The sequence below is a fragment of the Apteryx mantelli genome, chromosome 4 (assembly GCF_036417845.1).
Source record: "Apteryx mantelli isolate bAptMan1 chromosome 4, bAptMan1.hap1, whole genome shotgun sequence".
Taxonomy (NCBI): domain Eukaryota; kingdom Metazoa; phylum Chordata; class Aves; order Apterygiformes; family Apterygidae; genus Apteryx; species Apteryx mantelli.
This window is the reverse complement of record NC_089981.1, coordinates 51313965-51447899: the sequence shown is the minus strand read 5'-3', so window position 1 is coordinate 51447899 and position 133935 is coordinate 51313965. Positions and strand designations below refer to the sequence as shown.

The window sequence follows — 133935 nt, the reverse complement described above, 5'->3', positions numbered from 1 at the left end:
GAGGGGTCCAAAGCTAGCAAAACACATTGCCGTGCACAGCAAACTAGTAAGTACAAGCATCTGTAAGATGAGGAATATTTTCTCTGTCTCTGTTTACTTACCTAATTAAAACAGGTGAGAGAGGCTGTTTTTAAGAAACTTCTTCCACTGAAGAGATGTAGAAGAACGTACCTAATGTACTTATAAGCCCCCCAGATGAGCTGCCCTTCGCGTCTTTGGCAGCTGAGTCCCTCTCAGGGAGCAGGGACCGGCGCTGGGTGCTCCCTGCAGCGTGCGGGAGCGCTGCTGCCCCGGGGCGGGCAGCCAGCTGGGGAGAGCAGCTGGCCCCAGCAGCTCTTGGGCCACTTCAGGACCTCTTTATGAGCACCAGGAAGGAGCAAAAGTTTTAATTCCAGTTAGAAAGCAGTAAGGTTGTGGGGCGGGGGGTCTTTTGCAGCTAATCATGTTCAGCACCAGTATATGTATTCAGTGACATTTACACCAGCTTTCCAGACCGGTTCCTCCAAGGCTGCAGCAGTGTGTATGAAGGAGGAGTTACTGTGGATTTATTCTCTGAGGGAACACACCGAATATTTGCAGAGACAAATTGCTGAGGAGCTAAGATGGGAAGATACTGTGTGTTTGTTTTTATGGCTGCATGTGAATCACAGCAGCCCATGTCTCTTACATATACTGCCACAGGGAGTCTTTCCTGCAAGCAGATGAGGATCATGAAAAATGTTATTTTCTTGGGAATGTCAGGTACTGCAGATGCTTTTTGAATAGCAACTTGAGAGCCTGTGTTTATTTTCTTACCCACTCAAGCACACACTCATCTCTGCACAGGAAGGAGAGGGCACTTTTCTAGCTGGAGGGGGTGGATGATGGAAGAATTGCCAATGCTGTCTTAATAAACACGGGGTGGGTTCCCTCTCCTGCTCGGTGAATGGTAATACTGATGAGTCAGGGACTGACTGCTCCAGCAGGATTGAGGTACAAGAGCCCACCCTCTCCCTCCCCAAGCCCTGCACGCTCCAGCTCCAATACACCTTGTTGTTCGTAAGCTCCCCTTCCTCCTCGTCCATCATCTTCACTCCCTCCCACACAGCCCCATTTAGAGCTGTTATTTCCCTTCACTTCAAGGCTGGAGGTGTCTCTCCCCACCGCTGTGCCTGTGAACATGCAGGTTTCTAGCTCAACACTGTTTCAGCTGTGTTTGCTCCCTGCCTCTGCTGGCACGAGGCAGCTGGAAGCAGCCAGGCTGCCCTGCTGCGGGAATGGGGAAGCCAGTCCTTGCCACTCCCCTCCATCCACCCCAGTTCCCCAGTGTCACTCGCTCCTCCAGTCTGGTGACTGGTGCAGCTGGGGCTGATGGTGTGGCTGGTTTGCAAAGGTTTCAGACCCTTCTGTTTGTTTTGGCCACATTACCAATGTGTTTGGCTTTTTAACATTCTCCCTGCTCCTGGGGAAAGGGCAGAGTGTGATCCCCAGATCTGAGATGGAGAATGAATAATGGGAGTGGGCACATTGTCCATGGCAGGATATAGGATTGTCCAGCCCTTAGTGTCTGGAACCTTTCCCAACCAATATTACCAAAAAAAAAAAAAAGCTGTTTGGATTTTTTTTTCCTTTTCCTGGCTATTTTTGGAGCCATTTGAATTAATCCCTGCTCCTCTTCAGCCAACGCTGTTTTGCAGACAGTCCAGCACAGCATCGTGACTGTGCAACACATGGGACTCCCAGGGGAGTCCATTCGCATGGAGGCCGCAATCGTGATTTGCTTCTTTCAGTGCGTCATTCTCCTCCCTGCATAATGCCGTTGGCATTTCCGCCGTGCCTTGCTCTCTCCGCCTGTCTCTTCAGGCTCTGAGGTACATTGCACCGATTTCTGCCTGCGATTAACTTAATTACTATTCCCAGGCTGCGAGCAAAATCCTAACAGCCGCAATCACTTTGTGAGCAGTCACTGGAGTGCTGGGACTCGCAGGTATGAAGGTCTTTCCCATCAAAGGGAGCACCTGTGGCAGGTTCAACATCCCACAAAACCTGTCCATGGGGCAGAGGGTTTATCCCTGCCTGGGCCAGAGAGATGGCTGGAGAGTGAAGCTGTGCCTTGGGGGGGATTCAGGGCAAATTCTCCCTGGTTGCCCTCCTGCTGGGACAATGTTTTTTTGCCCGCTGTGTTGTTAGATCAGCCTAAGTCAGCTGGCTGCGCAGCCTTGGGCGGGTCCCTGTGCCCCACACCAGCCCGGATGGCCTGCGCTCCCAGAAAAGTCGGCTCAGCCTCTCCCTTCGCCCTTCCCCAGCCCTCCCCAGTGCAGAGAGAGGTTGAAAAGCACAAGTCAGCTTTTCTCTGCCTTTCCCCCCAGCCCTCTCCCTCAACTTTATATTTGTTCTTCCTTTGCTACTTGTGACTATCTCCCTGAGGTTGAAATTAATGTCACCTTGGCATGTTTTGCTGCATATAGGAAATTGTAACAGACATGAGAGCACAGAGCTGCTTCTAGACAGGACGGGGAAGCCCATCCATCTGCAGAGCTTAAGAGCTGCTCAGCTTGTGAGGTGCAAAGGAGATAAGGCATGGCCTATAGAAAATCGTATATAGCCACTCATGCATTTTTCATAACACTGGATTTCTGTCTAGAAAATATTATTCACTCAACTTACAAAGTCTTTCTGTTTTGAGTGTTTCATGCAGAAAATGCACAGAAATGCCCAGTGAACATCCTGGGGTGTTAACCAGGCACCTTTTTTAACTGTTTCATAGCTTATCTCACGCATCACCTTGGTCAAGTCTTGCCCATGTTAAGGCACTGGGAGCTGCTGTGCTCCCACACTGCCTAGCACAGGCCCTTTTTGGGGATCCATGTGGCAGGTTCGGTCTGAGCATATTTCATAGGTTGCCAGTCGAAAGAACTAGTAACTCTATGAAATCAGTCCAAGTCTTCACTCGGAGACTCAAAATGAACTGTGCTTTAGTGAGTCAGTAGGCTTCATGGTTCCTTTTCAAACTGCTAACTAGCACTGAATCTGACTCATGTCTCCCTCCCCCTGCACCATATATACATATAGAAAGAGAGAGAGAGATGTATATGTAAAGGGATGGTGTGTATTAAATGCATTTGATATATATAGCAAATGTATATCATCTATCAAGGGAAATAGTTCATTATGAGTTTATATATATTTTATTGTTTTGTTTTGCTTTTATTTTTCCACCCCCGAAATGGCTAAACAATTTCTGTTTTTTTCCCAGACGTCCTCCTCTCAGGCAGAGACCAGACTAGAGAGTATCAGCTTCAGATGAAACATGGTGTGTTTTATCACGGAAGGTCATCCTTGAGGCTGTAACTGTATTGCAGTTCTTGCTCCTGTTGTGACAGATAAAAGGTCAGGCCCAGTGAGAGCTGCGCTCAGGCGAACAGCCCTGGCAATGGCAACGGCCAATTAATTCTGCTTATAGGATCCTTTCTGTTCCTCTTCCTTGCAGCAATTTCTGGCTGGCCAGGTCAGCTGTGCCCTCAGTTTTTTTCTAGTCTTCCAGTGACCTGCTTAAAATGAGCAGCCGAGTATCTTCCCCATCGTGGAGGGATGGTGGTGGCAGCGCCCCAGAGGAGCATTGCTGGCAAAGCCAGGGCTAACTGCTGAGTTGCTGTAGCAGCAATGCAGAGAGGAAGAGGCTGTGTTATAAAGAAAGATTTCCTGATTTAAGACACTGAGTAGATTTGAACTGTTTTGAAATATAAGTGGCTTGTGCCTATCACTGCCGTAATGAGATAGCGAGTGAAGCAGAAGCTGTGGCTGCTTCTGCAGCAGGAGACGTCAACTATGGAGGAAGAAGGACATGCCGTGTAAGGTCAGGAGGCGACAGGACTGATAGGACCATACGCTGCTTTTTTTTCTGCCCGTCCAGGTGATGTTTGCCTCAGTAGACTGAGAGTTCCCAAGGTAACATAAAATGAATTCTGCCTCCTTTCTAAGAAGTGGGTCAGTATTTGGCAAACCTACAGTAATAGTAAAACAGCCTGCCACGTTATAGATGCTAATTATAGTGGTAGGTCATGGCATTAGCACTTTCTCTTGTCTGATTCACCTGAAATGTGAGTTATGCAGAAGCGGGGTGTGGGTGAAAAGGCCATTCATCTTTTTAGAGACAGCAGATCTAAAGACAAATCAGATATTATTTTATGGAATTGCCTCTCTTATTAATCTTCAGAGATTTAGGAAGAAGCTTAAGGTTAGGAAAGACCACTGTGGCCTCCAATATGATCTCCTGTCTGCCCCACACTAGCATGGTTCACTCACTCACCCCTCCGTGAATTTTAGTGTTGTTCTGATTTATGACAAGTAAGCCTGGGAAGTGGATCTGGGACATGTCGTCTCTGGCACTCATTGGGGATCCCCCCACTGACATTAATGACAACCAGACCAACACACAGCTAGACAAGCCCCAACATGGACCCCCCGGGAGGTGTGCAGGAACAGCAGCTGGCTGGGGAACGCGTGGGCTGGGCAGCCATGGAGAATTAGCTGTGTACGGACAGGCTGCGAGGCATAGTCCCTGACGGGAAACCTTGCAAACTGAGTCATCAGCACCAGAGTAATGGGAAGGTTAAGAAACCGTGGTGCTGGATGAGGGAACCCATTTGATATAGCAGGAAAGATCTTTGGGCCACACCAGTTTTTGTGGAGTTGGCAACAGTAATGGAGGAAAGAAGGAAAGTGTTGACTGGTCCAGGTTCTTCACACTCACTGCTGGAAGAATTGCATTTAATTACATGCATTTGCCAAGGGCTCTTTATATATGAACATATACAGACCACTTTTTTAGGGAAGATGTATTGTTACCCAGGTTAGTCACTGTAACTTTTTGAGGCTGGGCGGATGCTGAAGCTACTGAAAGAGACAATCCTAAAGGAACTGTTCGTGGTGGCTGTGCTGTCATTTGGAGCAGGGCAGAGGCATTGAGAAGTCATGAGTAAAATCTACTCACAGAAAAGAGGTGGCAGTCAATGAAATGGGAGAACTAGTCGAAGTGGAGGAGCCAGGCTGGAGCTTTGTGAGGGAAGAAGGTAGCTCACACCATCGCCCACCTGGCCTGGTGACTTGTATAGCCCTTATGCCTCCCGGGAAAGGGGCCTTTTCTCATTCAGCTAGAGTTAGTTCCAGCAGCCTGGCAGCAGCATCCCTGTGCAAGAAGTACACGAAGGAAAGGTAAAGCAGTGCTTGGTTTCCACATGGTAAAAGGGGTCCTTTGCACATGTGTTTAAACCTGTGCTCTAGTGCCAACATACAGTTTTGTGAAGGAGTTGTCCAGCTTTCCAGTATGGCCAAAGTGACTTTGAGCCTCGGGTCGCAGTGGCTACAGATCCTGGGTTGCAAGGGCAGTGGCCAGGAGGGTGGCGCTGAGTCAGGGACTCCGGCAGGCTGCAAGGCAGACAGCTCTCAAATGCAAGATCACCCATGTCTCTGCTCTTGAGATTCACTTAATGGAGAGGTTGTAGCCAAATAAGGCTATATCAAGTTGACAAATCTGACTCTTGGAGCCCAAAGTGAAATTGCCAAGGATTTATAAGTAAAACTGTTAACTGCCACATGAGTATAAATTAATTTTGAAAGGACTCTATCAGATTTTTCCGGGTGCGGGAAGTGAGAGTGTTTGCTCTCAGGAGGGATGGGTGGTGTGCACGTGGGAGGCAGGAAGGCTTTGCTCCTTGCCCTGGCCTGGGTGCAGGGCAGGAGGCAAAGGGAGTCTGTGTCTCCAGGTGAGGGGACCTGCACTCAGTGCCCCCCTGGCTTTGCGTACAGCCCTGACAGCAAGGGAAGGGGCTTGTTCCAGCCCACATGGAAAATTGTTATGGCCACACAGTCCAGTTCTAGGGTGATCTGTCCAGTGCTACTTCACTGGGGATTTTTGGTTTTCTGAGGAAACCTACCCTGGTTTCCTAAGGAAACGAAGTGCTCATGGTTGTTCTGTTTCTCCCACCTCCCCACAGTTTTGACCCCTGCCAATCAAACTTAGCAGAGATCTTAAAGATAAACTGACCCTCCATGGTTCTGAGTTGGAAGTAACAAAAACACTTTTATTTTCATTTAAAGCTGAAGGAAGGTGGAATTTGCCAAGCAAGCTCTGTGCAAAGCTTGTACCTTGACACGGGAGCTGCTTCTCTTGAGTCCTACGCCAGTGCTACAGAGAGGTGGAAGCATCTCCTGATGGGGAGGGTGTGGAGACCGGTGCCTCTGGCTGCAGAGTCACCCTTGCCACTCACAGGTAGGGCACTGGGATGTTGCATGGTGTGGGAATTTCACAGACAAATGATAACAATACTCTTTGGGGAGCAGCTGGGCTGAAAAGGGTGAGACATTATGTCTAGGGAGGTACGAAAATGCTATTTGATTTTTTTATCTGCATTGACAGACATAATAAGGAAGATTTATGATGTGTATAATTTCAGCTGGGGAGTCTTAGGGGCCTCGGCACTTGGCTAATGTGGAGAGATGGGGGATTCCTCATCTGCTATTATTGTCACATATGTGACCTTGAAAAAGTCACTTGGGGAAGGGGGAGCTATTTGTATCACCCAATTTTGGCCACAGAGGCTCATCTTCTCAGGCTTTTTCTGTAATGCAAGCTTACATTTTCCCCATTTACAAAATGGGGCTGATCTCAGGCAGCTGTTGCGGAGAAGAATATAACACATCCTGCCTGCATGTGTGCAGAAGGCCCTGAGACTGACAGAGCAAAGCTGTGGGAGTTGATGCCCCTGTTATTTCTTAGTAAGAACCTGGTTTCATGGCTGCTCTGAGTCACAAGTGCTCCTTGCTCTTTTCTGGTGGCAGCTGCAGACCTGGGTTCTTTACACTGAAATCTCTAAGAAAGGGTTTCATCTCTGATCTCCCTCTAGGAGCTCAGTGCGGCTTCCCTTGTGTGCCCTGACCTCTGAGACTGACAGGCCTGCAGCTCTGCCCTGGCAGGTGAGCTTACGTGGGAGCGTGAATTCACACCTTCTGCTGAGGTTAATGCATAGCACCTTTGCTCTCTGAAGCCATGTTTCTAGAAATATGTGTTTCCCCTTAGGGCATTGGGTATCATTTCTTCTCTGTCCCAGATTTAGTGCTTGATTAGTTTTTTGCAGTCTGTTAACAGCTCTTCCTGAATAACATCCTCTCTTCAGTACAGGGAGCCAAATGTATGCAACTACCAAAGCCTCTTACTCCTAGAGGGACAGATTTGGCATGGGGGGGGGGTGTTTTGTGGGAGGGGGCATGTATATAGAAGGCTGAATTTCTTTTTTTCCTGTGTTTATCTTCCCCTGCCATCAAGAGGCATCTGAGGGCAAATGGCGAAAGTCACAGCACACTTCCAGGGCATCTTAGTGGCGTTATGCTCTCAGCAATAAATCTGTCGCCTGTGGGCTGGCAATGACAGTCTGGCTTTTCATTTGCGTTCCAAGCACTGGCTGCGTTATCTGTCGGGTAGATAATTCCCTGACCTTGCGGTCAGGGGATGGGTGCTTTGCTTAGAGATTAAGCTACTGCACTGGATAACACGCTGTTTAATCCCTTTGGTAGCTGCTCCCTCTGTGGGGGGTCACAAGAATACAGTGGCTTGCAGTAGGTCTAGAGGCCTCAGAAGCTGTGATAACAGTGCAGTAACTGTATGTGCCCATCCTCCCAAGTTAATTTGGTGGCAGACCGGAAAACAACCAGCATATCTAGGGCAGTATTTTATCAAGTGATGTAGCCATATGGTGGAAAAAATACTGTCGTCTGAGGGCTTAGACGTGTCAGAAATCAGGCAGTCCCTTTGTGTATTGACCATGTCTGCTAGTGGGCATATATAAAAAGAAAGTTTATAATTATTTTTCTTCCCCCCTGCTGATGGGGGGACTACTGAATAATTAATCTTGCTGACTTGAGCTGGGGAGGGATGAAAGAAGGCTGCTCTTCCTGAACCCAAATCCTGAGGTATTGTTCATACCCGAGGCTCCCAGGCAGTGCTTCTTCCACACCAAATATTGCTCAGAGCTCTCTGACTCAACTTCTCACCAAGGTCCCCCTGTGTGCACAGGACTGCCCCGTTGCTATGCATATCCCACCCCATGCCTGAGCCTGCCGCGTGACTTGAAGTCTAGCCTCCCTGTAACAAAAGCCCAGCACTCTTCCCCACTTCCACTGGTCCTTTGCAGACTGTGTAGTATCATGCAGACAAGAACCTTGGGTCGTCCAGTCCATAAAAAGCTACTTTCTCTGCTCTTTTCCTCCATTCTGTTCTGCACTTTTGCTATTGCGGTCCCCATCTCTTTACCAGCCTGCCAACAGCTCGCAAACCTGAAAAAGCAGCCTTTTCTGCTGCTTCAAGGCTGTGGCTGGGACACAGCTCTGAAGCATCCAGCTGGCATGTTTGAAAGCCACAGAAGCCTGTGTTAATGTCCAAGTAAGTGCAGCAAATGCATTAGAGTTGGATGCACAGCCAGGTCTTAGGCTCACACAAGGCATCCGGGGACCAAACCCTGTTCCCTGGTAATATTTAGGGTCCTGCCTGCAAGTGAAATCAATATGAGAGCTTTGACTGACAAGCTCTAATTTAGGATGTTTCAGCCCCCCAACCAGCTGTCTGCCCCTGCTGTCTGCTGAGAGCGTTTCCTTCTCCCACCAGAGAAGGAGACGATGGGAGCCTGTGCTCGCATCCAGCCTGTCAGGGGTGATACCGTATCTTTCTTTTGGAGAGCCCAGTTTACTGAGCAGCATCCTCTTCCCATGCTGTCACTGCTTATTTGAGGATTACAATACCTCTTGGATCTGTCTTTTCCCTCTTAGAAGAGCTCTGCTCTCCTTGGAGATAGCCCCAGGCTCAGGGCTCCTCTGGCCGTGGTGTTCCCTCTGCTCCATCACAGAAATGTGCCAGTTGTCACCATGTGCTCACTTTTGGGTGACCCACCTTGCCAGGAATAACCCTGGCTCTGAGGTCTGGTGACTGAATCCAAACAACTGCTTGCAAATCAAGTTGTGTGAGAAACTGGCCTTTGTGAGAAACTCCCAGACATCACCCTGCTTTCCTAATGATAACTGGGCTGAGGGCATGTCATGGATCTCTACCAGCCCCTGGAAGTTTGATGTTAAGTTGGGTCCATAAGAAAAAAATCTGAAAAAGCATAATTCAAACAAGCCTCAGCAGAAACATGCTTCCTTATCCTGTCCTCTTGAGCTAGGTACCCTTCCCACAGCTCATCCTGCTGATCTTAGCACTGACACTCAGGCTAATCCTTGTAGTGCCAGCTCATATTCAAACACTGAAAAGAGAATCACCCCTCATCAGCCTCTGCTTTGCAGGAGCCTCCTGGGCACCCCAGCTGCTGTCCCAGAGCCTGAGCAGCTGTGGTTAATTCAGATACCTCCCACTCTAACACTCAGGCGTTGGCTGGCTGCAGGCCTCCTTGGAGCAGGGCCTGGCACGCAGGAAGCCCCCAGCCACCGGGCTGGGGTGCTCCAGCGGACATTGCTCTGCTACTACAAGAGTGGATCCTTCAACAGCAAGGAGCCCTTAAATTCAAAATCTGTCACGATTCTGTCAGCCACGTAGGATCCCAGTCCTATTTTCATTAAATTCATTTAAGTCCTCCATAAACTTATCCCAGCCAGGTCTATGGAGCTTGCATCTCTTCTTCCTCCTTATTTCCACCACTCATTCAGAGCATGTTTCTTTGCTGTACTAGTGTGAGAGCCATGTTCTTTGCAGAAGAATAGCTTTCCCACATTGCTCCACTCATTTTCCACAGCTTTCCAGACACTCACAAATCCTGTTGGAAAATGCCTCTCTGTTCTTACCTATGATTCTAAGTATCTTCTGCCATTCTTCATTCTGTGATCTTATCCAAAATGTTATGTGGAAGGAACTGTTTGGCCATGTACATTTTTGTTGCATGAGACCTATAAACTGCATACCCTATGATCTGAAGGCTATTTAAATCTCTCATGCTTCAGTTTATTTCATCTCCCTAGTGCTCAGCAATTCTTTTCCTTCCTCCTGGGAAACATTTTGTCCTTTTACATTTGCACCTCCAATTCCCCCCCCTAGAAGTGGCTTATACAAAAATTATACTCTATACAGTTGACATATTGACTCCCTGGAGAGCCTTCCCTGCTTACAGGATGTCTTTCTATACCAGAGGACATTGCAGTGTGATGTCATGGAGAGGATTCAAAAAGTATTGCTACATCAGCAGGTATCGTACCGCATGGGAGTTTACAGAGCGCTGGTATTGGGATGAATGGAAACGGGCCCCGTGGATTTCAGAAGATTCTGCAGAAAATCCCCTGGTAGCTACATTACAGTAAAATATCTGTGCAGTTGAGGACTTGCAGACTGTGTTTGAATCACGTGGCATCTGCATCATAGTACAGTGTCTTTGCAGGGAAGGATCTGCGGGTTCCCAGAGACTGTGGGAACCACAAGAAATCTGTAGAGTGCCCAGAGTAGAGGCAGCTGTAGCTGTGAAAGTCGCTGCCTTCGAGAATCTCTGCTTCCACAATTTTTTGCTGGAACCACAGAGAAAATGCATTGGAATATCTGCCCTGAACAAAGAGGGATGTGCAGGTTCTTTGAGATGTTGCAGGAATCACAGGAAACTTCTGTTACAAGACAGAGTCCCTTCTGCCTAGAAATTATTAGGACTTGCAGCACCCAAGAGATGTGAGCTGAAGTGACAGCTACCATGCCTAGAGATGTGGAGTGTATCCACAGCAAACCTAAGATCTCAGTGCTGTAGCTAGTGTTGCAGAAAGCTCTGAAGGTTCTTCCTCTGCCCTCCTGCCTTGCATTTTCTGAAAGCAGACAGGTCAGCTCTGATTTTTGTGAAACAGTCCTCCCTGGCTTTACTTCCTCCTGTGCAGCAGTAGGAGTCCGTGCTGAAACACTGCAGTGCACCAGCAGAAAAGGCAATATCAGGGCTCAGAGCTCTTAAGATATGTCTAAAATTCCAGTCTGTCATGACAGGTCACACAGACCTATACGAACTAACTATAAACTTATTAGTGGTGCTCAGGATGGGTTGCAAAACCTGTAAGGAGAAGCTGGCGAATACTGGAGCAGTTAGCCAATCCTAGGCTCTACACTGCTGCAGTTAAACTGCTAGTGGTGACTGAGCTACTGTGTTTAAAACTGGGTTGGATGTATCCACATCTTTCTGGCAGTCACTGCAGTGATGACAGGGTGGACGTATATCAGGCAGAACTCCCCCCCACCCCATAGCACAGGCAACATTGATGACTGCAAAAAGGAAACTTTCCCTCTTGTGCAAGAAGGGGCACTACTTCTCATGTCAGGCACTGGTCTAAGCATGGAGGGGAAACACCTAGTGACTTCCTGACCAGAGTCATTTGCATCCTGCAGGACCTCATCTTTTTTTATATCATTCCTTCTACTTCTGTAACGCCTCTTCTAAAGGTGCACACAATGAAGCAAGGTGCTCTGTCTGAACCCTTTATAGCACCCAGAGAGCAAAGTCCCCCATCCCATGTCATCTCTGGCTTGCCTAGCACCAGTGGTTCAGCTACGTTCCCAGTTCCTGTGGTCTAGGGCACAGGGACTGGGATCCTTTCACAGCTTCCCAAAAACATAAAATAAGTACACACACATATTCCAGCCTTCATGCTCTGAGGGCCATTCCTGAGCTCACTGACTGCCGCAAGGGAAAAACTCCTACTGACTTGAACAGGCTTTTCAACATCCCCTTCCTCAGACCAGTGTGCAAGACTCACCTTCCTACTGGTTTTAGCACCACTGATTCCTGGTTTTGTGTTTTGGGAAATGGTTTCTGGTGCTGTTAGTTTCCTCCTCATTTATGATATGCTGTCTGGGAAAACAGTTAATGCAAGGGAATAAAATTAGCACTGGTTCTGCTACTTAAAAAACAAACAGTAGCATCACTTTGCTCCTCTGCAGCATCCTAATTCTTTTGTCAGTTCTCACTCTGTTTCAGGTAAAGGCCCAAAGCCCTGCTTCAGTCGCTTGCTGGAATTGCTTGTTCACAGGCATGTCTCAGTTTAAGGAAGAGCAGAGTAAATTGGTTGGCTTGAAGCCCTTGCAGACAAGTGGCTGTTCTGTGTCTGGCTCAGGCGCCTCCCTGGGTACTGAGCTGTGGGGTGAAGACGACGGCAGGGAGAGCCTCAGGACCGAACTGGCTAGGAAACAAGGGCAGCTTGAATCTGCTGGGAGCTGAAAACGGTGCGGAGACTCCTGGATAGCATCTGGGTGAGGACCATGGAAATCTCCTGGTGAGAGCACAGCACCACTTGTTTGCTGGACTGGCCGGCCCTTGTGGCAGACACGGGGTGAATTCGCCCAGGACAGTTGTGTTGTTTTCCTGCTACAGTGAAAATTTTGCCTTTCTGTTCATGGTTCTCATCTTGTGTTTCTTTAGTCTCACTTTTTCCTTGAGGTCTGAGAAGATGGCTGGTTCTGAGTGGTAAATGTGAAGCGTCTCTCATTCAGAGTGCACAGGTAGCAAAGCTTGTGATCAGAGTGGACCTCCCTTCTAGGGTCTAACAAAGTGCATGCAACCTGGCACGTAACAAAACTCTCAACTGCTGGCATAATGTTCAGAATTTCTTTAGCAGGGAAAGGAAAATGTCTTTCTGTTTTACCTACACATCTTTGTTTTGAGCTCCCTTCCTCATTTGTTTTTCCACCTCTCACAAATCATTAAATAAAAGTAAAAAATAGCAGAGCTTATTTTGGAAGTGATTAAAAATGAGGAGAAATTATCCCATCACCTTCTTACAAACCAAAACATATCCTGTAACATCTGACAGACACAGAGCCAAATCTCTTATTCCCCACTGTTTAGCTTGCTGTCTGACAAGGTGCCTCCGTGCCAGCCTCTCTTCCCCTCAGCTGTGCCAAGCTGTTTAGGCAGACACTGTTTGCTTTCTGCAAACACCCAGGAACACTGTGTGCAGCACAGGGTATTGACAAACTCATCACTGCGCCTAAAAATACAAATGGGTATGTGACCGTATCATCCCTTTGCCTGGGCACAGCCCAGGCAGGGCGAAATTTCCAACAGGTTCTTGGAAGTATAGCCTGTCCTAAGCTACTATGATTTACAGCAATAATAATAAGGCTAATGTACCTACGCTGTATTCATTCCTGGAGTAACTCTGCTGGTTCCAGTGTGGCACCTAAAGGGATGAACCAGGCACTGTAATGTTACTGTGCTGAAAGAAAGAATGGTGTTACTGTATGCTGTCATACATACAGATATAACTGATCCTAGCCCACCAGGATGGTATAAGGAGTCTCAGTCCACATCTGCTCTATTCTTTACCATTTCCATCTGCAGCCACTGCCTAGTTCTGCTAATGCACCTTCCTCCTGCCCCTGGACTCCCTGTGCAGCCTTATCAGTGGCATTCACTTTTGGGCCCTCTGTCTGAAAGCCTAAAAAGAAATTTTAGAGGTCCTTCAAATGCTTCAAAGTTTGGGGACCATATAGAGAAGTGGAGGCTGGCAGCTTCATTCTCCAGGAAAAGACAGCGGGAGAGCAGGAGTCAGAGGAACTGCCACAGCAGGGGTGCAGGGATATCCTTCCCCTACGATCAGGAGATTAATTAGAGCACTACTCTGGGAACGGTGAGGACCTGAGTGAGCTCCAGCTACACCACTGAGTCTAGCGTGGCCCAGGGCAAGTCACATCAGTTCTTTCCGCTTCAGTTTTCTTGTACTGAAACTAGGGGTGATAACTAGTTTACCTCACAGTCAGGTCCTGAGATTGGATGTAGGGAGCTGTGTAAAGCACAGAAGAAGAAAATAGCACTGGTAGTGTGATTTTGTAATGTAGGCTATTCCTTACTGAATGGCAGGGAGGCAGGAGTGCAAAACTACAGAAAGATTTGAGTCTTTTTGGACTAGAGTCTTACAACAACAGTCATGTTTCACAGCAAAGAGCTATGCTCAAAGGAAGGGGCTCAGGACAAAGAACTCAGACCTAGAACTGCATTTTTTTATGCCCTAGCCTTAAGAGGCATTTGGGATAGGGGTCTTATCCCATTACAAAGGCTCCAAACAGGAAGTCGTTCCCCAGGGAGTGCTGGTTGCTGTGCATAAATGCAAAATCCATTTCTAAGCATCTTGTACAGAAAAGCTTCACATATTTTCCTCTTCCCAGTGTGTTTTCCTTTCAGAGCACCATCTAGTAACATTGTCCTACCCAAGAGGGGCAGAGCTGCTTCTTGCCTCAATAGCAGCGGAAGCATTTTGATTTTCTCACCATGCCCCAGCTTTGGCTCTTTATGGTGTGTGGTATTTGCTTGCAAAGGGCTTGCGGGGCTGCACTCCCACAAGGAGTTGTATTACGGCTCTATCAGCTCATATTAAAACATGCCTGTACTATGTTGCAAAGTAAATGTCACAGGGCTCGTTGCCAGAGGGACCGAGATAAGCCAGTATCTTCCTGTTCTTTGCCTATGACCATATTCTCTTACAATACTTTGACAGCTGAGTCCATTTCTAACAAACTTAATTCCCTAGGACCTTGTCTCAGCAGAGCATTAAATGAGCTTAAACTTGTATGCTTTGAAGGGGGCCTGTGTGATCTGAGAACAGGCAGATCCATCCCAGGACACCTCTGCTCTCCTAGACGTGGCAGCTGCTCTACTAGAGAACAGCACCAGCCCCAAGACTGCAAGCAGGACCGTGTGTGAAGAGAGCTGCAGTTGTCAGCCACAGTGTGCTGCATCTAATTAGTTTTGTGTGTTGTGCTTCTACCTCCTGACACCTGCTTTAAGGAAAAAAAAAAAAAAAGGAAAAAAAGAAAAGAAAACAAGACTACAACAAAATGGCATTCTAACAATTATGTTTCATCTTAACTGACAGGAGCAAGAACAGCCATGGCTGAAAGCAAATCTCTTATTTTGGTGTTATGACTGGTGGTGATGAGAAGAACCCTCCTCAGGTAGAGATGTGATCAGCCTGGCTCTGTCTGAGGTCAGTAGGGGATGAAAAAATGTCACTTCTCTGAAGCAGTCATGTCCCTGATGACAGCTAGCAGGGCATCTCTGGGAACTTTTTCAGAAGAACCTCTAGAAAACTAGTGGCTGACAGACTCTGCATTGCATATTCTGTATTCTCCAAGCCTCCCTATCCAGGCTGGGCTTAGTAAAGACATGCACACTGAAAAAGCCTCCTCCTGGTGAGCGAGATTCCCCTGGCATGGGGAGAAATTTTATCACAGAATGAGCAGAAAGCTACATAAACACCATATGAGAACCATTGTAGGCAAGCACAGAGAGAAATGTAATCCTTGCATCTCTCTTATCATCGCAGTGCAAGTGTTTATGATAAACTGGGTCAAAAATACGTTGTAAAATGTTAGCTAGTGGTAGTACAGCTGTTCTTCCTAATAGTTTTTGAACACATCAGCCAAATTCAACCTTGACAGAGAAAGCATGGCTCAGTGATAAATTTTGTGTGAAGAGGCAGGCTGCAGAAGAGACAAATTGTTGGCACTGTCACTGGTGCTGAAAGGCTCCATCTTGAGCCCAGCCACTCTTAAAAAACTAGATAATCCTCATAAATGAGATAATCTATGAATGCCCAAAATGTGCAAAAGCTTCACCCAGAGTTCATGCCAAAGAAACTGCTCTTTAGTCAGTGGTTCTCCCTGACATGTGAATTCTCTGATGTCTAATACAAGATGAATTCATCTTGCAGCCTTGGTTTCATTGCAGTAAGAATCACAGGGCACCAGCCCAAGGAAATCAGGCTGCATAGTTCTGGGGGCTCTGAAATTACTTGGTTTATTTTGTCATAGACAACAGTGTGACAGTTTCTTCTTTCTTGTTATTATGTGCTTGATCATGTTGTCTCACTATGCAAACCATCAGTCTATAATGGTTGGAATTTACCTAAAAATGAATCTTAGGACTTGGACCTGTAATTCTTCTTTGAACATCTAAATGTTAATGGAGTCTTTCTCCATAGTGTTTTAATATCTCAACTTCAGAAACCCTTTAAGCATTCAGAGTGGTTTCTAGACAGGTCAAGGCAGGAGCAGTTCTAGCCATCTGGCAGTAGTAATCAGTAAAGTGCTTCTCAAGTGGGGGTTGGAGGTGTGTCCACATCTCAGGGTTTGGCTTTGAATTTGAAAGTTTAGTGTCATTTGGATCGAGATTTTGGGTTGTCCCATTAGATCTATAGATCCAGTGTGAAATCTGGAGCTAGGCTTTCCAAATGTTTAGGAAGCAAAAACTGGGAATTTGATTCCAGCAGTAGCTAAGACATGCCATTGGTCACAGAAACTTCCTGGTAATTATCCTTTGGTTGTTGTTGCTTTTAAAATGCACTTATTTCAGTTTCAAGTAATCATTCTGCAGCATGAAAGTGGCCTAGAAGCAAAGTCTTTATTATAATCCTAGGATTATAATAGAACAATAGCCTAAATGTGTTTTCTAATCTTGGAAGAGGACCAACAGAAATCTGCAGGACCTGACCAAGATGTCAGCAGCTGTTCCTGTGCTCTACATAAGATGTGTTCTAGTTCTAAGCAGTTAGATAGCATGTTGCTGGCTTTGACTCTTAGCTCTCTCTGCCCTGCACCTTGGTAGCAAAAATACCAAGTAAGCCTCAACTAAAAAGACAATACTTTTTACATGTGTCCCATGGGTTAAATTCTGTTCCCACCAAAATCCAGCAGTAAAACTTCCTCTCAAATAAACAGCAGCACAAACAGATTCAAGAAATCTCTCTCATGCTTCCACCCAACTTGCTGCCCTGTTTTTTGGTGCCACAAGTTTAAACAAGTTATAACCTCTATGACTCTCACAAGCTTTGGATTGAAACCACTACAGAATGAAAAAAATATCCATACACAGTTATTCATTTTGAAAAAAATTATTTTTTTCTTAGATTGCACATTCAAAACTTGAGCTGCACACTGCACAGTACAGGAACAGCACTTAGCTAATCCAATTATCACCATGTTGGTGCCTTTTGATTAGTTTGGCTGTAGTCCCAAGGTGTCAAAATTGGTCAGTGGCAAGAGATGGACTCCAGGTTTAACTAGTCAGTGGCCACAACATTATTCCTGGGCTGTAAAATGTCCTCAGCATGCACTGCAAATGCCCCACAGAGGCAGGTTTGGACAAAGCCTTCAGGTAGAACTCAGTAGACCTTTAGGGAAGAGCTACTGTTTCAGTTAGTGACTGTGTATGTTCATTTGCCCATCACATTTTCATTCCTTACCCTGTTTCCCAGCTCTTTCCATTTGCTCTCTGCTGAATGGATCATGTCATGAACTTCAACCACAGTGCGATGGAGCAGGGAGCAAGAGCTCTCACAAGTGAGCCACTGCTTACCCCCACATCAGTGCTGGCAGGCTTGCTCTGCAGCCTTGAAGGCTACAGGCTAGATGAAATCTTGGCTATGCTGATGTCAGTGCAAGGTTTACCCCAACACCAGTGTTGCCAGGGAGAGAGGGAAGCTCTGTGCAGGCTGGATTTGGGCCACTGGGCATCTCTTTTCTAGGTCTTTACAGCTACAAGGGCAGCAGGATTGAAACCAACCTTGGTATCACTGCTCAAACTGATTGCTGTTTTGAGGACGAGGGTGAGGAGACAGGCTGCTAGCTGGCAGCAGTAACTCAGCTGTCCTTCCCACAGTTATGAATATTTTTAGATTTTGACGTTAATTAGTGCTTTTCTCCAACAGATATGTTTTACTTTAATAACCACCCATCCAAATAAACAAACAAAATAGCATTTTGCACTTTGTTGTCTCTTTTGTCCAAAGTCTTTGAAGCATTTTACCAAGCTGGGTGTTGTTATTTCCTGGGAGTCACAGCAATCCCAAGAGCCTGACTCTGCTTCCTTTTATATCAATGGGAGCAGGCCCAGCCCTCAAGGACTTACCTGGTGTCACACAGCGAGCCAATGACTGACAGTGAAAACATAACTCAGGTGCCCTAATTCCTACTTTCTGGCTGGCTGTTCTCAATAGCACCAATTGTTCTCTAATTCAAAGGGAGTATGTTCCATCAAAACCAAAGAAAATCCCTATTTCTTCATTTCCAACACTGGTTTTATAATGTTTTGAGGCTTGCAGGGTACCAGGGTGTACTTTGGTCTACAATTACCATCACTGCTAATGTAAGGAACCTTTTTTAAAACCTTCTAAGAGGTTTTAAACCTGCTGTCACCTCCTGTGAAGCTTTGGTAAGCAGTCTACACAGGAAGGCCTGTGTGCCTATTTCCTGTGTCAGTCTTCTTGTTTTGTCTTCTGTGTTATGTGTTAGAGACATCTGCAAGAAAACAGGATCTTGGCTGCTGCTTTTCCCCCGTGCGCCAGGTCCAACACCATCACCACAGCAACCCCACATGGCGTCACACATGGTCAAATGCACAGCTGGCACAGCCCTAAGTCGGAAGAAAACAGCAGAAAGTGCCTGCTTTCAGATGTGTGTTCATTACTATAACCTAGCAGATAGCAAATGTGGAAAACTGGAGCAGAACACTGTCTTATTTAAATGCTTTCCACAGGGCGTAGGCAGACATTTTCACATTTCCAGTGCATTAACAGCAGAAGGTCTCATTTCCCTCTGTACAGTATTGAGTTAGAGTTATGAAAATGCTGTGATCCTCATTAAGAGAATCTACAACATAGCTTATTTTGTGCATCCACTCTTTCTTGTGCCCTAAAGTGAGAATACAACTGTTAGCACCAGTGGACAGATAAATGCTTCCCTGCTTAGTAGACAATGATAAGAGCTGGGTGAACTTGTTATTGCAAGCAATTCATAGAATCACAGAATAATTCAGGTTGGAAGGGACCTTTGGAGGATATCTAGTCCAATCTCCTGCTCAAAGCAGGATTAGGTTGCTCAGGGCCTTGTCCAGTCAAGTTTTGAGTATTTCCAAGAGTGGAGACTCCACAGATCCTCTAGGGGGGCAAATAATCTGCAAGTCTGTGACAAAGGCCAGCTTCCACAAGTTCATTTTCTTAACTTACTGAACAAATGGGTCGCATAGATGCCTTTCAGTTTGTGGACGGCTCACAAGCTTCTCTTCCATTTTTCCTTCTCCAAAAGAAAAGAATTCTGCAGACTTTCATAACAGAAACTTGGAAAGGAGGAGGAGTGGTGAGGCTACCAGGGAGGGGAAACGGCTGCAAACAGCATAAGTGAAGTTGCTGTTTTTGTGAACAATTTTAACAGCTTCTGCCCAGCTCTGATCATAACATCTACTTACATGGTGCTATGAAATCTTGCTCTGTGCTTTTCTCCTCCCACATCAGATACCAGCAGTGGGTAAGGCGCACCCAAGGGCCAGGCATATGGAATTCCCTAATTCAGCCATCCTCATCTTTATCATGGAAGAGACAACAGCTTTGAGAATGCAACCCTGTAACTTAAACCAAGCTGAATTGCACTCAAACCAGAATGAGGTGAGTTGGTGTTGGTTCTTTTTTAGGCCTGTCATCTCTACTGCCTGCATTTCCACACTAAGGAAGAGTGTGGCTGCAGTCAGCTCCAGTTCAGGCAAATGACTGGTAACTCACAGGTTTCAAGCAAATTTCTTCTTCCTCTCTGAGAAAATGTGTGTGCTTGTGGGGTGGAGGACACAAAGGCTCACTTGCCCTCTGTAAAGATGACTGAGGTCAGTCCTTAAAACATGCCCCAAAACAAAAGCATATTTTAAAAAGTACGTGAAATAGCTGCCACGGTTTTTGTGCGGTACCCTGCTCCCCCTGCCAAAATAATAAATTAGGGTGGTTGTTGCTTGTTGTTGTTTTTAAATGTTCTAACGTAGAGGAGCTTTCTGATGCATTATGATGGTCAACCTTAGGTGACGTATCCCCACTTATCTGTGAAAAGACCTTTCATTTCTTATCCAGGTTGGCATGCAGTTCTGCTTCCAAGGCCATCTTGTCAAAGGTGCGCATGTTTGTCTCCTCCCGTACCTTTTCCCGGACATGGAAGGATGCCCGAGCGACAGATCTGGCGTTTTCTAAGACAGTCTTCTTCTCCTTGAAGATCTGCTCACTCCTCTCCAGCTTCCTCTCTATAGAGAGGAGGATCTCCCTGCGCCGTAAGTCCTCGTACTGCTCTACCTTTTGCTTGTTGATCTTTTGCACCTTCTCCTTCTCCAGCCGGCTCATGACCACCTTGCGGGCTTTCTCCTGGACCACCTCTTCGGCCACCTGGGCAGCATGCTGGAGCTTTCTCTCTGTCTCTTTAGCCAGGGCCTCCAAGTGCTCCTTTTGCTCTCTTTCCTTCCTTTCTGCTGCCAGTCTGGCTCTCTGAATCTGCATCTCCTCCCGCCTGGCCTTTTCCCTCAGCTCCTGGTTCCTCTTCTCTATTAGCTGCTCGTAGTTCTCCTGAGCCTTTGTTAAACTCATCTCTAGGGAGGCCTTCAGCATCTCCTTCTCTTCTGCCTCTTGCTTGGCCAGTTCCTTGAGCAAGGCCTCGTGCTTCAGCTTCTCTGCTTGGTTGAGCAGTTTCTTCTCTTTCTGCAGCTGCACCTCCTTCCTCAGCCTCTTCTGTGCGGCTGTGGACAGCTTCTCTTGCAGAAGCTGCTCCTCTCGCTCTCGGTGCTCCTTCTTGCCATCCTCCTTTGCCTTCAAGTTGTGCTCTTGATGGAGTTTCTTCTGCTTGTCCTCCTGGATGGCCCTCTCCAGCTTCTCCCTCCGCAGCCGCTCCTGCTTCTCCGCTTGCTCCTGCCACCTCTCCTCACACACCAGGCGCTGCTTCTGCTTCAGCAGGGCGGCCTCCTGCTGCTCCTGGCTCAGCCTCCCTCGCCGCTTCTCCACTTGGCACTCCCACATCCGCTGGCCGTGCACGAGAGCCCTCTGCTTCTCCTTCTCCTCCTGCTCCTTCCGCTGCTCCGCCAGGCGCCGCTGGCTGTCCCACTGCAGGTGGGCCACCTGCCGCTGCTCCCGGAGGAGGCTGGCCTCCTGGTGCTTGGCGATCATTAGGGCCGCGATCTTCTTGTCCCTCTCGGGCACCTCCTTGAGGCCCTTCTTCCTCTTCACCTCCCTGACGATCCTCTCCACGCGCTGGGCGGTCTGCGGCGAGTGGCTGAGGTCGCCCAGGCTGAAGCTGCGCCCCAGCAGGGAGTTGGCAGCAGTGCTTGCCCGGTCGCGGGGGCGCCCCTTGTCCCCGCGCTCCCGCAGGCTCTCCCCGCTGTAGGAGGACGAGGCCCCGGACTCTGAGGAGGTCTTGCCCCAGGCGCCCTCCCGCCGCTTCTGCAGAGAGTCCAGGGACTGGCTCTTGGTCTTGGCGCCCGCTGAGGCCCCAGCCTCCCTGCCGGGCCGGGGCCCCGCAGCAGCGGGGGCGGCCCTGGGGGCCAGGCGGGCGGCAGGCGAGGGCGGCAGGCTGCCGAGGGGCGTGAGGATCCTCCTCTTCTCCTCCCGGATGATCCTCTCCCGCTCCTCGCGGCACTGCTGCAGCTTCCGCCGGCGCTCCCTCTCGTAGGCCTCGTAGAGGCCGGCGGCCACCCGCATGGACCGCCCGGGGGCCTCCCGCAGCAGCTCGCCCAGGGCCCTCGGCAGCAGCTCCACGGGCCGCACTGCGCAGCGGGCGCAGGCCTCCAGCGACCGCGGGCTGGTCAGCACGTAGCGGCTGCCCTCCGCCGCCGCGCAGTCGAAGTTGTACAGGTCCAGGTGCAGCAGCGGGGACTGCTCGCCGGGCCGCGCCGGCTCCCCCGGCACCGCCGCGGCCCCCGCCCCGCCGGGCGCCGTGCAGGGCTGCGGGGGCGGCTCCGCTGCCGGCTCCACCATGGCTTGGCCTGCAAGGGAGACAGCGACGGCGGGGTCACCGGGGCACACGCGGCGCCGCTGGTCGGGGACCCCGCTGCGTCTCCCCGGGGAGTTGCAAAGCCGTGGGGGGCGCGGAAGCGAGGGGCTCCTGGGGCCCGCGGGGGGCAGGGCCTGGGGGTGTCTGGGCTACAGGTGGTGGAGCTTGGGGCTGGGGGCGTTTGGGTGGAGGGTGGTGGGCATTCAGGTGGTATGGGGTGCATTTGGGGTGGGGGAGTGGTTGGGGTGGGGGGCACATTTGGGCTCTTGGTGGGGGTGTTTGGGATGGGGGTGCATCCGTGGTAGAAAAGTGTGTTTGGGCAATGCATGGGGGCGTGTGAGGCACATGAGGTGTGTTTGGGCTGCGGGGAGGTGCCCGGGGAGGGGGGGTCTTTGGGGTGCTTGGGGGGGCAGGTGTGTTTGGGGTGCATGGGGCGTGCAGGTGCCCACGGTGTGCTCGGGCTGCCGTGGGGGTGTTTGCGCTACGGATGGGAGCGTTTGTGGTGGGGGCCTGTCTGCGTGGGGCACGTGTGGGGCACGCGGGCCGGGGGTGGGGCGATGTTTGTGTTGGAGGGCAGGGGTGTTCGGGCAACAGACGGGGCTATTTAGGGGCTAAGGGGTGTGTTTGTGGTGGTGGTGGGGCGCTCAGTGTGCAGGGGCTGTGTTTGGGGTGGGAGTGTGCAGGGTGCAAGGGCTGTGTTTAGGGCGGGGGTGTGTGCAGGGTGCAGGGGCTGTGTTTGGGGTGGGGGCGTGTGCAGGGTGCGTGGGCTGTGTTTGGGGTGGGGGATGCTCAAGGTGCAGGGGCTGTGCTTGGGGTGGAGGATGCTCGGGGTGGAGCAGGCTCAGGGTGCAGGGGCTGTGTTTCGGGCGGGGGTGTGTGCAGGGTGCAGGGGCTGTGTTTGGGGTGGGGGTGCAGGGGCGGTGTTTGGGGTCCGCGGGGGCGGGGTCCGGGGCCCGGTCCGGCGCCGGGGCGCAGCGCAGACCCCCGGCCGCGGGCGGCGGGCACTCACCGGGCCGGGGCCAGGCGCGGCGGGCAGCCCCGCGCTTTGTCTCCGGTGGTGGCAGCCGCGGGATCAGGCGGGCGGCGGCGGCTCCTCCATGGCTGCCCCGGGCCCGGGCGGCGGCGGCGGCACCAGCACCGGCACCGCGGCCGCCGGGAGGCTGCGGCGCCCCGCGCTGCCCGCTGCGGGCGGGGGCGGGCGCGGGGGGGCGGGCGCCGGCGGGGGGCGGGGCCCGCGCGTCGGCGGGGCGGGGCGGGGCGGGGCGGGCCCAGGGGCAGCGCCGCCCCCGCCCCCTCCCCCTCCCCCCCCGGCGCCGCTGCGGACTTGTGCGGAGCAAGCGCAGGCGGTGGGCGCCTGTGCTGCCCTCGGCGGCCCCCGCACGCGTGTCCTGGCCCGCGCGTGTCCTGCCCTGCGTGCCTCCCTCCATGCATGTGTCCTTCTGTGCGTGCCTCCCTCCATGTGTATCTCCTTCCATACATGCACCCCTCCATGCACGTCTCTTTCTGTGCATGGGTCCCTTCATGCAAGTCTCCTTCCGTGCATGGATCTCTCCGTGCACGTGTTCTTTTGTGCATTCCTTCCTCTACGCACGTCCTTCAAAGAACGCATCCCTCTATGCACGTCCTTCAAAGAACGCATCCCTCTATGCACGTCCTTCCATGCACGCATCTCTCATATACGTATCTTCTATGCCTGCACCATGCAGGTGTCCTTCCATGCACATCTCCTTCCAGGAACATCTTCTTCCAGGCACGTGTGCCTCTGTGTACACATCTCTCCATGCACTTTGCCTTTCCAGTAGTATTTTTCAGCAATTTGTTATGTAACCACTACAGACACCGACTAATCTGCTTTGCTTTAATGAGGACATGGCACTCACCAAAGGACTTCCAGGCCTGCCCCAGGACAAGGATAAAGAGCCGCAGAAGGACACTGCACTGGCCTAGGAAGGGCAAGCTGAGGGCTGTGGATCGGTGGTGTTTACGCACCGTCCAGGCAAAGCCTCTGAACAGAGCTTGCCCCTGCGCACAGCCCTGATGCAGCCACAGTGAGCAGGCAAACTCCACCAGTAAAACCACATTGACTTACCTAATCTCATTCATTCATCATCATCAAAGTCTGTAGGGGACTGTTATAAAGCTTGGTAATTAGGTACGTGACAAACCCTCAGGCCACGCAACAGCTTTCTGCTGTCGGAAGAGCCCAGCTCACTGACTGATAGCACTAACCACTGTCGATGCTGGCTGCAGTGCCGTAGCCAGCGTGCCATGGCCATATTCCTGCCTCACGGATAATGTTAAGGCAGTAAATATATGTGCCAGGTAAGGTGTGGGCTTCTGTGGACTTCTGGCAAGTTGCTGTTTCAGCCTGCAGTGGGGCTGTATGTGGACCTTGATCTTCCAGATTTCCTTGTGGATCTTTAGGACTCCCATAAGTGGTCTCCCAATTGCAGCTGGAAGGGGATTTACCAGGAGATTTTTCAAAGCAACGGGATATGTTTTTAGAAGCCATTAACACACACAGAGTTGTATCCCTATCTTTTCAAAAGACTAAAGGAGATTTGGGGTGGGGCAGGAGAGGAGGTCTCTGGAGGAGCTGAAGAGGATCATTTCCATCAGTGAGTCACTTTTCCACACACGATTATAAAACCTAGTTCTCTGTTGGCATATACCTTGTCTGGAAATGCACACACTGGGGCAGAGCAGTGCTCTAAGGTCATGCTCCTGCTTTAATAAACAATTTCCAATGCAAAACTTTGCATTGCTGTCAGCGATAGCATGAGATGCAGGGCAGTGGAGATCGGAGTTACAGGTGGTGGTGGTGGAAATATTTGCATCATGTCAACAAATTCATCTGCCTGCTCTTAATTGCACATGTGTTAATTAATCTTTTCCAATCCAGCTTTAAAACTGCCCATACCTGAGTTTTCCTCCACTCCTCTTAGAAGAGTTATTTCACAACCTACTAGACCTCACTGGTAAAACATTATTAGTTATATTTGGCTTCAGTTTTTCCTCTCAGTTTTATCTTCTCTAAGAAGTTATCCCCCCATTTTTTGCTAAATACCTCCCTTCTGCTTGGGTTTATGCCTTACAAATGTTTGTGAGCTGTTTCCATACCCCCTCAGAGCCAAGCAAAACATATCATCATTATAAATCAATTCCCTGTAGCTGCACAACCCGATATCAGCTCTCTCCTAAATGCCCTTGAGCATGCCTGTCTGTCCCAGTAGCCGCAGGCTGCATGAGCAGTGGGCTCTGCACGGCGCTGCCGAGATGCCGCCTTCCTGCCGCGCGGCACAGGAGAGCTGCGTACGCTGTCCTGGTGCTGGTACGGTGCCTTTCTCCTCTCTCCTGTCTCCTTATGGATTCTCTAGTTTGCTAACTCTCCTAAGGCTTGCTCAGTTCTGTTCCGCTTACCAGGACTGTTCCCCCTCCACCCTAGGAACAGGCTGATGGATTATTTCCTCCTTGGTAAATGACTTTTGTTTTCCTTAGTTTGTAATTGCTACTCGCTTTCTCATGCGGTGTTTACACTGCTGCTGGGAGGACCCCCAGGCTCTTGTGCAGCTCTCATCCTACTTTCTCCTTTCCTAGCTTTGGCCCAGTGTATTCCTGCTCCTTCCCGGAGTCCTGGAGGTTCAGGGGAAGGTGATAGCCCTGGGGACAAGAGCATAAGAAGCCCTCTGCCATAGTCTCCTGAGTGCAAGGCTGCTGGCATCTCCCAGGCATAGGGTCCTTCTCCTGCTCCCTGCCCGTGGGGCCCAGGCAGCCAGAAGCCTCTCCAGGGCGGGGGTGGGCATATCCTTCCCAGGCAGAGGCAGCCTGCACCATGCCAGGACCCACCAGAGCATCCAGCACTGCCCTCCTCTCTCAGCTGCGAGGTCTAAGTACTAGCTTAAAACTTTAATGAGGCACTGAGTGTAAGGTCACATGGATCCCCATGACACCTGTGGTCCCTTCCCTCCGGACAGGCCCTTGCCACATGCAGTAATCCTTCGTCTGCAGCCCTGCAGCCCATCCACCTGAGCGATGGTGCAGCCAGGCTGCGCTGAGCTAATGCTGAACACAAATCCCGTGGGGCTGTACACACAGGGCTTGTCCAGCAGCCAAGGGCTGAAACCCAACACGCCACAAAGTCGCTGTAACCACTTGACAAAAGCCAAGGTCCTGCTCCAGGATGTTTCAGTGGTGGCAGATGCAGAGGACAGGGAAGCGGAGGAGAGAGCAGAGCATGAGGACTGAGCCGGGGACAGCGACATATGGCGAGAGACAATGCAGAGAGCTACTGCCAGAAGCAAAATGCGTGGCAGCCGCTGGGGACAGGCTTACACTACAAATACTACATCCTGCTCTCTAATGTAAAGCAGGAGTTTAAGGCCGGATATGGCGGCGACTTCAGTCCGCATGAGCTGTGCTGACAGTGAGTTGTCATTACTGTTCATCTTATTAGGTCATGCTGTGGTGTGTGCAAACATTTGGCCCTCAGTAAAGAAAAGGGGTTTTTTGGTCCCTGACTGAAAGGCTCACTAGACTGTTGGCTCTGCCTGCACTGAGGACTACCACTACTGTTGCTGCACTGATGCTTTCTTTGGGTCACATTGAACAGTTGTCTGCTCTGCTTTGTGCAGGTCTAGCACATCTGCAGTAGTCTTTGTGTTTGGGTAAAAGCTATGGAGTTACTAGGGTTGGCTGAAAAATGTGGTGGGATGGCAGAGAAAATTTTGAAAATGAAGGAAAAAAGACTCGGCATTGCATGTTTCTGTGGAAACAAATGTAGGTGTGAGAGTGGGGTTTATTTGCTTTGGGGGATATTCTGTTACTGGTGGTTATTTCTTGGAGAAATTAGAATACTGACATATTTTGGCCTAAACCAAATCAGAGATGCTGCTGCTAAACCTCTTGCACTCAGTGCATCAGTTCTCCTGGTCACGCTTGGCTTATTATGGAGAACTCATGGGGCTGTGAGGGCATTATGGAGCCTCTGGACATGGTGAATCATGGAGGATAGGTATGGCCCCATGGTTTTAAGGCAAATTTAGAATAAAGATATGAGGTAAACAAATACATGAGCCAGCCAGAAATTAGTATGAGGAAATCTTTTGGTCTTTGCAATAAAGAGAGGTCAAACTGCACCACTGGAGTGGTCCTTCCAGGCTTTATAATTTAGGATTATAAACTGCATCTCCCATGAACGGCATATCCATACAGAAATACTGTTGTTTGCTTTCTTCATCAAAGAAAAAGAAAACTTTTCTGTTGTGTAGAGACAATTTTTATTATTTGTAATGTTCATCAAAGCCCAACTTGGACAGACCTCATTGCGCAGAAATGTCCTTAATGTGGACAGGGCCATAGTCTGACAGCTTTGGGCAGGGAATGCCTTTATGACAGTTGTGTTCAGCACCTAGCACAGTAGGTTTCTGATTCCTGATCAGGGCCTCAATCACTACTCTCCCCCTCCCCCCCCCATTATTATTAAGATGAGCAATAACAGTAAATTTTGACCCAAAATCTTCTGTGTAAACTATGTAAACAAGTACTATTGAGTGTAAACTTGGTAAGAATATTACATGCTAACTCAGGTTACATTTTCAGGTTGAAGCTGAAATGTAATTAAGTTCCATTCATTTAACTGAAACTGTTAATTTTGAGCAAGTGATTGGTCTTCCAGGCCACTTTCAGTTTTCAAGCTGCACTATTTATTCTAGTGCAGCCAGGAAATCACAACAGGACTGTTGAAGAACAGTGGAAAAAAAATGACATTGCTGGTAACACTCTTCAGGGTGAGTAAAATGCAAAAAGTAATCAAACAGAATAAACTGTCAGATTAAGACTAGAAATTTTAAATTATTTTAGTTTTAGGCAGAATAAACAGAACAGTAAGGAATCCTTTCTCTTCCTGTATAATTCCTAACTTGACCATGGCATGGACATGATCAGTTAGGTATACTGCACTAATATTTGTAGGGGAGTTGCAAAAATCTCCCATCCCTCCTTTTCTCTATTAGAAGCTACACCGAAATTTAATTTTCCAGGGCAGAGTATTTGATGTTCCAATCTAAATATGAGCTGCTTTTGTTTTCCTACATTGTAATTGTTCTTGCCCAGTGGTACTGCGGCAGGGGGGCATAGGCAGCAGGAAGCGATTAGCTGTTCACCGCTGCTCTCATCTGGGAGCGCAGCACAGCCGGGGTGCTATACAGGGTCAGCAGAAGGCAGCTGGGCTCTTCCTCACTTTGTTAGCATATAGCCACGTGCAGGGAGTGTAAAAGAGGTATATGGGAGTTTTGCACTCCGTCTGCATTCATGTAAATTGCTGCCTGAGGAGAAAGACAAAGCAGTGCTACTCCTGTGATGCCTGCTTCCTGAATTCGGGAGAACTGAAAGAAAAACACCATGTGTGCATAGGCAGAGTGACCGCACGCCAGCAGAGTCTCATCACGTGCCCACGTTATGCCCGGCCACATGGTCGCCCAGGGTTGCCCCTGCTGCTTAACACTGTCTAACAGTGTCCTGAGCTACCAGCTCTGCCTTGATACAGTCAAAACAACATTCAGGGACAAATGCCATTATGAATAATTCTGCTTAATTACAGACTAATGTTTGGAAGTGGAGCCTACTACCCATAAGGATCGGATTACATTTAAATTCCCAGAGACCGCTGCTGGGATTGGCATATTGTCATGCTGGCTCCTGGAAGATCATGAAGCAGATGAGTTTTCAATGAGTTGTAGGTGTTGGGTAAGTTTGGAGTATGAGTAGCAGAGCTAATCATTAGCAAGGGGGCGGGGGAAGGAAAATAGATGAAATTCATTTAAAAAGCCCTGTTATATCATCCATTTTAAATGAGTTTAAACTCTATTTAATGGATGCATTTATTTCCTGAAAATTAAATCGATACCTGTGTGTTTAGACTTTGGAGGGGATGAACTCTGCCATTCATCTGCAGCAAGAACTGGACTCCCTAGCTCTCTGGACATCACAGCCCATCCGTCCTGAACTCTGGAGGCTGTGCCAGTCCCAGCGTAACTCGGGTTCTGCCACACCTCGTGTCACCCAGACCTCTCAGGAAAGGGAAACCCATACCAGAACCTACTGTGTAATAGAAAGATTTTTACAGCTATCCTTCATTATGAAGAAGAATAAGTCAGATGCCTGACTTTTTAAATTTAATTTTCAAAGATGATACTCAAAGGAGAAGCTGAGAGTAAATCAGACTGTTTATTACAGGAGAACTGGGAACACAAAATTATCTTTGGAAAGAAAGAGTGGTTTAAGATGATAGGTTTTAGACAGGAGCTGGTTCAGTTCTCTGCTTTGTCACTTTGTTTACCTAAATAAATGCTATGACTGAGTATCTATAGGGATCTGGCCCTTTTCCATTTGTAAATAGGACTAATAGCTCTTCCCTAAGAGATGCTTAGCCAACATGATAATGAGGCCATATATTAAGTATAACAGACACATTTGGCAGCAGGAGGACCTCAAGATGGTTGGAAGGTAATTTAAATTAATCACAGGAGTTTACAATGAAGGAGATCTTGTCCTTCAACCTCTTTCAAAGAGGGTCCCTCAGATAGATAAGCAAAAGTGGGGTTATCTCTATCTCTTTGTTCTAGCACACAGACAGTGACAAAGCTAGAAATGGTCTGCCTGGAAACACCAGCATTGTAGAATAGAAGGTAGAAGAGAGATGGCTATTTTCCAATTACAGTTCTGTAGAACTGGTATTGCACATAGTTGTGCATGTAGGTCTGATTCTGCAGTTTCTCTGCTTACACTGAGTTTCACTGGACTCAGTAATTTGGGGGTTGTTGTACCTTTTTTCTCCAGCTCTTATATTTTTTAGCACAGCGTTTTAGCAGAGATTCATGAGGAGATGCTGAACAAGGTGGTACAGGTCCATGGCACTGCAGAATACCATGCCAAGATACCAGCACAGGGTGGCTGCTTTACAGCAGGGCTGTGCCCAGTGAAACTTTCTACTCGGATCTGGGAGCACCGCCCTTGGAAATGGGTGAGGTGGAGGGAGACCTGAGTACAGCAATGTATTGCAGGGTGACTCAGAGCTATCCATGTGATGCAAATGCTAAGAAGACCAATGTCATCTTGTGGTTTACTGGGCAAAGTGCTTCTGGCAGAGATGAGGCAGTACAAACACCAGTTTGCTAGTTAGTGATGAGACCCTGTCCAGAATGCTGTGTGTGGTTAATTCTAGTGTTAGGAAAGATTAAATCAAGTTTGAGACAGCAGAGCTAGTTAGGATGATCAGAGAACCAGAAAGCTGACCTTAGGACAGGACACTAAAAGAACTTGGAGCTTTGAGCCTGTAAAAACAAAATCTGAGGCAGGATGTGGTAGATTTCTAAAAATATACAAGGGAACAGACAATTTGCTCAGCCAACGCCTTTAATGTGTCCTGCATCTTGCTCTGCTAACCCAGAGGCCTGTCACAGACAACCTCAGAAACGCAGGCGCTGAAGAAGCTGCTCCTGTGAAAACCAGTGGTGGTTTGGTTGCTGACTTCAGCATGAGCAAGATCTACAGGAAACTCCCCTTTTCTTGCTCTGAACAGTTAGCGCTAAAGTGAAGTTGAATTAATACTATTGTGCTGTGAGGCTTGAATCTAGCACAACTGGAGCAGAAGTCAATTTGCTGTATTTGAGAGAAAATTAATTAAGACCTCGTTTGTTTCCCTCGGAGAGACTAGCTCTGTGTAGTTTCCAGGAGATGGTGAATTTTTCTTTGAGCTGCTTTGGTGCAGGCCTGTCTGTACAGCTTCAAGGCCCAAATTCCTGTAAGTTCCCAGACTGTGAGCTGGGGCCTTTGGCTGCTGCAGCGGTGTGACAGTCTCTGTGGCTGCTCCACAACTGTGCACTGCATTTTGAACCACAGAAGGAGTAATTATCTAAGTGCAGTGAATACTGGCCGTAGTCTGAGAGGGAAATGTCATGGCATAGTCTGCATTACTCTCGCCTGTCTTCTGTCAGTGGACTATGAACTGTGCAGAGAGATAGCTAAAGGGAAGGGGAGAAGAGGGACTGAGTATTGCCTCCTCTGCTTCTGGAGTGCCCCAGCAAGGTACAAAGAGGGAAGGTGTGCCAAGTTTTTGTTTTGCTGTTGTTTTTCCATGTTGCTTCATCAGTCCTTTAGCAGATGAGTTTTTCTATTTCAGTCTGCCCTGAATATTAATTAACGAATAATAGCCTGCTAAAAATGAAAAAGATCTATGGATTCCAATGAATAATCCTGGGAGTGTAACAGAAGGCTGAGATGTGTGCAGAAGATAATGGGAGAAAACAAAGCAAAACAGGGGAGGGAAATTGTACAGGAGGCTTATGGGAACAGAAGACTTTGCATGGTCATGGAAGGAGAGGTAAAGAAGGTGGCCTCCTTGCCTTGTAGGAGATGGTTAGGGTTTAGGAATATTGTCAAAAACATTATAACCAATGGACTCTGACAGGCACCTGCCTGCAAACAGAGGGGCACTGCTAGACCTAACCTCCAGTAAGTCCTATGGGCTTTTGTGAGGTTGGCATGTAAGATTGAGTTTTGTTGTGCCACTGTAGTATAAAAGTCTGGCTGTTGGACCTAGTGACTATTCCTCAACTCTAGCGACTTCCAGAGGACAGGTACAACAGGTGTTAACAAGTAATGGCATTGAATGCACAAATGAAATGGCATGAAGGGTCAATTTTCTGGCAGGGAATCGAGCCAAGTTAAAAACATTGACATGCTCAGTGAAGGCTGTGGTGAAAATCTTTCTCACTGAAGAAAGGTCTCACTGAAGGCTGTAATAAAGCCCTTGACATGTAGGAGCTGATGTCCTGCCCAGGCTTCAGGAGGTCTGGGGTCTTCTGGGCTGGGCACTGAGAGTTTATGCAAAGGGATGAATGATCTGAATTTAGCTGAAGGCCAGCCACTAGTCTGGCTTTGCACAGCTTCTTGGGTGCTCTTGGTTCTGCTGGCTGTGGGTCATTGCTGTCCTACATAAAGTTCTTCAAAAAAACTCTGGCAAAAAGTGCTATGGAGGTGGGCAGTGTTGCAAGGGTCATAGTGTCATGTAGCAGAGTCAGGTCCTTGTCTCTTGCTTACAAAAAAAAATCAAGTGGGGATTTTTAGGTTTTTTGGGAGCACTTAAGCTGACTTATAGCAGTGTATTTGGGCTTGAGTCACGGCTGCTGCACAAATCCCATTTCAAACAAGTTGCTGGAGAATACATCACGTAGGTGTTATCAGCAAGGAGGCAATGGAGCAAGAGTGTGTATGGCTGTCATGTATACCCAAGTGGGAGATGCTGTTTGCTAGAGTCATCCTTGGCATGCTGCTGGCTCTGAGGAACAAAAAGCATCTCTGGTGTGATGCCAGCTACTTGCTTTCCCATTGGAGTGTGGACCAGAAGGATTCACGGAAGCAGCCAAAGGGGAGTAGTTGTCCTGCATCTTCATAGTAAGGATGTCAGAGCTGTCTCACCAGGAAGAAAAGGTTTGTGAGGGAACCCTATGAAATCAAAAGGTCTTTGGTGACAGCTGGGTGCTGAAAAGTCTCTGTGACAGCTTGGCCCTGGGGTGAAGTTGTTCCAGTCTTTTGACTTGCTTGGTGGGCAGCTCTGCAGAGGAGAGAGCAGATGGCATGAAGGAAGGTACAGCATTCCCTCCCTGTCTGCAGGAGCATGTAACACTGGGGATGAGGATGTAACACAGGACAGTAACATTATCAGGGGCTCAAGGGCAAAGATGGGTTTGTATCACAGTGTGAGGTAACATTATCTCTTAGGCTATTTTTTCTCCTCTGATAGTGCTTAAACTGTCATGAGACCTTTTCCAACTGAGCACTACCTTCAGGACTCATATTTTATCGATTGCTTCTTCCTCAGGAGGGAGATTAACTTGAAATAGAGGTCGTGTTAGACATACAGAGCCTGGACAGACATTGATAACCTGTGCAGTCCATCTTGGGATGGAAGGGCTGGGTGGCTGTGTGTGTGAGGGTGAAAGGTGTCATTCACAAGGATGTGAAGGGTTTTCAGCAGTTTGAAGGAGAGGGTAAGAATTCCATGACTGGAATTTAGAAGGTTTTTCTTTAATCTGAATGATCCAGCATCAGATCTGGGTCTGGAGGGCAGCAGCTCTCCCTGTGGGTCTTATCGCCATGTGTGGAAGAGAGGGTGCTGGCTTGCATTTGCTGCACTGGGAAAGGTGGTTTGCACTGCTGAAACGGGGCTTCTCCCAACGGCGGCAGTGCTCTTGCTCTGGGCTGTAGACAAGCCCCAAGCCTTCATGCACAGAAAATGTCTACCTTTCCCACTGTCACAGAAACTTCCATGCAGTCTGATGTAGAGAGAGACTTGGCTGTGACAGATGCACTTCAATGTGACTTATCTCTGCTGGAAATTTTCAGGCATCCTGCCCTCTCCCCTACCAAAAACGGTGTTGCAGCATGTTGAGGACAGCCGGGGGGTGCCAGGTGTGGCTAAACTTTCATTGCTCCCGGGACTTCTCCCAGCTGGAGCAACTGGTGCTGCAGGGGGAGGGTGCACGCTGGGCCTTTGGGGTGCCCGGCAGGAGCCCGGCAGAGCCGGGGGCTCGGGGCCGCCTTTCGCCGCCGGGGACGCGCTGCCGCCGGGTGGCGCTGCCGGATCGGCGCGGATCGGATCGGCGCGGCGGCGCCGGCGGAGCGGGCTGCCCGCGCCCGGCCCGGCGGCGCCCGGCGGGGAGCCCCGGCGCGCTCCCCCGGGAGGGGGGCGGCCCCGGCGCGCACAGGGCACCGGCGGCTAAACGCGCCTTGCAGCGCACCCGCCTCGGCAGCAGCCGCGGCCGCGCTTGTGCAGGCTGCGCTCTCCCCTCCGCCTGCGTCGGCGGATCAGAGCTTGAGCAAATCCCACAGAAATCTCTGCCAGGAAGCAGTATATTGACAGACTAGGGCTGGAGTAATATTAATACTTCTGCTGAATAAAAGCAAAATCCATAACCACTGGATTAGAAATGAATAGTTTAATTAGGTAGGACTGCACAAAATAAATGTGCTTTGAGCTTCCAGTGATGTTTGGCTACTTTTGGTTGGAAGTTTCAGCTATTCAAAATGATATGTTTCAATGATTTGTTTTCTTTTGAATTTGAACAACCTAAAAGCTGTTGAACATCTTCACATACAGGCAGAAGGAAAATTGCACCAAAATACCTTGGTTGAGACAAAAACTTTTTGGTTTTGGGAGAGGTATTCTGATGCTGTACTAGGCAGAGCATGTCCTTGTCTTTGTCCTATGTCTTAAGAGTGGAAACGGAGAGTTTTTCCCATTCCATACTTTCCTTCCTGCTCCTCATAAATTCACTATGTCTTTACGAAATGGCCTTGCAAAAGAACATGCTTCAGCAAAGAATAGCCACAATTATTTAAGGCAGCTCCAGATCTCACTTTATTGCCACACTTGTTATAGAGGGAATGTATTTTACCTCCCTGTTCAGAGCCTGGAGCCTGGGGAAGAAAAAGGAACCAGTAGGTCATAGGCACTGGGCTGTGAAGAAGAGAAGCATTGGTTTTGACATCACCTGTTCTCTTGTGGTACTCTGTACGCTGTGTTTCAGAGACTGCTGGGTGACAGACTGGGACTACGTATGTATCTGATAGTAGGTTGGCTATGTGGGACCGTACTGCCTAAAATGATGATACTCAGATTATCAAGCTGTGGGTGTAAACGAACTGCTGGGAAGGTACCCAACCCTCCTCAAAGGTCAGGAACAAGGGGCTGAGAGTGCTGTGGGAGTGGCTGGTTGTTATTTACTTCCTCTGAAGCATGAGCTGTTGGCTAATGCTAGATATAGGATATTGGATTAGACAGATTGGTGGTCCAGTGTCGTATGGCAAATCCTATGTAAAAGGCATCAGTTGATGTCTGTGTGGTACTTTTAACATACAGCATAGTCCATAAAGGCTGACTCCTATTATTTCATGATAAACAAAAAATAAGTACAGTCACATAAGTGTGCCTGAGGCCCCAAAGGAAGAGTGTTGTGTTTTTTATTACAGCTTAACATGGTTACAGAAAGAAGTATGTATTAATGAGAATTAAGGAAACAAAATATAGCATAGCAATGACAAAGTACCACCAAATATTTAAAAACGTTAACTAGTTGAACCTGAGAATGTGAAACACAACAGTGGGAGGCCCTTTTAGGCTCCTCGGTGGGAGGATTTGACAGGAAATGTACCTTTTAAGGTACATTAATGCTCTGAGCACAAGGAGCAATGTGGTAGTCTTCTCACAGCTCTTTTCAGTGGTGTGTGACTTTCTGACCTTTTCCTCCTGATTCAGGGGAGCTGTACCAATGAGTCAAAACAGAGCAGAAGGCAAACATGGAGGGGCCACGGTAAGAAATTAACTCACACAAGATGTCACAACAGAGCAGCTGTGTAAATATACAGGTTTTTGTGACTCTCCAGCTCCCACTTTCTTCCTTCCTGCCTTAAGGCATGTTTTCCGGACAGCCACAGAGCTTTTTCCTGCTTTTTGGTTTTAAAGTGCTTACGAGGGGAGTATTATTTATAGGGAATGATTAGCATGTACAGTATTCATCTCTTACCTCAGATCAAGTGATGGTAAGCTATTTCTATAGCCTATTATGGGCTTTTACTAGGAATGATCAGTGTACTATTACAGCAAAACAGGAGGTAAAGTAACTGTCCTCCAATAAGGCTACTTATACTTCCTCCCCCCCGCCATGTAAAAGGGAGAAGAGCTCATTCTACATGGCAAAATATGATCTAATAGACCTACAGGAGACAAGTGTTAATCCAAGGAAGACAGAGGAAAACAGGGAAAGAGATCTATCTTGATTCCCTGCATGTACTGTTGGATAAAGAAGTACTGCCTTGGAAGATGCAAAGGGCCATAAACGACAGCTGGAGAGAGAGGAGCGGCAGGAAGGTGTATAACTTCCCTCCACCAGTGCACACACCAAACCCCATTAGTGTGCTCTCCCCCTCCTGTGCAATCCTCCAGCCGACGACCCAGTCTGTCCCTGCTGGTGATCCACCGCAGAAGGAGCTAGGTGTGGCTTGCATTTCCAGAGGCCCGCCACCAGCAGGATCTCAGCTGGGGAGGAGCTGAAGGGGCTGTCAGCAGCTAAGTAGAAGAGATGGGACAAGAAATGGGCTGGCAGGTGGGCACCTTCTGAGATGGCAGCTGCTGAAGGGCTCAGCACAGCTTTTATGGCACTGTGGTATATTCACAATGACATACAATTCGCAGAGCCTCCCCCCTGTCCACGTTCTGATAAGATTCACAGCCACAGCAAACACTGCCCCTCCAGCAGTCTAACAGTCGACGCACTTTTCAGTTAACACATTCAGCCTGGGAATAAGGAGTTGCAAAAAAACAAACAACAGCTTGGTATATCTAACCCAGCATTGTCACCTGCTGCTGAAGAGATGTTTCTGCTTCCTGGAGAACAGCAACAGAAGGTCACGGAAAGGCTCTATCTGTGTTTAGGGACTTTGTTCATTGATTAACATGGGGGACAAGTGCCACGTTTATATGCAGCAATATAGCACATTGGGAAGTATGCAGCACACAACGCGGAAAAGTTTGCCTCTCTTTGCAGGCCTTGAACAATTTCGGTTGCCGTTTGCGGTTGGTTTCCATTGTTTTGCTGAGGCTGGTAAATCGGAAGTCACCGCTTCTGACTGATTTGCCCGGTCCCCTCCTGGAGGAGGTTCTTGCTCAGCTATATCCTCTCTACTTGTGCCTGCAGCCACTTACTGCTTCCATTTCCAGCGAGGGCAGTCTTTGCGAACTGCCCGCTTTTTACCTGCCCTTCTCGCCCCGCCGCTTTCGTCCCGAGCAGGTTCCTCGCGGCGCTACCCCGCTCCTCGCGCGCCCCGCTCCTCAGTGCTCGTGACCCCTTCCCTTCCCTTCCCTTCCCTTCCCTTCCCTTCCCTTCTCCTGCTTCTGCCGCCGCTTCGCCTCGCCCCAGCGCGCCAAATAAACCAACGAACCTACCCGAGGTCCACAAAAAACCCGTCCATATAAAAGGAAACGGTGCTGCGGCAGAGACCAGCAGCCCCCCCCACACCACCGCGAAGAGCACCGCCCGCGAGCGGGCGCACGAGGGAGCCGGGTCGCCGCGAGCAGGGAGGCGTGCCGCCGACACCGGCCCGGCGCGGGGCGAGCTCAGCGCCCGCCGCCGCGCGGCCCAACCGCCGCCGCCAACGGGCGGGGGCAGAGGACGGGGCCAGCACGCAGCGAGAGCGCCCCCGCGGGCCGGGCCGCGCCGCGGACGGGGAGGGGAGGGGAGGGGAGGGGAGGGGAGGGGCGGGGCCGGCACCGCCCCCGCGCGGCGTCTTTAAGCGTCGCCCCGCCCCCGCACCGCGTGCCCGGCCGGCGGCGCGTGAGGCGGGGCGGGCCTGGCGGCGGCGGCGGCGGCGGCGAGGCCGGGGCGTTGGGCTGGCGAGACGCTGGGGCGGCCGCGCCGCCGACGTGCGAGCCCCGAGCGCTGCGGCTCAGCGGCCCCCGCCCCCGGCCCGGCTCCGCGGGCCGCGCCGCCCTGCAGCGCCCGCCCGGCGAGGAGGCCAGGGGCCGGCGTCGCCCTGCTACCTGCCGCCGGTGAGCCGCGCGGGGGGTCTGCGGCGCCGCGGCCGCTTCCGCCGGGCTGTGGGAGCGGCCGGGGCGCGGGGCCGGCGGCGGCGCGGGCAGCCGGGCCTGGCGGCGGGGCCGGGCCGGGGCTCGTTCCCCATCCGGCGGCTTCTGGCCCTCGCTGCCGGCTGCGGCGCTGGGGAGGCCGCCGGGGGGGGGCCTTCCGCGGGCGGGAGGCGGCGGCGGCGGCGGGGCCGAGCGGCGGGCGCAGCCGCGGGCCGTGGCGGGGCCGCGTGCGCGCGCTGCGGCGCTGCCGGCGGCGCTGCCCGCCCGTGCGGGGCCGCGCGGAGCCTGTCGCCGGCCCTGCGCCGCGGGCAGCGAGGAGGCTGCGTGAGTACCTCCTCGCCCCTGCGAAGGGAGATGGCGTTTGGCTTCCTTGAGATCCGAAGATAGATACAGATGTGTGTGTGTGTATATATAAAAATATAAATATAATGAAAAACTGTAATGGCAATCTGTTCCTGACTTAAGAAGTCTATATTTGGCTTTCTACCTAGTTCTGTTATGTAATGCCAGTTGTAGTACCGAAATATCTCTCTCTTCACACAAATGACTATGATCGATAATAGTAATTTAGTTGAATTTTCTTAGAGGGCTACAGCCTTTGCAGTGAATACTTATGTTTTTCGCTCCGCCTTGGTGTGGGATGAACCTCTAGGATTCTGAAACTCTGACAGTAAGAACCGAGAAATATCCGTTGCTTTTTTTCTATTTTTCCCTTCCACAGAGATTATGGATGCATACAGAGAGACACTGATGGAAAATACTATGTGAGATTACAGTATTACCAAAGGCATTACTGCAAAATGATTTAACATGAGAAACTTCTGTGTTCATTGGGGTGTCCTTTGGTTTCTTGTTTGTCGTGCTGTAATGTATTCGTGCCTAGAGGTCAGGACTCTCCTGCCTTTGCTGGAGTGCAGTGCTTAGGCTGAATCTGTACGTGTGTATAACAAGTCGGTCATAAATCCTCTGAAGAGGATCTTCTGAAGAATCTGGTACTCAAATATAACAACCCTGTGCTTCTGAGAACTGAAAAGCAAAAGCTGTGGTAAGCTTACCTAAGACTAACAGATACCATAATAAATAGTTCACATTTCTAATAATTTCCTTAATGTAAGTAGTGACACTCTTTAAAAAACTGATAGTGTTCTTTTAAAGCAGATTAATGCAAATACAGTAGTTCTGACTAGGCTTATTCTCAAGGGGATTACGTTATTATTGCGAATGTACTGGGTCTTAATGGTTACTGGAATGTGGATTTTGCTTGATGGTGGAAGGATGTGGGAGAAGGTAAACATGTAAATTAAAAATATCCTCAAGTTGTCTTTGGTATTGTCAAGAGCTAAACTGAGCTGACAAACAGAGAGGATTTGCACTTGTCTGGTTGCGCTTCTTAGTGCCTTTTTGTGCGTGTTCCCATGAATGCTATTATGTAATGGTGCTTCTCTTGGCAGGAGTCTCTATTGTCACAGTAATTCCTGAGGTTTCTGGAGAGATGCAGTTTGTTCAGGAGAGGCGCAGTAAGAACAATGGGAAGAAAAGTTCTTGGGAGGTTTTAACCTCTTTAATTTTTTATGTAGTAGGACTAAGCTCAAAGCATCTGAATCTCTTCCAAAATATCTTTGCTGTCCTCTGTTCAGCCTTTTCTTTTCCTCCTAGGCTGCGCTATAGATATCAGACACCAGCTTGCTGCTTGTATCCTGCATCACATTGCCTCTCATTTAATAATGGTAATTTTTATACTTCCCTTTTTTGCTTTTTTCCCCCTCTTCCTCTGAATAAAAGCAGAAGTGAAATAGTTATTTTTTCAGAACAACTTAACTGTTGCTCAGAAATTGGAGATAATGAGGAAAGGGGATTCTCCCTGGTCTGCACCTCTAGCTAGGACTTGTCTGTATACATCAAAGAGAGGCAAAATACCTAAGCAGAAAATAATTTGCGTGTTAAACACCAGTGCTCTAGGGTCAGTGGTTTTGTGTCTGCAGTTTATAGCTGATTCGTTCCTCCCTTCCCCATACAGGTGTCTGTCTTAAATCTGTTTGCATATCTGCCTCCTTTTCTTCTATTTCTTTCCATGTCCCACTACATTTTTCTGTATATTTCTATACAGAGTTAACAGCTCTTTACAGTAGCATAGTCTGTTGGCTAGCTGTGACACTGGAAGTTTTACTGATCACACTTCTGTCTTTTTATAACTTGTATAGTGTTTCTGGTAATGATTCTGTAAACAGAAGGTTAAAGAAGAAAGTAACTTTTTTAGCTTGGAGATTCACCTGCCCTCTTAAATCAGCCTGTCTTGTAATCTAAATCAGTGTTAAATGAATCAATAGAGAAGAGATTATCATTTGAATGTAGGAAGGTATGTTTCTTTACAGTGGAACTGGGGTGAAGGAAGTATGCCTGAAAGACCTGCAATCTCATCTAACTTGCTTTTAAAATTGGAGGTGATTGTCATTGCTTTATGGTATTGCACCTCATTGTAGATAGCACATGACAAGGAAGCCATAACCTGCTATTAGAAAAGTCACTGTCAAAACCCAGGTACCCTCATGTTCCTACTTTCAAAGGAAGTATTTTTATATGCAAATGCTTCAGTGAAGTCTGGGTCTGGGAAAGTACTGAGCTGGAGGTTGAGATTTCCCAACCACAGCATGATGATAGCACAGACTTGGGTTCTGTCACCTTCTCACTGCTTGTGATGCAGATTGGCCACCTGTGGTCTTTGAGGAGGGCCCAGTGTCCTTGAGCTGTTCAGTGTGCTGTGTCTCAGCTGAAATAGTTTCCAGGCAGCTATCAGCAGAGTTTATATTTAGTGCAGCATGTGAAGGTGGACTGAAATGGTTGTTTCAGCTCACATGAGCTGCTTGGGGAACCAGCAAGCAGTAGTTACTGAAGTTACTAAATGTTTGTTCTGCTTGTAGTGGCTTCGACTGGATTAGCTCTGTCTTGTGATTGTACTTGTTTTCAACTGTCCTATTCCTGCCTGGAGAGTTGCTTCAGCCCTCAGAGCAATATGCAGTGGTCTTAAAAACCTCAGTTCCTCAGCTGTGCAACCTCTTAGCTGCAGGCTTGGGTGTCTGTGTCTGTTCCTGTTGCATCACTTCTCCTTTTATCAGCATACAAACCACAACTACCTACTGCCATACCACCCAAATACATTTCTCAGTTGGTGTGCTCTTATGAGAAAACAGGTGTAAGCTGCTGGCCTCTGTCTGTCCAGGAAGGTTTGACACTGCACCCAGTGTCTGTGTCAGGCCACTGCTGTTTTTTCCTCTTTCAGAAGTTGTATGTCTTCTTGCTAATTTGAGGTCTTCCAAGAGAAGCCTGTTACCTGCAGATGCCTGTATGAAAGGTCAGTTACTTGGAAGTCCTGCCCTAGTATTTGCCAATCTGCTTCCTGTAGCTCACCCTGCCTGTAGCTCCCCTGCCTGCTGAGCCACTTGTTGGCTGTTATAACCAGCTGATCCCAGCTGATCAGGCTTAGCTGGAAGGGAGATGATCTTTCACTAGCAGGGCTGGGCTCACTCTCTTTAAAGACCAGGGAGGCAGCAGGGATTGAATCCTATTTTAGGAGTATGTAAATAGAAACATGCAGGCATTTCCTAGAACAGGAAAAGGGAAAACTTAACCCATATGTAGCAAAGCTGTTTGCTTATAATGTGGTACCAGTTACAGAACAGACTTTTTCTTGCTAGAAATACAATAGTCTGTAATCATATTTATCCAATCATCTTCACAAGTGCCATGTCTTTAGAAATAACATCATACATCTTAATCTCAGTTATGAAGCTATTCTGGGTGTAGACAGATTACTCCAGGTATCTTGAATTAACCCTCAACACGGGAGAACTAGTCAGGGACAGGTAGATGACTTTGAAATGCTGTGTATCTTTGGGTCCTTTTGTGTAGTTCACCAGGCTTTGCTTTTCAGGTCTTACACAGAGTTTTCTCTGACTCTGGCAGTCTTGTTTGCTGAGGAGCTGAAAAAATTGGTTGTAAGTTTAACCAGTGGAAATGCTTTTTATGAATTTTAGGAAGTGAGCTTTTGTACGTAGTAAAAAATATTTTCACCCAGTGTTTGGATGCTGTTGGTTTTGGTACTGAATAGTAGAAGCCAGTGTTGTCTCACAGGAAGCGTAGTGTTCTCTCATGTGGCTTACTTTTTGATGCAGTCTGCAAACGGAGTATTTTTGGACTGAGCCTAATGATGCTAATAAAGGGAATTTCTCTTGTAGTAATGCACCAAGCATTCTTTGGGGACTGGTGACTTCCAGGCTGACCCAGGCATGTATTTTTTTGAAAGCACCTTATTTCCTCTGCTCAGAGACCAATGGAAGCCTGGCCTGTTTTTTTTGTTGTTGTTGTTTTGTTTGTTTGTCTCTTTAACTGATGGTATTTGTGCGTGATAATTCAGGACTGTTTAATGAAGAGGATCACGCTATTGAAGAGGTGCAGGATCAGAAGCTAGAGATAGAAAACTCCCACCTCATCCCCTCTGCTTCGGTTGTCCCCTTCCCCCCCGCTTGTGGCTTTCTCTGCCTACGTGTTGAACAATGGGCAGCTCTGAAAGCGGAGCGTGCGCTGAGAGCCTTCTCCTCAGCAAAAAGGATCAATGTGTCTCATGTCACTCTGGTAATTCCCCAAGGGGAACTGCTATCCTGGCAACCAGCCCACCCAGCAGTAAATCTGCTTCCCCAGTATGACTGAGCATAAATGGAATGGGATGGTCATCACCTCTACAGCCTAACCTTGTAGATGAGGCAAAATGCAGCTCTTTGAGCTGATAGAGCACGGTAAAGTGAAACAAGCTCCTGGAAGCACTTGTATGTGGAAAAACAAAGGCCACGTCGTCTTTGTGCTATGTTCTCTGTTCCTAGGAAAGCTTGCAGTCCTGCAATGTAAACTCGCTTTCTACAGGAATGACTTTGATTTGTTGTGGGTACTTGAACTTGCTGGAGTGAAATATGCACCATTTTAACATCATTCTCAGAAGTGAACCAGTTTTACTATCCTGTGTCTCCATCCCAATTTATACTTTAGAAGCTCCAGAAATGTTTTGAAAACTTTATAAACACTTTCCCTCAACTTATTTTGCTCTTGGAGTTAAATGTCTATGTGGCTTGCTGCTGTTCCTGTTTTTTTCCTTCATTGGTTTAGTGGAGTTTTATAACAAAATAGAAAGTGAAAATATCTCTGGTCACAACTAAGCTTTCATCTTGCTTGTTTGGGGACTAAGATAGCTGAGCAAAGAAAGTTAAACTGGAATATTGGCTCTCTTTCTGCAGGACTGTAAAGAAGTGTAAGTTTTAGGAGGGAAATCCTATTGATATGAGTCTGTTTAAAAAAAAAAAAGGCACTAATTTCTGTACATGAGAGGTGAGAGCGATGTTCTTATGCTATGTAAAAACAGACCTTTCATTGGCTAAATTTGCAACTTATCTCTGATTTTTTTCAAGAGCATCTGTTATGGCAGCTTACCTTGAAAGGAGCTGTAATTTGTATTTAAAGCTCTAAATGTTAATTAATTGCTTAAATGTCTCTGACATGTTTAGGATGCGTGGGGTTTTTTTACTTTTTTTTTCCTTCTCCTTCTGGGGTAAATAACTTCTGAAAAGTTTGCAAGGAATAGATATTGGAACAGCTTGCACTAACACAATTATAATGTGTGATCTCCTTTGGATTTTGGAGCCCACTTGTGCCAATCATTCTCAAAAGGCATTTTATTTTTCTGACCTAGAAAGGTGCACTAATGTTAATTAAAATTCCTTCAGATGAGAAAGGGGGGGGGGAGAAGAGGAGTATACTGGATATATGTGACTCTCTAATGATACTCCAAAATTCAAAAGAAAATTGATGTACAGTGAAAAAGACTTAACAGTAATGTATCCTCTGGTGTGTGAGGTTTCAAGCTAAGACAGAAACTGCCCCTAAAATAGCCTGTATAGCTTATTCCTCAGTGTTAGTTACAAGACATGAGGAGAATCCCTTCTACGCAGTAGCACCAGCCTGGAAGGGTGATTGATGTCCCTGCTTTTCAGAAGTGTCAAAATTCTAGAACATTGCTCTGAGGATGTAAAACCTTCACTTCTCTTTGCTGCTGCTGCATATGCCATTGATGACCCAGTGGCCATATGTGGGATCTTCTTGAAAGGTTTAAACCCAGCTCCTCTCAAAGGGCCCCTCACTCCTTTTGAAAGTGTAAAAAGGACATACTGCTTGCTTCAGGAGATGAAAGCTCCTATCTTTCTCTTAGGAAAATCTAGTGGTACTTCTTTGTAATACCAGGGCAGGATTGCAAAGAGCTGAAATGCTGCAAACTGATTTCTATGTAATATGCAATAAAAACATTCTGGAGACTTATCATAGGCTTTGCCCTGGCTTTCTTAGCAGAAACTATAAAACCATACAAGCCTCATAAGAGATCCATTAAAAGCCTCTTCATGGGTATGGGGAGCAAGGTTGTATGCTCAGGGGTTGTGTGTTTTGGTAAGCATGTGATTGCTTCATTTGAATGAGAGACACTAAGACGAGCTTGCTAGCATTATTTTTAATTTCATTAGTTGTGAAGACCTCCATCTCAAGTCTGTTTGTTTTTGCTGGATGACTGGCTTGCAAGGCTTGTACGCTTTTGAGTCTCAAAAAAAGACATTTAAATATGATAATGAAAAATTTAACAACAGGGAGATCTTTAGGTTAGACAAATTCCATCATTCAGCTGCACAGCTTTTACTTTCATTTTTTGGTTATCCTAATTTGCCTAGTGCTCAGTTGGTTGCCTTGCTTTCCAAAAAGCAGGTTGCCGTATTAGCAGGCGTAACTCTTTGACTTTTAGTATTAATGCTGAATAAAATGTGGGTGGGGGGCAGGCAGGAGAAGAGAGAATAAAACATGTCTGTTTTTCTGGTACTATTGAAATAAATGTGCCTTCTTCCTCTGCTTGTTTGAAAAGCATACAATATTTATGGCCACTAGATTTTTTTTAATTTGTGAAAGTGTATGTGTCCATCTGGTAGCTGGACTTGATGCAATTCTATTGTGTGTTTCAGGTAACTTTTTCAGAAGTTTGTCAGTCCCATCAAAAAAAATCCCCCAAACCTCAGAGCTTAAGTACTGCTGAAAAACTTTATCTCAGTAATGCTTGAAACTGCAATTCTTGTACCTGAGATTTTTTAATGGGATATGTGAGGTTAGTTTTGAACACTCTTTGTGAGTAACTTGTGCAGTGTGTCTTGAAGGTAGATATGAATTCTGCAAGTAGGCCTGCACCTGAACTGTATCTGTATGCCTGGGTCCTAACAACAAAATAGAACGGCTTCTACCTTCAGCCTTATGGTTCTTTTATATAACAGAGTGCGTTTCTTATCCCTTGTGTATTCACAGCTGATACATACTTTTTTGTACATCCCTGGGTGTGTGAATCAACCTATTGTCACTGAATCATCACTTTCATCTTACTAACTTGAAAACTTTTGTGTGCCAACTTGTTAGTGTTGACACCAGGTAAGATAAAAACTAATGTAGTTATCTTATTTTTCCTGAATCTCTGCTTTTTAAACTAGTATTTTGTCCAAATGCCAGTGACTTTCCTGTAGACTAAAATCAGAATGTGTTGCTTTCCGTGTTCTTCTCCAGTAACAAGATCACCAGTGACTGTTAGCAGTCCTTCCTGTATCAAAATCTAATATTTTAAAATATTTTTCTTAGGTTCTGACTGCTTTATAACCATGCCTCAGCCTTTATCCTGATATCTCTGTAACCTATTTTTTGTGGTGTTGAGATAAGACAAGCTGTTTTTCTTTCTTCACGCTCTTACTACTTCTGCATTTATTATAGAAACTGTTAGAACTCCTCTACCTTCCGAAGTTGAGCTTACATGATAAACCACCTGTACTGTCTGTTCTTCACTCCTGAACAGAAAATGTTTTTCTTTCCCCTTCCTGCTCCTAAATGTTACCTTTGAAAACCAATCACAGAAGGGTCTTACTTGTATATTTTATGCTTCGGTGGTAAGAAATCACTTGGAAACTTCTTTCAAAGAACAAAGTATCAAGCTGTTTTTTTGGACCTCACTTTTCTTCCCACCTGTAGAGGAGGGATGTAGAATAAAAAACCCATCCCTCTAATGCTTTCAACAAGGTTATCATTATCCAGTACTCTAGGGGAGTCCTACTGCTGATGGAGCTAGTGCGAGTGTTAGTTCTGATGATATTCATAATGGAGATAATTCCTCTCTCTACCCCTCCTTTGCCTCAGTGATGAGGTCTTTAAGCTCCTTGGCTGCTGCTCATCCTACTGTGCTGGCCTGTTGTCCGTGTTTCCTGCAACTGCTACTAGAGTGCAGAAACTTAGTTTGAGTTTTGAGGTCTGTCATGAGGAGTTGTCACTTAATTGTTTTGAGTTTTTTTTCCAAATGTGCCTGATTTGTACACTTCGGTTGAATTAGATACTTTGGTGGATGTGTGTATATGTGCTTTTCATATCATTAAGTAAAGAAATTGGAATTGGAAAAAGTATAGTGGCATCTCTTGCTATATGTTTGTGTGAGTAACTGGAAGAAATGCAGGTAGGCATGTAGATGAAACTTAAATGGAAGGTATTTTTCCTGCTGTCTCTCCTTTCCTCCTTCTTTGGCCAGAACAAACAGAAGTACTGGTTCTCAAATGTTTTTAAATATCCTTCTGTTCTGATCACTACTCTTAAGAGTTCTGAAGGTTTTCTAGGGTGAATGCATGTGTGCATGCATAGGATAGTGTGGTGTATTTTTTTCTCCTAACACAATTGCAAAAGCTTGAAGTATCAGCTTTTGCAGTATCAAAACTTTTTTTTGTAAATTGCACAATTTTTATCTATGCAGATGTGATGTTTAGATCACCTGAGCTCAAAAAAAATGTAAAAAGGTATTGTGGAGGGGAGAGAAAGGCTCCATCGGATGGTCCCCATCTGAGGAGATTGATTTTTAAAGTGTGTGGGGTAAGGTGTCTAGACCTGAGACTTATTTTTCTGCTAGTGACTGTATAACACAACTAGCCTTACAAAGGCAATCCAGCATGGCTTTCTGATATGAACCTGCATGGAAGCACAAACTGTGGGAAGGGGGTTTATGAGTACTTCTAAACAAGAGGTTTTTTGGTAGCTGCTTCTCTGATTCTGTTAACCTTATCCTGAAGGGACATCAGTATTAATTGCAGTGTGAAGCATTTTATGGCGGTTAAATGATGGGCTGGGCATAACTGCCTTTGCCTAGCACCATTAACCCCACAGTTGTTAAATGCCAGGAAATGCTCATTTTCAAGACTGTTTTTATGACCTGAAAATAAAAACTGGAAGGCGTGTGTGTTGTTGGATTTTATCTTTTCATTTTTTTATACTCATTGGCACTTGGAGGACATTTCCTGAGCATGAATGCCCTGTACCTAGAGGTATTCATATACTGTCACTTCCCAGCACTCTGTTCATCTTCTGTTGTTTGAAACAATTATCCTAAAATGTTACATCTGTGTGTGTGTGAGAGAGGGACAAACTGGAGAAGTTGCGGAAGATGGGATTCCTCTCCTCCATTAGTTTTATCCTGGGAGTAATAAGGAGCAAGAACAGGAGGACTGCAGAAGCATTTCTGAACAGATTCAGTTCAAAGTTTCCCATAAGACCCTGAATGTTCTCTGAACTGTGCTTTCATCCATAAATATTTATGTCTGTTTCCCACTTGTCTGCTCGAACAGTTTGGAATGTGGAAAGCCTAATACCTGAGTGCTTGTAATACTGATGTCTGCTCTGGTGTGGGCCAGTGTTCACTGTGCCTCTTCACAGATGCCTGGGATTCTCCTTTGTGTGTGTGTTGATATTTTTTTTTTGTCATGGTTGTTATTTCCTTTTTCAAATTGTGTGCTATAGCATGGAACTCCAGGGCATGTGTCTTTGTTGATATTAAAAAACAAAGAAACCAATACAGAATATTCAAAATTGATCTGTTTTTCTCCCCAAATATTTTTTTTCTGTTCCACTGATCAGAGGCCAGAGGAGACTTCTCTGCCTGTTTATGCATGAACTGAGGGTTTGGATTCGAGATGGGATTGGCTTGGGGTTTTTGCAGTATATTTTTTCTTTTAATTTTAAGGTAATATGAAGACCAGCTAATGACTGTGACTCTCTAATTTAGAGACTGATAGAGAGGAAGATGGGGTTTTGGTGGCTGCCATATCCTGGGTAGAGCGTACTGTTTCATTTAAACTATGATCATTTCTCTTCTCTCCCCCCTGCGCTGTTGCCCCTCCCCCCGACACACACATTCTGTGGAACAGACTCATCTTAATCTAATTTTTTAGTTATATTTATCCCTCATTGTGCTAGAGTTTCAAATTAGTATTGCTTAATCATTAACTAATAGATTATCTTAAGAATGCTGTTTGACTTTTCCTGTGACACACAATGTGCTGCATGTAAGGCTAGGAAAGAAGAATCCCTCCCACGCTGCTGTCTCTGATAGCCTTCTGTACCTTGCCTGATACCTCCTGGCTCTGCTCTGTAAAAGCCGGTTGTGTTTTTTGTAAAGCTTGATGTCCTGGGGAGCGCTTGGGTAAGGTAGTTAGTAACTGGATATCTCACCTAACCTTTGGGTTGCAGGTTGGAATTCAGCATTACCTGAAGGTGGTATTTCCCCTCTGATTGTAGCTGAAAGTCAGCTGTCAGTAGGATGTCAGGCTTCCAACTATATGCTCCTTAAACAGGAGTTGCAGTGAGGTGACCAGGGTTTAAATGAGATACATAGATTGATTTCCTTCTCCTTTACAAGGATGCATCCTTCAGATGAAAATGAATGCATGCCTAGGAGAATGGGTGTTGCTAATATCCTCACTGTGTCTGTTCAAGGAAATTACCAATACAGCTAGCCTACCCTTTCACTTAACTCACTTGCATCCTCATGTCTCTGCCTTTCCAATTGGAAGGGCCCTGCAGTTCATGATAGAAAGCAGACTTTGGATTCCTGCAGCCTCTAGCTCAGCAAAGCTGTCCTAAGAGTCCCAAGAAAAGACAGCTATTTGTTTATTGGCAGACTAGCTATTGGTGTGTAACTTAGAGCTTTTGGGGGCAGGAACTTGCTTCTATGTTGGTAGAATGACATGCTTATGGCAGCGTGATTCAGGGATGAATTCATCAGCACAAAATATTCATCTGAAAAGGAACACTTGCTACAGAAATCTGTCTTTGTAAATCTCCTGCTTGGGAGGTGTGTCACCTGAAGATAAACTTGTTGCAGAATAGGTTGAAATCTGTCAATGCCTCTGTTTTTGTTTCAAGTGATTTGCAGGAAACTGCTAGGTTCTCCAGAAGAACTTGAGATTTTGAACTGAAAACAGACTGCTCTGCATAAAGTGTGAGGCAACACAGAGCTGTGGGAAAGGAGACACATATTGTACTGGCAAGACTTTTGAAGGGGCCTGAACATAATGGAGTCAGAAAAAAACGGAGTGTTTGAGCCATTGAATGTTAAACAGATAGGAGTGATATACACCTGGACTCTGGCAATGTGGGTGAGAATGCTTTTAAGAAGGGCCTGGTTGCCCTGTGTAAGCCACTCTCCATTCCCTTAGTGTTTGCATGTTGTTTTGTGTACCTGTGCCCAGTCTTCGCCATCTCCAGTGCTGTGCTAATGCATTGGGCAAGTGACAACTGAAGATGGAGACTTGAACCAGAAATACTGCTTCTTGCTGTGGTTCATGTGCTGTAGCCTCTCCAAGTGCTGTTTCAGACAAGCCTTGCTGAACTTGAGATATGTGATGGTTCGCGTACCATGTTCTCTGAGGTACCTGGTGACAGTAATGCCTCATGTTCTGTGAGGTACTTAGTGACAAGTAGCCCTACTCATTAAAGCAAGCTGGTATTTTATGGTCCTTCCTGCACTGTGCATTTGTCTGCTGCATAACTGATTCCTGCTGTCTCAAGTCTACATTGATTTTATTTTTTATGCCGACTGTTTAACAGGTTCCGAGTACTTGGAGGAAGTTTACACCCTCTTTCTATTTATAGTAGTTTGAGCTGTTGTGGGGCAACACGAGGCTCATTATTCAGCTTAAGCAATGCAGTCCTGTGTCTTAACAAGAGCACGTGTATATCTTGAATTTTAGGCAGATGTAGCTGGGCACTATTTAGCTGCTTGAAGAAGCTCAAAGCATCACTTTCTTCACTTCTACTGCCTCACACTGGGTGCTGTGTTTAATTCCCACAGGTGGTGAATTTTACAGAATGGATGCTGTAATGAGGGTGTTTTTTGTCTTTGCATGAAGATCAATATTAACTGTAAAACTGGGAAACTTCATCTAGAATTTTTTCTCTAGGACTTGGGATTACCTTCAACTTTCTTGTCTTCCTTTGAGTTCTCTGTCTCCTCTTTGGATATGGAGCCAAAGATGATGTATGTGATGGTAGTGGAATTTGCTGTAAGTGTTAAAGACAGCCTGTCTTTCAAGTTGAAGCAACTTTTTCTGCAGATAGGTGAGGCTAAGGAGGAGCCAGAAAGATATTTTAAGTAGGCATTTTGAAGCTGGCTTAATTCATTAGTTATGCTGGGATAAGCCTATGAATTCAAAGTTGTTCCACACTTGTACTGTGAGGGTGGTTGCTATTACACCCTCAGTGCCTGATGCTTGAAGAACTGCTGCAGAGATCTCCCCTTTTTGGTGAAGGAAAGAAAAGTAAGAGTGTTGTAGATAGAGTATGTGGAGTCACTTAGTGAGTGTGCTCATTGGTGTGTGACACCATCCATTCCACCCAGGAATCTGACACTAGGAAAGGTATTTGAGCTGCAGTACCTGTGAAGGTGGAGATTTAACAGCTCTGGAGGCTGAGGTCACCTATTAACCCTTTTTTTTTTTAAAGGGGGGGGAGGGAGGAGTTAGGAAAAGTGATCAATGCAGGCAGCAGTAATGCAAGCTTTGTATGGTGTCATAAATGTTGTGTCATTGTCTGGCCTTCTCTCCATGCTTCGTGCTTCTCAAAGCTCCTAGCATCTGCAGAAAATGGAGCAGTGGACCAGGGAAGCTTGTTTTGATCACATACGTGAATTTTTCCACATAGGTATTTGTGCAACTTTTGAGGATAGATCAGTTTCCTTAGCTGTGTGTTGGTCTTAATTAACATGTCATCTACTGTGTGCTAGATGGTTCTCTCAGGTGGGGGCACAAATCACAATTAAAGGCCAGTAACATGCAACAGCGTAGGAAAACGCTGGTAGGAAAAAAGAATATGGGGAAAAAGTAATTAAGGGGGAGCTAGCTAGTTTCCATTATGTGAAGCCACTCTTAGGAAGAAGGTGATTTGAGTGCATTTTGGGGAGACAAACCTGGCAACAATCTGCCAGTCTCCTGGTGTCCAGGAGGATCCATTGGGTTGTGCAGTAATTGATTGAAGGTTTCATGTGAACAAACCTGATGCAACCTGGCCACATTGGACTTGCTTGTGTCAATTGTGCTGCTCGGCGTGTGTGCCTGGCACAGGATGTGCCTACATGTGGCATCTCAGGATGGACCTAAGAGAGACAGAGATTCCTGACAACTCTATTTAGGGTGGGTGATCAGTTCCTGCATGTTGGTATGAGAAAAGGATAAGGGCTAGTATGGGAGTAGTAGTTAGGTGGGTGGCAATGTTTGCTTGATTGGAGATCCTGTGAAATGGGGAAGGACCGGGTCAACAAACTTGAATTTGATGTGCTTGAAGAGAAAGGGTGCGGTAATTGAGACAGTGACATGGTGTGTATAAGCAAGGTGGCCTTAGCAACTGTTTTTCAGCCATTGTGCAGGAAGTGGTAGAAGAGGCAACAGTAATCTGGTCAGGAGCGGTGCAGACACTAAGTGAGAGCTCTTACGGCACATGCCAGAAATGAGTTTTGACTCTTAAGTGCCACAAAGAAGAAGGTATACCAAGAGGAGTATGTATGTGGGGGAATAGGCAAAAAAACTCTCCTTGAAATTCTGTTCTCCTTTTCTTTAAATGGGAACTTCCCAAGGTTTCCAAACCCAGACCACTTCAGTCAGTCATCCTGGCAGCACTGAGCTGCTGGTTCCACTGAATGTCAAAGCCAAAGTGGAACTGAAATGGGGGCTGGTGCTATGTTGGCAGAGAGCAGGACTGAGACCACCAGAGGTATGCACTGTTTCTCTCACCATGATCACTAGGCATAATATAGCTTATTTAACTCTTGCGCCTTTGTGAAAGGTTTTCTATCGGAAGACTAGGAGCCTAGGGACTTCTGTAAAGTTGTCCACTTCTGTAAAGCCCCATGTTGGTGGGGCATGGGCTTACTTAGTTTGTCTAGCGTAGATGACTGCTGAAAACTCGTATAAAAGTGATTGAATGAAACATGAATATGTGGAATAGCAGACTCTGGTCATGCAATGTTTTTGGGGTTGTGATATTTCAACAGGTGAAATATAAATCTTAGGTGAACCTCAAAGAAATGTATTTTCCCCTCCATTCTTCACTATTTTTTTCTTTTTAAAAATGTTCATTATCATGCTAGAAATTAAGAGTGTCACTGCTGGTGGAGTTTGACCTGGCTCTCAGAAGAGATGGAATGTTCCTTGAGAGAGGAGGTAGTTTTAGTTGTGAAAAGTCAGAGTAATTCAGGTTGGAAGGGACCTCTGGAGGCCCTCTTGACTCAACCTCCTGCTCAGAGCAGGTACTCAGGTTATGTTAATCTGGATACAAGAGATGGACGTGGATGTCTCGTATAAGGGTTTGGGTACCTATAATGGGTGAGTGCCCCCTAGGAGACCTCCCTTCAGGAGAAGTGCCAGTTTTGGTTCCCAGCTAGCCAAATCATTGCTATTGGCCAGAGAAGAGCAGAAGCCTGGGAGGATTGGAATGGCTTCTTTGCTCAAATGCACATGTTTTGAGGTGAAAAGCAAATATTCCAGGATATACCTGCCTTTCAACAGTTAAAATGCTTCTATTCATATGAATATGATGTTTTCAAACACCACTGCAGTCTGTCATCCTTTCAACTATAAGACCTGATGTGGAAGTAGGATTATTGTTTGGCTGTAGGTTTTTGTCTTTAGGATGTGTTCAGCAAAAGAAATTCTAAGTGAGTTCAACAGTGTTTAATTTGTATTGCAATTGGAAAAAAGCTTAAATCCGTATTCCCCCACCCCTAGTATTTCTGTGGAGGAGACATTACTGTGGTGAGACTTGCATTTGGATAACTTAGCTGGATTTTATAGGTAATCCTTTTGTAGCACAGGATGAGATTCTCTGTCTTCTGGAATAAAAACAGCTGAAATACAGAAGCTAAAACTTTTTTTTTTTACTTCTATTAATGACCATTTCTAGTGTAATAAGGTGTAATGTGTGGCTGCTGCACGCCTTGTACTGTGGTGTGCAACTCAGTTGTGTTGTGGTTTCTCCAGTATGGGCTGTAAGGCTGCCAAGTTTTCAGCTGTTTATGTAGGATTGTGCGAGCTATTCCTCGTGGACTGAGTGGCACATGGGAACTTATGACCTTGTACACATGTAGGGTGGGGAGGGCTGCAGGGAGGATGAGAGTTTATGTACCATGGGTATGCCGGAGGTTGGGGGGTAGCAGACATTGACATTAGTGTAACTGGATATAGAACTCTATTCATTTAGCCATCCAGTCTCAGATAAGTGTCAAACCCAAGAATGTGGGGCTGCTACCTGACTTGGAAAGAAAAATAGGCTTAATGTGGAAATGTTGCTCTCGATTTGAAAGTGTTCAGGTAGAAGGAAACAGAGAGGGGTCTCTACTGCTGCTGCTCAGCCAGTGACAGCCTCTGGAGCGCCTTACTTTGCTTTTGGTGGTGTTGCAGACTGTGGAGGTGCATGTTTTGCTGCAGCTGGAGTTAGATAAATCCAGTGCTGTACTTAGGATGCAAATATGCAGTGGTAGCTATTCCAGAGGAAAACTTACATGAGTCTCTATTGAACAAAAACAGAGGATAATTTCTATTTTTTTGGCTTGAAATGTGAGCTGCCTGAGGCTCAGGATGTACTTGTCTTTATGTTGGGGGAAGGTAAATTTGGGGATCTCTTCCTACAGTAGCATTGAGCTAGACATAGTCTTTTTTAGCATCAAAGAGAATGGCTTCCTCTCAGAGCTTCATCAGGCAATATTTCAGAGCTGAAATACCTGGCGTTCAGAAAATAAAAAGGGCCCTTTGCTTTGGGATTTCTGAATGCCTAATGGGTAGTGACTACTCAAAGGGACTTGCTCAACTGGGAAATTCTACCTTTGGCTGAAAAACTTCTCTACATCTGTTAATGTAAGCTTATGAAAAGTTTGGAGGGTAAAATGCTACTTTCTCCTTTCAGTTCATAGTGTACCCATTGACATGGGTACATTGATATTCCACAGAATAAATCCACTCCTTAGGGATGGAGGCTTGGCTGTGCTTCTGTTTGTCTCTTCTTCACACTGCATGAGGTATGTGAGTAACAGAGCTACCGTGAGTCTAAAATTCAGACTGTGGCAGAGCAGCTTGGCTGCATCTGTGATACCTGAAGCTCTTCTTAATCTATGAAAAAAAAAAAATCCTGAACTAATTACTGGATAGATGACAAAAATGAGGATCCAAGTGGGACTCTTTGAGGCAAAGCTTAACTGCTTTTAAGCAGGAGGTAATTGCGGCTGTCCTTGCTAATGAAGTTTAATGTTGGGTCTGCGAAGCTGAGAAAGCGGGCTTGGGGAAAAAGTGTTTGAGACTCATTTTTCATCTCTCCTGTGAAAGACAAGGCCTTTCCCTCTCTGCTGCCTTACCTTTGCCAGGGGCAAGTGTCACATGCAGAATCATTTTGGCCTCTGCCACTTCCTGCAGTCCTGTGCGCCTGTGTTAAGGTTACCCATAAAAGTGCCGTTTTGCTCTGACCTTTCTTTGTTCTAAGGCTTCCGTTGCTGCCCAACTCAGGGAGATAGGGGCACCCTGTGCTGTACTGGATTCAGTTAATACTAAAAAGGATAGGATGCCCAAGTTCCACATAGTTTAAAAATAGATTTTGTGTTTATTTTCTCCACAAAATCTTCCCTCTCTGAGGAAAAGTAACAAGGTTGCTGTGGTTTGGATCACTGTTTGCCGCAAGCAGAATTAATGATGCTAGACAGAAAGGGGACTGTAGAAAAGTTTGTTGTGGAATTCTCTAATCTTTCCCAGTGGTTTTTGCTTAAAGCTGAGCTATAACCTTTCTGATGTCCAAGACTATCAATTTTTGTCTCCCTAGGAATTGAAAATGCATTTAATTGTGATGCTCTGGCCAGCATAAGTATTCCTCTCCACATGGAAAAAAACTAGATAGAGGATCTTACAGGACTTTGGGTAACCTCTGGTGCCATGGAAAACCTTATAGAAGGATAACTTAAGCTCTGTGTGATTCCTGAATTGGGGAAGGCCTTAGAGTCAGAAGTGTGCATCCAGTTTTCAGCCTCCATAGCAGGTTAGTACATCACACAAGTGTGTTGTTTCTGATGCTCTCTGGGGAATTGTGTGTCCTTTTCTAGCGGGATCATCAGTAAATGGTATATGACATATGTATGGGAGGGGGGGAAACACAGAAGAAAATGACACTTCATGCTGCAGATGTCAAAAGCTGACTTTTTTAAGCATAAAGATGAGGTTTCTGGTCTTAGGATGAGACTGATGCCCACCTTCCTCAGTAAATACTTTGCTTGGGAAGAGCTGAAAGTTAAATGAAACTCATCTCTGGGTTTCTCATCTGAGCTATTCCACAGGTAGAGAGCTAACACCAGGCTAGATATGTGGGTGAGGGGTGCCTTTCTGCAAATCTGTTCTGAAAGAAAAGACAGCCTGCACTTGATCAACAGGGTGGTGAAAGAATATACCTGGACTCAGACTGGAGTGTTTTAAAAGTATGGGGAGGGGAGACTGGGATACATCATGACCTGGGTGGATCTGGGAACTAATGCTGGCACTGGTTAATCTGGCCTGTCATTTTCCATTTTACTTTTGGCACTTGGTTGTCAGAGCAGGCTTTCATACAGTGTTCTCTTTGTGGCTTAGGCTGCTCAGCACTGCTGCAGAATCCTACTAATCCTTTTTGCCATCCATCTCCTGCAATGAAAACTCAATTGACAAACTGAACACTTGAATTTCAGAGAGCAGTTGGGGATTCAGATTTGGGAAGAATGAAGAACTAGCAAATATGACAGGACCTTATTAGTGCTGAAGGAGTCTTACAATAGGTGAAATAACTTACATGTTATATCTTGACAGCTGTTGAGGGACTCTGCTAGTACCAAGGGCCTTACTGCCTTGCAAATGACTTGCACAGCCAAATGATACCTACTGACAGGTGCTCAAATGAAAAAAGACCTATTGTTTTTCTAAGAGGGAATGAGGATGCACTGAGATTGTATTGTTTGACATTTAAATGTTTAAATAAATAAATGTTTGACAATACTGTATCCTGTATTAGAACTTGGCTGTGTGGCAGACCCATATTGGATAGCACGGATGGAGTAGAAACATTCTCAGCTGGTGTGGCTGTGTTCTGCAAGATATTAGAAAACATTGCTGCCATGTGTCTGGCCTCACCTTTTTTGTAGCAAGATGTGTACTTCGGTGCTCAGATCTGAACCAACTGTATTGGTTACAATTCTGAGCAATGCTTTTAGGAACTCAGGATGAACTCAGGGTAGCAGTTGAGACTGTGCTAACCATCCCTACTGCTGCCAAATGCCTTACAGCTCCAGAGTATTGCTGTAATCTGCTAGTAACAAAACTAGTCTTTCAGTGCTGCAACTCTGGCTGTGCTGTGAATGAAACAGGCTTGTGTTAGAGCTAAACAAAAATGCTAAAGCAGTGTTTTTATCCTCCTCATTCTGGCATCCTGTCTTGAAAAGTGCTCTGAGCTTGACTGTCCGGTCCAGAGTACTGGCAGCACTGGCAGCTGGTTCATCATAAAGCCAAATTTGAATTGGGAATGGTAGTGGAAGGGGAAGAGGAATAGGCATTTTCCTTCTTATCTTGGAAAGAATGCCCTATTACTTTTGCTTTAAAAAATGAATGAACTCATTCTTTGTACCTCAGATATAGATCATATGGCATTCCTGGTAAACGTAGCAGATGTTCCTCTTGCTCTGTTTTGCTCGTTGCACAATTTTTCTTTTTCTTTCTAGCCTGTTTGCAATGAGCTGTAATGCTACAGCTCCAGTATATCAGATTATTGCCCTGAAACTGTGAATTTGTGTTTAAAAAAGAAGGCTGGATGAAGTGCCACTTGGATTGTGGATCTGAAGCCTGAGCATGTATATGTAGGTGGTCACTGAACCCTGTGTTCTGGGTCAGTGTGCTCAGTTGAATAGTTTCTCCTTCTGTTTCATGATTACTTCTGGCCTCTGAACTTTGTTCTTCCATGTGAAACAATGTTCTACTCCACCTTCCTTGTGGTAGTTTGTTTTGTGTTGGTTTTGCTGGTGAATGCAATTTCTTTGCAAATCTGTATCACTTTGTATTCCAGAGCAGTGGTGTTTTAGTGAGAGAATAGAGATATTTTTGCCTGTAAGTGATTGTTTTTTTTATGTTCTCCCTGCCAGTGTAATTGTTCTCTTGTGTACATGTGAGCTGCTGCTTCAGTTCAGTAAGGGAGAGTAGGCATATGGTGGACTGCAGTAGACAAACATCTATGAGTGCCAGATAGACTCCAGCATCCCCCAGTCTGGTATGCAGGAAATAGATGATCACACCCCTAAAGAGTTGTTCTCTGTTGTGTCTTTGTTTACATGAGGGTTTTGTTTGTTTAAAGCATTTGACATGACAGTAGGAGAAACTTTAGTGTTTGCTGTTGAGAATGACTCAGCTGTTCATAAATCAAGTTTCAGGTAGTCTTAGGAATTGTCAGGTGGAAAGGGGCACCTTTCTTAGCCACCAGAGATCTGTTGCCTCAAGGCGGGGTCAGAGGTTCTCTGTGAGCCTGCACTGCTGGCTGACCTGCGTGTCCTCTCCTGCACATGCAGCTACAACAGGGCAGGGTTATAAATTGTGTGCTTCTGAGGGCTTGTTGTCTAGGCATGGAGAAAGATGACTCCTTCCCTTTTTCCTGTAAGTCTAGCCTTGGTCAAAATTTTTTTCTCCTTTCCAGGAGTGCTTCCTGCTAGTTTTCTGTGTGTAAAGATAAATGTTTGACACTATTGATGTATTTGCTGGGGGGGAGACGGTCAGACAAAGAAGAATGTGGTGGTAAATTTTTATTTTAAAAGTTCCTGGAACTGTGTGTGTGTGTGTGGGGGTGCTGTTAACATCAAAGAAGCTGCTGTGGCTTGACAAGAAAATACCTTCCCATGGTTCTGTGAGGTGCAGGGTGATGGGGATCCTTTAAGGTGAAACAGGAATATTAAATAAGTAGTTTTGTTTTTTCCTTTTTGAGAGAAAGTAGGTACTGGCTTTTTCATGTAAGTGATTGTGCAACAGTTGAAGAGGGAGATGGGGTGTTTGTGCTCATTGTTTAATGTAATACGCAGAAAATGTAACAGACTCTAGCGCAGTCTTTTTGACCAGGCTGTTGGTATGAAAGATGCAGTACTTTAGAAGGCTTATGGCAAAGGCGTGGTTTGATTCCCCAATGGGGGAACCACGGACCTCTAGAGGAGGGATTCTTTCTGTCCTTCTGGTGAACGAAATAGAGGCAGGAAATAGCTGATTATTGCAGGCACTGAGGGATTTTCCTCAGACCATCTTCTAAAGAAAGATGCCGTACAGAACTGCCCTTCCCCTCTGTACTCAAAAACCAATAGTCCACTGTGGAAAAACTAGTTTTTGGGTACTCTTGGACTAGGTGACTAACTGTTTTCTGCATGGCCTGTAAGCTGCCTGTGATGGGGCCTCCCTTTTAGCACCTTTGTACAGTGCTTAGCACTTGAGCACTTGTAAGTGCTACCTTATTGAGACTAGGTGGTCTTGCATGCCACTTAACTGCAAAATACTGTAACTTGCAGGTAGTTCCAAACTTAGTGTGGCTCCTTGGTCAGGCCACTTGGCACAGCCAGGCAAGGGACTACGCTGTTTTAAGTATCTGGTCATGTAGGAGACTAGCTTAGAGGACTCTTCATCAGAGGGAAGAGGAGTGCATCTGGGGACATCAGGATTAACAGTATAGAGTGATTCAGTTATCTTAGATTTCTCTAAAATTTTAATGTTCTCCTTAGTAGAGAAGAAAACCACACAAAGTGAAACCTACTGATAGCTGTGATTTGGAGCAGACTCAGGTTGTCCTGAGAATTCCCCTGGGGCCAGTTACAAAAATGCAAGGAAGTAGTATTTCATCCTTGTCCTTAATCCAAAGAGAAGGAGACACACTGTGGGTGGTGAAGTGCACTGCAGGTGCAAGTGGAGGCCTGAAAAATGTTAAGAGATCAAGAAGAGATACAGAGGTCTTCTCTTAATGTTCTTGTTTGTATAAAAAAAAATTTCCCACAGTCTTTGAGGTGCTGTCAAAATGTACGTGGGTAGAAGCTCTTTCCCAAAACAGCTTAAACTCTGAATAAATGATGGATGAGAACAATGTCCAAGATGACTGGAGCTGTTATGCAGTGAACCTGCTCTGTCTAGTTGCTCTCAGTAGCTTGCTTGCCATTGTCATTGCAGTACCCTACTGTCTGTGCTGCACAGGCTTTGGCTTGATATCAAGCCTTGAAAGATATGTTCAGCAGCAACTCTTTGCAGGTTCCCGGCCAAGGAGGAGGGTATAGGCTTGTGGATAGGTTTTGCCTAAATCGGGGAACAGTTCTCCTCCCCTCCCCCCCCCAAATAAATAAATAAAAGCTTTCTGAAAGCATTGGAGAGGAGCCAGTTGGTTCCTTTTCCCCTGGAGCAGGAGATTCTTGTGTTCCCAGTTGTGGTTTCGGAAAATCTCATGCAGATATTTATATGATGGTGATAACCCCTTGCATGAAGGAATGCTGCCTCTGCTCAGAGTATGCAGTTCATCTCTTCATTGTGCTTCAAAAAGTGAGAGCACAAATCAGCCCCCGTTGAAAGGGAGGTGTGCACACAAGTCTCACTAGATATAACTTGCTAATGCAGCAGCCACACAGAACCTTTGCAAAATACACAGAGTAACTGCCCTCAAAACCTTACCAACTCATTCCTGTGTGCCCTGGGGCATTTCAGGCATGGGAAGTCTTGGAGACATTGTTAATAAGTTCAGCTGAGGAAATGGCACAAGGAACTGCGGGAGAGGGAAGGTTCATTCTTGTGTGTGAAGCGTGAATTGAAGTTTGTGCAGAGAGGGTAAGGAGGTGTGGTGGTAGTTCCTTGAGAAGGAACATGAGAAATGAAAGCAGAGGTTAGGCTGTGTTAAGCCTTGAAGATGAGGGAGGAGAACTGGGAACTAGAATGGGGAAGAGCAAGTGGCAAGGGAAGTAATGAATATGCAGTCTTAGTCTGTACTACTTTCATAAATCTGGTTCTATAAATTAACAAGTATCAAGTCCAATGTCAGTGTAGCTGCAAAAATAAAAATGGAGTTAAATATTTACTGATAAGAATTTGAGGGAAGTGTTTTCCTTAGCCTGTTTCCAAGCAGTCTAGCTCTCTGATCCTTGCTTCTGTGCCAAATTATTGGCATGTTCTGTGACAGAAATAGCTCACATATCTCAGTGACCTTTTAATTTCCTTTTCAATTCTGATTCCACTGTAATGAACAGGGAAAGCATTAAAAACAGGCATGGTACAGATCTTTATTGCATGCTTGCAGGTGATCAAATAGCTCTGGATTTCACTGGGTGCGAAAACTGCAAGAACCTGCTGAGAATAAGATCCCAGGGAACCAGTCATGGCTCAGATTAAAAAGGCAGTTTCTCCCAGTCTGTCTCTTTGTGTTGTGCTACCTTATAATGTTGCTGTAGCAGTGGTCTTTTTTGCTCTGTGTTCATAGAGCACCTAGCGCAGTGTGGTCTGTTCCTGGGCTCAGCCTTCTGCCTCCTGTGGCTCTGCAAATACTAATGAAGCAAGAAGTGTTTGTGAGATCTGTTTTCCTAGGCACATGCTTTTCTGATGGAAAAGTTTATCCTCTGGCATGTGCCCCAGGTTTCTTGTGTGCATCTCTTCCATTGCACAGACTTCCATAGTGAGTCAGAACAATTAGCTGTAATGTATCAAAAAGAATATTAAAATGCATGTGCCAAAGAGAGAATGGGATAAGAAATGACATTTCTGCCAAAAGGCTTTCTTTGGGGGGTGGGGCTGGAGAGGGTGTACATGCAGAGGAAGAAAAGGCAGTGTGAGAGATCTGTGGGTTTTTTTATTGCACAGCATGGAAAGGTCTTGCAGCTAAAATGCCTTCTTAACCTTTTTTTCCTATGTTTGACAGCCAGTGTGTCTTATACTAAGTGTGGTCCATGCAGTGTGAAGAAGGAGATCCTGCTTTAAGAAAGCATGTGGGTTTCATTTTCTTGAATGAGTGAATGTGTCTCAGTATTCAAACACAGGAAAACAGACTTGATAGACCTGTGATAGCTCCAACCTTTATTGCCAACATTTGTGCTGTCTAAAGACAAATCTTCTCCAACTTGATTCTAGTGAAATATCAGGCTTGCCTAAAGTCTGTTGGCTACTTATAGGTGACAAGAGCAAGCCAAGCATTGCTGGGGAAAGACCTGATGTTATCAAGTCAAGATAAGTTGTACTACCCAGCTGAAGGCTTGAAACCTTTTCAGAAGGTTTCTAGAATTCTGTTCTGACCCTTGTGACAAATGATTTCTTATGCAATTCACCTAGACATACCAGCATGTGGCTCAGATGTGGTTTTAGAAAGAAATCTTAATTAAATTAATCACTTTTCTGAAGTTCTTCAGGACTGGTTGATTCCTCTGATACCCTTTCCCCCTCCTCTTGGTTCCTGGCCAATGGTGGAAGGAGAAGAATTTCTGTCTAGGAAGCGGGGATTTAGACATTTCTTATCTAAATAAGCAGACGATTCCTTTTTGCCCTTTGAAATAAAGGTGTTTGTGAACCTTAAGTTAATCTTTAATAATATCTAAAAATAATGTAAATCCTTAACATTGGCTAATTCCATGAAGCAGATCCCTCTCAACACTGGTACTATTAAGGCAATAACATGCATGCCCCCCTTTCCAATCTCCTCCTCAGCTTTCTTAGACTTCTGCAAAGTCTGACAGTCTTGTGCATTGTGCATAGTTCTTCTGTAGCAGTGTTTTTCGTGTTACTAGGATAGTTCTTAACTCATCAGTCTCAAATCTTTTGCGTTTTATGTGTAGGTCTGAATGAACACTCGCAGAGGTGAGCTGGGTTCATTCAGTCTGCGTATTGTCGGTGTGGGAGAGGGTCTGTGTGTAAATGTTATGCTGATCTTAGTCTTAGTTACAAGTGGTTTGAATGACAATGCAAAATTGAATTTTCCTTTTTAAATTGTATGCTGACAAAACAGTAAGTTGGCTGGCTTCTGCAAAGTAAAATGTATCCAATATTACTATAATCTGTCTCTGTCACAGCGAGGGTTTATAGCAATTTCATGTCTGTCTGTGACATTAGAACAATACATCCTAAATAGGAAAAACAGGAAACTTTTTGTAGTAGTAGTAGCAAAAGCGTTAGAGACATGGTGAACTAATGGATACAAAATTGAGCTCAGACCTTTGAAGGCCTGTCTTTCCTCATTAAAATGTATTGAAACAGTTCTCTGTTAAAATCCCAAATGCAATGTTTAAATTTAGAACCAGGATTTGAAACTCTTTTTAACTTTCTCAGTTTAGCCAATAGCACTAGATTGTTGGAAGGTGCTGTTTTCGGAATACTGAGCCTATAGTCTTATTTCTCGGGGTGGTTTGTGTGTTTTTATCTTCGAAAAGAACTTTGCACTGACATCCGAATATCAAGTGTTTGTTAGCCTGGGAAGGCCTGATATTAGAACATGTCTACTGTGGAGAACTTCCTATATGAGCTGTGATAGAGATATTGAGCACTACACGGAAGTGTCATCACCTGTTAGGGGTGGATAAGTGGATATTTTCATATCTGGCAATAAACAGCAGCTTGTAACCTCCTTGTGAGCTGTGTCTTACAGCTGTACCTTTAGGAATAAATGTAAAAGAGTGTCTCCATCTTCTAGTATAATTCCTTATTTAAGTGGCAAACCAGTTCACTGAGAGTTGCATAGAGGGCTTTGATAGGAAAAAGATTTCCCAGCTGGGTGTTCTCTTCAAATGTCTGTTCTGCTCCGTGGCGTTGCAGCTGCGTGTACAGCAGACTGATGCTTTCAGCCACATCAGTTGAAATGGAAGCGCAACAAGTGGTAAGGGTGGGGAGAAGCACATTCTAGCAGTGAGGGAATATAAAACAAGCCTTTACTGTATATGGGCCTTGTGGTGTGTTCCTTGAAACAGATCAACACAGCTGTATAAATTAAAAAAAACATCCTGGATATAAAAGTGCTGCCAACCCAATGCTGCTTTGAGAATCCTGTTCTTACTAGAAGCATCATTTCAAACTTGTATGTGCTTTCAAGATGTTTTGCCTTTACACTGCTTTTCTTTATTCTGCTTCCCTGAAGCCATTTTGGTTTACTGTGAGTTTTCCTTTTTAGGATTTATTATTTTTGGAAACTGTTCTGGAACATTTTGTGCATATGGTCCTCTGTAAATGTGCTGTTGTACTGATTAAAGCTGAAAGTATGAAACCTAGCTTCTGATGCAGTGCAGCAGGAGAAAAATGCTGAAACAATAGTTTCCAAAGGGAATGCTCTTCCAAATAAAAGCATATTTAAAAAAAATCAGCTGGGAAGGATTGCATGAGAGGCGCATTCTCAGTTACTCCCCAGTGTCTAGTTTAACCCATGTCCACATTTGCTTTTCTGACTTGTATTGATGCCAGTATGCTTAAAAAAAAAAATCCAGTAAAGCAGATCCAGTATTCTTATTTATTGGCTTCTCTTCATTCGTTGGTTAAATAACCCCATCATTATGAGCATTTTTATAACAGCACTGAAATCTGTTATGCATTGGAGGTGCTGTATTATATGAACTTGTCTAATTCTCTGCCCCTTCTCCATCCATGACACTGCTATTCCTTTCTACTGATGCCTAGAAGTTCATAGCAACTGAGCTGGCTGTAACTAGGTTCTCCTTCCTTATTTGGAAGGATAATCAGATTTTGAGTCTTCTGTTCTCTACCTCCTCCTAAGTAAAAAAAAAAAAAAAAAAAAAAAAAAAAAAAAAATTTCCAATGGTATTTTGTGACTTTCAGGGAAACTTCTTAAAATTTGAGAAGACAATGGTGCCTAGGACTTTCTCCCAGACTTACCAAGACAAGGAAAACCAGCCAGTATTTTTCAGTCACAAATCAAATCTTTTGTGACTTTGGGCCTAGCATGACCACCACAGCCCTTGGAAACAGGAAGGGTCTCCACAAGACAGAATCACAGAATGGTTGAGGTTGGAAGGGACCTCTGGAGATCATCTAGTCCAACCCCCCTGCTCAAGCAGGGTCACCTAGAGCACATTGCACAGGATTGCATCCAGGCGGGTTTTGAATATCTCGAGAGAAGGAGACTCCACCACCTCTCTGGGCAACCTGTTCCAGTGCTCTGTCACCCTCACAGTGAAAAAGTTTTTCCTCATGTTCAGATGGAAGTGTCTGTGTTTCAGTTTGTGCCCATTGCCTCGCGTCCTGTCGCTGGGCGCCACTGAAAAGAGTCTGGTCCCATCCTCTCGACACCCTCCCTTCAGATACTTGTACACGTTGATAAGATCTCCTCTCAGCCTTCTCTTCTCCAGGCTAAACAGGCCCAGCTCTCTCAGCCTTTCCTCATAAGAGAGATGCTCCAGTCCCCTAATCATCTTTGTAGCCCTTCGCTGGACTTGCTCCAGTAGTGCCACATCCCTCTTGTACTGGGGAGCCCAGAACTGGACGCAGTACTCCAGATGGGGCCTCACCAGGGCTGAGTAGTGTTTCTGACAGTGTTTCTAACAGCTTGTCTCTGACTCTGTTTCTAAAGCCATAAGAGTGATACTATTATCAAGAATGAAAACCATATCCTAAAGCAAGCCCTCCTATGGTGTTCCCCTTGCTGTGTCACAGGATGGGAAAGTGAATCAAATGGGAAACATTTTCTGGCTTAAAAAAATCTAAGCTGCTTCAATTACTGTGTGTTGACAGTGTCAGCAGAGTACCTTGCTAAGAGTGTGTCCTCTGCACTTGGATATCTGATGCACTCAGTTGTGAAGTAGAGCACATTTTTCTGAGGCCTGCTTTGATGTTTTTTTGGGAAGGTGGAATTTACTGCAGCAGTACACAGATTTATTTAGAATTTCAGGGTGATATGCCTCATTGGTTTGTTCTTAAATCTTTGATATAACATGTAAAAGGAATGAAATAGCAATTTAGACTGTATGAGATGCATATCTGTGAAGTACAACTGACAACAATGTAGCAATGGACTTTTAGAGTGTGCAGTGAGAATACACTTTCTCTGGTTTTCCTTGAAGGATCAGAAGCCCCCCCCCCCACTTGGTTAACTTGAACACAAACGGTTCTTCCTACATTAAAAAAACAAACAAACAAACAAAAACTTCAAAAAGCCCCAATGGACCTTGTGGTTCTCAAGGGGATGCTGCATGGGAAATTTTTAAGGGGTGGGTGAGGGTGGAAGGATCTGAAGTGTCTCTTTCTGCTGCTGCTTGGATGTGCACAAGTGTTTCTCAAAGAGGCTCCAGGCCTTTTTTTTTCTTGTTAACTTTTGTTGACTGGATAACTTGGAACAGAGGAAGCTGGCAGGCAAGGTGCCCTGAGCAGTAGCAGCATGTTGGGCTTCTTTGTTATACTTAAAAATTCCCCTGTGCATCACACTGGCCAAGGAGTGTTAAACCATTTGGGGTTAATCCACATCTAACTTCAGAATTTCCATCATGCAACAGACAGGGAAGAGTACTGCGTACCACCCTGTGGGCAGTCCTGCGCGCTTTCTTGTGAAAACACTGCCACTTGGTTTCTTACCTCTGAAGGGACAGTTGCAGTTCTAGTGACTTTGTATAGGTTTGTGGTATGTTTGAACCACTCAGGAATCTCTTTGAGCCTGGTGTGCCCTCTCTGGGCTGCAGAGGGAAGAAGCCTCATAGGCAAAGGCTTGCACCAGCTGGTGCAAGGGAGGGAAATCAATGGAGGAAGGAAGCAGTCCCTGCCTTTAGCCCACAAAAGGGAATATGTTGGGCTAACCTCAGGATGACTTCTTGGGGAACGTTTTGAGTGAGATAAGGAGGCAAGTGAGGGAGTGGTGTAAATGCATGACCTAATGCAAACAGAACTTTGAACTGTGATAGGAAGGAGAGAGAAGAGGAAGAGGTTGGGGAATGAGCTACACAGACTGGTGGATCTTGCAAGTTTATTCACTTTGGGCAGGGGTGTTGGGGTGAACTTCCCAACTGTAAGGAACTGGTTATCCAACAGTGAAAAATCCAGTTTCCTGGCTAGGGCTTAAGCGTGCCTTAAGGGGGCTGTGGGTAGATGTGTGCCTTTTATCAGAGACGAAATGGAATTTCTGAATTTGTCCTGTCTAGAGTTTGTTCAGAAAGAAGCTTGCTAATGTCTCATTTTGAAAATGGGTGTTCTACAGTATCAAAATTGTGGTGGTATTTCAGAAACCATGATGAGAGAGAGAGGAGGTGAAGGCTAAAATGAGATGTGCACATAAAAGAAACAGCTGAATGTGCAGGCCCTGGGCCAGGCCCTGTGGCACAGTTCAGGAATGAAGGGGGAAGCGCAACAATTCAGGTTCTACTACAGCCTGCAATAAGGTTGCTCTGCCAGGGATGCGGGTGGATTCTGGTCTGTGGAATAAGCAGCTCTGTCTGCCCTCATGATTCCCTACTGTAGCAGGGGTATGTGCAGTTCAGTCCTCTGCTTTACACCATGTCTGTTGTATGCAGAAATCTGCCTTTTTGTAATTCAGAGGTGAAGGTATGAAATTAAGCTACCAGCCACACACATTCTATATTGTCTGCTTTGGGGTGTGTGTGGGGGAACAGGTTACATAGCTTATTTGGTCTTTCCCTTTCCTCTTCCACCTCTACCAATTTTCCTGGATAACTGAGAGTTGGCTGTACTGAGAAATCAGGCTGTTAAGATACTACTTAAACCCTGCCTTCAGGTAATTTTGAATGCTTGTTTTTTCTTTTGTGTGCGTCTAGTTTAATTGAACAGTTTAAACAAACTGAAGCTATCACAAAATTTTTAAAAATATAGTTCTGTTTCTAAAAGCTTTCAATTAAATTGTTTTAATTACAGAAACTAAGTAGAATTAGGGATTTCTTTCCTCTGCTGACACTGGGACTTTTCTTGTGAAGAAGCCGAGGATGATGACTGTTTCCATTAAATCCTTTTTTTGCCTGTTTTCAATGAGTAGTCAAGCTTTAAAACAAAGTGACTATGGGTGAAAGTTAAATTCTGTGAACATGCTGCTGTTCACGTTAGGTTCTACCTGCCGCGTGGCCACAAGGCAAGAACAATCCTTGTGATTAGCCTTTTGAAAGGTACGTTGTACACACCCAGGACTTATCCTGCTGACACAGTCTTTGCTGTGTGCATTCAAGAGAACGATCAATTTCTAAATATTATTCTGTGAAGGGGAAACAAACTGGTTAAAGTAGAGGTTTCTGATGTGCCTGAGGATAACTCATTTTTTTGGGCAAGTTTCAAGTGTGGTATTTAAAAGCAAGCTAGTAGCATTCCAGACATACTAAATACTTCCCTAAACAAATGCTGAAGAACCCAAGTTAAAGACCTGTTTTCCAGCAACAGTGACACAGGACGTATCCTTGCCAGGCATCTCGAGCAACTGGAGTGTCTCAGACTGTCTCCCCCCACATCCCATGTCCTCAGTGCACTAGAACTACCCAAATCTGGTTCCTTCCATGTGTCCTGAGCATATGGCCTTTCAAAGAGCGCTTTTCCACAGGCACCTAGCACTGCTGCTGTGGTGAAATGAGATCAGAAAATTAATCATAGTCCTAGGAAAATGCATACTTTCTTACCAAGAAGGATGACTATTTTGGAGTGAGGAGTAGGAATTGGCAACTTCTAAAGGTCTAGAAGAGAAATGGCAGAGGTCCCGAAACAACTTAGTCTTAGAAAAGCTGCTGTCATATGTGCATGCATCATCTTTGTTGGAAAGGGCTGATTATAGTTTGAGTGGGAAATCTGGCCTGCATGATTTCAGTGGAAGTTAATGTCTGCTCCAGGGAGTTCATGTAGAAGTGAACTACTGCTGTGTCAGAACAGCTGGCTCTTTGTTGTGAGAGTTGGGCTGGAAATGCAATGAGAGGGTCTAACACTGAAGTGTCACTGGGGAGGTTGCTCGATGTCAAAATTTCAGGTTCCAATATTTGGTCCATGAGGTGTGAAAGAGCCCTAGATGATTGCAACCAGGAAGCCATGGGTATTTTTTCCCTTGTTCGTAGCATTCTCTAAGAGGGTGTGTGGCTGTGGACTTTGCAGCCACAGAGGACAGTTTATTTTTCTTGTCCATTTTTAGTAGGTGTTTCTCAGCGTGCATTTAAAAAAACCCACAACCCTCTATTGGTTGAAACACTGTAACCTCCTTTCTTCTCCCTACTGTATTTATGGGAACCACTGGCTGTATTGAATATTATCTCTGAAAACATCTCTGTTTAAACTTCATTCTCCCATAACCCCTTAGCCTGGGCTGTGGCATGTGAAATAGGTCTGAAGTCTTCTAACCCCATACACTCGTGCTATGGTAGGCTTCTGCCTTGCAGTTGCTAGGATCCATTAAAGAAATCAGCCTGTTCCTTAGCACTGCATATAAACAGGGAAATCACTTTGATTTACATAAGCTTATGATTTATTAAGCTATCTCCTTGAGAGTGTGTCTGTGGTGATAGATGTGTGTGCTCTACAATGTATGCTGGCAAAGCTAAAACAGGCAAAGCACTTTTTTTCTCCTTATTAGCTTTTATTTTCTCTCTAAAGCACACCAAGCTCTGTCCTGAGGTAAGGCTTGCCAGTCTAGCAAGCTTTAGTTCTTTGTTTCTATGGCAGTGGTGAGACCAGATAGCAAGACTTCCTCCAAGCTGTAGTTCAGATGCACTGAGATAGGTGGTGGGGGCAAGAAAGATAGTTTTCTAGAGTGTAGCACAGAGTTGAGGGTAGCCATGTCTGTATAAAAGTGGGTTGCTACTGTTGTTAGGAGAAAATGGCTACCTGCAGTGCTACAGGTCCTCAGCTGACTATTTGGGTGTTGCAAGCTGTCCTCTGGAGGCAGAGGCTTGAAAAGTTGTTATGAAAACTGTTTCCCCCTGAGCTGTAGGTTTAAGGAATGTGCTAAAACAACAGTCAGCTCTCAGAATTGAATGTCTGTCTAAATAGTTTCCCAACCAGCAGCTCCCCTCTGGGAAGAAAGGATACCTTTTTATCTAGCCAGAATCTCTTTGATCTTCTGATTTTGCTAATGAAAAGACAAGGCTGGGAACTAGTTTTGTACCTGGGCTGAAGCCTGAGGGAGGATTCTCACAGGCAGTACCTGTGCCTATTGTTTTTTAGCAGTTCCAAAGGGTTTATCAGTGTTGCCTTCAACAAAAGTGTTTTGCTGCATTTGTCTCTTTCAAATCCCACAGTGAACTAAATCAGCTTGGTGGGGTGTTACTGTAGGTGCAGCAGCATCAACTTACAGCATTCCTTGTGGGGCAGCCCTGCATCTCTGACAGACAAGATTCCTGACTACCTGGGACTTGGTGGCAGAAAAGCAATGAGGAAGCCATGCCTGGCCTTGGAAAAAGGAGACAAACAGCACTGTGCTTTGAAGCAATCCATTAATGAATCAAGAATAGGCAATAATTGATTCCCCCAGAGGATATCCTTGCTTTAGGTGTCTCTGACCTGGCTGTAGTTCAGATACCAAAATTAGACGACTAACTTCCACATGCAATCTTTGGGAGAGGAAAATGCCTCGACGGCTACATAGCACACCTCAGATGTCACAGCAAATTCTGTGATACTCGCATGTTGTCTTCCCTACTTCTCCTTCTGTCCACTAATACAAGTCATCCAGCAGACACTGTTCCCAAAGGCAGGGCTGGCCGCCTTTAAAATATACATTTGCAAGACTTGCAGAGTTTGTTATGCTAATAAGGTTTCATCAGATTGGGATGGGGAGGGCAGGCCTGCCTTTATGCAATCAGAAGGGTTATTTGCTTAAGATGGTGCATTACATTCTGAGACCTGTAATTCAGCATAGAACAGTGACTCCTAGAAGAAAGAGGCCAGTTGTTGGCTCAGAGATGCTGACCTTTTCCAATTGAATATGAACTTGAAATCCATGCAGGAGATCTGACTTGAGTGGAGGGGGTGAATGTACAGACTAGATGGCTCTTTATATCTCAGTTTTCTTCAAAGAGAAATATTTTTCGTTCCTTGTTCTAATTGTTGCTGAAGGAATTGTGGAAGGTAACTGGCAGCATCCTTAATCCTTTCTGCATGGTAGGATGACTGAGTCTGAACAAAGCATTGTATCCTCATCCCTGGAACACATGAGAAATCTGTCTTTTGTGCTCCAGGTGTCGAATGGGGCAGAACAGGGCAGCTTTGTTTCCCTCCCTACCTCTACAAATTAAGCAAGAAGCTAAAGGGGCAGACACAGAGCCTGTTGTAGCATCAGCTCCAGGCTTGTCACGTGTCAATTTAAATGTCATCTTAGTCTGGCTCAAAGTTTGCTGGCTGTGCTAGCAGATCTTTTAAAGTGATTCTTGATAAGGGTTTTGATTTCACTTTTACAGCCTAGTACTTATTCTCTGTTTTTATCCTATTGCTACAGAAGAAAAATTCAGCCATGGCATTCAGTTCCTAGCAAGGTTTCCTGCGATTTTTTGCATACATTGTAATCTAATGCATGTTACAGACCACAAACTGAATTACTGGTGTGTGTCTCTGTGCACATGTCACGTGTGTGTGTGTGCACAGACACACACACAGAAGGATTCTTTTTTGACAGACTAATTGACTTGAAAGATCCAAATTTTAAAGATCGGCCCTCTTTTGAGTTAAATATGAACAAAATGCTGATGTGGAACTAGGGAAATCTTCATTTACCTCGAAGACTTCTGGGTTTAATGACAAATCTGCCAATCCCCTCCCATAACAACACAGTGTTTTTTTTTTTTTTTTTTTTTTTTTTTTCCTAAGCAATTGGCAATGTGAGTTTTGGCTGTTTGAGTTGTGTGTTTGTCTGTTCAGTGCTGGTGTGCTGACTTCATCTCAGGAGTGGCTAAGTGTCTGAATGTCATACTGCCTTTCCTCATAGGGGCACTAATCCAGGTCTCGTATCTGTTCTCACAGTGTGTGAAAGAGCATGATACCTGCCTCTACATCTCTTTCAAAATTTTTTGAAATTGTCCAACAGTTTTGAATTTCCCTAGGAAATCTGGCCCAAATATCTTCCTCCAGTATAAATATCCATTTAACTGAAGAAATAGGCTGAATGGGGTTCCCCCACATGGAAAGTATTCCTGTGGGCAAGTGTAAGAAAACATTCTTTTTCCCCAAGTTCATTCTTTTTCCTGAAAACTTTACGTGTTTGTGTAAGGAGCAGCATGATAGAAGGAGTGCTGAAATGCCTCTCCATATATTTTGACTGTATCACTGAACAGTTATCCTTATACCTTTCTTTGTAACACAGGTACACACAGCTTTAGTTCTGACCTTCTTTCGGAGCATTGGACTCGTACATGATGTTGTAATTCATCCAGATCCAAATTCACCATTATAGGTCTTGCAGGCTAAAACCATACAAAGTCAGTGGGACTTGTATTCTGTCCAGTCTTTTTCTTCATTAAAAATAGGGATTCAACTTGTGCATTCATGATTTCCCAAGTGCCCTTTGCTGCTGGAGCTGTGTTTGTGTACTAATGTGTTTTCAGTGTGACAATGTCTGATAGGCTATGGCTGAATCTCTCAATCCTCAGGTATGAATAGTGTCACATCCTGCAATTTTAATTGCTATACTCTATACTGTCAGAACATTATACCTGAGGTTTGCAAGCTGTTTTACATTCCTCCTCTTAACTGTGTGTTTGTCTGCTGCCAACTGGCTGTCAGATGTGCTCTGCCTTTCCAGGTGGCTGAGGAAGTGTTTGATTTGTCATAGCTGTCTGGTAGTCTTCTGTGTCTTGGAGACCTTCTGAAAGGTGGTGGATGAGTAGGAAGGGTGGTTCTCTTGAAATTATTTTGAAACAAATTCTCCAGATGCTACATTCTCTGGGATTGTCTGAAAGGAAGATATAAAATTAATTGTAAGCTATGCAGTTTTCAGACCTGAAATATTAGAGGGCAAGTGAAAAGTTCTGGTTGCTTTTAAGATTTCCTATGCAGAAGATCACCTTTTCTGCTCCTATTTTCCTTGTGAACTGTGAATACTTGCTTAGTAAGATTCCAAAATTCTAGAACAAACAAAATGCTGTTTTTGTTTGTTTCTGAATTTCCCCTTTCCTTCTTCTGGATATAGCAGATGTGTATGACTTAACACTTACTGTTTCCTTCTATGTCTTTTTTGTAGACTGAGGTGCTCCTAATCAACCAGAACTTTCGGGGATTTTTTTAAAAGAAACTTTGGTGGGTAAAAGATGTGCCATGGAATGGTAGCACCAAAGAGCAGCACAGGATCGTCTCTTGCCTTGACTAGCCATGGGTTATTTCTTCTGCTAGTTATCTTTGGTACCTTTATTGTGGAAGCACAGGCCACAGGTAAGTGAAGCCTTTGCCTATGCTGCAGGGAGGGGGAGGTGTATAAGTATGGAGGTGGCTTTATGTTTCTATGGGGAAAATGGAGATGGCTGATGTAGTTGAACACATCCTTCAGTACCCGCAGGAAAGAAATTCCACTGCTACTGCTTAGTAAAGGGCAGTGTCTGAACTGAACTATTCTTTACACTAGCAATATAAGAGTGCTTCTTCTTTACCCTGCCATTTTGATTCCCTCAGCCTTTTTTCTCCCTTCTTATATCTTCACTGCAGCTGGGGGCATTTGGACTGTCTCAAGAATATGGACCACATTTTTGTTGAGTGAGATTCTCATGTAGACACTCTTATCTGTATGCCCTGTAGCAATTGCTCATGTGAAGAAGTATTGTTAGAAGCACTGACTCTCTTCAGCTCTTTACACAGCTGATGAGTCTGTTCAGTGTTTCCTTGTGTGCTATCTTCTGACACCTCAGCACCCCCTAACTGCACTCCTCTGTTAAATCCTCTTTGCAGCTTGGGTTTTCCCCTTTCCCTCTCTAATTTCCTGGGGGGGGGGTTGTTTTGTTTTCTGGTGGACAAGCGTGGTGAGTAATGTAAATAGTGCAATGGGATGATGTGTAAAATGTTAAGTAACAGTAGAGGTAAGGAGATATACCTGTTAGAAATGTGTGGAAGAATAAAATATACCAGATAGTCACAAGGGAGTTCATTATGTAAGTGTGTGCATGTTTACCCAGTATACACTGAAATGTGGTCTTTTCTCTTGAACTTGCCATGATGTAGTTTTTGTGTCCACAGAGATGCGTGACTATAAGTGGTACAGGATGAAGGGAATAATTTTGTATGTGTGCTTTAAATGCATGTTCTTGCATAGTGCTATAAAGGAGGTTAATCCCCAAAAGGTGTGTTTGATTTCAGCAATTGTTGCAGTGTAAAGCAATAGCTTCCCTTTCAAAACAAAACCTCTGCTCTCAACAGAGCTTTAAAAAGCCCTATTTGAAGTATGATGGCACCTGAAAATATGAAGTGACCAGCACTCCTTTGCTTCAGTGAAGCTTGAATTGGCCTCTGTGTGGTAGAGTAGTATAAATGTAGGTTGCCAGATGCACACTGCTTAAAGCAGAGGTGAGCCTGTACAGAGAAGTCTGCTGGTGCTCAAAGCCGCTGGAGGACTTGATCTCCTTTTAGTATTTCTGGTTCTTCGAGTTGGAAGGGAGAGGCTCCTGAAATCAGATATCCTGGTCTTGTATGCCCTCCTGGTGCGACTTTGGCCTTGTAAGTAATGAAGGGCCAGGAAGACACAAGAAGGGGTGACAGATTGGCATGAACAGATAGTAAGAATGGGAAAAGGACAAGGTCTCTCTGAATTTGGTCTATCCTTGTTTTTTCCAGCCTTACTGTCATTGGTGTTAATGCCACATCGTCACTTCAGATACAGGTCTGTCAGATATGCCTTGCAGTCTGGGGCTAGAGTGCACTGTCACTGGAACTCCAAATACATACACTGCAGCACCTTCAGTGGAGACTAATCTGTATGCAAATGTCCTGGGCTGCCCTGGGCTGCTGACTGCGGATAGGCAGCCACAATGCTGGCAAGCCTTTCTAGTATTATTTTTGAGGCAACCAGTCACATTAACAAAAGCACTAGTTAAGCTTATCAGAAGACTCCAGAGTGGTTCTGCATTGTTTCCCTTTGTGTTGCTCCAGGACCTGAAACCAGCTGTGGAAAACTAACTGATCAAGGCAGATCATCAGCTAAATAGGATTACAGTGGCTAGGCATGAAGTATTTCCTGCAGAGGAAGTGAGCATATGTGGAGGGGAGCCCATGATCATAGCAGACAGCAAGATATATGGGGGGAAAAATCCTGGGGGGAGGGGAAGGGCTGGGTGAGGAGTGCTTCCGTGTGTGTGCTCTTTGAGGTTGGGAGGCAGGAGCTGCCAACTGCTGGGAGGGATGGGGGTGCTCAGTGATGTGTCATGGGCCCAGAGAGCTGCGCCTGCAGCAGCATGCCAGCCATGAGTAACACTAATGACCAAGTGAGCTGAGGAGTGGAGAGCCAGATGGATAAACAAAGAATACTAGCGAGGCGCTTGGAAAATCATCTTTCCCTCATCTTTTTCCCCCCATCACCCCACCATCCTCATTTTATTAGTTTACATAGCAAAAACATTCAGAGCAGGCAGGACAAAGATGTTAACATGAAGCAAGAGATTATATTAAACCTCCTGATGGTAATGCTTATGTTGAATGCATGGCCAGTGTGACACATTCACAATTGCTACAAAAGCGAAAGAATGTTCTCATAAAAAGACAGACAAGCATGGAAACAATAGGTTGGCCCTGCTCAGAGTGAGAAAGCAGAGCTTGTGATTCATATGTTAAAACCATATAATGTATATTGTGTTGCAATCATTTTGCTATTTAGAAATACTGTTGCCTTGGTTCCCGCAGGTTTAGATACATATTCACAGTCTGGGCAGGAACATGTTCTCCTTGCCACGTGGTAAATGCGCAGGGCAGGCTCATTTCCAGTCAGCAAGCATCTGGTCTCTGCTTTGGTTTTAAATGGATTTTATTTATGCATGGATTTTTAAGAAAAGTCTTCAGCACTTTGTCTCAAATAATCTGTCCAAATATCCTGGAGTGCCACGAGATGAATATGATAAGTTGCTTAGTCACTAAACATGCTGCAGAGTTTGGGGAAAACTGCTCCCTCTTCACAAGAGGATTTTCATGAAAATAAAAATAGCTGCCACGTGTATTTTAACACAAAATAAATGTGGTATTTGGTGATGGGCAAACAGTGAATTTGGAGGAGCAAGTTGAAGCTATGTTGGAAGAAGAGGATTTAGAGAGACTTCACTGCTGTTCAGAAGTATTCATTGAGCTTTATCACTGTGCAGCTTTTTTCTCTCAAAAGCGCTCTAAGGTTAGCTAAGGGAAATAATGGAAGAATGAGCGGGAAAGAAGACTTGGAGAGCAAGGACCTGAAATACTATGGCTTACTTCTTGTTCCATCTCCTGTGTTTCCTTTGAGGGTTCATCTGGAATGTAATTAAGAGCTGGGATGCTATGTGGGTGGTGGCAGGGACTTGTTGAAGTGTTGGAGAGTAGGAGTAACAACCATTTTGTCTGCTTTTCTACGCATAACACTTCTCCATCTTTCCTTTGTTGCTGTGATTCCCCCCCCCCCCCTTTGGCCTTAGGGTTATTCCCAAGCTCTCAAAAGCCCTGTATTTCTCTTTCATTCACTGCAGTCATCTTGTACGGCCAGGCTACTTTTGGAAGGCTGGCAGTGCATCAGAATGATTTTTTTTTTTGTTAAAATTTAAGATGTAGTCTCCAAGATATTTGAAAGCTTCCTATCAAATGTGTTCTAAATGGTGCAATCTCTTGCATTCATAACCAGTTCTATCAAAAACCTATCAAAAGGTAGGTTGGGCCTTTCATTATTGATAATACCATCATCTGATCTTGGGAAATGCAAGTGAAAAGTGTTAGTAAAAGTAGTCTTTTAAGCATTCTGAATTAAGCAAGTATCAATATCCGTAAAGCAAAGTTAAAATATTAAACTTGAAAACTAATAATGCAGGCCTGATGAATCCAAGTCCACTTTGATTTAAACACAACCTGCTTTTTGTTGACTGATCATATGTGAAATGCTATAAAGCTAGCTCTTTAATTTTTAGGATTACCATTGAAGTGATGAACTGAGTTTGAATAAACTGAAACAACTTCATTCCCATGTGTTGTCTCTGCAAATGCAACCAATCTGCTGCTTGCTGTTCTAAGGTCTTTTTAGTACCAAGGTTATTCTGCGCAGAAGCTCTTGCATGCTGCTGGTGTTTGTTTGCATTACACAGAACAGCTTTTAAGAGCGCGCTCTAGTCATTGAGCAGATTCAGGCTTGCTCCTATTCTTTGGGAATCCGTACAAAGCAGAGGTTTTCTTTGTCTCTGTGTGGTTGAAAGGAAGGAGTTTATACAGCTAGGGATGAATTCCACGAAAACAAGGACAGTAGGCCAGACAAATGTGGGCAGGTGTCATGCATGAGCAGAAGATCTTGATTATAACCTGCTTGCTTTGTATAAGCCTGGATTTGAAGAAATTAGCGAGTCAGCCCAAAGAAGTATGTAGTTCTCCATGGACATAAAGAAGTAGTTTGGGGTGTAATTACTCTTTCCAGTCCCTTTGGAGAGTTTAGTAAAAGCCAGATGGTACAGAGGAGCATGGTGGAGAGCAACAGAATAATGGCCAGACAGCAAAGCTGGCTAGGAAGTAGATGCTCAAATAACAAACATACTGTTATTACTGTTCCAGGCAGCACTATTTAAGCAGCTGGCTTAAAGAAAGTAATAGGAATCTCTGCTAGCCACACAACTTGTTAATTTTGACTAGTTTTAATGGGGAGGAAGGGAGGAATTAAAGCATGCCTAATAGTAATCCTAAATTTGCTTTTTGTCTGTCCTTTTAGGTTGGCTCAGCAAATCCAAAGGACCTGCATGTGAGTAGATTTGTCTTCACTGCAGTATTATGAGAAATGAGTCAGGGGGGTTACTGGTTAATATAAGTGGCTGTGAACCAGGATTCCCAGTTCTACTTTGGCTGCATTGAACGGGCTAAGATGTATCTCTGTGCTGCGTCTTATCTCTGTTTTGTCTGCTGTATTTGGGGAAAGATGTCTGTCTTACATTTGAGGGAGAGAGGAAGATCAACTTCATTTGTTTCACTGTGCTTGAAGGGATTTTTTTACCTCCTGTAGTGCTTACCTTCCAAATGACTCAAGGAAAACCAAACAGAATAAATACTGCTTTAAAACAGGAAGAGATACTCTTGAGAGTTTTGAGAGGCTGCCTGAGAGGACTGGGAGGACAGCGAGGGCAAGCAAAAAAAAAAACCCAAAAAACAAAAAACCCCCACCTTGTTTCCTTTAATCAAGAAAGGCGAACATCTCATCCCAGGAATGTGCTGGGTTAAGTAGCATGACTGGATATATTGTGTTGGATACTCTGCTTTTCATTTCCTGTGCGCAGAAAAAGTCTTAAACCTTTCCTGTATGTGTGTTATGGAGTTATGCAATTTTGGGAGGAACTGGAAAGCATATTTGGCTCTCTATCTGTTCTATATCGATAAAATTTTTAAATCTTTATTGAACACTGAAATTTGACCTGTTTAATCTGAGCTTTCCTTCCCTTTTTGTGGAGGAGAGGGACAGGAACAGGGGCTGATGGGAATGGATTTGTAATGAAGTGTTTGAAGGTGTGTAGGGCAGAATCTTACTGCCTACCAAGTTTTGGTCTACAGAGAGTGGGAGAGAGGAAAAGAGCTGATGGAATCCTCTGATTCATGAATATGTCTAATTTTACTCTTAGTGAGATTTTAATCACTCAGATGCCTAGTATTAAAGTACCTTCAATTCTTGGCTACAGTTGCTAGCAGGAAAATATGCTGCTCAATAATTCAGTGGTCCAGCTAGCCTATTGGGCTAGAATATGAAAGATAGAAACTGGTAGAAGATTCATTGTAGAAAAAAGCAGGAGGGGAGCAAATGGCACAGTTCAGTCCTCTTTAACAGAAAGTATTTGCACACCTCAGTTCAGGTTCTGACACATCACCTTATTGGCATCCCTTGATGTCTGCTGGGTGCTAGATTGAAGGCAGACTTGTCTGTCTTTACTTATTATGCAGCTTACTCCTGTCACTGAGTCCTTTCTTCGCTTAAGCCCATTATTTGGGGAGGCTTTCAAAGTTTGGGTTTGTTCCTAGTCTCATGGGAAAAGTCCTGCCAGTGAGAGAGAAGAAAGCTTGCTCAGTTACTACCTTGTACCATTTGACCATTCCCTCCCTGCTTATGTTCCCTTTTGAGTCCTAAATTGCTTACCGTAGCAGCTGAAGCATCGCTTTTAGGACATGTTGAATATTTGAATTGTTTTTCCCCACTTGTTGGACCTATTCCCCTTCATCTGTGTAATCCTCCCCCCCGATTGCTTCTCCAAGCTGTTATGTTTAGCTGTGGCAGCACAAGCAATTATCACCTCCTGTTTGTACTGCCAGCTGTTACTGACCCTGCAGAACAAGAAGTACGTTTGCTCCTGAACTGTGGCAAATTTAACCCTGGGCTGTTACTGCAATACCACTGGAATAGGTGGTGTGCGGTATATAAAGTTGTGGAATAGATAAACCTCTTCGGCACACTTACATGGGTGATGAGGGGGAAACCAGGACTAGGGCAAGGTGGGTACTGTAGGCAGTCAAGTCTTCAGCTTTTGTGGCTGAATCTGTTTGGGCCTCCAAATCGGGGCCCTGCTGTCAAACCCAGCAGTTTGTGTCTAGGTGAGGACTGCTGAAAACACTGCTGATACCAAGGGTGCTGATAGTCAAGAATGAGGGTAGGACACTGGGAGGTACTTGAGCAGCAAGTTTAGAAGTGCTTGTACCTTCATTAGAGTTACTGTAATGCAGTGACAGGATTATGGCATTATTTCAAAAGTTTGCACCTTATCTGTGTGTGAAAATCAGTATCTAAAACCCCTTTTCTTTTTAATGAACAAAACCTCTGAAAAATGTTTCTCTTCCTCTCTAAGCAGGGATTCCCCTGAGGTAAGTGAGTCTCTGCTTTTGCAGTGTGTTGTGTTGGAGCTGGAGGACTTGTGAATTGCTTGCTTCCAGGTCTGAAGTCTTTGAAGGGATTTGAAATACTCCTTTAAGTATGGGACTGCTTAGATGAATTGTAAGATGTGCTAGGTGGATTGGGTTAGAGGGGTTTGTTACTGAACTGTTGAAGAATGAAATGAGCTTATTGGTCCTGCCTAGTACAGTGATGCTTTTATGAGGGAAGGGGCAGGGGAACTTGGAGAGTTCCAGTGCTGAGGAAAGACTGCATAACCTTAAGAGGTTGTGGAAGTGTTCACTTGTGGCTTGCATACCTCAGCCTGCCTGGTGCTAGATGGAGATGCTTCTGTTTGTGTGGCTTTCTTCTTTATAGGGCCAATACCATGACTGCGAGGACAGAAGCATTTATCTGCTTGGTGTGGTAGGGAAGCATTCCATGGGGAGCAGAACCCAAAGAATTGAACAGTAGGGTAACAAAAGAGCTTCTTTAAGTCCTGCAGGCTCATCATCCAAGTCTAATCAGTCATCCTAGTTCAGTAGGGAAGGTCTGTTTCCTATTTGAGAGCAGAAAGAAACATTGCTGCGGCTTTTCATATGTATCTTTTGTATTGTCTTTAAAAGGAGAAGCATTGCTGGTTTGGAAAATGTTGCCTTTCTGCAAAGTTAGATAAGCACCTCTGCTGGAGGATGTCTTGAGTTTTCAATCTGAGAACAGGAAAGAAACGTGACAGGGCTGACATACATGCAGAGAACCATAACTAGAAAGCCAGGAGCTGCTGCTGCTCTTCTAGCTTGGAGGAACGCTTTCCACATCCTGAGGAAAAGATCTACATGGCGTATGAGACATTTCATGTCAGACACACCCTTAGGCACTCAAAACTATGCACCAGAAAAAGAATGAAATTGTGTTTTATGATTTTAAAGAATTTACTATTTAAGCAACTTTGCATTTTGCTCTGCTTCCATTTCCACAGACAAATGCCTGTCACTCAAACAACAGGTGAAGCTTTCCTGCTTTAGGTAGAAGTAGAATATTTTGAAGGAAATAGAGCAGAGTTATCTAGAGACTCTTAAAGCATACAAACAGACTAGAAACAGATTGGGATTTGTAGAAAAGTAGTAGAATAGACTGAAGCTGAATGAGGCATCTGGGGAGAATAAGATTCTTGGGTGGAGAGGAGGGGCAGAGGGGAATGCAGCAAAGCAGGAAGGTGAAGGTTTCCACAGGTGGAGTTGTGAAAATGATCCTAGTGGTTTACAAGCCAATTAGTGGCTTGGTGGTTAAGTAGCATATGTCCTGGAAGAACGTGGTGTTTTAGTTTGTTATGCAAGCAGATTAGAATGGTTGAGAATAGTATGGCCTTGGGAGGAAGAACTCTAGCACAAATATATGCATGTGTTTGTTTTTTAATCATGAGGTAAGAGTGTCTTAATGCAGAAGGATGCAAGATGTGCTTTTACAACGTCAGGTTTGTGAGGCTTTTATGTATGCAACAACACTGACTAACCAGACTCTGGCAGAGTATTAAGAACTTGAGGCAAGGGCCTCAGGTTACAAGGTATGCACACCCTCCAGGGACTGAAGCTTCAAGACAGGAACCTCCTCAAGGCAGGAGCAGAGCAGGGTGAAGATGCTGGTGACTGAAGCACTGGCTGTCTGCCCACAAGTGCTCTGAGATGGCTGGGGATCTGGTGGGGAGAGAAGCTGTGGAAGACCAGATAGCAACTGTGTGTGAATCAAGAAACATAGAGAGGAATTTCAAGTGGAAGCTGCTGCCATGTTTAGAGAAATGTCCTTGATTTTCTGAGAAAGTTCTGCTTTTCCTAGTTCATATTCAGTTTTGTTGTTAAAATCTGCATTGCTCACCTCCCCCATCGTGCGTTTTTCTGTTACACCCACTGTAAAGGAACCCTTACTGTAAATGAGCCAAAGCTGTTAAAGCTGCTAGCCCCTGGTCCTTGTCCAGGCCAAGTATCATGGAACAGAGGAAGTTATATTTGAACCGCTTAGGGAGGGACTCCTGGGGCTGCCTGTCTATTCTGGACCACCAACATCTTCAGAGAGTCTGACCAGGAGACTTCCTACCTGGTGCTGCAGAGGCCTTGCTTCTGATGTGTCATATCAAAAACACAGCTGTTGATTTATCCTTGGGGTGGGGGGGGGGGAAGGAAGGTTGGGGAGTTTCTCCTCTCTTCTCTCCCCCCCCCCCCAAAGAATTCTGGGGGATGCAGCCCACTGGGATAACCCATCTTCAGTAGTTCAAGTTTTAGGCCCGCTTATCAGCTCCTTGAAAAGGACCAATACTATCTGAGTTGTGCCAAGCCATGTGTTAGGCTGCAGCATGACTTGCTTCTCTTTAGAGCAAGCAAAGAACTGTAACCAATGCTTTGTTTTATCATAGATACTACATCTTCCCTTCTGTCACTTGATTTAGCTTCCCTAGTTAAGTTACTTTGAAATGTTCCTTTAGAACAACCTTCAGGTTTCATTGTAAACTTTTTCATGGGCTTAATGGACTTAGGTTGTAAGATAATAAAACCTTTATCTGTTATTACTATCATTTAAGTGTTTATGGTCTACTGTCACTTTTTCCTCAACTGAGGAAAAAGAAAATTTTAATACATAAACTGAAAAACTTTGACATAGTCACAAGCTACCATGAGTTTGCCTTGAGTGAAAGTGCCTCAGTGCAGTCCATGAAGACAGCAAGCTTCTGTTTTTTTCACTTGTATTAGTCATCCACTTCATCTTCCCTGACAAGTTAGTCTCATAGCTAATGTTATTACCCATAGTCCAAAGCAGAACTGAAACTTGCTGTGATGTAGAAATGTGATATCCATGAGCTAGCATGATTTTAACATCCAAGGCTTCATACTTTGGATCTCTTTATTTGCATTTACTTCTCAAATACTCAGACGTCATTTTTAGGTTGACAATTTTGTGCTTTGATGTTGGTTCTTTCCTCTATGGCATTTAATAAGCTAGACTCCACTTTTGGAAAAGTTGGGTGAAATGTCCAGTGCTGGGAGAGCTGAGCTCTTTGGTGCAGGATCCTTGTGCAGTTTTGTGCCATTTAAGTATAGAGAAACAAGTAATCAGTAAGTTTGATCTGAAGCAGAGCACCAGACTTAGAAATCTCTCTGCAGTACTATAATAGCCATTCCTTCACTTTTTCTTTTCTTGTGTTACTGCTTTTAACTCTATCTGTATGAAGGAGTAAGCTCTCTTTTGCAATATTTTGACTACTGGCTTGTCCCTGAAGCTGTGTTTTATTGTGCAGTTTGCACCTCTTTAGGAGGTTAGACTTGGTTGTCTCTGAATAGTATCCATGTAGGGCACACTGTGTGAGGTGCTCTGAAGTGATCTGTGCAGTAAGGAGTTGTCCTTCCTGTACTAGGAAAGTAAGTTTCCCATCTGGGCTTCTGAGGGCAAATCAAGTGAAATGTTGCTATTACATGATGAAATAAGCTCTTTTTCATACTGCTGTTTGCCCTCCACCCCTGCTTTGTGTTGCTCTTGTGGCTTAAGTCTGAGTGCAAAGAGATGAAGGTAAAAGTGATCTCTCTAGAGCTTCTTCCATGGGTAGGTTGATTTACAGAGTCAGTACTCAAGTCATAGGGAAGATGACATTTTGAAGGGGGAGTGCTGAACTGGTGCTCTCCATAAGAGTGCCTCGATCCCTATGTTGCATTTTTCTGAGAAAATGACTATCCCTGTTTCTTTTTCTTTTCTTCCACAGGCTTCTCAGATCCTGGCTGGATCTGGTTATTGCATGTTCTCTTAGCATCCCATCTTACACTACTTTCTATTTGTGAGAGGAACCAATTAAAAAATAGATTCCAACTCTGAATGCTGTAACTCAACTGATAGGTTTGTAGGCCATCCTCCTCATGTCTCTGAGCACTCTTCAGCCACATGACACGTTCTTTAGGGTTTGGTACATCTTTGTCCCTCTCATGTGGAGTTGCCTGGTGCATGCTGCTTTGCTTTTTAATAATCCAGACCATACAAGGTACATTAGAGAGTAGACTGGGATGTTTCTTTTGACTAAGAGCAGGGAGGAAGGGCTGTCTGACTTAAAGGCATGTGTTTGCTAAGAACTGAGTTGCTTTTTATGGAGGAAAGTTGCTGTAGATTTGAAGGGCAGAGTTGTTGACCATGGGCTCTTCCTTCCTTAAACTTCATGTATTTTTCAGTTTTCTCAGTGGCTTGGGCCCAGGATACTGAAAAATGTGTATAGAGCTCCTGAGTTTGGCTTTTTGATGTCTGGGAAGCTATACAGAAAGTAAAGGGAAAAGCTGGTATGTTCAGAGGCCCATATGGATGTGCTCTGTGTGAATTGAGAGCTGATGGCAGCCAGTTCTGCTAGTGCATTTCTGCCATGTGAGAGGGAGGTACATATAATGGTGTCCAGACCACTGTCCACTGGCACAAGGCAGTACCTCTGCTGAGCGAACATACCAAGTGCTGTGCAGGTGCTCCACTGGAAGAGGCTAGCCCCTGTGAGAAGTTCTACCTCCTCCAAGCTCTCCAGAGAACTGACTGCCTGTTGGCATGTGCCTCCAGCTGTGGAGACCGCTCAGGGCGGGAGCAACTTTTCAGAGCACTGTTTTTCCTGTCAGCTTTGCTTCAGTCTAGTTTCATTCCACTTTAACTAGTTCTTTTCCAGTCATGAGCTGATCCAGTGTGAGAATTGAGCCCTTGGGGGGCAGCTGTGTGACTGCACTGGGAGGAAGGGGGTGTAGCAGCCTGTCATCTGGTACACAGGTGGGTCTGGCATTAGCATCCTTGATCCCCAATGTCATTAAAAGCGAGACAGCTTGGTGGAGGCTGCTAATTAAGGGTGTTCTGGGGAGGTTTGTTCTCTGACTACAGTCAGGGTGAGCAAAGACTTAAAACTATTTTACCGCATACCTCTGGCTACCTGCCACTTGTCTGAGGCAGGTCAGGAGTATTTCATGGTTGAGTGGGTCAAGTGCTGCAGCGCGATTTAAGAGGATGAAAATGGATGTCTGTTCTGCATCCTCTGACAGCAGGGAAGCATCTATCACTACATCTGTTTCCTCCACTGAACTCTTAATTAAATTAGATATTTTAAATGGAGGAGATCTCTCTCCTGACATTAGTTTAGTGTGTAGTGCTAAGGGAGGGTGCCTGAAGAACTGAAACTTTTGTGTTTTTCATTTAAAAATGATTTGGGCTTGGAGGCAGCATTTCAGAGCTGCTTGCCAGTGTGCAGCCTGTGCGGACTATACCAAACGCACCTCCCTTTCTGGAGGAGCCTGTCACCTTTCCTCTTTCTGTTGCAGTGAGGAGACCAACGTCTATTGCTATGTACAGAGCTGCTGCTCTGTAGGTGGTTCAAATACCTTGAGCAGCAGTGGGATGACAGCACTTTCATAGTGGAATAGATACTGTTTCTTTTCTGGTAGAGGGGTTTGGGGCTTTTATTTTTGGAGTATTAGACTAGCTTCACCTAATCTCATAGTGAAGTAGGAACCACTGTAAACACAGTGGCATTTGCAAATGGCAAATGTTTCAGTTTGTAACTTGTTCTTCCAGTTAATCTGTATTTCACCTGGTGCAAAACCTTAACTTGACTGACTTCTCAGCCATAGTGTTGATTGTCTGCCTTTTTTGCTTTAGTGGGAGGCTCTTGGGGTTGTAATAGGAAATGATAAGCTTTAGGATCTCCACCCCCTCCCCCCCCCACAAACCCCTAGCATTTGAAATAGAATCTTTACATGAAATTGGTATTCACTGATGATTCCTTGACTGGAATCAGAGGGACAAAAGCTCAACAATAAATTGGAAACAAAACCAAAAAGCCCTCTGGTAATCGCTTGGTGTTGGTTGATACATACTGCATGGTGGCAGGATCAAATTGTTGGTGCCTAGTCTGGTCTCTGATCTCCCCATAGCAACTAGTCCCAGGTGCTTTACAATGAAAGTTGACAGCTCTCCATCCCTGTGGGGTAGCTTTCTCCATGCGTGGCATTCTTCTCCTCCCTGAACTTAGGCTGATTTCTGGGCATATGATGACAGATATACTTATTTTGATAAGTTTCTTTGAGCTATGCTCTTCTATACCAGATACCTGTTGTAGTGACTGTAATGACCAGCTGTAATGATTTTTACTGTTGTGCAATTGTGTAGTAGTGAAAGAGCAGTTGGGGAACCTTTTTCTTTGCCTTTTTTCAAGTGTTCCCCGAGCTATCTTTAGAATTGAGTGCACGTTTTGAGAGCACAATGCCACAGCATACTGCTGCTGCACCCAGACCCTCGCCCCACATGCATGAATTCATCATATTGCTCTTTCCACCCCCACTTGTCAGGAGGGTCAGACAGCAGCTGCAGCTCCTGTCAAGCATGATGCTGGGCAGACAGCTTTGGAGAGGAGAATTACAAAAGGCCCAGCTTAAATCATCTGTGTAAGGGCACAGCAGATGCTCTGTCACCCAGGCCTCACCACTTGTCTTCTGGTGCTATGGTTGTAATGACATTAGCATTTCAAAAAGGGGATTACTACAGCCCCCAAGTTCTGAGGGGTGGATATTTTGGCTGTTAATTGAAAAGCTGCCTTGTGGCCCTCTTTGCTTTTTTTTCCTGTGTGTGGACCCTGAAGGGTTGGTGAAGGTGGCCGCAGCATGTTAAAAGTGGATTGTTGCTGTTGCAAGGAAGCTGGTTATTTATTGGTCTAAATGCAAACTGTTAGATGTCAAGTTGTTGTTGCTGTTTGCCTGCCTTCTTGCTAATTTAGAGTGACTGGCTGAGAATTTCCTCTTGGAAAAGTTAATTTAAAGGGACTACGTTGGTATCACAACTGCATTCTAGAGAAGCATTCTTAAATTGTGCTTACAAGAAGAATTTGAAATAACTGTACTGGTTTGTCTCTTGTATTTCAAACAATGGAAACAGACAGTACATGGATCCTATTCATAGTCTGCCTTTCAGGACTCTTGGGATATCAAAATCACATTTTGTGCTCAGACACAGGGTTTCAGGGCAATTCCTTGGAAAAAATGATTCCGTGGTGGTTTTTTTTAGGTTTCACTAGAGAAATTCTTATTTTTCAACAAGAACTTATTTCCTGACTCTTGCATTTCCTGACTCTGTTGCATTATTCTCACTTTGGATCAATGTTCAGCTGGTCTTAGTTTTTTACAAAGTTCAGTTTTCCTGTCTGATGTTGTTTGCATTTGAAACTTGCATTAAGGCCCTGCATACACTGGGCTAGTGGAAAATCCCCATGGTTGCTATCTCCTCTCTGGTTCCATCAGTGGTAGAAATAATAGGATAAAACAGGTTGGTCATCTGTCCCTGTGGCAAGAGAGCAAAGGGAATTGCTTGTTTACATACCACAGAGAGAGGCAGGAGTACTTTGTGCATCTTCTTAGACCAGGTATGGGCCCTAAAATCAGTAGCTGACCAACAGTGTCCAAGGAGTCTCTGCTTGACTGTGTTTGAGCACAATCGAATGGCACATAGAAAATGCTGGTGGTTGCCTGGAGCCTTGTCCTTAGCAGTATTGCTAGTGCTGTGGATACTGAACTGTTGAATAGAGAGGGAAAGGTTTGTTTTGAGTAGAAGTACCATATCATACACACAGGCTGTAGGATCCACAGGTCTTAATCATAGCTTGTACCCATAAAGACTTTTCTTACTGAGCGTTTTCACTTAGGGTGTAGTTCAGCGACTTGCAGTCACTGGCTTTGCAGTAAAGCCAGCAGTGCTGGCTTGTCATGGCTGCCCATTGTGCTGGAGTGAGCAGTGCTGCTAGGACCCACTACAAACGCAGGGACAAACAGCTGGACGTTGGAGTGGAGGAACTGCACAGCTCTTCCTGAATGAGATGGCAGGGCCTGGGACCTAGATAAGCTGCCCCTCAGCACGCCAAGGGGAAGCAGAAGTACCGTTTCCTCTGTAAACACATCGCAGGGTACTTGGTGTGCTGAGGCAGGAAAGCTTTTAACTTTACTGTGTGAAAATAGGAACTGTGGCAGGCTTTGCTACAGGAGCGTGGTGGTTGTTGGCAAGGTGTGTGTGCTTATTCAGCATATTTTGACTCTACCAATCCCCAGGCCTTTTTTTAATCTCCTTACTTCTGTAGAGCACAAATCTATCTCATCTTTAACAAGGCTGGAGTGCCTAAAAGCATTGGATGCTCATTTGAACTGCACTGAGCAAAGATGGAGCTTTTGGGTGTCCTGTGCTCCAGGTGAGCTGAACAGAAAGTACAGGGTGGCAGAGCTGTAAGTCAGCGTGCTCGCATTGTCTTGTCCTCTTCTGTTTTTTCTGCAAGTGTGCCAGCAGACACGGCTATGCAAATCTGGCTGCTGTCTTGCTGGGAAGTGAGTCAAGATGCAGCCAACTCTGAAGTAGGCTTTTGAATTTGCAATAAAACTTAGTTTTGTGTCTTTATGTGGCTGTATTGGGGTATGTGTGTGGGGTTCTCCGTCCTCTTTCCCAAACACCTTTTTTTTTGGTAGCAATGATAGAAACAAAGAAATACTCAGCGTTATGGCAGAAGCAGACTGGGGAAAGGATAAAACTAAGCTGCCATGAACTAATATACTAGAAACTAAAGAATGCAAGAAATAATAGTTTGGCTTCTTGAGGTACTGGTCAAATTTTAGGTTTATATTAAAAAAAAGGCAAACAAACCCTCTGACTTTTTTTTCCAGTTTCAGGGCAATTACTGTTTTAAGGCTTGCAAGAGAAAGATAAGGGCACCAAAAATAGAGTGAATAAGTGCTGGTCATAAGGGTTAGTGGAATAAGGGCGTCTATCATTATTATGGAGTAAGAGGGAAGGAAAAGCATGAAGGAGAGAGTAATTTTATTTTGCTTGCTCCTTGTTTAGATTAATGAATTTAATTACTTGGAAATAGCTGGTAACAAACTTGTGGTTTTTTTCAAATGTACTTTAATGAGACTGAGTTTGAAAAAAGATGTAATTCAGTAAAAATAATTGAAGATATGAGTAAGAACTTAACTTCTGTGGCCCCTATTGCTAGTGCTTTGTGTCCATAGATGTTAAGAGAACTGAATTAATATGGCTCTGTGCTGGGAACGGATGGGGGGAACCAGGTGACAAGGGCAGTAAGACCGAAATTCTAAATACGGGGAAGCAACTGAGATACCAACTTTCAAATAGATCCTGGTAATAAAATTACTCTTTATTTTAGTTCCTGTCAGCACCATAAAATAGGGAGAAATAAAGAAAGGAAATTGCTGAACAGACTAATGAGATTCCATATAATAAGCAGCAAGAGTGGATGGGGTGGGAGGGAGGAGAGGGCGCAGAATTCTGAAACTAAGATCTTTGCATTATAAAGCTTCTGTTGGAGATTCCTTCTTCTTGATAGTATAATTTCCACTAAATTGTTTGGTCTTTTATCAATTTAAATTGTTTTTTATAAAGTGATGTGGTAGCTAAGTAAATAAAAAGCAAAGAAAAATAGCATTGTATCTTCTTTAAATTAGGGAAGATATCTAGCAGGCTGGTTATGACATCAGGTTCACTTAACATCAAATTAAACTTTCTAAAGTGCTTTGTGTCACTGAAAATCAGTAAGGAGAGGGTATCTCAAGTCGTGCAAACACCACTGAAAATTTTGCTTAGGGTCTAATAATCCGAAAGAGGGAGTTAGCATCCTGCTAGTTAAACTTGCAGGCAGTACAGTTCTGAATTGAGAGGGAAAGGTTGTAAAATTGCAAAATTCCCATAAAGACTGAGTAATATAAGGCAAACCAATCTGGAGATTTAGAAAAGTGGAGAGATAATCAAATGGGATTAAGTTTGGCAAAAGCATGAGCTTATTTTTGTCTGAAATTGTGTTGACCAAGGCTACTTGCTGGAAAGAAAATACTTGGAAGAGTTGAATGAGATGTAACAGTTTAGGGGGTTAAAAGTGCCAGTTTGCCCCATATGTTGAATCTGTAGAAAAGGGTACATCTGCATTGACTTGGACGTGGAAGTGCTGTATCATGGGGAACAGCAATGCGAGAGGAGAACCTTCTCAAAATGTCTCCTAGATATATAGTACTCTCCACGCCAATGGAAATGGGCACTCTTGAGGGGATTTGCTTACCTCCTAGTTGTCATGCAACTGGCATGCTCTTAGGTTGGAAAGACCTCCTCTCCAAAATCACCACAGTAGAAGCTGCTGATTCAAATAAACAGTTAAAGCTGAAGGTAGTAGAAGAGGCCCATTGCTACTGGGCAAACTAGAAACGTAGAAGCGTCTTCCACTCCAGCTAGAATTGCACCTAGAAAATTAAGCTTCCCTCTGTCAGTGTTCAGTGTCCCAGCCAGCTCTAGCAGCCTGCCTGTTCTCATCGCAGAATTGGACATGCTTCTGGAAACCTGAAGCTCTCTTGCGCTACTGAGAAACCATTGCTGCTGATAATTAGCACTGTCTGGGATACCTGCAGTTATGACATCTTACGAGTGGAGCATTTTGAAAAAAATTTTTTTCCTCCAGAGCCTAGATTGTAAATCCATTCCCAGCAAGTGTGCTAGACTGTGATTAGAAGCTTCCAAGCTGTAGTCTTCAAAACACTTAATAATAGTCCATGTAGTCCTGGCTGCCACATGATGACAGCTTCTTACTTTTAAACTGTTTTAATTGCATTAAAATAGAGCTTTAAATATGCTTTTGCTTTCCAATGCAAGCAATTCCTGTAATTGGCAGATCTTTAATATAGGTCAAAGAGGAGACAAGAGTTGTCGTCCCCCCTCCCCCCAACCCCGAACAAGAAGACACGTGATCACAAACCCATTCTCCATTATGGAGGAATGCTATTATTCCAGTGTGTTAATGGCATGGGTGGGGCCTTTGTTGACTAGGAGTTTAAGAAGGAGGAGGAAAGTTATAACTTCAAAAAACACAGCTATTAAGGGAAAGAGCGTAAGTACAGTGGGGTTGCTCACTCTTTGGTGTGGAGAGTGGACACTAGACCTGGCAGTGTAGCTTTTGCAGGGAACTGCAGGGAATGCTTTGCTGGAGCAGAGGAGGAGATGTTATGACTTGATTTCTATTTACTTTAAGAGCTAAACAGTAAATGTCAACTGCCTGATCGTCTCTTCCACCCTGAGAAGCAAGAGTGACAGCTTTGATGTGCAGCAGCTAGGTTGCAGTGATCTGTATTCAAGGCTTTAAGTTATGCTGCTGTGTATGTGGGGGGAGGTGTGAAACCAGTTCATGGCATTTAATGTAAGACAAACACCTCCACCCATCTCCTGAATGAAGAATTTCCCCTTTCTATTTAGCAATACTGACCAGAAAGAAAAAGGGGAAGAAAATAAAAGTCCAGTGTCATAATCCAGGTGACATTTTCTAGTGCTTGGGAGGGCTTTGCCTTCTTCATCCCAAGGCAAGATACTGAGAAAAAGAGGATGGAGAGCTGTGGGTCTATTCTTTGAGGAATAGATAGGTTTGCCTGCAGATTTTATTAAAAGCTTAAATATGGATTGTTTTTCTGTGAAGAGTAAATAGCTTTTTAATCTAGAAGATGGTTGGGGGAGAAGGGGAAGGAAATCAGAAAACTCATTTAATTAAACTGCATTCTGCTTTCTATATCAGTTGCATGAAAGGACAGAAACTGTTCACCCATTTTCCCTGAACCTCATGTGCCAGGCGATGTGACAATTGAAAATTAGTTGGTAAGGTGCTGTAGAGCTCCATAGATGAGATCTGAAGTTGTGATGTAAGGTCTGCTTTTATCTGAGTGACCTGGCAGGGGTGTCCTATCCCATGTTTTAATAGTTAGGACCCCGAGTTGCTTCTGGGAGGATGCAGCATGTGTTAAATCCTGCTTTGGTTTTCTTACCTGTCCTTTAAAGGAATGCTGCATTGTCAGTGACCTGGGCTTTTTTTCCCCTGCAGCTACTGGCTTGAATTCAGCAATAATAACTCATATCAAGCCCTGCCCCCCCCCTTTTTAATGCATTTTCCAGACATTAAATTCTGTTTCCACTTCTTGAGAAGTCACCCTTACTTCTGTCAGAAGGTGACATAGTACAACAATGTGTTTAGCCACAAAATGGCGTTTTGCAGTTACAGCATTGTTTTAAGAGCTGAGAACCTGTTGTAAGGTTTGTCACTGACTGTTTGGGAGAATGAAAATCCATTTATTTCTTGGTGGTGCTAGGTCTTGAACATGTATTTTAGAAACAATAACTTTGTAATCCCCAGGTACTTAGTGAAAAGACCTAATTCAGGGGCTTTGGCAAAGAGCATTTCTTGTACCTTCTCACATAAGATCCTCATGTGAGACTTTAAAAGGTTCTTGCATGTATGCACAGAGGGAATGTGATGTTACCTTGAGGATGTGTGGTCAAACTGCAGTTGAGCGCCCTAGTCAGTAAGCAGTGATTTGTGTGTGGGGGTGGGTGGGGGGGGACACAGTGGGAATTCTGCTGGGTTTAGATTAGGCTATTTAGTATTTTATTAATACCTTGGTGAGAGATGCAAATTATTATGAGGAAGTCCAGGTGGGAAATAGATGCTTAACACTTCTCCCTTCCCTCCCAAGCTCAAGCTGCTTTCCACCAGTGCTGAGACTGAGTTGTCTCCTAGAAGTATAGTCCTCTGCTCTGGATGTCATCTGCCAGAAAACAGCTTTGCCTATGAAAAGGATCCTGAATCCTAACTGTTGGTGAAGTAGCCTTTCCTAAAAGTGAATAGGAAAGACAGGGGTGGGCAAGGGACAGAAAAAAGAACAGTTACAGGCTATCTAACGTGATTAGCACTGAGCACTGTGAAATGAATGTAACAGCCTTTGGACAGTCTGATGGTGTGTTGGCAACAGGCAGAGAGTTCTAGCAGTTTGTGCCTGATAGGATGTGTCTGGTGAGAGGGAATAACTCTCAGGTGCTGGCCAAATTGTGCCAGAGTAGAGGAGGTTGGAAAATATGGAAATTACAAGAAGTTTGAAAGAAGGAGGTAGTGAAATAATTATACTGTCTCCTGTCCTGATAGCTCTCTGCTACCTTGCTAAACAAGGCTCTGTAGTGCCTGTTGTCTCAATAGTAGCAGATATGGGGTTTTCTGTTGTCGCCCTCCCCCTGCAAAAGCCTTCAGATCCATTTATTTTTTTTCCCCCAGTCATGTGGAGGAGAGAGAAACAAACAGAACTAGGAAAATCCTGGATAAAGGGCATACTGTGTCTCTCTTTAAGTATCAGAATGGCTTTGTAATATCTGCTGTTGAACTGTAGGCTTCTTAGGTGATGTATGTTTGAGACACCATGCATTCCTGGACAAACATGACCCAAGTGATTAAGTCTGGATTTGCAGCTTTCTGATTCAGTTTACACTGCAACTCCTGTAACACTTATACTTCCTGATTAAATGCATGTGCTATTCTCTGAAATTCTCTATATTGGTGTGAAAAAGATCAGTTACAGAAAGGTAACTGATAGGTTCAGTAAATGAACTCCCAGGTTTTCTCTGGAACTCTGTTTTACTGTCTGGATGCTAATCTATCAGCATCATAATAACTTCCTTCCCTGCTAGTTTTTCTTGCTAGGTCTCAGACATAATGTATCCATCTAGTTTATTTTAATGTTCTCAAGAAATCTGCGTACACAGTAGGGGGAGTTCCCAAGCACATCTCCCTAGGGAGCAGCATTTCTGCTATTTTTAGCTTCATGTCTTTGAGCCTTCCATTTCCTTTGTGTGAGAAACTTCAGTAATTGTCAGGGGATTGAATCATGCAGTAAACAGATTTTGAAGATAAATGGGAAGCTTTCACTCCACTACCAAGAAACCTGTAAGTGCTGCCTGGGCATCTTCACCAAAGCCTCTGGGCTGTGCTGTTCAGAGCAGCTGAAGAACTGTTGTAGCCTGGTATGGAGTTACTAGGTCTTCAAAACCATTGGTTTAGGGGGGCCACTGTCTGTGTACTGCTTACTTAGGCTCTCTGCTTCCAGGGGCTTCATTTGTGTCAACTGGTAAATTCCATTTGGCCATTATGTTTGGTGATTTGTTTCCTTTCCAAACTATCACCCAGAGGATGTTATGGGAGAAATTCAGGCATCTAGTTCAAGGAGAAGTTAAAAATGCATTAATCTGTGAATCATCTATTTAAGCAGGGAGGAGAGACTTGGCAGTTCAGGGAATTCATGGAGGGAAGAGAGACTCTGAATTCTCTAGGGGACATGGAGGTAAGACTGAGCAACAGTCTAGAAATGGTGGCAGGGATGTTACATTAGTTAGCCTAGGAAGCGTACGGATGTAGATAGAGCAATGGAACTGGGCTGGAGTCAGTGGCCTGCGTGTGGGTATTTCTTATTGTATAAGATGCCCTAGCGTATCTGGCTGGTCCTCCAGCTGCCTTTCTGGAAGGGCACAGGTCTCCCTTATAAGTCTTGTGCCATATCTGCCAGCCCTTTGTGGATATCTGATAGAGTGTCTCAGGTGACACCAGATGCCAAACCTGAGGCAACTGAATTGAGCCCCCTGTCTGGAAATCCCCATACAAAAAATGCCTACTTCGGCTCTCTGAAAAAGTGATTTGGGAACATATGACATGTATGAGGCCGGCCTCTATGATATGGGGTGCAATATGTATTGAAGGATCTTGTGTTTTTCTTGAAAGTGCCAGGTGATTGGCTTGTGAGCTGCCTCATAACAGAAATGAGACTTGCTGAGTCTGTGCGAAGGCCCTGTGTGAGACTGGCTGGAGCCAGGCTTGGTGGGCAGAAGCACAGTGAGACCCAGAAAGGTGTAAGGCAGGTTCAGCAGTTGTTTCTGTAGTGGAATGGAAATCTAGCTGCAGAAACTTTACCCTGGCTGTGACAGTAACAGTGGGGACTGGCGAGAGAACATAGAGAAAAATGAATAGTGTAACCTCTGTCATCCCCTATTTTAAGGCTTTGATCACAGAATCACAGAATCGCTGAGGTTGGAAGGGACCTCTGGAGATCATCTAGTCCAACCCCCCTGCTCAAGCAGGGTCACCTAGAGCACATTGCACAGGATTGCATCCAGGCACGTTTTGAATATCTCCAGAGAAGGAGACTCCACCACCTCTGGGCAACCTGTTCCAGTGCTCTGTCACCCTCACAGTGAAAAAGTTTTTCCTCATGTTCAGATGGAAGTGTCTGTTTCAGTTTGTGCCCATTGCCTCGCGTCCTGTCGCTCGGCACCACTGAAAAGAGTCTGGTCCCATCCTCTCGACACCCTCCCTTCAGATACTTGTACACGTTGATAAGATCTCCTCTCAGCCTTCTCTTCTCCAGGCTAAACAGGCCCAGCTCTCTCAGCCTTTCCTCATAAGAGAGATGCTCCAGTCCCCTAATCATCTTTGTGGCCCTTCGCTGGACTTGCTCCAGTAGTGCCACATCCCTCTTGTACTGGGGAGCCCAGAACTGGACACACTACTCCAGATGTGGCCTCAGCAGGGCTGAGTAGAGGGGGAGAATCACCTCCCTCAACCTGCTGGCAACACTCTTCCTGATGCACCCCAGGATGCCATTGGCCTTCTTGGCCACAAGGGCACATTGCTGCCTCATGCTTAACTTGGTGTCCACCAGCACTCCCAGGTCCTTCTTGGCAGAGCTGCTTTCCAGCAGGTCAACCCCCAACCTGTACTGGTGCCTGGGGTTATTCCTCCCCAGGTGCAGGACCCTGCACTTCCCTTTGTTGAACTTCATGAGGTTCCTCTCCGCCCACCTCTCCAGCCTGTCCAAGTCTCTCTGAATGGCAGCACAGCCCTCCGGTGTATCAGCCACTCCTCCCAGTTTTGTATCGTCAGCAAACTTGCTGAGGGTGCACTCTGTCCCTTCATCCAGGTCATTGATGAAGAGGTTGAACAAGACTGGACCCAGTACTGACCTCTGGGGGACACTGCTAGCTACAGGCCTCCAACTAGACTGCACCGCTGATCACAACTCTCTGAGCTCTGCCATTCAGCCAGTTCTCAATCCACCTCACTGTCCACTCATCTAACCCACACTTCCTGAGCTTCCCTATGAGGATGCTATGGGAGACAGTGTCAAAAGCCTTGCTGAAGTCTAGGTAGACAACATCTACTGCTCTCCTCTCATCTACCCAGCCAGTCATTCCATCATAGAAGGCTATCTGGTTAGGCATGATTTCCCCTTGGTGAAGCCATGCTGACTACTCCTGATCACCTTTTCCTCCACATGCTTGGAGATGGCCTCCAGGATGAGCTGCTCCATCACCTTTCCAGGGATGCAGGTGAGGCTGACTGGCCTGTAGTTCCCTGGGTCGTCCTTCTTGCCCTTTTTGAAGACTGGGGTGACATTGGCTTTCTTCCAGTCTTCAGGCACCTCTCCTGTTCTCCATGACCTTTCAAAGATGATGGAGAGTGGCTTAGCAATAATGTCCGCCAGCTCCCTCAGCACTCGTGGGTGCATCCCATCAGGGCCCATGGATTTGTGGGTGTCAAGTTTGCTTAAATGATCTCTAACCCACTCCTCCTCCACCAAGGGAAAGTCTTCCTCTCTCCAGACTTTCTCTCTTGCCTCCAGGGTCTGGGGTTCCTGAGGGCTGGCCTGACCAGTAAAGACTGAAGCAAAGGCAGCATTCAGTAACTCTGCCTTCTCTGCATCCTTCATCACCAGGGCACCCACCCCATTCAGCAAAGGGCCCACATTTTCCCTAATCTTCCTCTTGCTACTGATGTATTTGAAGAAGCCCTTCTTGTTGTCCTTGACATCCCTTGCCAGATTTAATTCCAAACGGGCCTTAGCCTTCCTCGTCGCATCCCTGCATACTCTGACAACATTCCTATATTCCTCCCAAGTGGCCTGTCCCCCTTTCCACTTTCTGTAGACTTCCTTCTTCTGGTTGAGTTTTGCCAGGAGCTCCTTGCTCATCCATGCAGGTCTCCTACCTCCTTTGCTTGACTTCCTACTCAGAGGGATGCACCGCTCTTGAGCCTGGAGGAAGTGATGTTTGAATATTAACCAGCTCTCTTGAACACTCCTTCCTTCTAGGGCCCTCACCCATGGGATTACTCCAAGTAGGTCCCTGAAGAGGCCAAAGTTTGCTCTCCTGAAGTCCAGGGTTGCGATCCTACTTGGTGCCCTGCTGCCTCCTCGCAGGATCCTGAACTCCACCATCTCATGGTCACTGCAGCCAAGGCAGCCCCCAACCTTCACATCTTCCACCAGTCCTTCTTTGTTTGTTAGTACGAGGTCCAGCAGCACACCTCTCCTTGTTGGCTCCTCCACCACCTGTGTCAAGAAGTTGTCACCAATGCTCTGTTTGTGCCTAGCTGTGTTGTCTTTCCAGCAGATATCGGGGTGGTTGAAGTCCCCCATGAGAACCAGGGCCTGGGATTGTGAGGCTACTTCCAGCTGTCTGTAGAAGGCCTCATCGACTTCCTCATCCTGATCAGGTGGCCTGTAGTAAACACCCACAACAGTGTCACCCATGCTAGCCTGCCCTTTGATCCTTACCCATAAGCTCTCGACTCGCTCTTCACCCACCCCTAGGCACAGCTCAATACATTCCAGTTGCTCTCTCACATAAAGAGCAACTCCACCACCTCGCTTTCCTGGCCTGTCTTTCCTAAAAAGCACGTAGCCATCCATGACAGCACTCCAGTCATGCGAGCTATCCCACCATGTCTCTAATGGCAATGAGATCATTGCCCTGCAACCGCACACAGATCTCTAGTTCTTCCTGTTTGTTCCCCAAGCTGCGTGCATTGGTGTACAGGCATTTCAGGGAGGTGATCGAGCGTGCAGGTTTCCCAGGAGGGGTACAAGAGGGTCCTCCATAGTCACATCCCATGCGCACTTCCCTGGCTGCATTCACCTGTTGGAGGCATCCTGACTTGAGCAGTCTTTTGCCAACTACCCTGTCACTATAACTTTCCCCTTCCCCCATCTTTCCTAGTTTAAAGCCCTCCTTACCAGGTTGGCCAACCTGTTGGCAAAGACCCGCGTGCCCCGCCTCGTGAGGTGGATACCATCTCTTGCCATCAGTTGTCGATCTTCAAACAGGGTCCCATGGTCGTAGAAACCAAAACCCTGTTGCCAACACCAGCAGCGCAGCCAGTCGTTAACCTGGAAAGTCCGTCTCCTCCTCCTCTCATCCATCCTCCTCACTGGCAGGATTGAGGAGAAGATGACCTGGGCTCCCAGACCCTTGACCACCATCCCCAGAGCTCTGAAATCCTTTGATAGCATAAGCACTCTTAGAAGAAAGAAACAGATGCTGCATTTTTTTAGTTTGAGGGGGTATTAGATGGGAGCTCTGATACTGATGAAAATCTAGGACTTGGATACTTGCTTCCTACCACATGAATTAAATTCCTTTTCACTTGATGATGTGGGAGGCAGGTCTGGGTCCAGCTGTGTGTGTCTGAAGGCTCCCCAGGGTGTTCATAGCATTTCTGCAGGCTTTAACCCCAGCTCTGCAGAAGCTGGGAACTCTCACGGATCTTTCCCAGTTTGCACTCAGTGGAGCACTTCCTGTGGCATTCAGGCGTGCTGCAAGAGACAATTTCCCCTACTGTATTCTTCCCTGGGGACCATCTGAAATGCTCCCTTTGTGTGTGAGGAACTTCTTGAAATTGCTTTTGCTCCAGCACAGTTTTGGAAAGACTTTTTTTCTTCCTTTTTTCCCTTCCCCCTGAAGGACTATAACTTCTCCTACTCTCTTGGTTGCTCTTGCTTAATGTTTCCCTTTCAAAGCCTGAGTCAGAAGATAGTTGTGAAATGTGTTGCTTGCTATCAAATTGAAGATCAGTGTCTGTAGATATGAGATGCGTTGTGTGTTCACCAGAGCAATAGGAAGGGTTTTAATGTTCTAGGGAACTATGAACCGCCAAAAAAAAAACCCTTTCGTTCTTTAAATGATGATACCTGTCTTTTGGAATAATCTGGCCCTCCTACCTTATCCTACTTCTCAGGATATCTTAGAATTGAGCTATTATAATGACATTTTAAAATGTAAACTTAACTTTTGTTCTGAGAAGTCTCCTGTCCCTCCTAGCAAAAGTAAGATCATTCTGCACCACTTGGAACTAAATTTGAAGTGTACTGGTACTGCTGGACTGAGAACTTAAACAAAATGGAGCTGGCAGTATTGTGGAAGACACTGTTAGCATCCGCTCACATTTTGAGTAAAGCTGGAAGGCTACAAAAACTGACCTTGCAGTTAAATACTTAAAAATAAATAAATAAAAAGATACACCATCTCTTTTATGGATCTGGATAGCTGAAACAATAGAAACTGTTGCCTGAAGCGAAAGAATGCTGAGGCAGAGCAGGAACAAAGATTTGTTCAGGCATCTAGGTCCAACTGTGGAAATCCGATGGGAGATGGCTGTGAGGAGGAGCAGGAGCACTTAGGAAGTGATAGGCAAAACTGCAGGAAGCCGAGAAGGGACTTAAAATGACTCCAAACTGGTGTTGTGAATACTGTCTGGAAAGTGCATGGGGCAAGACGCAAAGAAAATGGTCTCTTACTGTTTTGATTCTTGTGGCATTCAAGGAAGTAGGGTTTTTGTAACAACATCTGAAAATCAGAGCTTCCTTAAAGAAGAACCTAGCTGCCAACAGGCTGCTCTTTTCAACAAGGCAAGGTCTCAGACCCCCAGGTCTGGCTAACGAGAAATGGTAACAATATGGTGCAGGCCTGACCTGTCAAAATCGAGAGCAATACAGGTAAAATGCTAACACCGAGGCATGATCCTGAATACTTTATGTAACCAAAACTCAATCAAGTATTTCTGCATTGTTGTTACCCTGTTAGCTGTATGTTGCCCTGCGGAATGCTCTTTCTCTTTTAGTAGAAACTAAATGATGCTGTATAGATAAGATGTAGATGAAGGAAGTCACTTGAGAGAGCTGAGCGAGTAACAGTGCATCAAAACAACAAGTGAAACTTAATGAAATGTTATAAATAACATAAAAAAACGGGCTGGTACAAAGGGAGCCTTGTCAAGCTAAAACCAGATGGCAACACTGCAAGATGGTAATGCAGCATATGTGTCCCTGCTCGTGTGTGTTCTGTTTATGGCAATAAAGGTTGAAGCAAATTCCTTGCCAGAGAAACTTTTGTAGAAGAACTACTGAGCTGCAAAATTCTGCATCTGGCTTGGCTTTCTTATAGAAGAAGAAGACCTGAATATTAAAGCAGTCAAATTCATCCAAGTCTCTAATTGAAATTAATTACATTGGTGACAAGAGCCCTTAATTCCTTGCATGGGGCTCTTCACCCTTGCTTGAAATATATCTTCACACAGGCAGCCAGGAAAGCTCTGCAAAGAGGGAAGTCGAGGTTCAGAGGCGAAGCCCCAGGTTACCCGGCAGCAGAGCCTGTATCTAAGCCTAGATCTGTTGTGCCAAGGCCTTAGTTCCATTCACTAAGCTGCAATGCCTCCCACTTCGTGATTTTAACCTCTAGCATAAAGGACCATAACCTCTAAATCAGCAATGGGATGTATTTTGGCTGGCTTTGTGCCAGCGGATAGGAGCTGGAGTTCTGTGTCTCTAGAGCTCTTGAGCATGTTAGGCCAGCCGTGTTTCAAAAGCACCTGGAAAGGAGCAGAAGCGACCCGATAATAAGGCATTATGAGAGTGTTTGCTTTCTTTTTTAACTTTAACTTGGTATTTTAATTTTTGAAGAACAAAAATGTATCTTTCTAGGTTACCAGAGAGTTTAAATAAGTATTGAAAAATATGAACAGCCTTATATTTCCTTTTGTTCAAAGCAGTGAGGTGCAGAGAGACAGAACTGAAGTTTAGCAGTGTTTGAGGAGATCTGGTCTCTTTCTTGAGGATTTTGTTTTGAAAACAGTTATACTGTGGGGTTTGGGGTTGTATTTTATAATCTCTTTTCCTACCAAATGAAAGGAATGATATCCCATTGCTTCATATTTTTGTCAGGCGTCTGGGGCTACAAGTAAGTAGTGTCTGGGCAATCACTGCCTCTAACTTTATGTGCTTTTTCCAGATGGGTATTTTGACTCACCTGTGCTTTGTTTCCAATGGCTACAGTAAAAGTGTCGAAGGGCAAGTGGTATTTCAGAGGGTGAGAATGCCTTTTACACTTCTTTTCTGACCCATTTTCTTGCCAGCTGTGAAAGGAGCTTGTTTTTTTCAACACTTTCCAAGCCTGACTTATTTCCATTTGTCTTTGTTTACCCTGTGGGTGTTTGGGATGAAGAGCTAGAAAGACAAAGCAACATTTCATGTTTGTTGTTAGGTATATTTTTGGCAATTTGTTAATATCTTGTTTAACATACTCAGAGTTGATTAGAGCTGTTGGTAGGTACTGGGAAAATGAAAGTATAAAACCAAACACTTTGAAGCTATTACATCTATATGAGACTGTCTTCTCCAAAGAGATGGCTGGAAATCTGAATTCTTTCATACCCTGCATTCGTAAGGATTATACTAAGTTGCCATTTACTCTTGATGTGCTGTTTGATCCCAAGCAGAATCTGCGTGGGTGGAACCTGCGGGGACTGCCTGTTCTGCCAGAACCGTTGTCTTCTGTGACTGGTAAATCAAAGTAGCAGCAGCAGCATCCTACCAGACCTCTATGCCTTTTGCTAGTCATACTCAAATCATGAAGCGAGCTTACTGACAGCTTCATTGTGATATCCTCCAACTGGGTGACCTCCCTCTTTCCGAGATTACTCTCCAACTACTTTAACTGCTAGTGAATAGAGGAGCCCAGATACTGAGTAGCTGTTAAATTTCAGTGTACTTGATATAGAAACTGGCGCTGTCTTTCCCTTCACCTTGCCAACTCTTAAATTGCCTAACACTGTTAATACATTGGGCAATTTAGAAAGGCATGTCATAACTAGCTCTTGTCAATAGAATTAACTTCTTTGAAAAAGCTTAGTTTTGCAACTTCTCTTGGCTTTTTAGACCAGATGGTGTTGCAACTCAAAAGCTCTGAGTCTACGTCAGCTAACCAGTTTAAAAAAACTACCTGAGAATGGTTCAACTTGCAACATAACCGGGAGGCTATAAGTCTTTGTGGTCTCTGGGAAAGCTAGATTTGTAGATGTGCCATTTGCCATGTGGAATACTTTTGTTGCTGCAATCTGAGGTGCCTCCAACTTTTGAATGGAAGGACAGACAAGTGGTCCCATGGGGTTATGTTTGTTTTCCTGCCAGACTGTGCAAGGAAGTTGTTTGCAATGGGGAGCCCTTGTAAAATCTGTATAGAAGATGACTTAAGATTTACATCTAACCTAACCACATCTGGAGTGAAAATATGAAGTGTGCTTAAGAGGCTTTGCAGTGAGACAGGACTGGTAACCCTTTACAGTTCTACCCAGCCGGTGGTAAATGATTTGAGTGCTTGTTCTGACAAGTCCCATGATGGAGATGAGTCTGTTAAATTATGAAATGTGCAATGGTCCTGAACAGAGCCCAAGGTTAGAAGAGAAACAGCACGGCAGCATGAAAAAGTATTCTCTGGTGTTCATTGATATATTAGATTGGGGTTTCAAGATTGCTCTCCTGAAATTCTTTCCACCTTTCCTAGAAAAGCTCTCTGTGGACCTACTGCAAAGAGGAACTTCAGTAACCTAAGGCTTTGACTTTTCCAATTATGTTTCAACACAGATGAAAGTAGAATGACTCTTGAGCACAAACCAATCCATATGTACATGCCATTACTAGGTCTGCCTTGGCCAAACTTCCAAATTAGTACTTTCTGGATAGGCTGAGTCAGAGGCAACAGCTGCTGCTGCTGAAAGGATGAAAAATGAATCAGCTGCAAAAAGCTTATTTGTGAACAAGAGAGGCCTACCAGGATAGAGCTTAAAGAGGCTTGGCTAGTAAAGAGATCTTTCTGTGCACATGTACAAAGACTGGACTCCTTTCTAAACTCTAAAATCCTTAATTCAGAGATTCCTGTGTCCCTTCTGATGTTAGGGCTACTTTTTGAACAGGTTGTGGTCATAAACAATATGTGCCAATCACAGAATAAACCATAGCAGAACTAGGAGTAGAAGGAAGGCATGAACTGGTCCCCTAGGTAAGGAGAACCCAGTGTCATGTATTATAGGTTAACAAGTGACCACCTGAATTCAGCCTTGCAGTGAAAGGAGACAAATGCATTCTTCCTGCTGCTCATGTTACCAGCCAGGTGATGTGTCATCTAGAGCTTAAATGGCCATGGTGGAGCTCGTGATGGGGTTGTGGTTTAGAAATAGCCATAGCAAGAACTTTTAAGGCCTCACTACAGAAGGAGCCCAGGTACTATAGTAGATGGAAGTCTGGAGATTGGAAGCATCTTCTAGTCATGTGGAAATCTATGAGCAAGTTATGCTTCCTGAGGCACTGCTAAATTGCAGGCCTCTTGCCACTTGCTGTTAAAGATGAGTTTTGCCTTGCTGTATTGTGAAGGTATCTTCCCCTCAAAGGACCATCCTCTCTAAGTATCAATAGAGGGACTGTATTTCAGCCAGGATTTACAGACCAGTCAGCACAATCTGTCATATCAAAATCTGATGACAGTCAGCATGGACACCAGGTACTTCTGTGTTTTTTCTAGGTTATCAGCTCTCATTGCTCTTGCTGAAGAGGTAGATGGTCTTCTGAGATCAGAGCCTGTAGTGTATGTCAGGCCCGTATACTTAAGACAGCAGTGTGTTATTACTATATCCAAATTGAAAACTCGCCTAGAAAAAGCCAAGAAAACAGCAGGGTAAATGTGCAGGCTACCTCTAGCTTTTAGTTTTGTAGGTTTTTGGAGAGAGATGAGCAGGAACAAGCTAAAAAATGAAAGCTGTGTGAAGATCTAAGCATGAAGTTTAAAACTAGCACCAATAATTGAGGATGGCAGATGTTACTTGAGTTCAAATACCATGCTAATACCTTTTCTACTAGACTGCTTCTGCACAGTAGGTAGTGTGAGTTCCAGGGCATTTGGCTGTTCATTTTTTGAAAAAAAAATCGAATTATTTTGACAGTTTTGTTATCCCTTTAAATAATCTCCTCCTTGCTGTGATATAAAGTAAGATTTAGAATGTATTGAATGAGCTGTCAGTGAGAGGAAAGGAGGCTCCTGATGAGTGTTAGCTGCTTCTGCCCAGTGTGGTAAACATTTTTTGGACTATTTACCATTAATCGGAATTTGAAACTTAATACCATGGAAATTTCTTAGGGGGACCCTCTTAGTCAAAACTGCCAGGGTGCTACTTATGACAGTGTGAGGGTTTGGGTTTCAAAAGCAGGATACTGGATCCTGCAGATTATATAATATAAAGTGTTGTTAAAGCACTTAATTTCCTTCTGCTAACATGTGGAAGTAATTATAGGGTGTTTGGAAGAAGGCACATGGAGACTGGAGGTGGCCTTGGAAAACAAATGAAAATGAAACATGCCACTTGGAAAGCTCCATAGTATATGCTGGGGAGAGTGTAGGTTTCTGTATTAAAAGAGTGCTCTGGATTAGCTGCACCACTGGATCCCAGTACAGCCCAGATGCAAATAATTTTAAACTGTCTTGGCAGTACAGGACACTGGAAAGTACTGGTCAACAGGTCTTGATGCTTGCTGGACCTGAGCAAGCTGTGTGAGCGTCCACGTGCATCAGTAATGGTGTTGCTTTTGTCCATCAAAATTACTGCTTTATCAGAAGATCTTAAAAGCACTTCTGTAGTTGTTTCCTGTTTGTTTCCCCCTTCTCATTAATGTTTCTGGAATGGATTTATCAATCCCGTCTTTGTTTAAAAGTTTCAGGTTTTTATCTTATGACTCGATGTTATCCTGATGTCCAGAATGCCCGGTCTGGACGAGAGTCCCGTTGTAGTGGGCCTCATGCAAACAGACCACAAAGCCAAGTCTGAAAAACTTGGCAGTGTTAGTCTTGGAGCTCGTCAGCCCAAGTCATCTGGGACCATATCAGAGGGGAGCACATTGCAGGTGGGTCTACAATGGTCAGATAATACAATAGTAATGAGTAGTTCCTGTCTGTAAAAGCAGATGCAGTTAGTGTTGCTGCTGGAGTGCAGTTGTGTGTCGGTTGCCATTTTCCACCCTAGAGACCTTCCTTTTGCAAATATGGTTTTTCTGTCAGCCCTGGATTTTGTGCCTTAGTTTCTTTGCTGCCCAGCACACAACAGTCTCTCTATCCCAGTTTTGGGGGGGGAATGGAAGTTGAAAGGCATAAAATAATTTAATTTTTCTGCTAAAATTTTAATGAGGAAGGGAGTTGTCTAGCTGAAGTAAAGCTTTCTAAGGGGCAAGCATGGAAAAATACATTTTAAGTGAGGCAGTCCCTAGTGCTCTAGAAGTATCAGTATCAGCTGCATACAGCTTAAGCTTAAACATTTTGACTCTTGTAGAACGTAAATAGAACTTGCATCTAAGAGCAAGATTTGATGCCAATGGTTTTATTTTCAGGAGAGAGATAAGCCACTGGAAAAAATTATATTTCTAATGGGAAGGAAGACAAGACCCATAATTAATGTGGCACTAGCCGGCTTCCTCCATGCTTGGTTAATCATGGCTGAGTGTTAATAAGCATACAGATTTTTTTTTAATACTGTTGTAACATGTTAATTAAGATAATTCAGCTCCGTGTGTCTCTTGATTTACCAGATGGTAACTGCATTGGTGAAAGGCTGCAATTAGTGTCTTTTATTTCTTCCCTTCCTCCCCCCCCAACAAAAAAAAGGGGGGGGGAGCTTTGGCATGTATGGGATGGCTGTGTGAGGGGTGCCTCTTACGGTACGCAGTGTAAGTACTTGTGGCTAATTATATAAATGCACAGCTATATGATTATATATATGAATCTCTTTGCTTTGGTTTCTTCTCTTTTAGACACATTACAACATTAAGAAAAATAAGCCTCCTCTTCAGACTGTCCTTGCTATGGAAACTGTAATTTCCCAATAAAGGTCCCAGTCCTACTCGGTTTGAAATTCTATCATCAATTGCAGAGTAAGCAGCATCTGGAGCCAGTAAAGACAGAGAGCTTCTTTTTCAGTGGACTTTGGCCTCTGCTCAATACACTGAGCCCAAAAGAGAGTTATGTTTTGCAGTATGTTTTTAGAAAGGCTTAAAATATTTAAGGGGCAGGGTCGACTAGAAATGTGTGCACTCGCAATAGAAGCCTCTTATTGACTTTTGCCTCCTATAAGTAAAATATAAAGAGGTTCTTTAGTCCCAGCTGTTGTGACTGGGCCCTAGCAGCAGCTGCTGTCTTGGGTTTGTCCCTCTGGGAAATGACCCATCTGCTCATGTGCTGGAGAGAGCCAGAGTGCCGAAGAGGAGGAGGCTCAGTTTCTCTTGTCCTTATTCTAGTCCCCATCTCTTCTCCCTTTCCATGCCAAAAACTATAGACCAGTGGAAAATATGGGCATCTGATAATCTGTTATGGTGTGAATGTTGTCTCCAGCTAGGAACACTCAGAGTTGGCAACTATTTCCAGCTGGCAGAGAATAGCTTCAGTTTGGGTCTCTCTTCAGACATTGCATCTGCAGCTACTGTATTTGGATAGTTAAAACATGCGGGTTAACACACTTGTGGGCAATAATCAAAAACATTGAGTTACCTGAAAGGGGAGTAGACTATATATTGTCTGTCTTTCCAGGTGCTTTAATGCTTTGTTGAGGGAAGGAGTTGCTGAGCAGAATACACTTCACCTCCATTTGGAAGACCTGCTTGTTCTCTAGGGAGCAGGCTTTCTAATGACTGCAGGAGACACCTGTCTCCACTTAACTGCATGGGCCTCAAAATGTCCCCAAAATGCTGAATGTGAGGAGAGGACAGAATCTTGAATACAATTCCCAAAAGTGCAACCACAGGACAGGTTGTTGCTGTGCTTCTTGGAGCCAGCCAGCCAAGGGAAAGTCTAGTCTAAAGCATGGCTCTTTGTTCCACACACACCTGCTGTTACAAGCAATGATGTTTGTCTTTGGAATACTTGATGAGCCATTTCCTAGCCTAGTATTGGTATTAATCCAAAGACTCGGACGAGGAGAGGAGGCATAGTGGGAAGCTGCTGTGCTGAAAGCTTTCAAGTGCATCCAGGCAAACCTCACTGACTGGAAAACCTGAAGATATTTAGCACTTAAAAATGGGGCTAGCACTCAGTGACTAGCTGGAGCATGTGGGTGGAGATGACTGCTTTTGCATCTACCATTTTGTGCCTTCCTAAAGCATGCCCTTGACATTGCTTTCTCAACAGGAAGGAAGGTGTGGGTGGGGAAGAGGCAATACTGTGATCAGAGCCTATTTAGGTACTTTTTCTCAGCAGACCAGCTGCCTGGGAAGTGGTTTTGCTTTGGTGAAACATGGTGTTTATTCAACATAGCTAGTATAAAGTGGGTATGAAATGATACGGACTTGCTTCTTGCTCAAAGCCAAAGTGCTGCTGAGGGAGGGGATTTCAAAAGCTTGTCTTCTGCTGTTTATAGGCGGGTACGTGCACACAAGGGAAGAGAAAAACAACGATATTGCCTGCCTTGATTTCTCACTGAAAGCGAAGCTGGCCCTCTTCCCCCATCATCTCCCTCTCTGCAGAAGAGTCCTGAAACAAAACACCGGTCCTGCCTCAGGCAGGAGGAGGTGTGTGTGTGACTGACAGCCCTGTTTTAAGAGGAAAAATCCTGAACCAAAGAGGAGCTCTTGGATGTTTTTTGTTTCTGCAGTGTCACACAGTGCAGTCACACAGTGACTGCGGAGTGCTGGCCTTCCCCCTCAGTCCATTCCTCCAGTGTGAGGCTTTGGTTAGAGGAGTCTTATAGATAGCTGTATGCCCTTGAAATCAAACAGGGATATATATATATATCTTTTTCTCCTCAAGTCAGCAAACCACTGATAGCTCAGACTCTTCAGCAGATAGGGAGTGAAGTTCATGTGAGAAAAGGAGCTAACCTGGACAGTGATTTTCCTATTTGCTAGCTAGGAAGGTTTTATAAAATAGCTGTCACTGCTGAAAATGACATTGTGTGCATTCATTTAGTTTTAGTGTCACTTTTCTAGTTTTTGCCTTGGTAGCTACATAGTGGGTTCATCATATACTACATAGGGATCTGTCCCTAGCAAATATGGGAGGGTTTGAAATAGCCATTTCTGTAGGAGAAAAAGCTAAATTTAAAAACTGGAAAAGAGATTCTGACTTGCATGAAAACTTAGTGTTCTGTTAGGTGTAAGCTGAGGCACTGTAGTCTGTCTGCAAACTCTGGAAGGCTGATGTGTAGCCTTTGTTGCTCAAGAAGCTGCTAAGTGAGGTGGCAACTCTGCTAGGTTACCCTGCTGCTGTGGCTGAGGACAGTGGTGACACTATTAGCTGGTTGGGTCACATTTATGCTTCTCTGAGTACCAGAGACAGGTTGTGAGTATATCCAATAAATAGATCCAAGAAGCGGGCTAAGGGAGGGGTAAATTGTTTCCTTATTGGCTTACTAAACAACCAGGAGATTAGTGGAGAGGTCATGTAGTGCCCTGCTGGCAGTAATTGAAACTCTGCAAAGGTGAGAAAACAACGCCTCTTCTCCTATTAGCAAATACATCTTGCACTCTTGCTAGCAAATTCATTCAGTCACTTCCTAAGGCGAAACTAATGTTTGGAGTGTTGCTCCTGACTAGGAGCCACGGACAGCACTGTTAGAATTGCCAGACCTTCTAGAAGCTGAAATGAGCAGTATTGCTGGTCTCTGGCTTGCGCTTCTAGCCCTTTGGCTGGCTGTGTTGGGCTGACTGTGTCAGGCCATCACAGTTTTGTTGTAGAAAGCACTGTGTAAAAAGATGAAGGCTTGTGTGTGAATTTACAAACAAATATTTTAATTTAAAAAGACAACCCCCCCCCAAACCCAGCTAGCATGCTGCAAGCCAATTTAGGGGACTAACTGGAGGGATGCAATGAACCTGGCTGCGTTAATTAGATCCGAACCTCAGATCTGAGATGCTGAAAAATGCAGAGTCTCTGCAGAAGACTTCGGATGTAGCTGATGTTTCAACCTACCAGTTTAGCTGTGACAGGACCCAGGGGAAGAATAGAGCAGAGAAGGAGAAATACTCTCAAGAGTGCCTTAGACTTGGTGGCTTTTGAAGACCCTTGCCAGAGGTCAGTAATGGTTTTGCAGTTCCCTCTGTCTTACTGAAGTGTTACAAACGCATGAATTATCCAAGTTGAAAATCAGAGGCCTCCGTTGCAGGGACAGGTAATTGGGAGATCTCCCTGGCTTGTGGTTTGTGTGGGGTTTGTTTTGTTTTTTTTTGCTTTGGGTTTTTTTTTGTGTGCCTTTCTAGATGTGCTATGTTTTCATTGCTAGTGGCAAGTCCTAGCTGAGAAAATGAAAGTGGCTGTGTTTCACAGAACCAGACACTTGTACAGATGCTCCTTGCCACTGCAGAATATGCTGGGGAAGAAACTTTAAAGAGAGTAAATGGGCAAAGGGCAGTGACTGAGACTAAGAGGAAACCCTTCTGTGTGTCAGATGATATCAAAAGAGATAAAACGCTATACTTCAAGGGATGACAACCTTTTTTAAGCTACTCTGTGAAAATCCTGTTGTAGGAGAGTCAAGACAGCACAAGAAAGGTAGGAGGAGGCTTCCAAGAGAACTAATCCCAGCAGGAAGCAAGTCATGTGTCCTCTAGTACAGAGACAATTTTGACTGGGTGCTTCCCTGTTCTCCTTCACAAAGATGTTTGCTTGCTAGACTGTACACGCTGGCACAGGCTTGAGACAAACGTGACGGGTTTAACCAGCCTATCCAGGGGAAGATTCATCTTGTTTGATCAGGAGGATTGGTTTTGTTTTCAGGATGTTTTTCCTCTGTGAGTCTTGACAACATTAGTTAAATAGTAAATCTTGTAGATGAGAAGAAGGAATAACAGGGCTTAGGATCTTCCACTTCCAAGTCCTCATATCCCACAAAAGTTGTGGTATATCTGAAAGGCCAGGAGGTGTTAACACATCCAAACAGGGCACATGTTCAGGGGATCCAACTAAAGAGTTGTCTTCTGCCCCCTGGTAGCAGGGACACTGAGGCTCCAGGATTGTTGGTGCTGAGGTGGTGGGTAACTGAGGCACATGAACCCAAAGATTTGGCAGCCCTCCCCCAGCCACCACAGCAGGAGCTTCTTACTGGAGATGTACCATGTTGCAGAAGTCACCTCATTTCCCCAAATTTCTTTAAAAATGCTTCAGAGCTGACATATAAGCTTCCTTTGACACTGCTCTGATGAGGATAATCAAACATGCTAGAGCACTTGTGCAGTTAGTCAGGAATTTACCTGTGGTTCAGTCCAGCTTCCTCTTAAAGTCAATGGGATTTGAGCCTGACTCACATGAACAGCAACTCTAATTTGTCAAAACTATTTCTATCCTAGCTTTAGCAGCCTTTGTGCCTTGCTGTGGGGAAGTATAAGAAATGTTATTGTATGTTCAGTCCAAAACTTTCCTTTGTTAAGCAATGTTATCCCCATCCGTCCACCCACATAAGGGGAGCAACACAATGGTTTATTTTCCCATAGCTACAAGCCTACAGTTATGGACTCTAGCAGATGATTATTAATAGCTGTGAATTTTTGTATCAGGAAAAAAAAAGAAAGAACAGTTTTCATCAGCTCTATGTAGTCAGACTACCCAGCCCAGCAAAGTAGAGGAGTGACTGAAAAACGGTTCAGGTGCTTGGTGCAGGGAGAGGGGTAGAAGACCCTTGGTAGGAACTGATATTCTTACTCCTTGAAAAGAGAAACATGCAGAGCAAAGCATCCAAGATTTTAATGAGGTGCCTTTATCACCTCTTATACAATATTGAGAGGGTGCAAAGAAGTTGAGTGCTGATGAGCTTTTATAATCCTGTGACAAGCTGCTAATACTAAGTTTTGTTATTCAGTTAGGTTTAAGTATGTTTTATTCTTTCATTGTATGTGTAAATGAATTATATTGCACTTGTTCCTTGCCTCAGCAGAGAATTGTCCTGCTGTCACTTGTGAAGACTATCACTTACAGAGATCAAGGCTTAATTGTGTATCTTCTGTGTTTCAGGTTTGAGGCACATAAAACCCTCACCCTTCTGTCCTCACACAAGATTTTCTTCCATCTATGGTATCTTTTGTGACCATGGTTTGGTTTTGTGTATGTTTTTACATTTTGTTAAAAAAAGCTTTGTAGCTCTGTATCAGGTCAGAGTTCAGGACCATAGCTCAGCTTCAGCTCAGTTGAGACATGGAAGATCCATCGCATCCTTTGGTAATTAAGTTAATCAATTTGGCCAGTGGTGTCTTTTATCTCCGAAATAAGCCATGTTTCAGTCCCTCATGGCTGTTTGCAAGTTTGGTAGAAGAGAAAGCAAGTGGGGACTAGCAGAGCCATGTAAGAGAGAACGGAAGACCATGATGGTACTAGTGTGATGACACTACTTGTGGTTATAAGAGAGGTTTTTTAGTGTTATGCTGCTTACTGTCAAGTTGCTAACAATTACTCAAAGAATGTAAGAGCAGTTAATCTTCTTTGAAGATGGACAAAGTTTTCTGATGTGTGACCTAGACACAGAAAACTGTGCTTACTGATGACTTGAAAGGAAACTGGATGGAGGTGCATGCTGGCTTAATTTTCTTCTTTTTTTAATAAAAAAAATTGTCTTGCACTTTGACAGTATACTAAATGCCTAGTATTTTGGAGTGGCATTTGCAGAAACTCCAGTACATAATTTTATTTTTGCCTGTCAATCTGGAAATGGCAGTTTCTTTACTTCTGAACAGAGTTCAGCAATGCTCAAAATGTTTAGATTTCTCATCAGTTATCTCCTTCCTGTTTTCCAGCAGTGTATGTTGGCAGACAACCAGCTCTCTCGGGAGATGTCAGAAACTTCAGTACCTCTTAGAAACTGGGCCTTTGGGAATAGACCTCTGACCCCCTTGCGCACAAGGCTGCAATGTTCAAAAACCACTGTTTCTGTGCATCCTTAAAGCATGATGAATCAAGATGCTGGGAACAGCTTTGCAAACCTAGGATGTCAGTAACCTTCTTGGAAGCTGATAACTTCTGTTTCTTGGCTCTATTTCTTTTCATTGCCCGGCATGAAAGTTTGCTTTCAGATGTCTCATGAGCTCTGGGATACTTTCAAGAACATGTGTTTTGAGGAAGAAGTTGCAGGAATTCCTGCATGTTTCTTAGTATTTCAAATATAATCAAATGCCATTGAGAATCTAGGCTGACTCTATCAGGAAGGGGACAGATGGTTGTGGTCTCTGTACCTAAGTTGTAAGACACTTTTTGATGAAAAGAATGCAACCTTTTGAGAAGCATGGCTATATCCACTGGGTGCCACAGGCCTTTGAAACTTGCAAGGAGTAAATCCCAGGGCTGCAGAAGTGTTCTGCTGTGTCCCTTGAAATCCGCTCAGATTTCTTTGCGGCTGAAATGCTGAAAAATCCTCCACTTCTATTGTTTAGCGCATGTGCTGTAGAAAAGCACTGGCAGTGTGTCAGAGTAATATCCAAACAGCAACACTCTAACCTGACGTTCGGCCACAGGGCAGCGCACAAACACCGCTAAAGGTCAGAAACAACCAACCTGTTCAGGAAGCATGAGCTGGCGGAAGGGCTGCATGAGGCTGCAGGTGCTAGCTGCCTGTTCCCAAACCCAGTACTGAACATCCATGACCCAGCTACACTCTGAAGTGCTAAAAAAAAAAAAACAGTTCCTGCAGGCAGCTATTCCCATATATCTACATCCTCTAGCTATAAAGCATAGCCAGGAGATGGCTGTCAAGGACAGGGTCTGGCAGCAGTTGGCACCCAGCCTCTTTCGCCCCTTGCATGTCAGCGGGTTTTCTGTCAAAGTGGTAAACAGTCTGCTGCTCCTGCTTCTGTACTGCCATGGGTACAGCAGTGCTGAAGACTTGGGGCATAAGCTTTTGTGCATGTTTTGTGAAAGGAAGGGTTGTACAGAATTGGACTTTTTTTCTCTCTCTCTCTCTTCCTGTTTGAAAGCCTTAGTTTAGGCCACACATACAGAGGCTGTTGAAAGAACCCTTAATAGATAGAGCATGTAAAAGCTAGGGAAAATTTAGGAAGAGGTCACTTCAGTGGAAAGCTCAGTTGCCTGTTCCAAGCTTTCTGAGTGCCTGTGTTACAGTAGGCTAGGCCCCAGTTTGCAGAGGTGCTGAGCTGCTAGTGACAGGCAGGCCTTGGGAAGATGCAAGGGAAAGGGAGCTGGTAGAGGAGGGAGCAGAGGTGTCTGACTTCCTCAAATTTTCAGGCATCCCTGGTCCCCATCTTATCTCTTGTCACCCCACCCAGACCTTGCCCATGGCATCTCCAGCAATCTTTAAAGCCATCAGCACTGTCTAGTAGCCTTCTCCAAAGCTGCAGGCCCTGAGAAGCTCAGTTCCCCTGATCAGGGGTGTAAGAGGCTGCCTTGCAAAGACAGTTTTGGTGGTCTTCCAGGGGAGCTGGGGTTGCCCAGAGATGCTCAGTCAGGTTGAGTGTGGGGAGGGGGTTAAGGTTCTGTTTCCCTGATCTGTCTCCTCCTTATCTGTTTCTCCAACACATAAAAAGTGTTCTTCTACCACAGTGGTAGTGACCTTTTTTAATGTCTGTGAGGCTCTTAGATGCTGTAGTGACAAATGCCCTAAAGAGGAAAAAAAGTAAAAACCCCAAACAAATGAGTAGGTGACTAACTCTGCAATCTCTTCTATGCATAAAGAGGATAAGCCAGGGACAACTTACTGAACACAGGTACTTAGCAGCTGCTTTCTCTCCTTTTGTGCTGTGTCTGTAGAGGTGAGAAAGAAACCCATCTGCAGTTGGGTAGCTGTGGATCTTGTCCTAGAGCATTTGCACCAGGAGGACAAATGAGGGTTCTGTAGGTAACTTATGTGATGATATTTCCAAGTCTTTGAGAGCTCTACAGCAGTGGAAATGAGTGTTTGTTTTTTGTTTGCTTGCTGATTTTTGTACATAACTCAGAATCCTCATTGGTGTAGGTGGTGCTTTACAATAGAACGGAACAGAACAAGGAGCTGCTGCCCTGCCCAAAAGGGCGTCTGATGCAAAAGCCATGCGTGGGTACAGTGCAGAAGAATGGGGAACAGAGGGAGCTCTGTTAGCTATGATTAGTTAGCAGAGGGACTCTGTGAAAGCTGGTTAGAAATACCATGCTCCCCACATCAGGGGTCAGGCTGAGCTGGTCAGTTCTCAGCAGTCCATTTGAATAGTAGTTGACCCTGTCAGCTAAAGCTTCAATTAGGGACCTTGTCAGAGGATATTGTTCTGAGCATGACCCTCTATGGTGCCCAAAGGGCTGAGTCTGCTGAAACAAGGCCCTGTGAGCCATGTCTCTAAATCTTCTCTGACTAATGAAGACCTTAAATACAGAGGAGCCAGCCTGATTGGGCTCCTCTGGAAATTGGAAGCTTGTGTGCAAGTGTGGGAAAATTCCTGTTGGAGTAGTGTAGTGTGTTGAGGGGTCTGGGAGCAACTGCTCAAATGGCTACTAAGTGATTCCAGATGCCTCCTGCAGTACAGAAGATGTGGGGGAGTTGTCCCGACCGCTCCTGAGTTTCAGCAGGTCCTGTGACAATGGGAGTTTTTTTCCCACAGCTTCTACCATTGCCTAGAGGAATATTTGCTAAAATGCTGAGAATATTTCCAACACTCAACCTGGTCCTTGCAGTTTAGTAAGAAACATCTCTTTCCTGGGCTGCAGATGCAGCAAGGCGTTTGTCTATGCGCCTAAATGTAAAAAGTGTCATGAGTCTGTCGCTTCAGCTGATCTTAAGTGTTGGACAGGCTTAAAATGAAAGCAAGTTTTAGCCTCATAAGGTAAAGGGTTAAACCTGTGTTACAAAATTGTAAATGATTTCAGAAAGGAAAAAACAAAGGAACCCAGCAAAGGCAGCAGTTAATGCTCATGAGGGACAGGACAGTGGTTTCCTCTTAACCCTATTTAGACTGAATGTCTTTGAGAACAAAGTGGTCTTGAAGGGTTGATGCTTTGACCATTGTTAACCTTTTCTCTCAAGAAGTAAATTGAATTGCAGTTATAAAGTTGGCAGAACTTGTACCATAGGGTGTTGGTATTTTGTCTTGGAGTGTGCTGGTGTTTAGAAGGCTCTACCTAGCATGCATTCACACATGATTAGGTTCAAGGGTTGCTTGCTCTGCAGCAATGTAGCAATTTAGTGTAGTGAGTCTTAAGTGTTCCTATTCTTAGGTCCTGTACAAAATCCAGTTAACTGAACTTTACCCAATTGGGTTTCTCACTGTTTGTCCCACAGTAAATGGGACACAAGCAGAGCCTGGGAACAGGTGCTCCAAAGATAAAAGAAAGGACCTGGGTGACCCTGCTGTGATTTAATAGGGTGGGTTGGTTGGTTGGTTTGTCTTCCATGCCCTAAAGTCTCTGTGGAGAGAACTTTGCCATATTTTCTTGTTATGTTTAAGAAGCTGATCTGGCTTAAAGTGAAAAGTCTAGATTTCTCCATCTTTCAGTCAGGTAGGTATGTGGCACCAGTGGGGTGCATATCAGTAGGGCTATTCTGCAGAGTCACCATTAGCTGCCAGAGGAGACAAAATTTTAAGCAATACAAATATGCTGGTTTCAGTGCAGTTTCCTCATTCGTGGTTTGTTGTTTTTAATTGAATGGCTTTTGAATGTTCTGTAAGAAATTTCTCTGACTTCCCTGTAACCTGGCTAAGTGTTTCAAGGACAGGTCTGCCTTGTTCTCCTAAAGACGACCTTCTCCTAAAGAAAGTTAAAAAATAACTGTATCAGAAAAATGTAGCTATATTAAAAACGTTGCCATCAATTATGTCAGGAAAAAAAAAAGAAAAAACTGAACCCCTAGTTGAACTATTTGCAAGATTCTTTAAGGTGGGTATTGCAACACCAAGTCCCTGCTGAAGATGTTGACTAGATGAATTGGTATACTGTGTTCATTTGTCAGGATAGGGAAGATGCAAGGAGGAATGTAAATAAGGCCTTCAGCACTTCAGACTTCACATAGAAAAACAAAGGGGATTTTGGGAATGTCTTTTTAACATAGCTAATTCCTTTTTAAAATAGAAAGGCCAGAATACTTGATTGTACTGCAGCAAAGCTGTTTCCCATACTGTTGTGGAATATCTGTGTAAAATAGCTAAAAATCAGTGATCTTATGGGTTTCTAGGGTACCTTATGGGGCAGTTCTGTACCTTGGCATTGCACCCATGATACATTGGGGCGTTTGCATTCTTCATTCCAGTAGGAGAAGGTCCCACCCTTTTTCTGTATTGGACCTGGAAGGCTAATCAAGAACTGGTAGACTACCCCCAGTCTCTAGCAAAACAGCTGTGGGGAAAAGATAGCACTATAAGGATTTTCTGGGCCTCTTTTGTGCAGAATCCCTGTTGTAACAGACTTGCATGTTCCAAAATATAACCACTTTGATACCTGTTGTCCAGACTGTGCTACTGGGATAACAAGCATCACAAAAGATGCATCAGAGATGAAACTGAGCAACCTTCTCCGTTGTGTAACAATCTTGTTTATGGTAGTTTCTTCTCAATTTAGTAGCTGTTGGTAGGTGGAAGTCTAGCTATGTGCTGTCTCTTCAAAACAGCAGTTGTGCAACAGACATCTTCCTCTGAGACATCATCCGTGTTACTTTCTCCTTTTTTCCAGATTGTCCACAACCACCACAGCCTGAGAATGGAGGCTATAAATGCCACCCTAGTCCCTGCAATGACCCTCTAACTTCAGGCAGTGTCATAGAGTATCTGTGTGTTGAAGGCTACATGCTGAAGGGAGATTATAAATACCTGACCTGTAAGAATGGACAGTGGAACCCAGCCATGGAGGTTAGCTGCAGACTCAGCCCAGGTGAGTACTCAGTGACGCCAGTGGGACTGTCAGAATTGCCCTTACCTCTGCTTTTCAGATTCTCCATAAACACTGAGTCAGTATTATGCTGAGGTAGACCAGACAGGCTACCTCTGTTGCCCTGTACCCCTTTGCTCCAGCAGTTTAATAAATGCAGCTCACAATCACAGTGGTCTTTATTAAAAATGTCTCTTCTATAACAGCCTGTCGGATGTAAACCCATTTCCCTTTGTGCAGGAAGACAACCCATGGAAAGGAGTACAATGGACGCAACTTACGATTTTTTGGATCCTTTCCTTTTGGCAGCTCTGGCTTCAGAGATGGGGGAGGCCCTAACTCAAGCATTTTCCATGCTGTCCATTTTTGCTTCTGGTGGGCTTGGACAGTACCCTCAATCATGTACCCTTTTGTTGATATGTGCAGGTGTGAGTAGTATGTGGAGCTTTTCTCCTTCCTTGCAAACAGGTTAATAAACTGTTGGCCTGCTGTGACACAGAGCTCTGGGTCTGCTTTTCAGTGGACCGGCAGAAAAGGATGTTGCTGACAAATGATTTCTGCTTCTTTCTAAATGAGTGGACAGCTTTTGTTTTGTGGGTGTCTCCCAGCTGAACAGGAATCCCTCTTATCAGGACAAGAAAGTAAAAATTTGAGGGGAAAAATGTTCAGCATACAGCTCTTAATTACCCATGGCTCTTCTGGTTTTAAAAGCATGTGTACTGGATAAGGAGAGACCTCCTGTCTTTCGGTTTGACCTGCTGGTATAGTCTATCTGCTCAGTCATCCTGAGTCAGCAAGATGTGCATGCTGGGATTAAGTCTTGTAAACCAAAACGCAAAATATGTTATCTTAATCAGAAGGAAACGGAAAAGAACCCTCCTCAAGCCTTTTTGGAGCTAACTGCAGATCTGTGATCACTGGAACATCCTGTCCTGCTCCAAAGACACTGTCTTCTCAGTTTCCCTGTCATGGCCATTCTAATAGCTCCTCCTATGGGCAGATGCATAGGGAAGGGAACTGGGAATTTACCTGGAAGCAGTTGGATCTTGAAGAGGCTTTTCAAATTCAGCATAAGCATCCTCTCTGCAGTGATCCCCCTCCCCCTTGCTTGCTTGCAGAAGAAAACTGCACTATGGCAAGTAGTGCTCCCTGGATGGCATTTCTGCACAGCAGCACTTAGTCCACATCAGGGCTGAAGGGATTGTGTTGTGGCAAGCAGCTTTCCTCTAGCATCCTGAGAGACAGTGGCCCCATCAAAAACATGGGGCCTCAAAAATGTGGCTAAAAAGTGCAAAAGCTACTGCTGAGTGAGCTAATTGCTTTCACAGTACAGGCTTTGAAGCAACTGATGAAGGTCAGAGGCAGCTGAGGTTTAACTACTAGGTCTCTTTTATAGGGGAAAGGAAGGAGGAGGGAGTCTAGAGAGGGAAAGAGAGTAGGTCTTACAGTTATTGGTAATGATTAAGACCCTCACCTACTCCATACAGAGTAAATTAAATCCCTAGAAGGTGTCAGAGATGTTTTGTATAGCTCTGTCCCTGTCAGTCCTGTAGCCTTTGAGTGTTTCTTGTATCAGCTAGTAAGCATCTCGCTGGAAGCTGAGTTGGTGAGTGTGCTGGTGTGTACCCCACATGGTGAGCTGCTTTACAGCATTGCATATTGACTCTGAAAATGGAGTGCCCTTTTTGCCTACCCTATTCCCTGTTAGTCTACTCAAAGTGCCCTGGATTATTTTGAAAATGGGAATCCTTACTCAGCCTTATTTGCCATAGGGGAAAAATGTACTAGACTGTCTTTCCTGGGGAGGGGTCTGGCTACTTCTGAAAATTTTCAGGAAAACAAGGACAAGACAGGCAGCCCAACAGGTTTAACTGCAAAGCAAGATGCAGAAAATGCAAGCTGTTAAGACACCTATTTTGCATGCAGATTTCTGGCTGCAGGCTTAAAAGCAGTGGTCCTCTGGTTTTCTTCTCTTCCATTTGTATGCCCTTCTTCCCTTCATCCCCACCTGCAGGTGTGCCCTGCATCCCACTGCGGTTTGCGAACTGCGCTCCTGAAGGATGCAATGAATGTAGCAAAAAGGAATTAAGGAGTTCATGCATGGAAACGTCCTGAATATGAAACACTAGTATTTGCTGATGGGGGTGTGAGGTGTAGAGAGATCTCTACCAAAGACATAAACTGGGACAGAGACCATACATATACAGGCAATTTTGTGCTCTAGTGGGGTGAAAGGACTAGAGTAGCATCCTAGACATGATACACAGTGCTCAGTGATACAAGCTCCATGCTGTTCTCTCTCCACTCCCAATTTATTCCTGTCCTGCAGGGACCTTTAAAAGCCAGATGGGTTCTGGCACAGTCGCACCACACAGCTGAGGGATAGCAGACTACAGAGGAAGGGTAGGAGAGAGTAATGTAGGCAGGGCATGTGTATCTGGCACTGGAAACTTGGCATCCTGAAACAACATCTTGCCTTCCCTCTCTGTTCCCTGGGATATGTGTTTGTGTGATAGAGAACTGAATGCTTGTTACATCTTAAATACACCAAGCCAGGTGATTTCCACCCCTTCCTTTGCAAGACTGTTCCATTAGCCAAGAAAACACGTTATATGGAACCTTTCCTATTGTTTGGCCTAAAATACCCTGCTTATTGTACTTTGCTGATGACATCAGGACATTTTTTAGCTGTTGCTCAGCAAGATCTATATATAGCGTGACCCTTATCACCTTCTCCCCTCTGTCAGCCCCCATGGCCTGGTTGTATTGCCTTTCTTTGTGCTTCCTCTGTGCTTTTCCAAAGAAGCTTTGTCTGTTGTAGTTTCTCTTTATAGCTGATGGAGAGGAGTCAGATGAAGCTCCAAACTGTCCTCTGGAGGAGATTACCTCTGTGCCTTGACTGTATAGGAAAGTTGGACTCCTCACACATGCGCCCAAGTATAAGTCCTGAGAGCAGGCAGTGTGACTTTCTCCTTCCCTATGGAAGTGATTTAAGGGAGTGGATCCTTCTAACTTCTGTTCCTCTTCCTTTGTAGAAAAGGACTCTCCCCCAACAATTGGAGTACCCACGCTCTCCATAGTGGCCTCCACAGCAAGCTCTGTCGCCCTGATTCTTCTCTTAGTTGTGCTGTTTGTTTTGCTGCAACCAAAGCTGAAGTCATTCCATCACAGCAGGTGAGTGTAGCTGGGGTTTGGAGGGGCTCAGAGGTGTCCTATTTCTTTGCAGCAGACACCCAGTAAGGTATTTGATTTAGGCCTTCATTCAGGACCAATTTATCCCCTTGCTTCTCTCCTTCTGCTTTCATCACTATCACTGTTTTTCTTCAAGTTTTATTGCCTTGTGGGGCTTTGTGGCTTCCTCAGAGATCCATCATGTGTTCTCATATCACGGTAAGCCAAACTCTGCTTTTGGTTACCATATCTTCCTGTGTCCAGACAGCCCCATAGGTCAGTGAGGTAAGGGGTGATTCCTGTAACAGGCCATTTTTGTAGTAGTCAGCAGACCAAAAGCTTCATCAACTGGGATAGAATCTACATTTAGATTATAAAAGACAGGATGGTGAGAGAGGTTGAGGACAGTGCAGTTCCCTTTTCAGGGATGAGAAAGGGGAAAGAGGAGGCAGAATGTTCCTGTCTCTCATTTAAGCCATCAGGCCTGACAAACCCCGGAGCTACATGGCTATGATAACATCTGCTTTTTACCTGACACTTTGAGTTTCCGGTTTCTGTGCGTTTCCAATTACAAAGCAGGCTCTCTGGGTTTCACAGATGGTCTGGCCACACAACCTCTGTTCTGACTTCCCAGACATACAGCGCCTGTGTGCATGAACATCCTGCCCAGCATTGCCGCGTTGTGCACCTCAGTGGCACCTCTCCCCTAGGGTCTAGCAGTAGTCTGGGATTGTGGTCTGCAATGCCCTGCTACGGTTGCCGTTCTAATCTCACTTAATGAGTGGTTTTCTTCTCTTTTTCCTTGGCCTCAAATGTAAAAAGTTATGATCCCTACCAAAGTGTTCAGGTATTTATTTTATTTATCTTTCCCAGTCTGTCTGTCAGATCCTACAGTATTGTTAATGAGATGTGCAAATCTGCCATAGTTCGCTGCTGTGGGGAAAAATTCCTCCTGGTCTGGGTTTGTGGAGGAGAGGAGGGACCTGGCTGTAACACTGTTGCCATCTGAGGTGAACAATGTCACTGTGGACTCCCTCTTCTGAACCAGCTACTGGTACTCCTTAAACAAGAGGGGAGGTGTGGCTGTCCAGCAGCCCAGAGGCTTGAGAGGTGGCATCCTGGAATCTGCCCTTTTCTGCAGAAGTCTAAACCATTACGGACAAGAAAAACTCAATCTTAGGACTCTGACTCATGAGCCTGGGTGATTCACAGTGGGACAGTTTAAGAGCTGTCTGCCCTACCTCTGCCAGAGGTTATCTCCCCAGCGGCAAAGATGGCAGAACAGGCAGTGCTGGGTGTTGCAAAATATAGCAGTGTATCAAACTGAAAGCAGTGGTTATCTGAGTTCTCTTCATATGCATGCTCTGACACCAGAGAGCTCCGAGTCATCATCATTGTCAGATTTAGCTATGGAGGCAGGTGAGGTGAGATGGCTCTTTGTCTGTAAGAGATCACCTCTTATAGATGAATCCATCAGGCACTTGAATTACACCCCTTGCTTGTGTTTATGGCAATTCACAGCAGACCTGCAAGGCCATGCTTGCTTATAATAAGAGCTTGGTAAAACACCACCCAGGTTTCTTCTTCTGTTCTCCCATAAATAAGCCATTGCTGAGCATTAGAGTGCTGCTGTGGCAGAGGTGGGTGGTTACTGGGGTTCCCAGTGTGTATATATATCTCTTATAAATAAAAATAAAAATGCTCAGTGTGACTCTTTTCCTTTGTTTCTTTGAGGCGAGACCAAGGTGTGTCTGGGGATCAGGTCTCTATCATGGTGGATGGTGTCCAGGTGGCCTTGCCATCCTACGAAGAAGCGGTGTATGGCAGCACAGGAAACTGCATTCCACCCTCGGATTCCCGGGTGCAGATCGTGCTGTCGGAGGGAGCTGGGCAGAATGGAGCCAGAGAGATGCAGCAGCAGGACCAAGGGGCTTGCAATAGTTTTGATAGAGAAGATGAAGCCCCAGGACACTCTGGACTGTGTGAAGCCAGCGGCTCTCAGCGCTCTGAAACTGTTCTTGTGCATCAGGCTGCTACCTCTTCCTGGGTAGCTGGCATGTCTAGTAGCAGACCTATGCACAAAGAGGTCCAAGACTCAGAAAGCAGTGACATACAGAGCCTTTTATCACTCACTTCCTCTGAGGAATACACAGACGGTATGTGACCTGGGTGAGGAGTGCTAAATGAGACACTTGTAAGAGTTGGTTCTTCCGCAGTGTGACCAGCTAGGATGAAAATGGCAAAGAATGCCCGTACATATGATGTCAAGCACCGGGGGGTATTTGAAAAGAGGTATCCCAGTCTCCATGGCTTGATGTTACACAGCTTAGATGTGCATGCAGGACCTGATATCTTCTTCTGAAGTATTGGGAACCCAGGACAGTATGGAAAGCGTGATGGAGTTCTGCTCACTTGTGTTGTCTTAGCAAAGCAGAGAAATGCCAGCCTCCAGAATTACAGTGCAGATACAGCTGCATTTGTGGAAATGAGCCTCTGTCATAGTTGGGTGAGAGTTGGGAGGATATGCTTGGGATACAAGCCCTTTGCGATGTTTAGGCTTCTCCACTTTTTGTCTGTTTTAATAAGCAGCTTTCTGCCACAGTGTGTGCAATGCTGCAACCCTGGCACATGAGAAGACCTGAAAGGGTTATGCTTGAACTTCCGATCATACAGGGCAGAGGTGCAAGTCTGTTGTTTAACACTCAGTCCATCTTGCACTCTTTTGACTTCTCTGTCCTGCCCTGAAGGAGTGGCGTTACAATGCCAGAGCTGATGTGAAGGTGCAGCTTAAGGTTGCTTTTGCGGAGCCTGCTGTGTCAGGGCGGAACTTCTCCTTTCCGTAGGGTCAAGCCCTACATCTTTAGTAATGCCATTCTGAACCCTTGCAGTAAGAACAATCAAACAGGATTTTCACTGAAGGGCAGAACTAGCAGCATGTCTTGAGATGGATGTTAAACATCAAGTGTGTAAAACAAGAATCCAAAAGTGGGCATTACCAAAAAATGTCTGCAGTGCAGAAATTGGAGGATGTCGCTTCTGCACTGCATCACTTTTATCACTGTTCAGAAACCTGTATTGACTTAATGCTTGTTGTACAGGAGCAGATTGCCCCTTATGGCATGAACAATGAGGTTTGTGCTTTTGGTGCAAAGATGAAGCTGCAGCTACTGGACCTCCATCTGTGCAGGAGGTTGCATTTTTTCAAGTTAGATGAGAGCAAGTGTGAACCGTGTTCCCTATCATCCCTGTCACAGCAAGAAACTTCTTGTCTTGGACGTTTTGAGAAACTAAAAGGTTGGGGAGGTCATGGCAAAGGTGGAAATCATGTTTTTTTTAGGGAAGTTACTCCCTTCCTCTACACAGCACTGGTGAGGATGCACTGGGAATACTGTGTGTTGTTGTAGGACCCCTAGTTCTAGAGGGACGTGGAGATGGAGGGGCTTTGGTAGAGGGCTGCCAAGATGATTAGGGACCTGAGTAGAGTCTGAGGGAGCTGGGCTGCTTTAATCTGGCAAAGACAATGCTGAGGGGCAATCCAATAGCCGACTACAATTACTTGGCAGGGAATTAAAAAGTCAGTGGAGCCAAACTCTTCTCAGTCATGCTAAATGATATAACGTGGAGCAATGGCCACAAGTTGCAACTTGGCAGATTCAGATTGGACATTACAAAAATATATTCTGCTAGGGGGTAGTGCAGGACCAAAGAGGCACCAAGAGAGGTGGTAGAATCTCAGTCCTTGAAGAATTTCAAGCCTGGAGCTGGCAATGGTCCTGCTCACAGGGGCAGGTTGGACCAAAAGCCCTCCAGAGGTCCCTTTCACTGTGTTAGGATGAGAGGAAGAACACTACATTATCATGCTGCGGTAGCCTGATTAGCAAGACATGGGAGCCAGTCTTGCTTTCAACAGTAGTTTTTCTTATGTCTGTTGAATTGCATGAAGTTTAACTTTTTTTTTCCCTCCTCTATCCAGATATTCCTTTACTGAAGGAAGCATGAGGCCTGCTGCATTTGTCTAGCCTTCTTGGGTTTCTCCCTTTTTCACCTCCCCTTGGGACAGAAGCACTCTGTGCAGCCTTCTCCGTCCTCACAAGCTGTGCCCTGGATACCTCCAAGCAGAGTCCCCCTCAGCTGAAGATCCAAAGGATGTCGCCAGGTTGCCTCCAGGATGCACCAGTGGGGTTGGTGCAGTGCTGGCTTCCCCATTCCATCTGCATCAGGGGCTCAAGGAACATAGTGGATTTGAGCTCGTCTCTCCTCTTCCGCAGCCAGATGTTTGACAGCAGTCTCTGGAGAGCTGCTCCTTTCTTGTGCCTTTCTCCTCCTCACACTGGCTTGTCACAGCTTCTCAGCCTCTCTAGCCCTTCTGCTGTCCAGAGAGCAGGGGCTAAATCTGCTTGCTCACTGGGTGCAGACACAGTTTATATATACATATGTATATTATATAGGCTCTTCTTCCAGCATCCTCTTTGATAGGGCAGGACAAATGGGACTGAACCTGGGCTTGGGAGAGAGTCCAGTTACAAGGCAACTTGTGATGTCTAGAAGTGCCTGGAATGAGATGGGCTGTGTGATAACTTAGCTGTGCAATAATGATTCATTGAGATTTGCTAGAGCTCTGAAGGCAGAGAAATCAAATGTTTGGGAAAGCCCTCTGCCCTTCTCAATACCTTCTGGTATAGCAGAGCAATTGCATCTCTACAAGAGTCCACTCCTGAAAATCTCACTCCTCTTTCCTTCCTTCACTACCAGTGCAGTCCACTTAGCTACGCTGGAAGCTGGGACTGTGACTGTGCTGCAGACAAGACAACTCTTTTGGCTTTGGTCTGATGCTGGAGCAGCTCCTGATGTTAGATTGTGGGAGAGCCATGGTGGCCACTGGTCAGCAGGGTGAGAAATTAGCACATTTATAAGCAAGCCAGGAGGATCTGACTTTCAGTTAACCAAGCCTGTGTTAATTGTGAGTTAGTCCCATTCACTTAGGCATCAGGACTGGAACCTGATTTGTGGCCCCTATTCTTCTGAATATGTTGTGTGTCTTACAAAGCTTTTCCAATTATTAAGGCTGTTCTGCGCTATTGCTTGGGTTCCCCTTGCTCAGGTCTTCAGGCAGAGGTAACGCTTTTCAGTTGTAATCTGGTAGTAGTTCTTGTGTTTGAAACTGTTGGAAGAAAAATGCCCGTGCGTAGTGAATGCCAGGTCACATTGGTTCAATCCCAAATTACCTTGCCAGTCATACTAGGTACCTGAGCACTTGAATCCTGGGTAACTCCATCCAAATGGCTAGTGCATCTTTCTAGCTTCATATTGTCAGAGTCTGCAGTTTTAACCTGATGTGCTTCAGTGGGCCTGCACAGAAAGGGTTCTTCCTTGTGGCTGGGCATCAAAGGGCTTTGTAAAGTCTCTCCTAAATACAGCATGGTTGCCTGTCACTGTGAAGGAAGGTTGGCTACATTTGGACGGTGGTGCCAGAAGACATCACAACTTATTCCAGAACAAGAATATTACAGATTATTTTAAGGAAGTTCTGTTAAGAGAGAAAAAAAATCCCAAAATGTATACATCCTCACCCCACAGTTATCTATGGCAGGTCAGTGTCCTGGTTGCTGTTAACAGGATTTTATTGCAGGAAACCAAGTTCATGTGGGATGGGTGAGCCAAGCAAAAAGCATTGTGGTAGTTGCAAGGTTCAGTGGGGCGGTCTGGAAACAGTGTTCCTTGGAACTGGTTTCAACAGAAGATTAGGCTTCTTAGATGTGTGTACCTTGTCAAAACTGCCTTGAGGCAACCAAGGCAGTGCTGCCCTGTGAGAAGCTGCTAAATTTTCATCTGAGTTGAAGGAGCAAAATGTCATGGCCTTACACATCATGTGGTAGCGTACAGGTGAACAGGGCTTCTGTTTTACAATACTCACAGTCCTCATCCTTGTTGCTCTGGGAACAGGCTATCACAGCACTTGGTAAAAGTGACATGGCACTTTTAATGCCCCCCCCCCCCCCAAAAAAAAAAAAAAAGACTGTGGCTTTGATCCAGTTCCTGGAAATAGGGATTGGCCATGGTGTCCAACTGTCTGCCTGCTGCTCCTGTTTCTGATTAGTGTTAATTCTTAGGACAGCTGGGACAGCACATGCCTGTGGATGGAGGAGTGCTATTTTCCCTATCTTTGTTTTAGAGGGACATTATTAAATTAAAAATACAATATTTTAAAATTCCTTCCCTGTTGCTCATATCATCTTAGGCTAACACAAGGATTTGATAAATCCAGTTTGGTTGAATTTGGGTTTTTTGTTCAGTTTTTTGTTTCAGATGATGAAAATGCAATGTCATTTTACCTAGGGCTTTAGTGTTTCAACTTCAAGCAGTGCAGAGGGCAAATGTTATTTACCTGTCTGCTGTTAAAATTTTAGAAAATAACAGTATTGGAATGTTCTTAGTTTTTAATTCCTGCCTTAAAAAATGATCTAAGCTTGAGCAGTGTCTCATTCACTGGTTTTCTCAAAGCACGTGGAGGGAGCAAGTGAGTGTATGGTGGGAAGGAAAGATGATGTGACCTTTTTCCTGCTTCCTAGTGAAAACAGAGTAGGAGGAGTTGCTCTTTACATAGTTTAAGGTCCTGTCTACTCAGACTTACCCCAGCAAAAGAGGTGCAGAAGCCAGGTGCTTTCTGTCTTCCTGCAAGATACAGTCCTGAACTCAGTGTAGCACTGGGTTGGTGGAAGAAGTGTTCACTTAATGAAGCTGGAAGCTGATCCCAGGGCTGGACCTTGCCCTGGATGATCGCATGCTCAGCTAGCAAAGAGCACCTACTGAGTGGCCCTGCCTCCTTTCTCTGCTATTGTAAAGTGATCAGCCACCAGTTTGGGAGGAAAAGTTTCAATTTGGGTGGGGAAGAGAAGGAAGCTGCAAAGAAGAGGATGTGTTTTACTTTTGTTTCATTTATAGAAATTGTGGGAAATGGTTTTCCAAAAAAAAAAAAAAAGTGTAGGTGGAGGGAAACCTACAAGCATAGGCCTTGTGATCAGTCCTAAATGGTCAACATCTGTTGGCTTGCTAAGAGGGTAAAACTTGCTGGCTTGCTGCTTGTGTCTTAAGCCCTCTCTGCAGGTCTCCCTGCTGTGCTGGCCTGTAACCCCAGCTGGCTCTCCTCTGGCACTCACAGAAGAGCCTTGTCCCCTGCAGCAACAACACCATGTGGAAATGCGCCTCTAGGACCTGTGCAAGCCAGAACATGGAGAAACAGCTTTTGTATTATCACACTCCTCTTTCCCAAGCCCTCAGCTTTGGAGTTTATTTTCTTGTAAAATAAGGTAGAATGGTTGGGGAAAGAACCTGACAAGTTTTCTGCTTGATAGTTGTTTTTAAAGGAAGGGGGGGAAGAAGATCTCATCTTATTTACTGATTATCAAATGATTGTTAATCACTCATGCTTGTTTTAATTCTGTGGAGGCTGAAGGATTGGGAAGTCTTCGGGCAGAGATTCAGAAAGACGAACTAAACTGCACACTCCTGTCTTCATTTGCTGGAGCAAGGACTGAGACTTAAAGATCCCTCAGTCATGAGCTCTGCTCTATCTCAGGAGCATTCATTACCTCTAAGCAAAGAGTGTGTCCTCTGTGATAGTAGTTGTAGGTAGATGCAGCCCGGATCTCAATGTGTGGCAGGGACTCAGCTTTGTAAGAGGCAACATAGTGGGTGGTGGGGTTTTTTTTGATTTGTTTTTTTTTTTTTCTCCTTACTGATGGGGCCACAGCTTCCTTACCTCTTTTCCCACCTGTGCCTGACAACAGAATTCAAAGGGAGGCATTTTTTTCTTATTTAACACTCCCAACATAATCATCTCGTGTTCTGTCATACTTGCTGGACTCTGAGATGTTCAAGAAGAACATTAAAATGATTTAATTACATTGGAAAATTTAAAATAGCACTTATTTTAAAGGGTTTTTTTGTTTTTATGGGTTTGTTTAAGAATCTAGTAGGTTAAAAAATTAAAAGGGCATTTCAGAAATTCACAAAATACTATGTGCAATAGAAAAACCTCCTTGCTTTCTTTGAGTTATGTGGGTTTTTAAAACAAAGTACAGCCTACTGCAGTGTTTACAACCCAAGCATTACAGAACTGGACCAGTCTAAGAGAACCAGAAAGTGAAGCTGCAAGTAACCCCTGAGGAAGTGGGTCAGTCTCCTGTCAGGGTCTGCATCATGAAGCTCAGATCAAATGATGAGCCAGCTTGGATTGTGTCAGTGCCTCCTGTCACCTCGAAGGGGGTCAGCAGCATTGGTGAGAGAAATGGTTTTGTGTTCTGTTTTTTTAAATAGCTTGTATCTCCCTATCATTAAGTGTAGAAGTGGTAAAAAATGAAGCCAGAAAGAGGGACATTTTGCAGCATATGAGCCTGTGGAGTTGTTACTAAGTTAAAACTCCATGAATTTGGGAAGGAGAGAGCTTAGTGCATTTATGTGGTATTTCAGCACATATAGAAGTCAGGTATGTGAGGACTAAATATATTCCACTTGCTAGGGGAGGGAACATAAGATGCTCCCAGAGTAGATGATTTGGGTCAATATTGAGGAGTGGGGTGAGGGAAGAGCAGCAACCTCAGCCATTGGAAATAATCTAGGAAGGTAAGTCATTTGCAGTACAGAAAAAGGAACACAAGAAGAGGGGAGTGAGGAAGAGCTGCGATTAGCCTGCAACATACCTCTGTGTTTAATGAGAGTCAACGCATTCATGGCTAGCTGTAAGGAAGCTGTTCTTTGTCTAGATAATCTAACAGGCACCAGCAGGCTTGCTGTATTTAAAAAAAAAAAAAAAAAAAAAAAGTAACATGCAACTAGTTGGACACACTGAGATTTTCTTGCTGACCTTTCTAGAGCATATTTGCCAAACCTGGTTTTACTGTTCTGATGGCAATTGTTTAAAAAAAATCTGCCGTTTTACTCCATCCAGATACCTAATCGATTTCACTTTCTGGTTCCTGTAAATAAATGCAACAAATCCCATCAGTTTTCCACACACATCCCACATCCTGCCTCAGCCCAGCCCCTGCAGTACTTACCAGGGAACAGCAGATTCAACTTGTTCTATGTGAAAGCCTTTGTTTGCAGAGGAACTTTATTAGAAAACATTTATTCTGTATAAAAGGCTTTGAAAGTGCAGAGAGGCTTCTTAGAGCAGGCTTTATTTTAAGGAGTATTTTTATACTGGAAATAAGCCCTCTTCCACACTTCAGAACTGTATTCGTACCAACCCAAGAGTTACTGTCCTGATTATCCATCCCCTCCTCCTGCCCTTCCACAGGACAGGAAGCATGCAATTTCCCACACTTCTCTTCAGGGCCTCGAGTCCAGCACTGCTTCTGAACTTGGCCTCCCGCAGGTTACATGTGGGGAGATATATATATATATATATATATATATATATATATATATATAAATAAAAAAATGCACCCACCAGAGTGGGTTCTACTGATGCTCTGCATATGCTTTGCTTAAGCTGTGCTTCTGCTTCTGTCCTGGGATGAGCAAGGACAGAGGCAACTGAGTAGTGCTGGAAGATGTTTTAGTTCTGATTTTTCAACTTAATGCAAAAAGAAGAAAAAGCTGAGCTGTCTGTGAAATGAGTGTCCTGTGATGCAGTGGGTAGACTGCCGGTAGTTGCTGATGCAAATGCAAGGGGAGCTTGGTTGCCTTCAGTTCGTTAATCTTTTTTTCCTGTTTGGTTGTTTCTTTGTTTTGTTTTGTTTTTTTTTTAACCTGAATTGCACCAGTATGGAATTATTTGCAGAATGGTACTCCGTATATATGTGGGTTTTAAAAACAAAACCATAATTGATGCTGTTCAGGATGTAACTCAATTAGTTTTATTTTGCTTTATTTTATATGTATTTTCTGGTATCCTGTACATTGCAGTGGGTGTGAAGATAGTATTTTAATATTTGTACAAAGTTTAATTTAATTGTTCTATGTATATAACTGCATTTCTAAATTAAAAATCTTTTGAAGTGAAGCTATGAACTCCTGTGTATTTGTAACTGCTTGGGCTTTATGGAGTAGATATCTATCAGGTCTTCAGTGGATATGTTGCACTAGCGCAATGCCATCCACGTGGAGATCAGGATGAGGTTTGAATGCCTTGGGTGGGATTGAGGGGGAGGGGTCAGAGTTTGCACAGTCTCAGAAGAATATTTTGTTTTCCAAAATACACTCCACTCAGAAATAAAAGGCCACCCTTTGCATGCCTACATGCAACTGCATGAGGAGTTGGGTGAGGCTCCTCCTGCTGGCTCCAGGCCACTCCAGAGGGCTGTGATCACCCGCGTGCTGTCTGGGCCTGTTTTCTGGTTCAGGTTTTTGATGGCACTTGCAGCTGTTGCTTTTCACAGATGCTCCTTGGCCTGCCTGAGCAGTCCCCTGATCTGATGTGCAGACTTGCTTCATGAGGCTGGGCAAGGTGTTTGTTTGCCTTTAATTTCTATAGCACTGTACATATGCATAGCAACTTAGCAATGTGGTGGGGGAAGACCCCCACAAGCACTCAGTCCCTTCCCCTGCTCCCCTGAATCAAGCACTGCCTGTGTGGGCTGCATTATTGAGGAGCTAGCAGCACTCATCAGTCAGCAATGGAGAGGAAGGATGTGAGCTGGGACAGGGATGCAGCACGGTCATCTGGCTCTCCAGCAGCAGCAGGAGGAAATGCATGCATGGTAGGTCTGTGCGCGAGGAGCAAAGGCGACAGCAGTAAAGGTAGAGGGGCTGAATATGGTGCAAGAAGTGGGCTGCATGAAAGCCATGGGGAGGGCTCACAAGGGGGGAGAAAGGCTGGATCTGAATTTGATGTAAGAAGAGAAGTTGCATATGAGGAGCATGCCTGAAGTGATTGCTGGGTAGTTTTATAGTGCCCTGTTTGCTGGATGTGGAACCTATATTAACTGCTGCAGTACAAATAGCTGATAGTTGCTACAGTATTTCCATCAACTGGTGTAAACCTTAAGAACAGTATGCCAGGGAAGATGGGCCAAGTTGTTAACAATGAGAAAGGGGAGGGGGAAGAAGGTTTTTAAAGAGATGATGCATGATGTGAAAGGACTTTAGAAAGGAAGAAGGGTTGAATATAATAAATGGCTAATTAATCTGAGACTAAATAATGAAAAAAGTGTATATAGGAAGAGGATAATATTTTTAGAGGAGAGAGAGCTCTCATTGTCTAAATGCTGATCCAAAGAAGGTAGCAGGATAGTTTAGGAGACATTGGAGAGATCTTTCAGATATGTGAGTACGGATTGTGCCAGTCTGAGTTCAGAGTTAAGGCTGGGTGTGGAGCATCCCATCTCACTGTGCAGGCTGTCCCTGCAGGGCAAGCGTAGGCTCCCCTGTGCTGCCAGGATGCTCCTCTGGGACCAGGAGCTAGGGACTGCAAGGAATAGGGAGGAAAGGGGTGCTGGCATAAAACCCCTTGTCAGTAGGCTGGGGAAAGGGTAGCGGGGAATTTTGGAAGAAAGTTTTGGAGACAGAGAATAAAGGGCTAGAAAGAGTTTCTCAGATGCATTTTGGAGCTGTGGGAGTTGTAGCTGAGAAGCATTTGGGCTTGGGTCATACCTCTGCAGTGTGTGTATGGAAAGTCATCTCCTGTCCATATACAGAAGACAGAAGTGCATAGCTCCCTGCAAGAGATCAGGCTTTTGTTGGAGCTCTTCCTTTCTTAACATTTGAAATTCCCTTTCTCTCCAAAAAGTAGAAGTGCCCCCAGCTAAACAAAACAGTGAATATTAAAAAAAAAAAAAAAAAAAAAAAAAAAGAGGCAGGAGGCATGTTTTCCTGGACATATAGGTGATACTGGTTTTGCAGATCTTTATCTGAATTCCCTAAAATCTCCAGGCTGATCCAGCCAGCTCACCTGATTTCAGGTCCCTGTTATTTCCTTAGCATAGATGTGTCTGCTGCATGCTCTCTGTGTGAAGTCTGGGCCTCTGGGTGAGTTTTAGGATTTCTCAGTCCTCCTGCAGGAACTAAGGAAATCTGAGGGCTGTGAACTTTCAGTAATGCTTATCATTAGAGTTCATTTTCTCACACTGGGAGGATGGTAGAGTCAGAAACCGCAGAGTAATGGAGACCTGTTTGTTCTGTTAGTGCTCAAAGACTATGCAGACCCTTTTTACTGTTATTATTTGTGTTACTTTGGAGACCTAAGATAATGTTGCCCTTTGAGGCAAGTATACCTGTAAGAGTGAGTTTCTTTTAAGGAAATCTATCAGTAGTGTAATAGGAAAGGAGAGGTAAAGGGAAGGAGAGAGGAGATCATTTTGACCAACTTGTTCAAAGCAAAGTCCTGAAAGATGTTATGAGAATTTTGTATGCTTTCATGGATTTTTTTTTTTCCCTTTGCACAGGAAGAGGCAGGTTAAACAAAAGGGAAGAAGTGATGTCTGCCTTCCTTGCCATCTTGCATTTTCCGTTTATTCTTTAAATCTTTTCCACACAGCTGGTTAATCTTGCTATAGTTTTGCCACTGTGAAACTGGAGCTTTGTGGCCCGTGTGGGCACCACTGTAGCAGACAGGTAGCATGTGGGAGTTGATTCCGCCAGGAATCGCTTTTAAACTATTATTGGTATAGCTCTTTTTTCGCATGGGTCTGTGGTCTCCTGCTGCAGCAGCTCTGGCAGCCAGGAATGGGGACTTTTTTTGTTGTTTTGAAGCTTTTATCTGTTAGACATATTGGAAATAATTTGTCACTGTGGGTTTGCACCTGTAGCAAGAAATGACTGTGTCTGAGGGAAAGCCTGAGCGAAGTCAGCCTGAAGTGGGTGGTCTAGGAAATCTTCCTTAGCAGCTGGCACTTCAGCTAAAAGGGGGAAAGGCTAAGGCAGGCAAGGACACCTCAGTTTCCAGAAAAGCAGCCTAGCCATGAAGAAATTGATCCTGCCACAAAATTGCTTTGAGAAACTGGCTCAGAAAAGGGGATAGACAGGCTCCCTCCCTTAGCAGGCGTTCTGCCAGCCATTGCCATATATTACCCGAATCCCAAACAGGATGTGCTGGTGCATGTGGATTTTCCAGGAACATAAGACCATCGCCACACCAGCCCCACTATAGTCATGTACTTTAACTCTTTAACAGGATTAAACACATCTGGAACCTTTCCCCACCACCCCTGCCTGCTGCATGCCATAACCCCACCATTGGGTGGCTTTGTGGTGGGGTTATACTATTAAATTGCCCCTTGGTGGGTCATCACTTTGCCACTGCTGGAAATCTCTCCTTCATTTGCAGTTCTCCCAGGCTCTGACCTGTTTTGGGGGCTGTCACAAAATGTGGGGTTCCCCTCCTGAAAGCAGCAGGATGCTGGCTGGCTGCGTGCCAGCGAGCCCCGTGCTGAGCTCTTGGCATGCTCTTTCTTGCCCTCCAGGGCCGTGCAGAGGGACCCCTATGAGCACTATCCCTGGAGAACAGCCCTGCCAGTACCCAGCCCCTAGGGAGCTCAGTACTTGGCAAAACTGCTGATGGTCTCTCTTGGACCTGAGCTGGCATCCAGAGGTGTAGGAGAAGGACAAATTCACATAACAGACTTGCAGATTTTCTCTGTTCTCTTTTGTGGGAGGATGAAGTTCACCAGCAAATTCCTGCCCTTAATAAACTGCAGTGAGACCCTTGCTGGAGGGGCTGGGACACAGAAGGGCTCAGGAGCCCCAAGGATGCCTTTAGTGTGCCTCAGCTTCAAGTGGGAGAGGTAAGGAGGTAGTCCTCTGACAGCTCTCCATCACCTGGCCCATGCAGAGCTCAGGCTTTTGATGCTACATCCATGACAAAACAAAGGTTCTGGGACAAGAGGATACAGACTGATGGCAATACTTGGGTAATGCTGGATTTTAAACCCAAGGAGCCATGTTGAAGAGACCAGAAGCCAGGTATGGAAACAGCAGAGCCTGGGGAGGAAAACTCAGGTTGTGAAGTCCTCTTGGACAAGCCTGGTGTGAGCCAGAAGCTCAGCCCTTGCATCTGGGAGGACCTGGAAGGGACAGGCTGGATTTCACATCCAGCTCCCCAGGCACTACCCCATCCCTGGGACCTGGGTGCTGAGAGACGATGTGGGTTTCCCTGTGAGTTGGACAGGACAGCAGTCTTGCACAAATGGCTTTTCTCCGTTTCCATGAGGGATCTGCCCAGGATGGCAGAAATAGCACTGTAACAGTTCCAAGAGACTTACAAATCCGGCTTCAAATCTGAAGACAAAGTGGTTAACACTCTAAAATCTGTATCTTTATTCATAAATGTAACCTGGCTCCAAATAATTGTGTCCTCCAAGAGGCTTTAAAAGAGATGATTTGTTTCTAAAGCTGTTCAGTATTTCTCTTGTGCGTCTCTGGTGCATTTTCAAAAGCCTTACAGATAACTGTGAATTTGTCTTCACAGCATCTCAGTGGGTGGGAAGGCCCATGCTGTCCCCACTCACAGGTGGGGAAACAAGGCGTGGAAAACTGCAGTGACCTTCTCCAAGTCATAGAGGAAGGCTATGTCACAGGCAGGAAACAAATGCTCTTAATGACACCTTCAGCCTGTCTCCTTCCAGACCTATGCTTTAACAGTCGGATCATGTTTCTTATGCAGATAATGATCGAGCAGTCATGCACAGAGGATGGCCCCTTTATTTCAGCACAGGCTGAGCTCAAAATGACTGACTTAAATGGCAGTTTGGAGATACTGGTTCTCCTCTTAGTGGATGCATAATAACAAGGGCAGAACCTGCTACATAATTATTCTCTTGCTATTCTGCCTGTGGCTAACAAGCTTGAGGTAAACCAATATGGGCTGTGCCTTTGGGGGTCAAATAGAAGTCCTTCTGTTTCCAATCCAAGACATCTCAGTGGGGACTCTGGGAGAGTCACGTAAGAGTTTAGTATTTCTATTTGCTGCATTTTGGCAGCAAAATTAGGAATTTCACAAATGGTAAAAATGCTGTAGAATGGACCAGTGGAGGGTCTAGAGGCAAGGACACGTGGTGCCGGGATACCTCCAAGAAACTGGAATGAATTTCTCCTGCTTACTAGTGCAAGAGGGAACAAAGTGTATTGCTGCTTCAGCTGGTTTATCAATTGCTGGCCTAGTCCTGGTCCCTATGACTTGGGGACCAAGGATTAATGCCTTGTAGTTTCTCACTGCAATTGGCAGAGACTATTATGAATGGCTCAGGGAGATTAAATGGCTCTTTGTAGCCCTTCCCCCAGGTCTGCATTTGTTTGAGGCCAT

The 133935-nt window shown here is 45.1% G+C and overlaps 2 protein-coding genes across 5 annotated transcripts; one reads left to right on the top strand and one right to left on the bottom strand.

Annotated features, from left to right (window-relative positions):
• Window positions 1-16850: 16850 nt before the first annotated feature.
• Window positions 16851-22836, bottom strand: CCDC177 (coiled-coil domain containing 177). The gene is made up of 2 exons (XM_067296552.1): window positions 22776-22836; window positions 16851-21758 (listed from the first exon to the last, which is right to left on the bottom strand). Exon 2 carries the CDS (start codon window positions 21748-21750, stop codon window positions 19852-19854), a length of 1899 nt encoding a protein of 632 aa, XP_067152653.1. The 5' UTR covers window positions 21751-21758; window positions 22776-22836; the 3' UTR covers window positions 16851-19851.
• Window positions 22837-37335: 14499 nt separating this feature from the next.
• SUSD6 (sushi domain containing 6) lies at window positions 37336-128700 on the top strand. 4 transcript variants are annotated; one of them, XM_067296547.1, is made up of 7 exons: window positions 37336-37370; window positions 71943-72130; window positions 76605-76634; window positions 115329-115526; window positions 118559-118697; window positions 120429-120850; window positions 122668-128700. In XM_067296547.1, exons 2-7 carry the CDS (start codon window positions 72010-72012, stop codon window positions 122691-122693), a joined length of 936 nt encoding a protein of 311 aa, XP_067152648.1. In that variant the 5' UTR covers window positions 37336-37370; window positions 71943-72009; the 3' UTR covers window positions 122694-128700. The 4 variants fall into 4 exon arrangements, with proteins under 4 accessions (XP_067152648.1, XP_067152652.1, XP_067152649.1 ...); XM_067296551.1 differs by lacking the exon at window positions 37336-37370 and adding an exon at window positions 38379-38451; XM_067296548.1 differs by lacking the exon at window positions 37336-37370 and adding an exon at window positions 44784-44903.
• The last annotated feature ends 5235 nt before the right edge of the window (window positions 128701-133935 follow it).

What these genes read in the sequence shown, in the direction of transcription:
- CCDC177 (XM_067296552.1), bottom strand. Translation starts at nt 21,750, where the DNA reads ATGGTGGAGCCGGCAGCGGAGCCGCCCCCGCAGCCCTGCACGGCGCCC.
- SUSD6 (XM_067296547.1), top strand. Translation starts at nt 72,010, where the DNA reads ATGTGCCATGGAATGGTAGCACCAAAGAGCAGCACAGGATCGTCTCTT. An exon ending in TGTGGAAGCACAGGCCACAG is followed by an intron (nt 72,131 to 76,604) that starts GTAAGTGAAGCC and finishes CTGTCCTTTTAG; the next exon opens with GTTGGCTCAGCAAATCCAAA. An exon ending in AAGTCATTCCATCACAGCAG is followed by an intron (nt 118,698 to 120,428) that starts GTGAGTGTAGCT and finishes TGTTTCTTTGAG; the next exon opens with GCGAGACCAAGGTGTGTCTG.